The sequence below is a fragment of the Musca autumnalis genome, unplaced genomic scaffold (genome assembly GCF_047663935.1).
Source record: "Musca autumnalis isolate F117 unplaced genomic scaffold, ASM4766393v1 scaffold_3, whole genome shotgun sequence".
Lineage (NCBI taxonomy): Eukaryota > Metazoa > Arthropoda > Insecta > Diptera > Muscidae > Musca > Musca autumnalis.
Window position 1 is genome coordinate 206,015,847 of NW_027411866.1, and position 144,179 is coordinate 206,160,025.

At 35.5% G+C, this 144,179-nt stretch overlaps 1 protein-coding gene across 1 annotated transcript; it reads right to left on the bottom strand.

Moving 5' to 3' along the window:
- Window positions 1-38,256: 38,256 nt before the first annotated feature.
- Window positions 38,257-104,035, bottom strand: LOC141398765 (uncharacterized). Its single transcript, XM_073976412.1, has 5 exons — window positions 103,900-104,035; window positions 102,915-103,773; window positions 88,283-88,462; window positions 52,606-52,841; window positions 38,257-38,628 (listed from the first exon to the last, which is right to left on the bottom strand). Exons 2-4 carry the CDS (start codon window positions 103,048-103,050, stop codon window positions 52,732-52,734), a joined length of 426 nt encoding a protein of 141 aa, XP_073832513.1. The 5' UTR covers window positions 103,051-103,773; window positions 103,900-104,035; the 3' UTR covers window positions 38,257-38,628; window positions 52,606-52,731.
- Between the last annotated feature and the right edge of the window lie 40,144 nt (window positions 104,036-144,179).

Here is a 144,179-nt window from a genome sequence, read left to right on the forward strand (position 1 = left end):
GATTAAGCAAACAAAAGGTAAACAAACAAAAACTGCAAATTCTCCCGTATTACACAATTTGTGTATTTATGGTATCACAAAAACCATGGGATAAAGTCCATTCAGATGAATCCGAAGATGATGATACTATGTATCCTTCTAAAATTTGGTGAATTACTGTAACAAATTTAATAACAATTACAGATTTTCATATTATTGTACAATATTATGCCATTTTTACCTAAAAATATGTTAAAAAACTGCATTAAAGCATTGCCTCCATTATCCGGGAAAATCGATTATCCGTAATGTCTCCTGTCCCGACCATCACGGATAATCGAGGTCCGACTGTATATAGTTTTGCTTCGCGAACGTCCCTTATATGAATAATTTTTTAAAAAACCATTTTCAATCTTATTAAAATATTCACCAAAATAAGAGATCTACGATTTCGATTTATGGCAAAACGAGTCGAATCGTTTTCCATCACATACCCGATTAAAAAAGCCCATAACATCGAGTTTGGAACATTGTTTTCCTTAAATTCTTTCGTGAAATTTTGGTAAAAATATAGTTATCGCCTTTTATTTCATGCAATTCTGGCTTACGTGAAAAATCGTCATTTTGGACCATAAAATCGTCAAATCGTCATTTTCCAATTTTGGCCCAAAAAATCGTCAAAATGACGATAAATCATCAAATTCGGCAACATTGGTTTGAACCCACGTTCTTGAAAAACACATGAAAAAAGAAAAAAAGTGTTATCACGGCGTGTTAGCGTTCCGAGCCAAACTCATAACTTTCAAAGACTCACTAAGCGTTTGTCATGAAAGCCATACAATGATCGAACAAATATTGCATTTGAAAGAGGAAAAGTTAGATGATAACCAAGCCGCTCTATAGCTCCAGAGCCTCTACCAAATTCGAAACACCTCACATAGTGGTAGTTGTGTGGTTTCGAATCTTCGGCTTACCTTTCACATGCATCATTGGTCATTAAGCTCGATTCTAACGAGAAATTAATTAAAAAATATAAAATTTAAAATCTATAAAAAAATAACCAGTAAAAAAGTATCAGTCGGCTTTGCCGACAGAAATATACCCTCAGCCTGTGTGGATTAAAATCCTTTTTTCCCAAAAAAAAACTTATGTATTTAGGGGGGTTTTCAAAATTTTGGGCGTATGAACCCACAAATATAGGATATATAGGATTAAAGCTCATAAATTTGCAGGGATATCGATAGATAGAGCTTTTATATCACACTAGCTTACGAAAAACATAATATCGCTGTAAACAGGGCCAATAGGAAAACCTTCGGAAAACCACACAAAAATTTTGAACATTTTTGAACCACAAGGATTGGACAGATAGGGCCCAAATTTGAACATAAACTTAGTTTCGACAATATTTAGAGATCCAAAGTTTGGACCAAATCGGGAGGACTTAAAGTGAATTTATCCAAAATTTTGTGTGGGAGCTACCCGAAGGTGTGGACAAATATAGTTCATATTCAAACCTGATCTATATCTGGTAGATATGTTAGGATGTGTAAAGTATGTACCAGATCAGTCACTCCATTCAAGAGTTATCGTGCGCACAATTTTTCCGAACATTTTTGAACTTTTGTGGGGGAGGTACCTGAAGGAGTGGCCTGATATAGCTTATCATCGAACTTAAATTAAGTTTGGACAAAATATTACGAAGGCCAAATTGGACCGAATCGGCAGAACCGGTCGAGAGTTATCTTGTGCTCCAACAAGTACACACAGTGTCTTAGGGGGTTTTTACAACTTTCAGGCTGTTTTGTCAGAAGGCACGGGCTCTGATGAAACTTGTACCGTCGTATGGCTGGTCCTAAACTGAACTTTTCCGAAATTTTGTGTGGGAGTTACCCGAAGGAGTGGACCGATTGAGTCCATATTGGAACCTCATCTAAGTCTGGTAGAAATTTCAGAATGTGCAAAGCATGGACTGAATCGTGCGAACAAGTTTTCCGAACTTTTGTGGGCGAGGTACCCGAATGAGTGAACCGATATAACCCATCTTCGAACTTAACCTAAGTTTGGACAAAATATTACGAAAGCCAAATTGTGGACCGAATCGGTTGATCCGTTCGAGAGTTATCGTACGCTCCAGCCAGCCAGACAGACGGACGGACGGGCATGGCTAAATCAACTACAAATTGTCTGAAACGGATTCCGTCCAAATATACTTGGGGTCTAAAACCATTATTTCGATGAGACACATTTTGCCCTTATGACAGTGTATCGTCACCATAAATGCCCGAAGACGTAACCCACAAAATCAAAACTTTACAGGAGAAGCAAAAAACGTTATAAAATAAAAACTGTTTTACGGAATATTAATTTTATGAAGGCTAGTACAAGGGATATTATCGATCATTTACGAGGGGGAATAAGTAGTTAAACCAAAACCGCTGAATTGCTTAGTTTTGAGATCCTCCATTACAACAAAATCTGCAATATTATCCCATTTTCCGAAATGCCATTTCTTGAATAGGATCGTTTTTGAACGTAGAAGCTTGAAATTTTGCCAGAGCATGTATTTTAGTTTTGTGTATCAGATTACGTCAAAAAACGAATTTCGATTTTTATGTCGGTTACGTCTTCGGGCATTTATGGTGACGGTATATACCCTCGTTAGCATAAATGCTGAGGGTATAGTGAAATGTCTTTCGTTGGTAATGGCATCAGTTGAGAACGACAGGGCCGATTTGGATAAACATTTTTGTGAAATTTTCGTCATAACCTAACTTATGTTGTTATGCAAAGAAAATTTGGCCACGCCCACTCTTTTAATTTTTAATTTTTTTCTACTTAAACTACTGAACTGATCTTCCCGAAATTGTCACGGAATGTCAGGGTTTAGTTTTTTTTTTAAATATGCTTTATTAAACATATTTACAAATGTATCGGTTTGGAAATTAATTTGAGAGGCAATTGTGGTTGTGTCTACGGCCTTACCTACACTTTTAGTACCCAAAGACTTGACCACGTCCACTTTTTAAAGTATGTTACATCTAAAAAACTACTGAACCAATATTCCTGAAATTTTCAGGCAATGTACAGGGAAGGCCTCCGGAGGAAATAGGATGCATATTTTCTTGAATTTCGAAGGGGCGGGGTACTTCCGTTTGCCATATTTAAAAAAACGCCATATCTTTTTGAATAAAAATCAAATGCCGTCATAACCCAACTTAGGTTTTTATGAAAAGAAAATTTTACCACGCCCACTTTTTTCACTTTTCAATTTAATTTTTTCTGCAAGAACTACTGAACCGATTTTCCTGAACGGGGTACCTCCCCTATGCGATATTTAAAAAAACGCTATATTTGCAAAACTTACGCATGTATTGGTTTAAAAATGTACGGATTAATCTACAATCTAGGTACTTCTTTGGGGCCTAAAGACCCGACCACGCCTGTTGTTTTTAATATGTTATATCTCCAATACTACTGAACCGATTTCCATCAAATTTGCAGCAAAAGCTCAATGTTTGCCGTTGTTATGTATCTTTTATGAATTTCGGAGGAAATGGGGTACATTTCCCACGCCTTTCGTTTAAACGCTATAACGTCGGTATCATGCTTAAGTGTTCAATACACCATTTGCCCGTTTTGAGATAATCGCATTTTAATGTTTTGCGTCACAACTGCGTGGAGCTGACTAAAGAAATTATTTATATATATTTATATCAATAAATTAAATACTTCTAAATCGAAAATTAAAGTTCTGATTTTTGAAATATGTTTGTAAACTTGTAAGTTTTTAAAATATTAATTTCATAACTGAAAAAAGTTTTAGTTTTTGCGTCGATGTGTGGATATCTCGAAAACTAGAGCAGGTAGGAGAAAACCGACTAGAAATTCAGAAAGAGCATACCGAAAAACCCTAGAAATCACCTATATATCAAAATGGCGTATGGGACACTTAAGCATGACACCGACGATATGTCAAAGCCAAACATATGATTATATCGGTTTCAGCATAAATTTTTGGAGGCAATGGGATTGTGTGTGCCCTAGGTAGGAGCCAAAATACCGGACCACCCCCACTTATTTAAAAATATTTTATAAACAAATTTCCTTAAATGGTGAGGTTCAACGGTCCATCAACCATTAAGAATTAAAATATATAAGTCTCAATAAGCGGGAGAATTCGACTTACTTATTTTTGAAATTTTAACATAGCTGAAGCCAAGCTTTACCATTATAAAAACTAAATATTTTTGGATAAAATGCAATGTTTTGGACGTGGCAAAAAATATTGGTCTTAAAGGACAATTTGAGTGGAAGCTGTTAAAAAAATGGGTAAAAATGGGTTGAAGCCAACTTTCATTTTTTTTCTTTTTGTTTTCTCTCGATTTGTGGGTAAACCACACCTTTCAGAGTTTTCCTGTCAAAGTAAAAGTAGAAGCAATCTAAATAAGGATAATCTCACTAATGTATTACTTTTCAAAATTTGATCTACTTCTACCATTAAATTATGCTGACATTTTGAAGCCAGATTTACACTGCTTTTTGACATATTCTTCTAATTGCGTTCCGCAAACAGGGTTTTTCAGAAATCATTTATAGGATTATAGTACTTGCGATTCTGAGGTATTTGATACGTAAATTGTGAATGTAGTCTGCATAACTTCATAGAAATCTGCATCCAAATGCGGAAATTTTGTGCGAACATTTTTCTAAAAATAATATTTTTTGGGCCTAATTTTTACAATTGTCTGTGGATTTCCTCATACTTGATTGCACATTTTAGTTGTTTACGTTCCGGATCCACTAAATCATTCCCCGTGAAAATCCATTTACTACAACGTGAGTTACGAGAAATTCCAAAGTCGGAAAATCACTTAAAATTGTTTCTGAATATATCGGGTATTTTATCGCGCTTTCTGCGGGTCATTTCCACAGCAATGAAAAACCTGATACAGCATTTTCACTTTTGCGGAAACAGAGATTTAGAAACTTCACTGATAAAGGATATTCATTTTATCCCAAAAATAGTGTTTGATGCTACATGTGCGGTTCTTCATTGACCGCCTTGATATTGATATATATCGATGTAGATTTTTATGGTGAACACTGAAATCGGATGCGGACAAAAATTGTATGCACCCTGCGCAAACTAGCGATGTTTTATAACTTTTTGAATACTAAGATGCAGCGGATGCTACATCTTAGCCTCCAAATTTCGAAAAATATATACAACATAAAAGATATGGTCTTATTGGACATGAAACCCACATGCGGACAAAGTGATTTTGATAATTACAGGAATTACACGTATTTTAAAATGTAAATAAATTAAAATGGGTTATTTGACCTCTATTTTCATTTCATTTCAGAAGCCTTGAGATATATGGTAAATTTAAAATTTCCTTTTCAATACCATTGAAAAAAAAAAAAATTTTTTTTGCGAGCACATCCGCGATTTTTGGTACTTACGTTAAGAAAAAAATTGTGGTTTCAAATATGTTCGCGTTCACAAAATTGGATGCTGCACCCAAAAGTTATAGGGGGTTTTGTTTCCTTATAAAGAAAAAGTATTTAAAAATTCCCTTTGGGTTGTAATAAAAAAATGTATACATAAATCGTTAACAGAATTTGATATCTATCCGTAGATGCTAAAATATTTGCAAAATTTATTTTTATTTTCGCGGAAAATAAAAAAAATAATGAAGAAATCTTGGGGTAAATTTTATTTATTCTAATTCAGAGTCCATAAAAATCTCTAAAAAATAAATTAAAAATACGTACAGAATCTAGACAACGCATAGACAAATGTGAGACCAAAATTATAAAGATTGGGTTCATTGCATGCATATTACAGCAACAACAAAAAACGAAAACTTATTGTATTGGGAGTTATTCTACTATTTCGCTAATTTTCCATACAAAACCTGAAGTATTTTGCTAAAACTATTACAAGGAAAATAATTTGTCATCGTGAAGTATATTTGCTTTTTGCGATAAGCATTAGAAATAAGTAGTAGAGCGTGTAATTCGCGAATCCGTTTAAATCAGTTGAGGTACATGTGCTTTTCGGATACAGGGAGTCCATGTCTATCAATATGCATGGATTTTCCCATGTTTTATTCAGCGGCCAAAGTGTGCCATCAGTTGCATCTTACTATTCAAAAAACTTTCAAGTGGGCAACAATTACGCGATGTGCATATGATTATAAGGTGCATCCGATTTCAATGGCCGCCTATTAAAACTACATCAATATAAATCCTTTTAAACAGATTCGTCAAGAACAGCGGATGTGCCACCACATTCTATTTTGGGATAAATAGGGATATTACTCCCGAATCTTTGTAATTTCTGACACTCCTTTTTGGCAAATATAATAATCGCGTATAAAGGATTACATTTATCTAAAAATAATCAAAGAAAATCGCGGTTTAATTCGCGGAATTGTCAAAATATATTTTTGCAGATTTTCCTACTTTCAAGGTATCTATATCCGGCGTTTTAGTGAATGGATTCGAACGCGGAAGCGCTTATTAGATCCGGCACGTAAAAAAAACTAAAATCACGCGGGGTTCAGGGGTATCTGTACGACAGTTGTAAATTTTAAAGCCAAAAATAGGTTTTTTCAGAAAATGTACGCACCAAATTTTCGCCTTTGGACTCCTATTACTAGGAAGCTGTACGGAGCACACTCATGAGATATACATCGAACGACGTGGAATCGCGAGTTCTACAATTTTATATACTAGTTTCGATTATTATCTAGTTGCACCCTCTATTTATAAGAAAATTTCGAAAAACAATGAAATCAAAACTTCAAAATTTCAGCATCGATTTTAGGGGGATGCAGTGTATATATCGAAAAGTCATACACTAGAACCATGTTGCCCAAGGGGTATTCTTTAGTTCTTTCTTTGCGCACAGGTTTGAATTTTGCGTGGTTTGGCCAGAAATCAAGAAAGAACACAAAAAAACTTGTTTACTTCAACATATTTTTCCCATTTTTTTATATTACCACCAACGCAGCTTCCACGAAAATGATTTGTTATGGTCCATATTATGATATCGTGGCTATAACACTTCAATTAATATGAATATATTCATATTTTATAAAATATATTAACAGTTTGAGACTTATTAAATGGTGAACCTCAACTTCAACGATTGTACAACTTTTTTGAATAATACCATATGCACAGCAACCCAATTATCTTCCTCAATGGAAAAGCTTTAATATGAATATCTGTAAAGCAAAATCCGTCTATTTTATTTGGAGATTTAAGAAAAACTAAGGTAGTATTCCTATAGATTTTTCCAATATTACTACACAATGCTTGAGAATTTTTTTTTAAACAAGAAGTAAAAAATATCTGTCGGCAAAGCCCTCAGCCTATGTGAATTGAAAATTTCATCTAAGGAGAGATCGAATCTATTTAGGGTCTTCTCAGAATTTTCTGACCCTTTTTTGACATTTCAACTTCCCTTTGAACTTAGAAGTTAAACTAAATTTGGACTAAATATTAAGATATCTCAAGTTTGGACCAAATTGCTTGGCCGGTCAAGAGATATCATGGATACAATTTTAGTGAGTTTTTTAAAGTACCGGGGAAAAGTACCGGAAGTTGTGGACCGGAATTGCCCATCTTCGAATTGAAACTACCGCAAGTTGTGGACTGGTACTAAATTGGAAAATATATGACGAAGGTCGATTGATCACTTCGAGAGTTATCTCCAGCTACTACATATGGCTAGGGGTTTTAACACCTTTCGGGCTGTTTTCTCAAGAAGTATGGATTTGCCTTGAAAAAAACTTTTACCATCGCAAAGGATGCAGCGAATGCAAGCTGGTTCAACAAAAATCAAAGTGATTCGAGAGCAGGTCTTAAAGTGAACTTATCCGAATTTTTTTGTGGGAGGTACCCGAATGAGTGGACAAATATGTCCCTATTCAAACCTGATCTATGTCTGGTAGATATGGTAGAATGCGTAAAGTATGGACCAAATCGGTTGCTTCCTTCCCCTGGACCGATATGGCTTACCTTCGAACTTAAAATAAGTTTGGGCAAAATATTACGAAGGCCAAATTTTGGACCGAATCGTCAGATCCGTTCGAGAATAGGGGTTTCAGTTCGAGTTCATAGGGGTTTTTTGCATCTTTCAGGTCATTTTCTAAGGAAGTATCGACATGCCCCTGATGAAACAAATAACTACAACAAAAATTAAAGCGATTCGAGAGCAGGTCTTAAACTCAACTTCTCCGAAATTTTGTGTGGGAGGTACCCGAAGGAGTGGACCGATTGAGATCATTTTGGAAGATCATCTAAGTCTGGTAGAAATTTCACGATGTGCAAAGAATGGACCAAATCGGATACTCCCATCAAGACTTATGGTGCACACAAATTTTCCGAACATTTTCGACCTTTTGAGTGGGAGGTATCGGAAGGAGTGGACCGATGTAACCCATCTTTGAACTTAAATTAAGTTTAGACAAAATATTACTAAAGCCAAGTTTTAGAATAAATCGGTTAATCCGTTCGAGAGTTACCGTGCGCTCCAGCCAGACAGACAAACGGACGGACATGGCCAAATCAACTCCAAATTGTCTGAAACGTATTTCGTCCAAACATACTTGGGGTCTAAAACCATTATTTCGATGAGGCACATTTTGCTTGTATGAAAGTGTATACGAGGGCAGTTCGGAAACTTCTTAGACTAGCACAAAAAGCGCGGTATAAACAGAAAAAAGTTAAGTGTTTTGGAAACTTCCATCTCTGTTATGAACACATATTAAATTTTGTTTCGATCTGGCAACTCCTTCATATAGAAACAGATGTTCAAAAAAGACGCATCCGCAATTTTTTTACAATGGAAAAATTAGAAATGCGTGCTGTCATTAAATATTTACATAAAAAAGGTTTATCGGGACAACAAATTCATAATGATATGGTGAGTTTGTTAGGTGAAAGTGCTCCTTCATATGCAACAGTAAAAAATTGGGTTGCTGAATTTAAACGTGGTCTTACAAGCATTGAAGATGAACCTCGTTGTGGACGTCCAAAAACAGCAACAACAACAGAAATTGTAGCCTCGTTAACATAAATGCTAAGGGTATATAAATTATTTTTTGACCCATATATGTGCTTATTTTGTCTGTAACATCGAAACTATAATATCAATCTCTATGATTTTAGACTCATTTGATTCGCCGTGAAGTTTTGATCCACAACACATTTTTGTGTAATTTTGTGACTGGTAAATGGACCTTTATTTAGAAAAAAGTTGACTTATATTCAATAATTTATCAATGTTATTTACATTCCGCAAATGCTGAGTAAAATTTTACATATTTATGCATTCTACTCGCTGAAGTCACTTCGGCAGGACTTTTTAGTAACAATTGTGCTCATTAAAATAATAAGCGTTTTTATAATATTTTCTTTCTTAAAAACCGAAATAAAACCGCCAGAACTTTTGTCCCAACAACCAAAAATTGGATTCGTACCGGGGAATTTTTCCTGACCTATATACAAAAATCTTTGATGTAGCGCGAAAAAATTTATCCTTTTTATACCCTACACCACTATGTGGTAAGGGGTATTATGTGTTAGTGCATTTGTATGTAACATACAAAAGGAAGCGAGATAGACCCATAGTTCCTTCTAGGGATATACATAGAATCACTTTCTGAGTCGATTTATGCATGTCCGTCCGTCCGTCCGTCCGTCCGTTCGCAACATACAGGTCGCATTTGTTGACCGATTTCGCTGAAAATTGGGGAATACCATTTTTTTAGCCGTCGGAAGATCAAGTTCGAAGATGGGATATATCGGTCCACGTTTTGGTATAGCCCCCATATAACGGTACCCCCCGATTTACGGTATTTTGACGTTTTTAGCTACATTTTCAGACCGATTTAGCTATAACTTGACATTTAGGGTTCTTAAGTATCAATAAACTTATATAACAAAAGTTGTGGGCATAGGTCCCCGTTTTGGTATAGCCCCCATATAACGGTGCCCCCCGATTTACGGTGTTTTGATGTTTTTAGCTACATTTTCAGACCGATTTGGCTATAATTTGACATTTAGGATTCCTAAGTGTCAATAAACATATATAACAAAACTTGTGGACATAGGTCCACGTTTTGGTATAGCCCCCATATAACGGTACCCCCCGATTTGCGGTATTTTGACGTTTTTAGCTACATTTTCAGACCGATGTAGCTATAATTTAACATTTAGGGTTCTTAAGTTTCAATAAACTTATATAACAAAAGTTGTGGGCATAGGTCCCCGTTTTGGTATAGCCCCCATATAACGGTGCCCCCCCGATTTACGGTGTTTTGATGTTTTTAGCTACATTTTCAGACCGATATAGCTATAATTTGACATTTAGGGTTCTTAAGTGTCAATAAACTTATATAACAAAAGTTGTGGACATAGGTCCACGTTTTGGTATAGCCCCCATATAACGGTACCCTCCGATTTGCGGTATTTTGACGTTTTTAGCTACATTTTCAGACCGATGTAGCTATAATTTGACATTTTGGGTTCTTAATTGTCAATAAACTTATATAACAAAAGTTGTGGACATAGGTCCACGTTTCGGTATAGCCCCCATATAACGGTACCCCCCGATTTACGGTATTTTGACAGTTTTAGCTACATTTTCAGACTTATTTAGCTATATTTTGACACTTAGGGTTCTTAAGTGTCAATAAACTTATATAACCAAACTTGTGGACATAGGTCCACGTTTGGATATAGCTCCCATATATTTTTCCGCCGATTTGGCGTATTTGCTGCACCAAACACGCTATATACGTCCGATTTTGATGAAATTTTGAATGTGTAACTGAATTCGGTCTCAAAATAAATGTCCCAAACTACATCGAAATCGGTTCATATTTGGATATAGCTCCCAAATATATTTTCGGCCGATTTGACGTATTTGCTGAAAACACGCTATTTACGTGCAATTTTGATGAAATTTGGAATGTGTGACTGAATATAGTCTAGAAATAAGTGTAACAACTTATATCGAAATCGGTTCAGATTTGGATATAGCTCCTATGTATATTTTCGCCCGCTCTGTCTAATTTTGATGAAATTTGGGATGTGTATATATATGTATATAAATCAGTTCAAATTGATACATATCTCCTATATTTTACATATTCACAGTGGTGTAGGGTATCATATAGTCGGCCCCGCCCGACTATGATCCTTTCCTTACTGGTTTTTGAAATGGAATACGCAATTATTGACAATATATGTGATATATAAAATAGAAAAATGTTTGTACGTTTGTTTGTTTCTGCCTTATAGATTGAAAGCCGCTGAACAGATCTTCCTGAAATATTTAGAGTATATTACAACATCGCCTGAAATTAAAATAGGCTTTATTTATAAGATTGTGAAATTCCGTGGTGATCTGGAGATATAGCATCTGAATCAGAGGTTTCTCAAAAAAATTTTAAACTTTGTATGAGAATATCTATAGAAAGGTAACAGATATAGTCTCCAAATTTGGTCAAACTATGTGGGAATTAAGTACACGTCATATCTTACTAAATAATTGGGGTGAAGTCAAGGGGGAGCAGTTTTCTCATTTGAGCTGCTAATATCAAACATCATATAATTGAGTCACTATAATCTTCAAAGGCTTTAAATTTATAAGAAGTTATGGTCAAACTAGTCTAATGTGACACCAACGCTAAATGCGGGTCGGCAATGGCGGGAGAAGTAACACCATAGAATCAAACTACCAAAATTAATATTTATTTTTTATCGTATTAAGAATTATTAACTATTAGAGACTCTAATTTAGAGTGATCACCATGGTATAGTCTACAATATCACTAACACGGTGCTCTTGAAAAAAATTTAACTGGGAGGTGCTTACACCTGAGAAGTTTCTGCGGATTCTGAAACTACAATGTACAAAAATCAAAAAACAAACAAAAATTGCCGGACCACTTTTTAAATAAATCGCGATTCAAGTTGACATTTTAAGACTTTTTAGGTTTTCACGATTTTGCTTGGAAACCTATCGAAATAAGACTAAAGAAAATGTTGTAGCTATGAAAATTCTCTATAAGGTTGACCTTTATGATATTTTCGTAGGTTTTACCATTTTTGAGATATATAAGTTAAAATTGGGAAAATGTAATGACTGCAATTTCCCAACTTAAACTTATATATCTCAAAAATGCTACAACCTAGGAAAAATTACGAAAGCCAAACTTGTAGAGAATATTCACAGCTACAACATATTCTTCAGTCCCATTTGGAAAGGATTTGCAGTTTTCAAGCTAAATCCTTGAAGACCTAAGAAAAAAATTTGAATGTTTCATCTGAACCTCTATATCTCAAACATAGTAAAACCTAGGAAAATATCAATGAGCCAATCTTGTATAGAATTTTAACTGCTACAATATTTGTTTTAGTTTCATTTCGATACATCCAGCGATTTTTTTTCTTGTTTTTGGATTTTTCTCATCTATAAATATTGCTGTTTCAGAATCCGAAAAAAACTTCCCTGGTGTAAGCGGTTTTCATTTAAAGTTAGTTAAGGCGCACCGAACATGACATTGTTTTATAAGAAGGCGATACAGTCAGTGAATTGTCCCAATTTTAACTTATCTATCTCAAGACTGGTAAAACATAAGAAAATATCATACAGCTCAATCTTATAGAGAATTTTCATAGCTACAAAATTTTCTTCCGTCACATTTCGATATTACTTACGGTTTCCAAGCAAAATCGTGAAAACCTAAAAGACCCTTAAAAATGTCAACTTGAATCACGATTTATTTAAAAAGCGCTCCGGCGATTTCTTCATACCCTCCACAATAGTATGGAGGGTACATTAAGTTTATTTTTCTGTTTGTAACACATCGAACTATATATTCTTGATCAGGAAAAAATTCTAAGACGATTTAGCCATGTCCGTCCGTTTGTCTGTCCGTCTGTTGGAATCATTCTAGCGTTCGCAATAATTGGGCTAGAGCGCTATATTTTTGCAGCCCAAGTGTCTTTTTCCATAGGCAGGTCAAGTTCGAAGATGGACTATATCGGACCACTTTTTGGTATAGCCCCCATAAAGCGGTATCTCCCGATTTTCGGTAGTTTGAGGATTTTAGCTACAATTTTTGACCGAACTACCTGTAATTTGACAGTTGATGTTCCTAATGATCACAAAACATCTCCACTAAAAACAGTCACCATAGGTCCATGTTTTGGTATAGCTCCCCATATAACGGTACCTCCTGATTTTCGGTATTTTGAGAATTTTAGCTACAATTTTTGGGCCGAACTACCTGTAAATTAACATTTCAGGTTCCCAGTAGTCACAAAATATTTCCTTCAAAAACTATAAACATAGGTCAACGTTTTGGAACTGCCCCCATATAATGGTACCTCTCGATTTTCGGTATTTTGTAAGTCGACATTTGAGGTTCCCAGTGGTCACACAACATCTCCACCAAAAACTGCCAACATAGGTCCATGTTTTTGTATAGGCCCTATATTTAAATTGTCAACATATATCCATGTTTTGGTATAGCCCCCATATAACGGTGTCTCCGATTTTCGGTTTTTGACCAAATGATCTGCAATTCGATGTTTGAGGTTCCCAGTGTCACAAAACTTTTCCACCAACGATATAGGTCCACACTTTGATATAGCCCCATGTAAGGTTCCCAATCGATTGAATAGATTTTTTATTCATCTTTAAACCATCCACCATAATATGGAGGGTATAATTAAATTTGTCATTCCGTTTGTAACACATCGAAATATTCATCGGAGACCCTATAAATTTTATATATTCTTGATCACGGTAAAATTCTAAGTCGATATAACCATGTTCGTCTATCTGTCCGTCCGTCTGTTGAAATCAAGATACAGCTCGCAATTTTTAAGATAGACCTTTGACTTACCCTAGGATGTTTGGTATTGCAAATGGGCTACATCGGTCCACGTTTTGATATAGCCCCTATAGAACGGTACCACCCGATTTTCGGTATTTTGAAGGTTTTAACTTCGTTATCACACCAAAATGGCTGAAATTTGGTATTAAGTGTTCGTTGGTGGTATAAAACTGGGTTCACGCCTTCATATAGCCCCCATGGAACGGTACCTCCCGATTTTCGGTATTTTGAAGGTTGTGGTCTCAATATTACTCCGAAATGGCTGAAATTTGGTATTTAGTCTTCGTTGGGGGTGCGAAACTTTCCTCCCGAAATTTGTTGGTACAGGTCCACGCCTTAATACAGCTCCCATAGAACGGTACCTCCCGATTTTCGGTATTTTGAAGGTAATGGCCACAATAATCCATTGAAATGGCTGAAATTTGGTATTTAGTCTTCGTTGGGGGTATTCAACTTTCCCCTCTAAATTTGTCGGTATAGGTCCACGCCTCCATAGAACGGTACCTCCCGATTTTCGGTATTTTGAAGGTTGTGACCTCAATATTCATCCAAAGTGGCTAAAATTTGGTATTTAGTCTTCGTTCGGGTAATAAAACTTTCCCATAGAAATTTGTTGGCACAGGCCCATGCCTTAATACCACCAAGGTACCACCCGATTTTCGGAATTTTGAAGGTTTTAGCTTCGTTATCACACCGAAATGGCTGAAATTTGGTACTTAGCCTTCGTTGGGAATATACAATTTTCCCCCAGAATTTTGTTGGTATGGGTCCACGCCTTCATATAGCCCCAAAGAACGGTACCTTCCGATTTTCCTTTTTTGAGGGTTGTGGCCACAACAACCCACCGAGATGACTGAGATTTGGTATTTAGTCTACGTTGGAAGTAAAACTCTTTCCGACTGAATTTCGTCGGTATAGGTCCACGTTTCGATATAGCCCCCATAGAACGGTACCTCCCGATTTTCGTAATTGTGAAGTTAATATCCCACCGAAATTACTGAAATTTGTTATTTAGTCTTTCATGGGGTTATAAAATGTTCCAGAAAAGAATTAGCAGTATAGGTCCACTTCTTCCTATATCCCCCATATAAGCGTACCTCGTGATTTAATGTAATTTTTAGGTTTTAACCTCATTATCCTACTGAAAAATCGTAAATGTGGTATTTAATCTTCTTGGAGTCTAAAAATTTCACGCCAGAAATTTGTCGGTATAGATCGATGTTTTGATATAGCCTCCATAGAACGGTACCTCCCGAATTTCCGTATTTTGAAGGTTAGCGATATTGTGTTACCGAAATTGCTGAAATTTGGTATTAATTCTTCTTCATAAACGAAAGGAAACTAATTGTTCGATTTTACTTTAATACCACTCCTGGTGGAGGGTGTAACAAGATCGGCCCGGCCGAACTTAAAGTCGTTCTTACTTGTTTACCTTATTTAGGTATCAGTGGTCACAAAATATCTCCACCTAATATTGTGGACAGGAAAGAAAATAATTATTACGTTGTAGTGCAGAATATTTTATGGTGGAGGGTACAAAAAGTTCGGTCCAACGGAACTTAACGATTTTTTACTTGTTTTTTTTTTTTTTTTTTTTTGTTTTTTGATTTTTCTCATCTATGAAAATTGTAGTTTCAGTATCCGCAAAAACTTCCCAGGAACCATTTAAATTTGGTTCAATAGCACCGTGCTAAATGAAATGTAAGTGGGTGGTCACATGGGAAAGGTCATAATGAGCAATAATAATTTTTGAAACTCCGCGTTGATGCTGAGATATAAAAGTACAGATACCTCTTAAACATTTTGAATTCCTATGTGAATATATTTTGAACAGACTCAAAATTTTGTAAAAATATGTGGGAAGTAAGTGTACCCCTAAAAAAGAGTTGGGGTCAAGAGGTGCAGTCATCATGACAGAGTAAGAGGGTAATCACATTGGGTAGGACCACAAATAAATTCAAATACTAAAAACAACAAACATTACCCACATAGGATGATAATGAAGAAGCTAAATAATAATTTTCCCATACGTAAAATTATTTTCTACGGATGGAAAGCGACTTTATGACTCCAATATTTATACATTAAAATCCAAAATAACTGATGACTATAAATCAGTGATGGCCACCAACAACAACTTTCCTATGCCCGCGGGCATACGACATACACGTACAATGCAAACCAAATGTGTTCTTCTTTGGCACGGCGGTGCCGAAGTTTTTCGGCAATTTACACACATACGACCCGAACGCATTGAAAGAGCGTACGAAAGAGAGATAATGACATGATTTGTTTTGAAACGTGCGTGCATTAAAACAGGTATCGGCACTAATACAAACGCATTGTTTGCGGTCTCACGCATACGACTCTCTCCACAAACAGCGTGTGCGTTAATGCATTGCTAAAATTAAAAATCATTAAAACAAGCGACAGCAGAACCTCCTTCATTGACTTCTGAACGAAGATTGAGTGGTGGTTGTTCTGTTGTTATTCTCATCAAGGGCACGTGTGTCCCTGTTTGCCGGATGCTGCTGTAAACACATTCGTTCGGTTAATACATTCTTTACGTTTCCACTCACACTAGCGCAAGTTATAATCTGCAAATGTGTGTTTTTTGCCATCACTGCTGTTAATATTATATTAATTAAAAGTTAATTCAAATATATTTAGTTCAGTCGTGGTTACGAAGCGCACCGGGTCCAGCTAGTAATATATGTGTATGAAATATAAAATATAAATAAACAAAACAAACAACATGTTTGCTGGGCGCAGTCATAACTTACATCGACAACCACCACTACCAGAAAAACACTCCCAATTCTTGTTTACAATACCCCAATATTATCCATGCTTGTTGTTGATCCTTATGAAATTGAACTTTGTAAACGTTATACGTTTATCTGATGAAAGGTTGTCGGACAACAGTTAACATCCTGATTTGATTGACATGAAACGGATATGTCAATACAACGAAAAAAGCTCAAAAAATTTCCAGCAGGAAGGTAAAGTTTTGCAATATCTTCACAAAGAATGACACGAAAGTGACGGACACTAAAGAATTTACAAAGAAATGCAAGTCCACCCAAAAAAAGAGCCAAAGAAATGACGTTACCACCCCGTCAACAGCAAACTTTTACAAAAATGAAAAGACAATAAAAAAAACAAAGAAAGAAAGCATTATATTACATTAAATAAATTTTTACAATAAATGTGAGAGAAGTAAACGAAAGAAGTAAATAACATAGAGAACTTTTTACCGCTGACTTACATTGCCGTCATAACGGAGTAATAAAAAATCATGAAATTGTGACATACATACATAAACGTTGTTCCTTTCATTCTTTCGGGCAACAGAAGCTCACGCAAAAGTTTTTACGCCAACATAAAAAACACACTCAATGAAATCATTTCAAAACGGTGGTTACTTTATTTCTGTGGTGATTTCATTTCACATTTCTTTGTCGCATTTTTTTGTAAATCGTTTAAAATGACAAGCGTTTTTTACGAGCTTTTCCTTTCATATGCGAACATTTTATGGCCAACAATTTTGATTTCAATAACTGGGTCTTATATAAAAAATAAAAAAGTCTATAGGCATAAATAAAAAGCTTGTGAACATTTGGGGATTGCGACCTTGTTAGATTTTTTAAGTATTTTTTTATTTTAATGTGGAGGAAATGAGAGAATATTAAATGAAGTTTACTAGGCAAACATCCCCGTGGCAATTATGTCAAAGGTTTGACTATAGACTATTTATGTTTTAAGTAGCCATGTTTACTACCCAAGGTATTTATTGCAACCCTTTTAATTATATACGTCCGACTTTGGCTGCTTCAACATTTGGTACATAAAATACTCATCAAAAATATGTCCCCCTCAAAGTGTGCAATGCTCACCCAATGGTAGCGAAAACGGGGTTTCTTAGATTTTCAAATTTAAACAGGCATAACATATTTTTTCACAATGGATTTCTATTATTATTTTTTTTATTTTAAGGGTACGAATAATATATTTCAAACAAACCAGCCATTTTTTAAATCTGTTAAAAAATAGTTAAGTTATAGTAGTGGTGTTCTAGGCTACTTAGAATATATCAAACAGTCTAATTATTTATGTTTACCAAAAAGGATATTAAGTTAGCTTTCGAAAATGAGAAAAAATGGAAGGAAAAAGAAAATCAATTAAAAAATGTATGGGTTATAAAATTTGTTGTGTTTTAAATTTTTGTGTTTAAATTTTTTTGTTCAAAAGATAGATAATAGGAATCCATGGTGAAAAAAAGAAGTTATGACCGTTTAACTCTAAGACAGAAATCCCGTTTTCACTACATTTACCGTTACAAAATCAACAAGTAAAAAGTAGTTAAGTTCCGCCGGGCCAAACTTTTTATACCCTCCACCATAAAATAGTATTAAGGTGGAAAAATTTGACGACCCAATGTTTAAATTATCTAATCTAATCTAAAAAAATGTGATCAGCCAGTTGAAAGGTACCACATACGGTCTATATCAAAGTATCTCCCAATGCAGTACAATTTTTGGTAGAAAGTTTTATAACTGTAGGGTTCCTGCAAATGCAAATTCCGTCAAACAATGAAGCTAAAACCCTTAAAATACCGAAAATCGGAGGTACCATTATATGGGAGTGATGCCAAACAAGTAAAAAAAGTATCAGTCGGCTTTGCCGACAGAGATATACCCTCAGCCTATGTGAATTGGAACTTTCATCTACGGACAGATCGAATGTATTTACGGTCTTTTCAGAATTTTGTGGTACTTTTTGGACATTTGAACTTGCCGACAAAAATGTGGATTAAGATTAAAGTTCAAAAGTTTTGCAGAGGAGGGAATGGACCGACTTACGAGGGCAGTTCGGAAACTTCTTAGCCTAGCACAAAAAGCGCGGTATAAACAGAAAAAAGTTAAGTGTTTTGGAAACTTCCATCTCTGTTATGAACACATGTTAAATTTTGTTTCGATCTGGCCACTCCTTCATATAGAAACAGGTGTTCAAAAAAGACGCATCCGCAATTTTTATACCCTACACCACGCTGTGGTAAGGGGTATTATGTCTTTGTGCATTGGTATGTAACATACAAAAGGAAACGAAATAGACCCATAGTTCCTTTTGGGGATATACATATAATCACTTCCTGAGTCGATTTATGCATGTCCGTTCGTCTGTCCATGTATTTTTGTTCGCAACGTACAGGTCGCATTTTTTGTCCGATTCAGCTGAAAATTGGGGGCTACAATTTTTTAGCCATAGGAAGAACGCTATTGCTTTTGGTGAAAATCGGTTCAGATTTGGATATAGCTCCCATATATATTTTCGCCCGATTTCACGTATTTGCTGCACCAAACACGCTATATACGTCCGATTTTGATAAAATTGTGAATGTGTTACTGAATTCGGTCTACAAATAAGTGTGCCAAATTATAACGAAATCGGTTCAGATTTGGATTAGCTCCCATATATATTTTCGGCCGATTTCACGTTTTTTCTGGACCACACATGCTATATATGTCCGATTTCGATGAAATTTGGAATGTGTGACTCAATTCGGTCTAGAAATTAATGTGCCAAATTATATCGAAATCGGTTCAGATTTGGATATAGCTCCCATATATATTTTCGCCCGATTTCTCGTATTTGATGCACCAAACACGGTATATACGTCCAATTTTGACGAAATTTGGAATGACTGAATTTGGTCTAGAATTAAGTGTGCCAAATTATATTGAAATCGGTTCAGATTTGGATATAGCTCCCATATATATTTTCGGCCGAGTTCACGTATTTTCTGTACCACCCATGCTATATATGTCCGATTTCGATGAAATTAGGAATGTGTGACTGAATTCGGTCTAGAAATAAATGTGCAAAATTATATAACATATTATCCTTTCCAATTATTTCATTAAAATCGCCTAGAAAACTTTTAAAGTCATAGGCGGGACAACGGTCATAAAAAATACATCATACATCACAACTAAAATTGTGATGTTGAAGAATTTAGGTTTTATCCGTGTTTTAGCAACTCTTTCTTTTGCTGGGGTGAAGCTGGAGACCAAATTTTTTAACCTCCGACCCACTACAAATTCCCAACCATACTCATGCTTTATCTCATGGCAGCTGTAATAAAGTTCTGTGTTTTGTGATCCATCATATTTCCTGTATGGCAGTAATATCGGCCTTGTATTTTGCGAGTATATCTGCCAATTCATAAACTGTGACTTCTCTATAAAGAGAGAAGGTTGTTTTTCTTTTTCTTTGGTTTTTCGTAGCAAGTTGCTTGCTTTTTGGAGGGGTTTCTTACTACACCTTTTTCACATGTAATTCGAAACATTCCAGTTGTAATTCGTAACATTTCATTTGTAATTCGATTATTCTATTTGTAATTCGTAACATTTTATTTGTAATTCGAGAATTCCATTTGTAATTCGAATTATTCCATTTGTAATTCGAATTATTCTATTTGTAATTCGTATTATTTTATTTGTAATTCGAATTATTCCATTTGAAATTCGAATTATTCTATTTGTAATTCGAATTATTCTATTTGTAATTTGAATTATTTTATTTGTAATTCCAATTGTTTTATTTGTAATTCGAATTATTCCATTTGTAATTCGAATTGTTCCAATTGAAATTACAAATAGAATAATTCGAATTACAAATGGAATAATTCGAATTTCAAATGGAATAATTCGAATTTCAAATAAAACAATTCGAATTACAAATAAAATAATACGAATTACAAATAGAATAATTCGAATTACAAATAGAATAATTCGAATTTCAAATGGAATAATTCGAATTACAATTGGAATAATTCGAATTTCAAATGGAATAATTCGAATTACAAATGGAATAATTCGAATTACAAATGGAATAATTCGAATAACAAATAGAATAATTCGAATTACAATTGAAATGTTTCGAATTACAAATGGAATTCTCGAATTACAAATAAAATGTTACGAATTACAAATGGAATTCTCGAATTACAACTAAAATGATTCGAATTACATCTGAAAAAGGTGTAGACCAACACCTAACCCACGTTTTATACGCTCCATCTTAGTATGGAGGGTATATAAAGTTTGTTTTTCCGTTTGTAACGCATTGAAATTCAAATTTATAATATAAAGTTCATAGCGCCCATGATTCGGCCATAACCTAAAAATCGGCATGAAGAGTGCTAAAGGGAAATAATTTACCAGTGATATCATTACCACATAAGCCATTTACTTTTCAATGGCAGTCTTCATGATGATTTTTAGGTTATGGCCGAATCATGGGCGCTATGAACTTTATATTATAAATTTGAATACTGGACTATATAGTAGACACCCTAAGCATATCCGGAGTACCATATGAAGATCCTATGACTTCCCCCGATGACGTAATTACAGCTTAAAGTACTCAAAATATGCACTTTTTACAAGGTCCGTCGTATATTTTCTATATTTTTTTGATATATACTCGCCATAACTATTTCAAAAACGATTTGTATCGAGCGTACAACATCTCCTTAATATATTAATGTCGAAAAACCCACAAAAAATATTTGTTTGTATCCGAAAATAACGAAAGTCTGGGTTAAACTCGTAAAAACCGATTTTGAGCTATATCTCAAAAACAAGAGCTGATGGAGAAAAACCGGGACCGGATTTGAAAATTACTCGCCGATTTCATCTAGAAACAACTGCAACTTCGGTTGAAACAAAAGTCCTGTTGACCAGTGTTATTGATCAGGATAAGATTCTGAGTCGATTTAGACATGTCCGTCTGTTGAAATCGCTCAACCGTCCGCAATTTTCGGTATTTTTGAGGTTTTAGCTACATTTTTTGGTGTACCTGCCCGTTATTTGACATCTGAGTTTTCCAGTGGTCACGAAACTTCTCCACCAAAGATGTTCAACATCGGTCCATGTTTTGGTCCTCCTATATAACGGTATCTCCCGATTTTCGATATTTTGAGGGATCAAAAAACGGCTCCACCAAAAATTATGGTCAGGAAAGGATTCCATTTTAATTCAGAATATGTTATGGTGGAGGGTATAAAAAGTTCGACCCAGGCAAACTTCAGCGCTTGTTAAAGGCAGCTCCCCATATGACACCATCGTTGCATCTATACGATACGTTTATCTATACTGATGTCGTTGAATAGCAGATACAGCTCGTGGTTCATACGACGTCGATATTCACCGTCAACGGACATTGGCCCGTAGACATTTGGAAGAATTTTTCCCCCAAACACTCCAAGCACCAGGGACGTAGCCAGGATTTCATTTCGGGGGGGGGGGGGGCCCACATGACAAAAATTTTGAAAGTTCATGTTAGCGAAAATTTCTTATTTAGCAATGATGTAAACCTTATTTTAGACATATATTACCGATGAAAAAATTTGCATTACTATTTTTTAATTAAAATAACGTAAGACTTCTTGGCCAATTTACCCTTGTTTTCAGGACAATATAATAATATGTTCAAAACAATGGATATACATATTAATAATCGCATATATTTTTGGGTGCATCATTTATCAAATAACTCACAACTACAGTGGATGTTATGTAATTCAGTGAAGAAAGATTATATTACACTGTGCAACATTTTTAAGGTGATCTTGTGCAAACAATTTGAACTGAACATTTTTTGAAAGTACAGACCCAAACGACAAGAAACCCTAGTTTGGTTTTGTTTTGTCAGATCCAGCTCGGATTTTATGGCCCCATCTAAACATGGTTAAATATTGAGTTTTTAAAGAAATTCGGGGCTATATCTCTGAAACCAATGCGAATCTTCTTCCGACCTCTGAAGCGAATTTGTAGATAAGGACAAAAATAAAATATTTGGAGAAATATTGAACTCGAAAAACTACATTTATTGCCTTAAATTTCAAAATATATGTAAAAATTCCACAATTTTTATACATTTCCCACCGTATCTCCAAAACCGTTAATTTTTTCTGAATATTTTCTTTTGGAAAAATATTCCCTGGAATGTAATACACAACTCTTCAGAACATATCATTGTTGTAAAATGCCTCAATGCCGTTGTTTTCAGTACATTTTTCAACGACGATTTAATAAAAATGTCAATAATGTAATGAAATCCGAAATGCGAGAATAAACTGTTGGTGTGAACTGTGTTTGATATACGTGTTGTAAAAGATATGATGCAAAATAGCGCTGAAACAACATGAAGGAAGCATTTTAGAGTTTTAGAATGTTCTAAAGAATTGTTGAGAACTTGGATTTTTGCAAAAGGTTACTTGGTTAGTTTAGGCGATACTGACCAGAATTTCAGCAACTATGTAAATTGTTCTATATTTTATAGATTTTGATGCCCTTGATGGAGTTTTTCTTATGTGTTTTTTTTCAAAAGATAAGTTTTACTAGATTACGGCCAAATTCCTATTCGTTTCTGAGTTAAAGGCCTGATAAATGCAAAAAAGTGTAGAGTTAGCCCGGTTTAGATAAGGCCATAAAATCCGAACTGGATCTGACAGGACAAAACCCTACTAGGGTTTTTGTAGTCTAAATATGTACTTTAAAAAATGCATACTAGAAGTAGTTTGCATTTTCAGTGTTGCATAGTATTATCAGAAAATCTTAGAAATATCTTAACATTTCATTTTTTTGTTTACATGGAATGTTGAGGACATTTCCTCTGTTTCCTACTTCACAAAAGTTCAAAATCACGGCTTCAATTTTCCACTGCAAATTTTATTGAGTAATTTATGGATGGAAAATGGGATTAGTAGGGATAATTTATGCAGAGGGAACGTTGGATTTCACTAGTATTTTTCATATTTACAGGTAGAATTTAGAAGGAAAAAACGACGAGGCGCGTGTCTTCTTTTTTGGTCTCCTATCACGCTGCGATGTCAGAATATGCTCAATTTTTCAACAGGTGCCCAATCGTTGTTATTGTCATAAAGAAATTGTAGTTATTTCCCTAAAGATATTTTGGTGTCCAAACATAGATCTTATCACAAAGAATTTCTGAAGGCCGATAGCGGTTTTCTTGATAGAGAAATAATGCTGAGCAATAGTGAATGTATCCATGAGGAAATGTAAGCACCCAATCGCGAGTATGTATATGAAAAATTCTGTCGCCCAATCGTGCATCAGTCAATATACTAATTTCGGCGTCCAATCGTCGGACTTCTCTTATAGAAATTCTGGTTTCCTATTGAAATTGATCAGGAACTAGGAAAACTCTGAAAAACAGTCTTGAATTCTTTTAAACTGAAATTCTGGCGCTCAATCCAAGAAGAAAGAAATCTATTTCAGGAAACTTGGAGTCGACTTAGCTATGTTCGTCCGTCTGGGTGGCTGCCTGGAGGACACGTAATTCTCGAACATATCAACCGATTCGGTCCAAAATTTGGCCTTCGTGATATTTTGTCAAAATGTTGATCAATTCCGATCGAATATTGATCCACTCTTTCGGTAACCTTCCACAGAGTATTTCAAAAATTTTCAGAGAAGTGCAGTTTAAGACCTCTCTGCATAATTAGTAAATATATCTGTGTAAGCTTAAGACCTCAGTAGTCATGGGTTCACTTCCTTTATGCTCATAATTTGCTATAAGTAGAAATATGAAATAAATAAATTAGTAAATAAAAATACCTCTCTGAAAAGGCTTTGCTTTTTTTGCAACAAGTGTTCTCGGGGCCCCAATTACTATAGTACTATAGTTTTTTCAGGGGCAACTATAGTTTTTTTCAGAGGCAAGTCCATACTTCCAGAGAAAATGGCCCGAAAGCTGTAAAGAACACCTACGGCCATCACGTGTAGTGGCTGGTGCGCACGACAACGTTCGAACCGGATACTGCGTTGGTCCAAACTTTGTTTATCTCAATATTTCTGCGAGCCTTATATAAAGTTCGAAGATGGTGATTTTCCCCCAAATTTCAAGAATTTTAGTGAAAGTGGTATATGCGATTTTTATTGAACGGAGCAACAGATTTGGTCCAAACTTTGGATTTAGTAATATTTTGTCCAGACTTAGTTTTAGCTCAAAAATGGACCATACTGTGTACATCCCTCACAAACCATCAAAACAGTTGTTTAATGTAGTTTAAGGTCTGTGCGAGGATCCTTAGTAATTTTTACTGAAGGTATTCCTTGCGTTTAGAGCGGTATTATGTTTTTCGTGGGTAAGTCCATATTTCTTGAAAAAAACTGAAAATTATACGTGACGAACTGAAATGACAGCTGGGCGCAATATCTTCTAAAAGGAATGATACTTGTTGAGATTTTGACGAAGACGAATCTGTTTCCGATAAGCTTTTTTTATTTCGTTTCTCGTCACAAAGTCCTTTGCCGAAGAAGGCAAAAGGAACATTTCTAGAAATGTGCATCCATTGAAATTACTTCCCAAAATACAATTCAAAGAGCAATCACCAAAAAAAAAATGGTTGATATAGTTTTTTTTTGCAAATTTCAAACATAATAAAGAATTTGTAATTGTTATGATGTTCAAAATAGTTCATTACAAAAACGTGTTAGACACTCTATACAAAAATGTAAAACCACAAAGATTAAGCAACGATTTTTCTAGGTCTTATCAAAAATTTTAAAAGCAAAAGATCGGAAGAATTTTTTCCATATCTTGTTTTTAAGCCAAAGTATTGGACGTAATATGCTGCAAACGTTCAATAAATAAATGTTCTGAACTCAGTAACACTTACAGTCAGCCTAAAATTACGACTAAACGCTTAAAAAACACCTTACAACTTAAAAGCAACTATGCAGAAAATTGCTCAAAAAGCCTAACGTGTTCCTTATTTTTATACTTTCAAATATGTTGGACAATAATGTATACTAATGTAGTCAAATAATTCTCAGTAATACTTCCTCCAAATACTTTACATATTTCTTTAAAAATTTAAAACAGTTTAACATTTTACTCAAAAATTAAAAAAATTTGTAAGATAAGCTAATATCCTATGGGAACGAAAATCATTTCGGGGGGGGCCCGGGCCCCCCCCCTGGCTACGTCGGTGCCAAGCACTAATTTATCTGCTTGCGCAAGTACCCAGGCTTCGGAACCATACATCAGCACGGGTAGTATCAGTGTTTTGTAAGTCGTTGCTTTGTTTGACGAGATGTGGCCCTGTTTTTAAACTGCTTACTTAAGCCAAAGTAGATCTGTTGGTCAACACAATTCTTCTCTTTATTTCACAACTGATGTTGTTTGTTGTGTTTATGGCGGTGCCGAGGTATACTTATGGGCGTAGGGGGCTGTCGAAGGCTGCCTTATAATCGACAAAAAAGTGGTAGGTGTCTGCTGGGTCGTCTATAGGATTTGCCGCAGTTTAAATACCTGGACAATGGTGGACTTTCCAGGTCTAAAGCTGCATTGGTATGGTCCAATTATTTCATTGATCATAGGCTTTAGTCGTTCGCATAATATCCCTGACACTATCTTATAGGCAATAGGGAGAAGACTTATGCCTTCTATAGTTAGAGCTAGCTGATGCCTACACCTTGTCAGCGTGTCGCCTCCGGTTTTGAACGGCTCGGCTGGTAAGCCATCGGCTCCTTCTTTATAATTTTTTAGCCGGTTTATTGCTGACTTTACCTCATTTGGCTGAGCGGTATACATTCAATACCATCTTCTGAGATTGAATCTGTGGTATCTTCGTCGTCTTCCTTACAATTAGACACTAACACTTTGGAAAAAGGCTCTTTCCATATCCTGAGCACACTATCTGAATCAGTTACTAAATTACCTTGCTGGTATCTACAGGACGATGTGCCTGTACCAGAGCCATCAATTTGATGTTTTATTTTTGCTAGAACTTTCGGATTTCAATCTGACTCCTGTACATCTCGATTTTCACACTATCGTTTTTCCATTTCTCTCTTTTTCCTGCGGAAAATACGTTTCTCCTCTCGCCTTTTCTCCCGATACCTCTCTCGTGCGCTACGCGTTGCTACTGATTGTAAAGTAGCCCTATATGCCGCATTTTTCTCTTCGGTAACAGCACGACACTCCTTATCATACCATGGATTCCTCGGTGGAGGTCTCTGGTATCAAAGTATAGATTTTGCTGTTGTTTGCATGAAATGGACAATACTTTGCCATTATGCTGATATGTTATCGGAACAAAGAGTGATTTGATTAAGCAATTGGGCCAGTTGAGTGGAATATGCTGTGGCTATATGTTGTGAATGCAGCTTACCGATGTCTAACTTTCGTGTTGTGTCTGTTCTTACTTTATTTTTTACGTTTAATCGGGTACGTACCTTTGATGCAACAAGGTAGTGGTTCGAGTCTATGTTTGCTCCTCGGAACGAACGTACATCCAACACGCTCGATGAATGTCTCCCATCTATCACAACGTGATCAATTCGATTTCTTGTTTTCTGATCTGGAGACAGCCAGGTGACCTTATGAATGTCGAGATGCGTAAATCTCGTGTTGCTAACTACCATGTTTTTGCCGCAGCAAAGTCTATCAGCCTCATTCCGTTGTCAGATGTTTCACTGTGGAGACTGAATTTCCCGACTGTTTGGCCAAAGATATTCTCCTTTCCAATTAGCATTAAAATCGCCTAGGAAAATTTTAATGTCATGGGCAGGACAACGGTCGTATGTTTCTTTTAAGCGCACATATAATATATCTTTGGTCTGTTCGTCTTTGTCTTCGGTTGTAGCATGAGCGTAGATAAAGCTAATTTTGAAGAATTTTGCTTCTATCCGTATTTTAGCAAGTCTTTCATTCACTGGAGTGACGCTGGAGACCAGATGTTTTAACTTCCGACTAAATACAAATCCGCAGCAAAACTCATGCTTTGTTTCATGGCAGCTATTATACAGTGCGCCACGTTTTGGTGTTGTTGTATGGCAGTAATGTCGGCCTGGTATATTTCAAGTACATCTGCCAATGCATAAACTGCACCTTCTGTATAAAGAGTGCAAACATTCCATGTGCAGATTCGCAGATCATGGTCCCTAAAACGTTTGCGGCGGTCGTCATCTTTAGAGTGGTTTGTTTTTCTTTTCATTCGTTTTTTATAGTATGCTGCTTTTTCTAGGGGAAGGTTACTAACCCGACGTCCAAACCCAAGTTTTTAACGTTCTTATGGGTAAACGCGCGGCACATGTTAGCTCACTACCTTTTACGAGTGTTAAAGGTAGCTCCCCAGATGACGCCACGGGGAGGTCAGTGTCCACTTGAGATGAAAGAGGAACTAAGATAGATCCTGGGCTTTGCCATGTTAAAGCCGGTGAGAACCGTTCCTTGGTATCTTTCAGCCACTACGTTGTATGTACATACAATAATCCTTTTAAATACCGTAATTATAATCCGTAATGCAAATCATCATCACCATCATCATAATCGATGAACAATTGATATGTCCATTATAATTGTAATAACAACTCCCACTCATTTAACACTTATTCCGCCAGAAGAATATTACTATCTGCCAATAATTAGTCGTTGTTGGCGCGATACGCATAACAAAATGAAGATATCAATTTAACGTTCAATACAATTATAATTGCAAAACGAAACGATTCGATGACTAAAAAGATTTCCTTGAACGATGGTGATTTAATTACTTGTGCAGACGGCAGGAACAGATACCACCAGCATTATTGCAAGCAAACAGGCAATTCGCTATGCAAGATGCTGAATCATTATTGCATTATTGACTTAAATCGATGATATAAAAGGGGTAGTAGGTACCTGGGACGATGAGACCATTAATGACAAAATCAATGAGAAGAATATAAGGATACTTTAAAAATTAATGGATTTATTGTTTCTGATTGCTTAGAGAATAGATGTAAGATTGAAGATGACAAACATATGTACAGACACATTTAACACCTCTATGTATATGTGCGCTTGAAATTAAATTCCTAAGCTCAGTCTCCTTCTGAAATTAAAGAAAAACCAAGGTAAATCTTAGATCTTAAAAGCATTCAGGTTCATTGTTTAGTATCCATTCATTTTAGTTACTTTAAAAAATTAATAATAGGGTGACCTAGGGAATGAATGACCGTCTTGACCGTGGCAAAGTTCAGGACTTATCTCGGTCCCTCTTTCATTCCAAGTGGACACTGACCTCCCTGTGTTATCACCTGGGGAGCAGCCTTTAACGCCCCTTGGGCTAGTAACTCACCCCGTCAAAACAGTCTACTATGAAAAAAATAATAAGAAGAAAAACTAACCCCTCTAAAGTTGACGAACCCCTCAAACGTTTTAAGGACCATGATCTGCGAATCTGTACCTGTAATGTCAGGACTCTCTACAGAGTAGGTGCAGTTTACACATTAGGATGTACTTGATAAGTACAAAGTTGATATTATGGCCTTACAGGAAGAGAGACGTAAAGATCACAAACGCAATGTATTATAGCTGCCATGCAACGAAGCATGCGCTAGGTGTTGGATTTATGGTAAACTGGGGGCTTAAAAACCTCGTATCCAGTTTCACTCCGGTTGATGAGAGAATTGCCACAATTCGTATGAAAGCAAAGATTTTTTAACGTCAGTCTCATCTGCGCCCATGCCCCGACCGAAGAGAAAGATGAACAGACCAAGGATATATTCTACGGTCGCCTAGAGAAAGCATATGACCGCCGCCCTGGCCATGACATTAAGATTGTTCTAGGAGATTTTAATGCTAAAATTAGGAGGCAAAATATCTTTGGTCCGTCTTCATGAGGTAACATCCGCAAACGGAATGAGGCTGATCGATTTTGAAGCGGCAAAGAACATGGTAGTGAGCAGCACGATCGCCTAGAGAAAGCATATGACCGCCGCCCTGGCCATGACATTAAGATTGTTCTAGGAGATTTTAATGCTTAAATTGGGAGGGAAAATATCTTTGGTCAGTCTTCATGAGGTAACATCCGCCCACGGAATGAGGCTGATCGATTTTGCAGCGGCAAAAACATGGTAGTGAGCAGTATCAGGTTCCAACAACTCGATATACACAAGGCCACGTGGATATCCCCAGATGAGAAAACAAGAAACCAAATTGATCATGTTATGATAGATGGAAGACACTCGTCCAACGTGTTAGATGTGCGATCGATTCGAGGTACGAACATCCATTCGGACCGTTTCCTTGTAGCAGCCAAGGTATGCACTCCATCTTAATGTTGCGGCAAAAGTGCAATCTAAAACAGGACGGAAACTGGATGTTGAGAAGCTGCAAACACAACAGAGAGCACAAGCCTACTCCGTTCAACTGACCCACATGCTGGAAGACGGCACTCCTTGTCCCGATAACGTGGAAGCGCCGTAGAAATGAATAGGCCACTCCCTTCAAACTGCAGCAAAATTACCAAAATCCTTCACCTAAAAATTTATGGTACGGTCAGGAGTGTCAGGCTACTGAATAGAAGAACGCGGCATACAGAGCAACCCTATATTCAGTAGTAACACGAAGCGCGAAACAAACTTACCGGGAGAAGAGGAGAGAGGATAAGCGTATTTTCAGGAGAAAAAAGAAGGAGCAAGAAAAACATGAAATTATCAATTTACATGAAATTAATTTCATGAAAATTTTTTATATTTACATTTTTCCTTTTTCCTGCTGCATAAACAAATAAATTAAGAGCAAAATTTTGTAAACCACTCAAATCAAGAGGAGGATGTATGCAAAAGTGTGTGTGGGTTCTCTTTTTTAACGTGAAAACCCCACAAAGAGACACGCAAAGTAAACACATAAATTATGGTTCATTAACAAACCATTAAAAATGTGCTCACATTGACACAAATACAATTTATGTTCGTGCATACTATGTATGTATGCAAATGATATGAACTTGTGTGACGGTGACACGGTTTGGGGAATTCAATGTCATGTCGAGTAAAAAAATGCGGAACAAAATTCTATGAGATTTCTCGGAATTGATTTCTGTTTAATGTAACTGGGAATTGAAAACGGGGCCATAAACAAGAAATTTTAACTTAATAAGAAGTAAGAACGGCTTAAGTTCGGTCGAGCCGAGGCTAAAACCATAAAAATACCGAAAATCTATGAGGGTTCTATGGGGGTTATATCAAATCGTGGATCCATAGCGACAAACTTTTAAAGGAACATTTTTATACTTTCCAACAAAGAATTTCAGCCATTTCGGAGTGATAATGTGACATCAAGTCCTATCGAAATGAGACTAAAGAAAATGTTGCAGCTGTGAAAATTATCTTGGCTTTTGTATCTTTTTCCTAGGATGTACCATTTTTGAGCTATATAAATTTAAGTTGAGACATTGTAGTCATGATACTGTTTTATAAGGAGACGATACAGTCAGTGCATTGTCCCAATTTGAACTTCTATATTTCTAAAACGGTAAAGCCTACAAAAATACCATTAAGGTCAATCTTGTAGAGAATTTTCATAGCTAAAACATTTTCTTTAGTATTATTCTGATAGGACTTGAAAACCTAAAAAACCACTAAAAATGTAAATTTGAATAGCGATTTATTTAAAAAGCGATCCGGCGATTTTTTTTTTTTTTTTTTTTGATTTTTCTCATCTATTGATATTGTAGTTTCAGAATCCGCAAAAACTTCCCAGGTGTAAGCACCTTCCATATAAAGTTGTTTCAAGAGAACAGCGAGAAGTATATTTGGACGAAATGTTTTTCAGGCACTTTAAGTCGATTTAGCCATGTCCGTCTGTCTGTCTGGCTTATTGGACTATATTGGACCACTGCTTCGTGTACCTCCCGCAAAAAATTAGAAAAATATGAAGCTTAAGAGCACCTCTCAGATCATTGTCAAATTTTCTTCAGCAGGTTGTCCTTGCTGCCTACTTTTCGACGGTATAAGTCCATACCTTCTGAGATAATGGATTAAAAGCTCCTAGAAACCCTGATGGTGACCAATTAAAATAGCAAATCTGCAATATATCTCTCGCAGCGAGTCTCTGGTTGGTCGAAACTTTGCACATCGTATTATTCTATCTAGTCATGTATCATTTTGGAATATGGACTATATCGGTCCCGTCCTTCAGGTACCTCCCACACAAAATTACGGAAAGCTACAGTTAACAACTATCCTCGGATCGTTTTGTTTTTTTTTCGAAAAGTTCTTCGTGCGGGCCCTGTTATGAAAGCTCAATTTTTTTCGGGTGCAAGTCCATACTTTCTGAGATAATGAGTAAGTAGTACATACGTAGGATAACCCTCTAAGGGAGAAACCGATTTGGTCCAAACATTTTACATCGTATTATTTCTTACGGCATCAAATTATGTCCGAATATTAACTACATAGGACCACTTTTTCGGGTACCTCCCACAAAATGATTGGAAAGAGTGTAGTTTAAGGACTCGTCTGGGATCGGTTTTAAATTTCTGTCAACATGTTGTGTAAGCGGCCCTAGTCAAGTCGGTTCAATATTTTCGGGGGCAAACCTCATACTTCCTGTAAAATGGTCCTATAGACGTCAGAAATATTGTTTTGGATTCTTTTCTTTAGATCCGATGGTGAGGGTATATCCGACACCCGTTGCTGTGGCTGCTCGCGATCAAAAATATACTCGTACTGATGGAATTGGACAAACAGGGCTATATGACTAAAGTTGTCCCCTAAGCAGCTAATTACTGGCAAATACCTTTCTAAAATGTCTGATCTTATGCAGAGCGCCTTATCAAAAATACATATCTTTGTGAGCCATAACAAAAGGAGTAAATCCAGCAAAAACAGAATTGGTACTCTTCGCCAGAAAGCGTATCACAGTAGAAAAAATACCGATTTAACGCTCCAAAAATGAAAAAATCACATACGCCAATTTAAAAATTATTAGGGCATAATTTATCTAAAGGGTACACAGAATTTAACTACATTCAAAAGATTTTGTTTGGCATCAGCCAGATTGAAATAACGGTTTATTTTTATTGACAATTTTTAGACTGGTTTCGTTAATATATTTTAGTGGTAAATTTGCAATCGTCGCATGTGGTCTTCTTACCAAGGAATTTTAAATCTTTTTTTGGATTTAATATTTCGTGACGGAAGGTACTTTAAAATAGATCAAGTTCGAATATGGACTATATCGGTCCACTCCTTCGGGTACATCCCACACAAAATTTCGGAAAAGAAGAGTGTAAGGCCTCCTATCGAATCGTTTTGATTTTTGTAACAACAACAATAATAACAGTACGATGGTACAAGTTTTTCAGGGGCAACTCCGTACTTCTTGAGCAATTGGCACGAAATCTGTAAAAGCCCTCTATAGCACAATGAGTAGTGGCTGGAGCGTACGATAACGATTTGATCCAAAATTTGGATATCGTAATATTTTTTCTAAACTTAGTTTAAGTACGAAGACGAGCCATATCAGTCTTATTTTATGTTCCAAAAATGTTCAAAATTTTTCTTTAAGAGCGGTTAAGGGTCTGTTTGAGTATTCCTTGGATATTTTACCGAAGATACTCGTAGTGGTTCTTTTTACAGCGATATTATGTTTTTCGTGGGCAAGTCCATGTTTCCTGATATAATGGACCAAAAGCTCTAAATTACATGGTGACCAACCCGAATTGGCAGTAATTTCGCATTTGGGGTTCCCAGTGGTACAGAAACTTCCCCGCCAAAAATTGTGGACATTCATAGGATTATAGCTTTAGATTACCAGGGAAATATTTTTTATATTTGTTATGCATGCACATATCGACAATATTCTTTCAGATTCATCGTGTCTGATGTGTTTACTATATGAAAGAAACGTAAACGTATATAAAAGTTAACATCACATTTTTCGACTTTTGTCCACTGCGGCAACATTGTGCGACGTGTTCTACGACACCACTTGTAGAGAAGTTTTACATGGCTGAAACACTCAGGAAATGTCGCCAACATTACTGATGGGTATTTTGCCACCGTTGAAATTTTTTTTATTATTATTCATTTATTGCAACTGAGTCAAACTCATCAAGCAATCTAATTTTAGTTTACATTCTTATTATAATGGTTGGGGTTTTGGTGAGTAAATAATTCAATAATTACTATCTAAAGAATACAACATTACAGACTTATATGGCTAAGTCCAACGGATATGTCCTTCTTAGTCTTCTGCTGTTATTGTTGACGTGTTCGTGGTATATTTTGTTAATTTCAGTGTTTGTATGGTGACGTATTTTCATGATATACGTCTGTGCCTGTTTTCTTATTTCTTCTGATACCAAGTTTATACCGAGGTGTCGATGCAGATCGGAGTTTCGGATGTACCATGGTGCATTCACTATACTTCGTAGTATTCTATTTTGAATTTTTTGGAAATTATTAATTTCACTTTGCTTGGCACAGCCCCAAAGGTCCAAATTGGCTTTATAACTTGATTATATACCGTTGAAAATTTGATTTTACCTTGCCTGGGAATCGAACCCCGACCTTCTGCGTGCAAAGTGGTGTGCATACCATTGCACCACGGTGGCACTTTCGAATTATATCAGCCGAAAATGTTCGTTTAGTATTTTTAATGGATGAAAATCTTCCATGAAAACTTTTCAAGATAAAATGGGAATCGTATATATATCGTAGTGAAAACAATGATGAGTCCAGCGTTTTTGACTTCATACTAATGTCCTCTTTAAGCGAACAGTCAGTTTTTATAAATTTCCCACCGTGCAGCTGTCATTCAAGCTTTAACTTGCTACTTTACACTCAATAGCCATGGGGAAAACACACATCTTGTGAAATCTGTTTTTAAAGCGGTATTTAAGTAAAATTGGGTTAGATTTATTGTATATCTTACGTAGTCAGTCTCTTTGATATAACTCACTTACTTACTTAGCTGGCCTCTGATCTCCAATTCACTCGGGTTAGTGCTTCGCTTTCTGGAATACCGTGCTTTGTCATCTCTTCATCCACTATTCTTTGGCCTGCCAATTCTGCGTGCACCACCATTAATACGCATTTTTAGCGGGTTCATCATCGCTCATTCTTATGATATGGCCTAGCCAACGCAATCGCTGCATCTCGATACGTTTATCTATACTGATGTCGTTGTATACCTGATACAGCTCGTGGTTCATACGACGTCGATATTCACCGTCAACGCAGATTGGTCCATAGATCTTTGGAAGCATTTTTCTCTCAAACACGCCAAGCACTGCCTTATCTGCTTGCGCAAGTACCCAGGCTTCGGAACCATACATCAGCGCGGGTAGTATCAGTGTTTTGTAAAGCGTTATTTTTGTTTGACGAGTTGTGGCTTTGTTTTTAAACTGCTTACTTAAGCCAAAGTAGCATCTGTTAGCCAATACAATTCTTCTTTTTATTTCACAACTGATGTCGTTTGTTGTGTTTACGAAGGTGCCGAGGTAGACGAAGTCTTTTACTACCTCAATATTATAGGAACTAACTTCCACAGTCGGTCCGAGCTCAATGGACGCATTGCGCGTCGACACCATCAACTTGGTCTTCTCACCGTTTACCGCCAGACCCACTTTAGCAGATTCTCCTTCGACCTTCATAAAGGTATCAGTTACTTCTTTTACTAATCGGCCTATGATGTCTATATCATCAGCATAAGCAAGTAACATGTGACTATTGGTGTAGATTGTACCACTTCTTTTGACGTTTGCCTCTCGTATAACCTTTTCCAGTAGGACGTTAAAGAGATCACACGAAAAGCTGTCTCCTTATCTGAAACCTCTTTTGGTACCAAACTCTTCGGAGAGGTTCTTTCCTATTTTAACTGAGGACCTCGTGTCAGTTAAAGTCATTTTGCAAAGACGGATGAGCCTTGCGGGGATACCAAATTCAGACATGGCTTGGAATACCTTTGAACGCAGCGGGCTGTCGAAGGCTGCTTTATAATCGACAAAAAGGTGTTAGGTGTCGATCTGCATCTCTTGGGTCTTCTCCAGGATTTGCCGCAGGGTAAATATCTGGTCAATGGTGGACTTACCAGGTCTAAAGCCGCCTTGGTATGGTCCAATTATCTCGTTGACCATAGGCTTTAGTAGTTCGCACAATATCCCTGATACGATCTTGTAGGCAATAGGGAGTAGACTTATGTCCCTATAGTTAGAGCATACAGTCTTATCTCCCTTCTTGTGGACGGGGCACGGGATACTCAGGTTCCAATCGTCGGGTACTCCTTCTTCCTGCCAGATGGTGCTAACTAGCTGATGAATACACCTTATCAGCGTGTCTCCTCCGGTTTTGAAAAGCTCGGCTCCTGCTGCCTTATTATTCTTAAGCCGATTTATTGCTGTCTTTACCTCATCTTGGCTTGGCGGTATACATACAATACCATCTTCTGGGATTGGGACTGTGGTATCTTCGTCGTCTTCGCTGCTATTGGATACCAACAGTTTTGAAAAATGTCCTTTCCATATCCTGAGTACACTATCTGTATCAGTTACCAAATTACCTTGCTGGTCTCTACAGGAGGATGTGCCTGTACCAAAGCCATCAGTTTGATGCTTGACTCTTTGGTCATTCTGGCTCATGTACATCTCGATTTTTTCAGCCTCCCGCTTTTCCATCTCTCTTTTTTTCCAGCCGAAAAGAGGTTTCTCCTCTCTCCTTTTTTCCCTGTATCTCTCTCATGCGCTACGCGTTGCTACGTATTGTAAAGTAGCCCTATATGCCGCATTTTTCCCTTCGGTGGCAGCACGACACTCCTGATCATACCATGGATTCCTTGGTGGAGGCCTCTTGTATCCAAGTATGGATTTTGCGGCTGTTTGCATGGAGTGGGCAATGCTTTGCTATTGCGCTGATATGTTATCGGGATGAGGAGCGCTTTGATTAAGCAATTGGGCTAGTTGAGTGAAATATGCTGTGACTATCTGTTGTGATTGCATCTTATCGATGTCTAACTTTCGTGTTGTGTCTGTTCGTACTTTGTTTGCCACGTTTAAGCGGGTGCGTACCTTTGCTGCAACAAGGTAGTGGTCCGAATCAGTGTTTGCGCCTCGGAACGATGGTACATCCAACACGCTCGATGAATTTCTTCCATCTATCACAACATGATCAATTTGACTTTTTGTTTTCTGATCTGGAGACAGCCAGGTGCCCTTATGAATATCGAGATGATTAAATCTGGTACTGCTAACTACCATGTTTCTTGCAGCTGCAAAGTCTATCAGCCTCATACCATTTTCAGATGTTTCACTGTGGAGACTGAATTTCCCGACTGTTGGGCCAAAGATATTCTCCTTTCCAATTTTGGCAATAAAAGTCGCCTAGTATAATTTTATTGTCATAGGCAGGGCAACGGTCATAAGTTTCTTCTAAGCGCTCGTAAAATATATCTTTGGTCTGTTCGTCCTTGTCTTCAATGGGAGCAAATAAAGCTGATGTTGAAGAATTTTGCTTTGAATCGAATTGCAGCGAGTCTTCCATTCACTGGGGTGAAACTAGAGACCAGATGTTTTAATCTCCGGCCATCTACAAATCCGCAACCAAACTCATGTTTTATGTAATGGCAGCTATAATACAGTGCGTCACCTTTAGATGTTGTTGTGGCGCCTTTCCGAATCCATCGTATTTCCTGTATGGCAGTAATGTCGGCATTGTACTTTTCAAGTACATCTGCCAATGCGTAAACTGCACCTTCTCTATAAAGAGTGCGAACATTCCAGGTGCAGATTCGCAGACCATGGTCCTTAAAACGTTTGCGGGGTTCGTCAACATTTGAGGGATTTGTTTTTCTTTTCTTTCGTTTTTTCAAAGTAGGCTGCTTTTTCCTAGGGAAGGGTTACTAACGCGGCGCCCAAACCAAAGTTTTTAACGTTCTTAACGTGAACGCGCGTCACATTTTAGCTCACTACCTTTAACGGGTGTTAAAGGCAGCTACCCCAGGTGACACCACGGGGTGGTCAGTGTCCACTTGAGATGAGAGAGGGACCAAGATAAATCCTGGACTTTGCAATGTTAACGCCGGTCTGGACCGTTGCTTGGTATCTTTCATCCCCTAAGTCACCCCTCTTTGATATAATTATCTGCTAAAAACATCGCTTTAAAAGCTACCAAACCTAATTTTGGAACATGATGAACGTTCTGCGATATAGCCCATTTTCAATACCAAACATCCTAGGAGTAATAGGAAATTTTGTACCAAATTTTAAAACTCTGTCTTAACAGACAGATAGACGGACATCGTTATTTCGACTTAGAATTTTATGCTGATCAATAATAAACATATTTTATAGAGTCTCCGACAAATATTTCGATTTGTTTCAAACGGAATCCCCGCAGATTCCAATCAAATAAGTATGCACCCAGTCACTGAGTATTGAACCTATTCCTCACTATCGATATTTAAAGTTTAAAGAACTAATCATTTTATGCAAACATTTTAAATATTAAACATTCTGGATTAAACAAATTGGAACAAACAAATATTTAATCAAATAGAAAAACTCAAAGGATTATTTATTTATTAAATTTTGTAAAGTATTATTGAAAACAAGAAAAAAACATACGTTTTTGTTATATACAAATATATTTATATTACAAACAAATGAATGAATGAATGGCATCAAAAGATTCACATTGCTTTTTGCGATGTTGTTTTTTTATCATTTAACCACAACTGTTTCGGTTTTGTGAGCTAAACGAACGGAAATTCAATCAAACAACGTAAATAGATACGGGAACTTTTGAAGCTGATGATCGGATGCTGATGACGATGTTTTTGATAGCCAATAAAATACCAGGATTGCATTAAGTGATATCATGTTTTGGGTGAATTTAAAAGCCATGCATTTTGGGTTCTGAAAAAAATTAATAAAAAAAAATTAAATAAATTTAAAACAAAATAAATATGAAATAAAATAAATTTTAATGTAAGAGATTATACATTTTAAATTTTGTGTAAGGTTTTCAATTTTATATACATTTATTTAGAACTAGCAGACCCCGGTCCGGGTTGCTGGCCCGTCGTGATGAGTTGTAATGACAACTATTTATGGACTTTATGCTTGACAATTCAAAAATATGTATTTTCTATTTCACTTCTCCGATCCATTGTCAACCCGAGGAGGATTTTAAATTTATCAACAGATTTTATGTGTAACCTTTGTTTTTTCTTACGGACTTTGTAGGTACTGGAAGGAGTGGACCTACAAGCAACACAAGCACTAATATTCGAAGAAATATTACGATATGCAACGTGTGGATCAACTTAGTATTTGGTTCGAGAGTTTTCGTGCTCTCCAGCCACTACATGGTGCCATAGAGTGTGTGTGTGTTTTTTTTTTAATTTTCGGACTGTTTTCTCAAGAAGTATGGACTTGCCACTGAAAAAACGTTTAACGTCGTAATAGAGGCAGCGAAGGCAAATCGCTTCAACAGAAATCAAAGTCATTCGAGATCAGGTCTTAAAGTGAACTTATCCAAAATTTTGTGTGGGAGGTACCCGAAGGAGTTGACAAATATAGTCCATATTCGTACCTGATATATATTTGGTAGATATTTAGGGATGTGTAAAGTATGGACCAAAACGGTCACTACCATCAAGAGCTATCATGCACACAATTTTTCCGAACATTTTTGAACTCTTGGGGGGGGAGGAGGACTGAAGGAGTGGACTGATTTGGCTTATCTTCGAACTTTGTTTGGTTTGGACAAAATATTACGAAGGCCAAATTTTAGACCGAATCGGTCGATCCATTCAAGAGTTATATTTCGCTCCAACCACTACACACGGTATCATAGGGGTTTTTTGCACATTTCAGGCTATTTTCTCAGAAAGTATGGACTTGCCCCTGATGAAACTTGTACTGTCATATAGAGGACAGCGAACAGAAGTTGCTACAACAAAAACCGATTCGAGAGCAGGTCCTAAACTGAACTTTTCCGAAATTTTATGTGGGAGGTACATAAAGGGTTGGACGGATTGGGTCCATATTGAAACCTCATCTAAGTCTAGTAAAAATTTCACGATATGCAAAGTAGAGACTAAATCGGTTACTCTCTTCTAACGTTCCGAATATTTCCAAAGTTTCGTGGGGGATGTACCGGAAGGAATGGACCATATAACCCATCTCCGAACTTAAACTAAGTTTGGACAAAATATTACGAAAGCCAAATTTTGGACCGAATCGGTTGATCCGCCGAGAGTTATCGTCCGCTAAAGCCAGACAGACGGACGGACATGGCTAAATCAACTCCAAATTGTCTAAAACGAATTACGTCCAAACATACTTGGGGTCTAAAACCATTATTTCGATGAGGCAAATTTTCCCCGTATGAACGTGTATATACCTCCCTTAGCATAAATTCTGATGGTATAAAAAAGTGGGCGCGGTCCGGTATTTTTGTTCCAAATATGTAACTAGGGTACACACAACCCTATTGTCTCCCAAAATTTATGCTTAAACTGATATAATCATAAGTTTGATTAATGCATATAGCGTTTAAAAGAAATGCGTGGGGAAAGTACCCCAACTCCTCCGAAATTCATAAAATAGACATAACAACGGCACACATTGAGCTTTTTCTGCAAATTTGATGGAAATCGGTTTTTGCAGAAAAAATTTTACTGAAAAAGTAAAATTTTCTTTTCATAAATACCTAAATAGGGTTATGACGGCATTTGATTTTTATTCATAAAGATATGGCGTTTTTTTAAATATGGCAAAGGAACGTACCCCGCTCCATTCGAAATTCATGAAAAATTACATCCTATTTTCACCGGGGCCATTTCTGTACATTCCCTGATAATTTGAAATCGGAAAATCCGTTCAGTAGTTTTTTAGATGTAACATATTTAAATTTATCTTGGTATCTCTTTCATCTCAAGTGGACACTGACCTCCCCGTGGTGTCACCTGGGATAGCTGCCTTTAACGCCCGTTAAAGGTAGTGAGCAAAAGAGTGCCGCGCGTTCACCCATAAGAACGTTAAAAGCTTGGGTTTGGGCGCAGGGTTAGTAACCCTCCCCTAGAAAAAGCAGCCTACTATGAAAAAAAAAACAAAAGAAAAGAAAAAATAAACCCTTAAAAGTTGACGACATCCGCAAACGTTTTAAGGACCATGATCTGCGAATCTGCACCTGGAATGTTCACACTATTTATAGAGAAGGTGCAGTTTACGCATTGGCAGATGTACTTGAAAAGTACAAGGCCGATATTACCGCCACACAGGAAATACGATGGATTAGGAAAGGCGTCACAACAACACCTAAAGGTGACACACTGTATTATAGCCACACAGGAAATACGATGGATTAGGAAAGGCGTCACAACAACACCTAAAGGTGACACACTGTATTATAGCTGCCATGACACAAAGCATGAGTTTGGTTGCGTATTTGTAGTTGGTCGGAGGTTAAAACACCTGGTCTCCAGCTTCATCCCAGTGAATGAATGAAAGACTCGCTGAAATTCGATTAAAAGCTCATGCTCCCACTGAAGACAAGGGTGAAAAGACCAAAGATATATTTTAAGAACGCTTAGAAGAAACTTATGACCGTTGCCCTGCCCATGACATTAAAATTATTCTAGGCGATTTTAATGTCAAAATTGAAAAGAAGAATATCTTTGGCCCAACAGTCGGGAAATTCAGTCTCCACTGTGAAACATCTGACAATGGTATGAGGCTGATAGACTTTGCAGCTGCAAGAAACATGGTAGTTAGCAGTAAAAGATTGAAGCATCTCGATATTCATAAGGACTCCTGGCTGTCTGTCGCCAGATCAAAGAACAAGAAATCAAATTGATCACGTTGTGATAGATGGAAGACATTCATCGAGCGTGTTAGAAGGATATGCGTTCGTTCCGAGGAGCAAACATAGACTCGGACCACTACCTTGTTGCAGCAAAGGTACGCACCCGGTTAAATGTAGCAAACAAAGTACGAACAGACACAACACGGAAGTTAGACTTCGGTAAGCTACAATCACGACAGATAGCTACAGCATATTCCACTCATTTAGCTCATTTGCATAATCAAAGCACTCTTCTTCCCGATAACATATCAGCGCAATGGCAAAGTGTTGCCCACTCCATGCAGACAGCCGCAAAATCCATACCTGTATACCAGAGACCTCCACTAAGGAATCCATGGTATGATCAGGAGTGTCGTGCTGATACCGAAGAGAAAAATGCAGTATATAGGGCTACTTTATAATCCGTAGCAACGCGTAGCGCATGAGAGAGAGAAGAAACGTCTTTTCCGCAGGAAAAAAAGAGAGATGGTAAAGCGGGAGTGTGAATAAAATCGAGATGTACAGGAACCAGAATGAAGTCCGAAAATTCTACCAACGAGTCAAGCATCAAACTGATGGCTTTGGTAGAGGCACATCCTCCTGTAGAGACCAGTAAGGTAATTTAGTAACTGATACACATAGTGTACTCAGGATATGGAAAGAATATTTTTCACAACTGTTGGTATCCAATAGCAGCGAAGAAGATACCACAGACCCAATCCCAGAAGATGGTATTGAATGTATACCGCCCAGCCAAGATAAGGTAAAGACAGCAATAAATCGGCTGAAGAATAATAAGGCTGCAGGAGCCGACGGCTTACCAGCCGAGCTGTTCAAAACCAGAGACTACACACTGATATGGTGTATGCATCAGCTAGTTAACACTATCTGGCAGGAAGAACGAGTACCCGACGATTGGAACCTGAGTATCCTGTGCCCCGTCCACAAGAAAGGAGATACGACTGTATGCTCTAACTATAGGGGCATAAGTATACTCCCTATTGCCTACAAGATCGTGGCAGGGATATTGTGCGAACGACTAAAGTCTATGGTCAATGAGATAATTGGACCATACCAATGCGGCTTTAGACCTGGCAAGTCCACCAGATATTTACCCTGCGGCAAATCCTGGAGAAGACCCAAGACATGCAGATCGACACCTGCCACCTTTTTGTCGATTATAAAGCAGCCTTCGACAGCCCGTTACGTTCAAAGGTATTCCAAGCCATGTCTGAATTTGGCATCCCCGCAAAGCTCATCCGGCTTTGTAAAATGACTTTAACTGACACGAGATCCTCAGTTAAAATAGGAAAGAACCTCTCCGAAGAGTTTGGTACCAAAGGAGGTTTCAGACAAGGAGACAGCTTTTCGTGTGATCTCTTCAACATCCTGCTGGAAAAGGTTATACGAGAGGCAAACGTCAATAGAAGTGACACAATCTACACCAAAAGCGACATGTTACTTGCTTATGCTGATGATATAGACATCATGGGACGATCAGAAAAAGAAGTAATCAATACTTTTATAAAGGTCGAAGGAGAATCTGCTAAGGTGGGTCTGGCGGTAAACAGTAAGAAGACCAAGTTGATGGTGTCGACGCGCAATGCGTCCATTGAGCTGGGACCAACTGTGGAAGATGGTTCCTATAATTTTGAGGTAGTAAAAGACTTCGTCTACCTTGGCACCTCCGTAAACGCAACAAACGACATAAGTTGTGATATAAAAAGAAGAATTTTATTGGCCAACATATGCTACTTTGGCTTAAGTAAGCAGTTAAACACACAAAAAGCCACATCTAGTCAAACAAAAATAACGCTCAACAAAACACTGATACTACCCGTGCTGATGAATGCTCCGAAGCCTGGGTGCTTGCGCAAGCAGACATTGCAATGCTTGACGGTGAATATCGCATGAACCACGAGCTGTATCTGCTATACAACGACATCAATATAGTTAAACGTATTGAGATGCAGCGATTGCGTTGGCTAGGCCATATAATAAGAATGGACGAAGATGAACCCGCTAAAAAGGCCTATAAATACGAGCAAACTGGCGGTGCATGCAGAATTGGCAGGCCAAGGAATAGATGGCGCAAACAAGTGGATGAAGAGATGAAAAGGCGCGGGATTCCAGAGTGCGAAGCACTAAACTGAGAGAGTTGAAGATCTTTTCTTAATTCGGCTTATGGAACAAATGTTCTGTAATGGGCCAGCTAAGTAAGTAAGTTTTTGTAGAAAAGATTAAAATTGAAAATTGAAAAAAGTGGACGTAAAAGTGGGCGTGGTCAAAATTTGGGTAATGACAAAGATTTTAAAAAAAGAATTATCCAAATCTGTCCAGCCGTTCTCAACTGATGCCATTACCAACGAACGACATTTGATTTTTATACCCTACACCACTATGTGGTAAGGGGTATTATGTGTTAGTGCATTTGTATGTAACATACAAAAGGAAGCGAGATAGACCCATAGTTCCTTCTAGGGATATACATAGAATCACTTTCTGAGTCGATTTATGCATGTCCGTCCGTCCGTCCGTCCGTCCGTCCGTTCGCAACATACAGGTCGCATTTGTTGACCGATTTCGCTGAAAATTGGGGAATACCATTTTTTTAGCCGTCGGAAGATCAAGTTCGAAGATGGGATATATCGGTCCACGTTTTGGTATAGCCCCCATATAACGGTACCCCCCGATTTACGGTATTTTGACGTTTTCAGCTACATTTTCAGACCGATTTGGCTATAATTTGACATTTAGGGTTCTTAAGTGTCAATAAACTTATATAACAAAACTTGTGGGCATAGGTCCACGTTTTAGTATAGCCCCCATATAACGGCACCCCCCGATTTGCGGTATTTTGACGTTTTTAGCTACATTTTCAGACCGATTTAGCTATAACATGACATTTAGGGTTCGTAAGTATCAATAAACTTATATAACAAAAGTTGTGGACATAGGTCCACGTTTTGGTATAGCCCCCATATAACGGTACCCTCCGATTTGCGGTATTTTGACGTTTTTAGCTACATTTTCAGACCGATGTAGCTATAATTTAACATTTAGGGTTCTTAAGTGTCAATAAACTTATATAACAATAGTTGTGGACATAGGTCCCCGTTTTGGTATAGCCCCCATATAACGGTGCACCCCTATTTACGGTGTTTTGATGTTTTTAGCTACATTTTCAGACCGATATAGCTATAATTTGACATTTAGGGTTCTTAAGTGTCAATAAACTTATATAACAAAAGTTGTGGACATAGGTCCACATTTTGGTATAGCCCCCATATAACGGTACCCTCCGATTTGCGGTATTTTGACGATTTTAGCTACATTTTCAGACCGATGTAGCTATAATTTGACATTTAGGGTTCTTAAATGTCAATAAACTTATATAACAAAAGTTGTGGACATAGGTCCACGTTTCGGTATAGCCCCCATATAACGGTACCCCCGATTTACGGTATTTTGACAGTTTTAGCTACATTTTCAGACCGATTTAGCTATATTTTGACACTTAGGGTTCTTAAGTGTCAATAAACTTATATAACAAAACTTGTGGACATAGGTCCACGTTTTGGTATAGCCCCCATATAACGGTACGTCCGATTTGCGGTGTTTTGACGTTTGTAGCTACATTTTCAGACCGATATAGCTATAATTTGACATTTAAAGTTCTTAAATGTCAATAAACTTATATGACAAAACTTGTGGACATAGGTCCAGGTTTTGGTATAGCCCCCATATAACGGCCCATTAAAGTTCATATTTTCGTATAGCCCAGATACCTCCGAACTAGCTGTTAATGACATTTGAAGTTCCCACGTTATGTACCGATTTTCGATATTTTGAAGATTCTAGCTAAATTTTTTAACCGAATTAGGAGTTATTTGACATTAAAGGCTCCCATCAAAAACTGTCAACATAGGCCCATGTTTTATTATAACCCCTATATAACAGTACCTCCCAATTTCTAGCCCACCAAAAATTGTCAACATACATAGTTAGATATAGGCACCATAAAAAAGGGCCTCCCGAATGAAGCATAAATTTTACATTTGAGGTTCCCAATGGCCGCGAAATTGCTCCACTAAAAATTGTCAAGATAGGTCTACGGTTCGGTATAGTCCCCATATTACGATACCTCCCGATTTAAGGTATTTTAGGGATCTTAGCCACATTTTTTGCTTGAACTAGCTGAAATTTTACATATGTGGTGCCCAGTGGCCACGAAATTTCGCCACTTAAAATTGTTAAGATAGGTCCATGTTTTTTTGTAGCCCCCATATAACGGTACCTCCCGATTTTAGGTATTTTAACGATTTTACCCAAATATGGCTCCAATTTGCCATTTGGAGTTTAATGAGTTCAAAAAGTTTACTTTAATGTTTGTTTTGGGTTATTAAAAAACTTCTCCACCAAGAATTATGGACATGCATATGTCCACGTTTTGATATAGCCCCGAATTTTGGTATAGCTTCCATATTAATTAAAAACTAATTATTCCATTTTTACATATTTCGACTGGTGTAGGGTATTAAATAGTCGGCCCCGCCCGACTTTGGTCTTTTCCTACTGGTTATTTATAAAAATATAGCATTTTTAAAGAAATAGGGTATAGGGGAAGTACCCCGCTCCTTCCGAAATTCAACAAAATTTTTAGCCCGTTTTAACGGGGGGCCATTCCTGTATATTTCCGATTTCAGAAAAATCGGTTTAGTAGTTTTTGTAGAAAAGATAAAAATTGAAAGAAGTGGACGTGGTCAAATTTTCTTTGCATAAAAACCTAAGTCGTGTTATGGCGAACATTTTACCAAATTATTATTAATACATTATTTTATTTAATATTTGTAGGTAAGTCAAGCTTAATCTCGTATTTGTTGTTTTACAAATTTAAAAACAACAAGTATAAAGTGGGATGTAGTTAAAATTGATTAAAAAAATTGGGGGAAGGGTTCTTTGTCTCAATACAAAGAACTAAGAGAACTGATGAGTCCAAGTGGCGTTGGACGAAACTAGTCTTCTCTGTCATACGGGGATTTCTGATTGATTCAAAAATTTAAATTCAATTTCAATTTCCATTATTTTTTGCTGTGGTGATGCTGCTTATCAGCAAAACACTTTAGTATGTTTTCAGAATTTGTATACCCTCGCCTTTAGGCTAGAAAGGGTATATACACTATGATACGACCAAAAATGTGCCTCATCGAAATAACGGTTTTAGATCCCAAGTATGTTTGGACGAAATTCGTTTCCGGCAATTTGGAGTCGTCCGTCTGTCTGGCTGGCTGGTGCGCATAATAACTCACGAACGGATCAAATGATTCGAACATAATTTTGGGTATCGTAATATTTTGTCCAAACTTAGTTTAAGTTCGAAGATGGGTCATATCGGTCCACTCTTTCGGGTACCTTCTCCACAAAAGTTCAAAATTTGTCTGTAAAATGGTTTGAACGATAACTCTCGAAGGAAGCAATCGATTTGGTCCAAACTTTACACATTGTATTATTCCTTCTAGATATAGATCGGGTGTGGAGTATATTGGGTACCTACCATATAAAATTCGGTTAAAGTGAAGTTAAAGAGCTGCTCTCGGATCGTTTTGAAATTTATTTCAGTGCAATTTTTTCTTGCGCAAGTCCATACTTTTTGAGATATTGGCTTAAAAGTTTCAAGAAATCCTGACGGCACCAACCAAAATGGCAAATCCGCAAGTAATTCTCGCAGGGAGTTTCTGCTTGGTACAGACTTTGCACATCATATTATTTCATCCAGTCATGTATCAGGTTGGAATATGGACTATATCGGTCCACTTCTTCTGGTACCTTCCCCAAAAAATTCGGATAAAGTGAAGTTAAAGAGCTCCTCTCGGATCGTCTTGAATTATTTTCCAGCAGGTTGTCCTTGCGACTCCCTTTATGACGGTATAATTTTTTTCTTGCGCAAGTCCATACTTCCTGAGATATTGGCCTTCATGTTCCAAGAAACCCTGACGGCACGAACCATAATGGCAAATCTGCAAGATAATTCTCGCAGGAGTTTTTGATTGGTGCATACTTTGCACATCATATTATTTTATCCAGTCATGTATCAGGTTGGAATATGGCACCGTTCGGGTACCTCCCACACAAAATTCGAAAAAAGTGAAGTTCAGGGGCTCTTCTAACATCGTTTTGATTCTTTTTTCAGTACATTGTTCTAGCGGCCTCATTTTCAACGGCACCACTTTTTCCGGAGTAAGTCAATACTTCCTGAGATAATGGCCTAAAAGCTCCAAAACTCTGCCGGTACATACTAAAATGACTATTTTGCAAGATGACTCTTAATCTTTTTTAAAAATTTCTTCCAAACTTTGTTTAACGTAATTTAGTATTTCGAGTTTTTTATGAAGAAGTTTGTCTACTAAAAATGGTGTATGATATGATTTGGTATATTGGTCAGTGGCTGAGGGTATATCTATGTAAGCATGGTTGACTGATACTTTCTTACTTGTTAAAGTAACGGTTCCCGAGATATCTCGCCTTGAAAAAGTCAAATTGTGTAAAATCTATGTGCAAAGAAATACTCATAACTTCTTTAATTTTGCTCCAAATAGAAAAATCGTTTGCATTTTTTGTTGTTTTATCAACTATTTAATAAAAATGGAAAAAAAATTTGCATAGTGGGCTTGGATGCAATTTTCGCGATTTAAAATTTAAAATCAATTTTTATCAATGATTGTACTCTTCGATTTTCTTGAAATTTTTTTGTATTAAACTACGATTAATTACTAAAATTTTAAGACCTATTTTGTAGTGCGATTCCAATGATTACTATATTTTCTTTTTTTTTTTTTTTAATTCGTCAATACAATTTTTCCTTTATACCAATTTGAAACATTTGTTATTTTACCAAAAAATAAATTTTATTTTTATTTATTTAAATTTTTCAACATTTGCTTTGTATTTTTATTTGGGAATTCATCTTAAGCATCTTAAAAACTTCGCCGTTTTTCGAATTTGAAAATGGTTTAGCTGTTATTGTACCAGCAGGACAATAAATTAACTAAATTGATGATCAAAAGACTACAGCTTGAGAATTATATGAATGGGGAATTAAAGTGATATTTTCACCAGAAAATTACTATTTAAATACCAAAGAGGATTTGAATTTGAGATATTAAATGGCCAAATTTATCGCAGGCAACCAAAAACTTCATTCAATAATACGCACTTCGACCAGGGGCAGTCACCTCAACAATTATGTGTTTGTGTTCGTGTATTTTTTTTCACCATGGGAGCGGCAATTTATTCCGGATTTGCCTGCTCCGAGCACTTCTGGTCCGTGCCGGGATAGAAATGAACTCCGGGCCAGTATGGTTCTCTTCCGTTTGCCAGATCCGCATCCACCAAATGTCAACAATGGTGAGATGTAATGGATGTATGGAATGGGTGCATTTTCGTGGGTGTTCTGGCCTTAGTAGCACCCGGGATTACAGCGACAGGTATGTTGCTACATGCTGCGTCAGCACATCAGCCAGTGCGTCTTCTACGTCGTCGTCGTCTGAATACGAGACGCCCCCGCAGTCTCCCCAACAACAACAACAACAACAACAAATGCAGCATCTAACACAACATGTTGTTGTTCAACGGCCCGGAAATACATCATTCCTGCAATTCAGTTGCAATGGTCTCCGCAACAAGGTCAGTGAAATTGTGGACTTTATGTGTCGGAAAAACATCATGGTCGCCGCGATCCAGGAAACAAAGCTCACCGCCACCTGTAGCTTACGTTGTGATGGTTACAACGTTTTGCGGAAGGATCGCACAAGAAGCGGAGGAGGAGGACTTGCCTTCCTAATACACCAGTCTGTCCAGTACAGACCTATCTCGCTTGAGCTTGGCTCTAGTGACCCATACATGGAGTGTATGGGGGTAGCAGTAAAGTGTGGTACTGCCGAGGTAGAGCTTCTTACTGTGTACATACCGCCGATGAATAGCTGTGCCCGGCGTTATATGCCAAATATTAGTTTGCTTTTAGAGGGCGATAACCGTCTGGTGCTAGGGGACTTCAATGCTCATCATGAGCTTTGGCACTCCGTCCTAGGTAATGACCAGAGGGGTACAGCGCTGGCAGAGCAAATCGATAGCTCCACGTTTTGCACGGTGAATGAAGACGCTCTTACGAGGATTAGAGGAAACTGCCACAGCTCGCCAGATATCACCATTGTGGCACCAGGTCTGATAAATGACGTATCCTGGCAATCCGTCATTTCCCTTAGTTCGGACCACCTCCCTATCTACGTCTCCGTAAACAGACCACCCGACTTCATAACCTCTGAACGCCGTACTTTCCTGAACCATGGGAAAGCTGATTGGCAAGGTTTAAGAGAATTTACCAATCACCGCTTCAGACAATTGCCCACCCCCTCAGATCCTCAGGTAGCTGAGAGAACTTTCCGAGACATCATCACTAAAGCAGCCGCTCGCTACATACCTGCTGGTCGAATACCTGAAATAATACAAATTTCCCAGCAGAAACGACGGGACTAACAAATGAACCTGATGAGCTTCGTCGTACGAACCCCGAAGACCCAAAAGTTAGAGAACTTACTCTTGAAGTCAACAGGCTAGTAGGCGAACATAAGCGGAAAAAGTGGCTAGACCATCTGAAGCAATGCAACATTGGTGCAGGAATAAGTAAATTGTGGGCAACGGTTAAATCACTCTCGAGTCCGGAAAAGAAGGATGACAGAACGGCTGTTACTTTCAACGGCGTGACAGTAACTGACCCAAAGAGGTGCGCGTGTTATATAAACCGGCAGTTCATAGAGCACCCCGAGAATGATAGGGCGAAGAGAAGTGTGCTACGCCGTATAAGAAGAGCTCTTCCAGCCGAGGAGGTACCACCACAATTTACGATAAGCGATGTTGCAGATGCCATCTGAAACGCTAAATCATGCAAAGCGTTGGGTCTGCACCGAATATCGATGGTAATGCTTAAGCAGCTGGATGAACCTGGAGTTGAGTATTTAACAAGTGTTCTCAACCTATCGTTAGCCACCCATGTTGTACCGGATGCCTGGAAAGTTGGCAGGGTGGTGAATCGTACAGGCCGATTTCATTCCTGTCGCCAGTAGCAAAGATCCTAGAGGCGATACTCCTCCCCACGATGAGAAGGTGTTTTCCAGTTGCCCAACATCAACTTGGATTTCGGAAAATGCATAGAACTACAACATCATTAGACGCCATATCCACACATATAAGTAGAGGACTGAACCAGAAAAGGCTGTGCGACCGAACAGTCATGGTGGCTCTTGACCTATCGAAGGCCTTCGATACCGTCAACCATGCCAATCTGTTCGAGGATATAGAGAAAACTAATCTCCAGCCATGTTTGAAACGTTGGCTAATCAACTATATGTGTGGACGCCAGTCGTTTGTACAATTCAGAAACAAGAAGTCAAAAACACGTATAGTGAAACAGGGAGTTCCCCAAGGAGGGGTGATATCTCCGGAACTGTTTAAACTCTACCTTTTTGAAATTCCACACCCTCCAGACGGCATAGAGATCGTGATGTATGCGGCTGATTGTACGATCTTGGCGTCGGGTCCTATCGTCGATGACATATGTACCTATGTGATAGGTTAAATGTCTACATAGCTGACCTAGTGCAATTCTTCCATCTGAGGAATATGAAAATATCCGCCGCTAAATCCACAGCCACGCTGTTCAACACATGGACGGCTGAGATGAGGCTCCCACTGAACATATTGGTCGATGGTGCACTGATTCCGACCACTAACTACCCTAAATACTGGGTGTAACGTCCGATAGCATGTTCAAGTCGTCCGCGCATGCCACAGATCAATAAGATCAGAAGTAGAATAAGATCAGAAGTAGGAACAAGGTTCTCAAGTCGCTGGCCGGCAGCACTTGGGGTGCTGATAAAGAAACCTTGTTGACCACCTACAATGCAATAGGCGAAAGTTTTACCGGTGCGTCAGCACAATAAGATGTTGTCAATGCAGTACCTGCTTGGGTGTTACCGCAGTGAGCATCCCTGTCACGATTTAATGGACAGGTTCTCCCCACCCAGCCACGTCAGGAGAGACCTTCATGATCTAGAGAGAGAGGTCCAAAGGTACAAAAGAGAACCGCTAGATCAACGAGCCTATCAGGCAGGCTTGAATCGCATTCACAAAAACATGGTTGCGCAAGCAGTACGAAGATACAGTGTGAATGCCGTACTTGGAAACCATCCCCCATCCATCGCAGCGAAGAACGCCAGCTGCCAAGGCAAACGCGAGTGGTTTAAGCTCAGTTAAGATCCGGACGATGCAGCCGCCTCAATTCGTATTGGGCCAGAATTGACGGCACGATACCCACCATATGCCCAGCATATGGATACTCTGCATTTATTCAACTGCCCAGCTAACCCCACTAACCTGTCTCCTCATTCTTTTAGACGCAACCAGTCCAGGTTGCAGAATTCTTGAGTCTGGATACAGAGGAACTTGATAACTGAAATAATACACCAAAGAACATATATGCGTTGCTACAACAATAACAACAATGCTGGTACACTACTTCCAAAACCATTCTTTAAATCGCAAAATGAAGAAGTTTTTAAGATATTCTCCTAAATAAAACATTAACACAAATGTTAATAAATTGTAGTGACAAGTTTTAAAAAATTAAGAAAAAATAGTAATTATTCGAATCCCACTACAAATAGGTCATTTTTGTAATTAATCGTAATTTAATACAAAAAAATTTTCAAGAAAATCGAAGAGTAAAATCAGTGATAAAATTTGAAATCCCAATATATATTAATATTCAGAAATCCCAATATATATTAATATTGTGAATTATTTCAAATATTTTTTACATTCTTATGTTCGATTACATAAACACCAATTTTAACTTAACAATCTTTCGATTACATGACCACGTGACCCAAAATTGTGTCACATACTACAATTCTCATCTCTTATCGCACTTTAGTTCAAATTCAATGAAGAAAATCTCTTCCAAAAAATTACACTCAAATCATACTTACAATTGTTGTGTTAACAAAAATTGATAATAAAATGGCGAACAAAAATTGCTATCAAAATAAAATGTTTGTGTACTGCACTATTTATTATTGTTTTGCACTTAGAAGCAGCAAAAGTGCGAAATCATTTCACTTGTTGTCGCTGGTGGTGGCTGTTCCAGTTTGTGTGGGATTTTTGGTAATGATGCCCTTGACTTTGGCCTTATTGTTGGCGGCGGTATCAATGTGTTTCTTTTTAACTGCAATGAGAAGATGGAAAAAAAAACAAAAACAGATAAATAAAATCAAATAGAAAAGAAAAACAACATTAACGTAATGGCCAATAGAATGGTGAATAAAAATCAGACGCAAAAAACGGTGGTTGGTGTCTTTTTGCAAATAATTGTATAGTTAATAAATCTGTTTGTTTATTTATTATGCTTTCATGGTTTCACTTTTTTTGCTTCTTTGTTAGCGCCTTTTGTTAGCATTGAGTGGTTGGTAGCCACAACAACCATTACACAAGTATACACAATAAGTAACAAAAGTAAAATATGTTTACATCAAAATCGTGTATGACTTTGCAAATATTTTCTGTAATTGGAGTAAAATCATTTTTTTATCCCAAGTTATTAAATACCACTTTGGTTGCACAGCATTATAATGGAGAATACTAACGCAATTGATATACCAAGGATCAGGCATGCCAATGTTATATTTGTTTTGTTGTTACATCTCAATTGGCTCTTACTCAGTCGAAATTTTTACAAACAAGTAAAAAAGTATCAGTCGGCTTTGCCGACAGAGATATACCCTCAGCCTGTGTATATTGAAAAAAATTTTCCCAAAATACGTATGTATTTAGGGGGTTTTAAAAATTTTGGACTTTGAACCGACAAATATGTTGATTAGGATTAAAGATAAAAAGTTTTGCGGAGGAGATACTAAAAGGAGTGGATCGACATTGACCGTTATGGAAGTGGATCTCCAGCCACAACATATGGTGCCATAGGGGGTTTTTACACTCTTCGGGCTGTTTGCTCAAGAAGTATGGACTTGCCCCTAAAAAAAACTGTTACCATCGTAATTGAGGCAGCGAATGCAAGTTATTTCAACAAAAATCAAAGTGATTCGATATCAGGTCTTAAAGTGAACTTATCCGAAATTTTGTGTGGGAGGTACCGGATGGAGTGGACAAATATAGTCTATATTTGAACCTGATCTATATCTGGTAGATATATTAGGATGTGTAAAGTATAGACCAATTCGGCCACTCCCTTCAAGAGTTACCGTACGAACAATTTTTCCGAACATTTTTGAACTTTTGTGGGGGAGGTACCTGAAGGAGTGGACCGAGATGGCTTATCTTCGAATTTAAACTATGTTTGGACAAAATATTACGAATGCCAAATTTTGGGCCGAATCGGCAGATCCGTTCGGGAGTTATCTTGCGCTCCATCCACTACACACGGTGTCATAGGGGCTTTTTGCATCTTTCAGGCTATTTTCTCAGGAAGTATGGACATGCCCCTGATGAAACATGTACCGTCGTATGAAGGGCAATGACTACAAGTTGTTGCAAGAAAGATCAAAGCGATTCGAGAGTAGGTCCTAATCTGAACATATCCGAAATTTTGTGTGGGAGGTACCCGAAGGAGTGGACCGGTTGAGTCCATTTTGGAACCTCATCTTAGTTTAGTAGAAATTTCACGATCTGCAAATTATGGATCAAATCTGTTACTTCCTTAGGGGAGTGATCGTGCGGTCAAATTTTCCGAACATTTTCCAACTTTTTTGGGGGAGGTACCGGAAGGAGGGGACCGATATAGCCCATCTTCGAACTTAAACTAAGTTTAGACAAAATATTACGAAAGCCAAATTTTAGATCAAATCGGTTGATCCGTTCGAGAGTTATCGTGTGCTCCAGCCAGCCAGACCTACAGACAGACAGACGGACGGACATTGTTCAATCGACCCCAAATTGTCTGAAACATATTTCGTCCAAACATACTTGGGGTCTAAAACCATTATTTCGATGAGGCACATTTTGCCCGTATGAAAGTGTATATACCCTCGTTAGCATAAATGCTGAGGGTATAATAAAAAACAGGCTGAGCCCGGCTGGGATTTGAACCCCCGACCTTGAAAACATATCAAAAAATGTTGTCACGGCGTATTAGCGTTCAAAGCCAAAACTCATAACTTCAAAGGCAGCGCAAAAAAGCGTTCATCGTGAAGAAAATACATTTCAGCGGCCAAATATCCGCGTAAATGTATGAAACACATTTGCATTTGAAAAACGAAAAGTTCTAGGACAGAGAAGCCACTACATAGTCCCTACGTCCGAAGATCTGATTTACCACCTGTGAAACCAGGTAACGTAATTTGGTGACTATGTGGGTTCGAGTCCTTGGCTTTCCCTTTTCACTTGCAAATAATTTCCGATCATAAACGAGAAAATTAATATAAAATTGTAATATTGACTAAAATATTTATCGATTATTTTTTTATTTATTTTTTTTATTTATAAAATATATCACATATCGACAAAAATGTTTATCAAAATATTCCACATTTTGTTTGATAAAAACAAAATATTTTTTTATTAAACAGATTGTTGAATGCATTTTTTTTTTCAATCGATAAAAAATGTTCGTATTTATTCTTCTTTTTCAGATTGGTGAACTCAATTATAAAGTATATTGGGCATTTAATTTACTTGAAAAGCACCTTTACTTTATGAAAACACACAAACACTGATTTATTTTTGCACTACTGATCCACACACGACTACGGCTGCTTTAAAGAAACAGCAAAAATAAACCAAACTGATGGTTAAAAAATGTTATCTGCCTTTCTTAACCACCAAACAGAACAACACATGAGAACTCGTACCATTTTTTCTTTCCCTCTTCGCAAAAACAGCAACAAAAAACCAGTAACAAACTTATTGTATACATACGAGCCTTCACCCGAGCACAAGTAGATAAATAAAACAAATGCCACACAAACGCATAATCCCTCCATGCCGCAAAAATGCCATAACCAATGGTGATTCTCCATGCTTTGAAATAAACATAGCAACGACACTCACATTGTTGTACCGCTATCTCTCTCTCTATATGCAGTAAAAATATTTTTCTCTCGCTCTCAAGAGCATGCGACAAACGTTGAAAACAATTTTAACAATAGAAATTTAATTATATCCATAAACAAATTTCAATAAATTATTTGTTTGAAATCGTTTATCGATCGTTTTCTAGTAACCTTTTCATGTTTGATAAACATGTTCCCAATATATTCGTAATATTTTGTGGTGTTAAAGCTTTTAATCAAAATTTCCGGAGTGGTTTTTTTATGTGTACTAATTCTGAGAGTATTAGATAAAATTCAAAGATGGTGGTTATCAGTCCAATTCTTCCTATACCTGCTCTACAATAGTTCAAAAATGTTGGGGCGATAGCTCTTGAACGGAACAATCGATTTGGTCCAAACTTTGGATCTCGTAATACTTTGTCCAAACTTAAACAAAGTTCGAAATTGGACCATATCATTTCACTCCTTAGTGTACTCCCTTCACAAAAGTTCAACATTTTTGTCTAAATACAGTTTAAGGTACACATAGCCCAGAAAGTCTGCGTTCACCTTACTACTTTTCAAAAATGATGCTAAAACTTTAATAAATAGGTAAATGAGATCAGTTTTTCTTTCATAAATATGTTATTAGCACTCTTTAGTACCAGAATAAAAAGAAAAATTTCAGAAAATATATTATTATTATTGCGAAGATAACGGTAAAAAAGTGTTACAACTGCTAAAGTCTGCGTTCACTTTGTATGTTGCAATAATACCGCTAGTTTTTTTTATTTTTTTTTTTTGAAGTTTTCTCCCATGTTTAATCAATATTGTCACAACAGGTCAATCTGTGAGGCCGCTTGCGAACTTAACTTAAAAAAGTAAGTTATTTCAAGAATGGAAAACAAGGGCAAAGAAATTGGCATCAATAAAAGGAAAATGCTAGGTAAATTATGGAAAAATCTATCGAAATATTGGCGAAACTGTAGGTAGAACATATTAGTCTATACATAGAGTTATAATTAACTATAAACAAACCGAAATTTTTACGTCAAAACCCAGATCTAGGCATTATATAGGAGCCGAAACCTTACAATCTCAGCAGTATGCTTTGAAACGTTGTTGTTGCAACCAAAATTTCGTAGCTAAGCCAAGTTCTTCCGCATTTTGGTTCAAATTGCGCTTCATGATGTTTAGGTAACCGTACTTGTCCATTGTCGATTCAATAAATACAAGTTGACCCACTCCAGAAGCTGCTACACACCCCACACCAAAACAGCACCTCTGCGATTTTTTACAGTGTAAAACAAGATTTTGTTTTTCAAGCGATGTTCGAGCTTTCCACAAACAGTTTGAAGGCCTTTCATTGCAGAACATGCTTTCGTCCGAAAATATGACTTGATTCCGGAATACTGGAGGCTTGTTTATGTATTCATTAGCAAATTCAATATGCTTCTGCCTGTTCCCTAGTGATATGTACAGCTTTCGCCGTGCGACTATACCGTGATATCCAGCTTTATGCAGTATTTTTCTGGCGGTTTGTGCACAAATACTTTTTTTGGATGCCACTTTTACATTTTCAATAATTTTCGAAGTAATTATTGGACTGTTTGATTTAACTATATTAGTTATGTTACGCTCCTCCCATTCTGATAATATTTTTGACCGTCCAAAACTGAGCTTTGACCGTCCAGATCTGGGCTTTGACTTCAAAATTCCGATTTGTTTATAGTTAATTATTACTCTATGTATAGACTATTATGTTCTACCTACAGTTTCGTCACTATTTCGATAGCTTTTTCCATTATTTACCTAGAATTTTTTATCGATGCCAATTTCATTCCCTTGTTTTCCATTCTTGATACTTTACTTTTTCAAGTTAAGTGTGCAAGCGGCCTCACAGAATGATAAGTTGTGACAATATTGATTAAAAATGGGAGAAAACTGCAAAAAAAAATCAAAAAAATTAACGGTATTATTGCAACATACAAAGTGAACGCAGACTTTTTGCGGCTCTAATTTAGCAGTTGTAACACTTTTTTACCGTTATCTTCGTAATAATAATATTTTTTCTGGAATTTTTCTTTTCATTCTGGTAGTAAAGAGTGCCAATAACATATTTATGAAAGAAAAACTGATCTCATTTACCTATTTATTACAGTTTTAGCATCGTTTTTGAAAAGTAGTAAGGTGAACGCAGACTTTCTGGGCTATGTGTATGTTCAAGGATCCTTTGGAAATTTTTACCGAAGCTACTTCTTGCGATTTACAGCGATATCATATTTTTCGTGGGCAAGTCCATGTTTCTTGTCATGATGGTCTGTCTGAAAGCTCCAAATCATACGGTGACCAACTGAACTGACTGGTGGGCAATATACAGCCGAACCTCGATTTTCCGGGAATTAATTATACGTAAATCTCCATTATCCGGAAGATTAAAATACAGATTTGTGCTCATTTTACAAGGATTAGCCTTGAAAATCGTTATGAACCGGGTTTAAAAATTATTCGACCAAATTTCAAAGAACAAAAACAATGCACAAATGAATTATTTTAGAACAGTTTCAATCTTTTAAACTTCACACTAAACTCATAACTGTTCTTATTTATAAACATATGAAAAAACGAATATTTTAGATTAAACATATATTAAAAACGGTGTTACTCCATCCTCCGGTCCACAGTGCGAAATATGAGCGGAACATTACTAATAACTTTTAAAGGAAAGGACGTAGATTCCTAAAATTTTGCAGAAATGTTTGTTATATTAGTGGACAGTGTGGGGCTCAAATTGGGCCACATAGACCAGCGGTTTCCTGTAGCGCTCATGTAATGGGGTCCGCCGTTTTTACGTTTTACATTCATTTTTCAATCGATTTGGCTGCAAATTGGTATATTGAGTTTTCAGCGGATAGAAAACTTATGTACAAAATATTTTCGATATAGGACATATTTTAAATGTTGCAGATACATTTTCCAACGTATTTGGTTGTATTTTGGCATTTTATGTTCTTCGTAGATAGAAAACCTCTGTGGGAAATATTAGCAACGTAGGTTGTGGTATAGCCACCATATGACGGGTTCCCTCATATTAGGTATTTTAAAGGTTAAAGAAAAAAATTGCAACCGATTTTGATGCAAATGTACATATTGCTAAGTTTACAAAGCATCTAAAAATGTTGCACTATATATAAATCACCAACATTTACAGATCTAAACTATGAAAAATTGAGAGAGGTTTCATAACACTGTGCAACATTTTTAAGGTGATCTTGTGCAAACAATTCGAACTGAGGATTTTTTGAAAGTACAGACCCAAACGACAAGAAACCCTAGTCGGGTTTTGTTGTGTCAGATCCAGCTCGGATTTTATGGCCCCATCTAAACATGGTTAAATATTGAGTTTTTAAAGAAATTCGGGGCTATATCTCTGAAACCAATGCGTATCTTCTTCTGACCTCTGAAGCAAATTTGTAGATAAGGACAAAAGTAAAATATTTGGAGAAATAATGAACTGGAAAAACTACATTTATTGCCTCAAATTTCAAAATATATGCAAAAATTCCACAATTTTTATACATTTCGCACCGTATCTCCAAAACCGTTATTTTTTCCTGAATATTTTCTTTCGGAAAAATATTCCCTGGAATGTAATACACAACTCTTCAGAACATGTCATTGTTGTAAAATGCCTCCATCCCTTTGTTTTCAGTACATTTTTCAACGACGATTTAATAAAAATGTCAATAATGTAGTGAAATCCGAAATGCGAGAATAAACTCTTGGTGTGAACTGTGTTTGAAATACGTGTTGTAAAAGATATGATGCAAAATGCCGCCGAAACAACATGAAGTAAGCATTTTAGAGTTTCAGAATGTTCTGAAAAATTACTCAGAACTTTATTTGGAAGATTTTTGCGAAGGGTTACTTGGTTGAATTCCCAATAGCTTAGCTGATACTGACCAGAATTTCAGAAATTATGTAAAATTTTCTATATTTTATCGATTTTAATGACCTAGATGGCGTTTTTCTTATGTGGTCTGTTCATGAGATAAGTTCTACTAGTTTAGGGCTACAAAATTGCCAAAGACAGCAAGGCTAAATTCCTGTTCGGTTCTGAGATAAAGGCCCGATAAATGCTAAAAACTGTAGTTTTAGTCCGGTTTAGATTATGCCATAAAATCAGAACTGGATCTGACAGCACAAAACCCAACTAGGGTTTTTGTAGTCTCAATATGTACTTTCAAAAAATGCATACCAGAAGTTGTTTGCATTTTCAGTGTTACATAGTGTAATTTAACTTAAATCATCATTTGTTAGAATTAGTGAGCCCATTTGTTCAAAACTCAGTCCACTTTTGGAAAATGAAATTAAGTGAAATTTCCGAAGTCATTTTAAACAAGTGAGCCAAGGCTATAGTCGGGTCGGGGCCGACTATGTGATACCCTACACCACTACCCCTGTTCATAAGCTTTTGACTAATAAAATTCAAAATATTAAAATTGGGATAGCTTAGTGCCTTTGCTCTGAATGTCTTCATTAACACAGGTCAATATTTTTGAAACGCATTTAAGTGAATCGACGGTACAACCCAAATAAAAAAATGGAAAATTGGGATGTATGCCAACCATCAATAGGCTTTCTCTGTTAGACCCATATAAACCCCCAAAATTTCGTGAGGATCCGATCAGAATTTCGTAGTGTGATTGCACAAAAATGGAAAAAGGGATGCATTACCGACAATTGCGATATCTCTGTTGTTTGACCACCTATAACAACCTACTTCACATCGTTGTAATGGTGATATTTTCTACTTTCCTTGCCAGGTTTTGCTTTCGATATACCTCCTACAGAAGGGAGATATTAACTTTGAAATAAAACGTTGGTCTTTTGTCCAAATATTTTTTTTTGTCACATTCAGACCCCTGAATAATATCCGACCATTATCAAAAATCACAAGGTTTTTTCCTAACACCCAAAATTTCGTGACGATCCAATTAAAATTGCGACCTGTAGCGTGATTTCCATAAAAGTGGAAAAATGGGATGTATTACCGACTATTGCGATATCTCCGTTATTTGGATACCTACGCCAACCTGCTTTACATCATTGTAATGATGGGATTTTTTACTTTCATTGTCAGACTTTTCTTTTGGAAGGTCCCGAACCAAAGCTATGATATTCGTCATTATTATTAAAATCGCAAAAATGAAAAGTTGTGTGTTTTATTAGCGGCTTTTGCGATATTTTCGTTGTTTGACCACCTACGACAACCTACGTAACATCGTTGCAAAGGTGATATTTTCTACTTTCATCAGCAGGTTTTGCTTTTGATATACCCCTTTTAGAAGCGGAGATATTTGCTTTGAAATAAAACGTTGTCTTTTTCTCCAACTAAGTTTTTTGCCCATTCCGACCCCTAAATATTATCCGACCATCACCAAAATCAATATGCTTCTTCATCTGTGAGACCCCTATTAACCCTGAAATTTTCGTGACGATCCTATCAATATTGCGACCTGTAGCGTGATTTCCAAAAAAAATAGAAAAATGGGATGTATTACCGACTATTGCAATATCTCCGTTATTTGGTTATCTACGCCGACCTAGTTTGCATCATTGTAAAGACGGGATCTTCTACTTTCATAGTCAGGCTTTGCTTTTGGAAAATGTTCAACCAAAGCTGTGATATTTGTCAATATAATTAAAATCGCAAAAATGAAAATTGGGGTTTTATATGCTACTATTGCGATATCTTCGTTGTTTGATCACCTACGAGCACCTACTTTACATCATTAGAAAGGTGATATTTTCTGCTTTCATTGTCAGGTTTTGCTTTTGGTATACCCCATATAGAAGCTGAGATATTGGCTTTGGAAAAAAACGTTGTCTTTTAATCCACCTACGTTTTTTGCCCTTTCCGACCCCTAAATATTATCCGACTATCACCAAAATCAATAGGCTTCTTCCCCTCCGGGACCCCCATCAACATCCAAAATTTCGTGACGATCCTATCAAAATTGCGACCTGTAGCGTGATTACAAGGTTTAGATGGACAGACGGACAGACGGACGGACGGACGGACTGACGGACGGACACACATAGCCAGATCGACTCAGCTCGTCGAGACATTCATTTTGATATATATAAGTATGGGTCTACGACCATTATTTCGATGCGTTACAAACTTTTTGGCCAAAACCAACTTATAATACCCTCCCCACATAGTGGTGTAGGGTATAAAAATCTTGAATATCTCTGAAGACTGCGCGTTTCTGTATCTGTTTTATAGCTTTGCGAGCAGATGAGACCCTAATCTTTAAGATATATATTAGCACGGGAATGTACGGGACTCACTTTTGGAATATCCACGGAAACTAAAAAAAATAGTTTTAAAACTTCAAAAAAGCATATCTTTCCGATTAAAATTGAACGAAAACAATAAGAGTTTTTTGCATTTTTTTAAGAGCAAAATCCATTTTTTAATGAATCGAAAATATATTTCTTAAAAAAAAAAAAAACAAGTAAGAACGGCGTTAAGTTCGGCCGGGCCGAACTTGTTATACCCTCCACCACGAGTTGTATTGAAGTAAAATGGAAAAATTAGTTTCAATTCGTGTATGAAAAATTTCACAAAATTTCAGCAATTTCGGGAAAACAATGTGAGGCACCGTTCTATCGGGGGTATTTTAAAACGTCGATCTATACCGACAAATATCTGACGGAAAGTTTTTAGACTCAAAAAAAATTCAATACCAAATTTCAGCCATTTTGGTGGAATATTGAAGCCACAATCTTCAAAATACCGAACATCGGGAGGTACCTTTCCATGGGGGCTATATGAAGGCGCGGACCTATACCGGCAAATTTAAAGGGGAAGTTTGAGTATCCCCAACCAAGTCTAAATACCAAATTTCAGCCATTTCGGAGGAAAATTGTGGCCACAATCTTCAAAATACCGAAAATCATGAGGTACCGTTGTATGGTGACTATATGAAGGCGTGGACCTATTCGACAAATTTAAAGAGGAAAGTTGAGAACCCCCAAACGATGTCTAAATACCAAATTTCAGCCATTTCGGAGGAAAATTGAGGACACAACCTTCAAAATACCTAAAATTGGGAGGTACTGTTCTATGGGGGCTATATGAAGGCATGGACCGATACCGACAAAATTCAGGGGGAAGGTTTTATACCCCCAACGTAGACTAAGTACCAAATTTCAGCCATATTGGTGTGATAATGAAACTAAAACCTTCAAAATACCGAAAATCGGGAGGTATCGTTCTATGGGGGCTATATGAAGACGTGGACGGGTACCGACAAAATTCTGGGGGAAAGTTTTATACCCTTAAAGAAGACTAAGTGCCATTTCGGTGTGATAATGAAGCTAGTACCTTCAAAATACCGAAAATCGGGTGGTACCGTTCTATGGAGGCTATATCAAAACGTGGACCGATATAGCCCATTTTCAATATCAACCATCCTGCAAGTAATAAAAACTTCTGTACCAAATATTGACTCTCTATCTTTCAAATTGCGCGCTGTATCTTGATTTCAACAGACAGACGGACGGACGGACAGACGGACATGGTTAATTCGACATAAAATTTTATGCTGATCAATAATATATTTCGATGTGTTACAAACGGAATGACAAATTTAATTATACCATCCATATGTTGGAGGGTATAAAAATGAAACAAAAATGCAACTTTAAGTGAATTTTTAAATCGTTTAGCGGAATAAATCGCCAAACTGAGTGTGGACCATTTGCAGTGGAGTACTTAGCAAACGAATTCAATAAAAATTTAATTAATTTTATGTACTTTCAAAATTCCTTAAAGTTCCACTAAACTTCCCATATTTCGCACTGTGCTGTCCCTACTATTACGGATAATCGAGGTCCGACTGTATTTATCAATAAATGACTCTCAAAATAAAATCCACTCCAAAATGGACTATGTCGATCCATTCCTTCAGATACATCTTCCGCAACACTTTTGACCTTTAATCCAAAACGATATTTTTGTAGAATTATGAAACCCCTATAAATACATAATTTTTGGGGAAAAGGATTTTGGTTGTGTAGCCGGTATTCGATCTGTCTGCACGGTGCGCCTTAACACGTTCGCGGACGCAAAAAAACTCAGAAAGGAGCAAAAAATGACACCCAATTTTTTCGAAATTAGTTTTTTTTTGCATTTATTAATTAACCATTAATATTATTATAATTTTTTATTTATTACATTTTGGATATTGATGAAATTAGTCGTATTATATTCAATAATCACAAAAGCATACGTTTGTATACAAGTAAATGATTAAAAACTGACTTTGCATATGAATGCTATAGCATTCAAGTCATCCTACGTTACCATGAAAATGGATGCTATAGCATTCACGTCCGCGAACGTGTAAACTAACTTTAAAGGAAAGTTGTTCACACCTGCGAATTTTTTGCGAATTCTGAAACTACTGCGTTCATAATTGAGAAAAATCAATAAACAAAAAATAAATCGCCAGAGGGATTTATAAATAAATCGCGGTCACAGTTCTCATTTTTAGTTTTTTTAGATTTTCACGGTTTTGCTTGGAAACCGCAAGCAGTGAAAATTCTCTACATGATTGAACTCTGCGACTTTTTCCTAGGTTTTACCATTTTTGAGATATACGAGTTCAAATTGGGACAATGCACTCTCAGTATCGCCTCCTTATAAAAAAAGGCAAAATATACGCTGCCCTTAACTAACTTTAAATAAAAACCGCTTACCACTTAGAAGTTTTTTGCGGAAACAAACTGTATTAAACTTTTCGTTTCGTATTTTTCATAAGAACAAAAAAAACGAAACATAACCCAAGTTGACCGAACTCGCTGTTTAGTTTCGTTTTGTTACATTCGTGAGTGCGAACAAAACGAAAAATGAAAAGTTCTCACCTTGCCAACAACTCAACTTTGCAAACGTTTGGTGGTTGATTGAAACATCCCCAGCAGTCTCTTCCAAGTTTGTTGATACTAGCTTATAGGGTTGTTAAGAAATCAAATGTGTGTGTGTCTGAATGTGTCATTGATAATTTCGCACAGCAAACGTTTGCCAACTATTCATTTTATTTCGTTCGTGAATCAAACAACTTGGAACAGCATAGCCGAAGTACATTTCAGCAATCGTACAGTTTTATTCTTCTTCAGTTGAAAAGTTTGTGGTTTTGGTTTGTTTTGAGAACGAAACGATTCATAAACAAGTAAAAAGTTGTTAAGTTCGGACGGGCCGAACTTTTTATACCCTCCACCATAAAATATTCTTAACTAAAATGGAATAATTAGTTTCCTTTCCTGTCCAAAATTTTAGATTGAAACATTTTCCGACCACGAATAACGCAGATGCCTAAATTTTTTAATATAATCTAAAAAATGTATTCACTGAAGTGATACCTTTATATGGGGGCTATATCAACGTGTTAACCTATGTTTAAAATGTTTGATGAAAAAGTTTTGTGACTGCAGGGAGCATTAAATATCAAATTACGGGTAGTTCAGTCTATAAATGTAGCTAAAACCCTCAAAATACCGAAAATTGGGATGATACTGTTATAGGGGGGCTATACCAAAATATAGACCTATGTTGACAATTTTCGGTGAAGAAGTTTCGTGACTGCAGGGAACATCAAATATCAAATTACGGGTAGTTCAGTCAAAAAGTGTAGGCAAATTTCAAGATGTGTTGTGATCCCTTAGAATCTCAAATGTCAAATTACAGCTAGTTCGGATAAAAATTTTTGCTTAACCCCTCAAAATATCGGAAATCGGAAGGTACCGTTATATGAGGGCTATACATGGACCTATGTTGACAACTTTTGGTGAAGTAATAGTGTGACCTCTACGGACCTTATATGTCAAATAACAGCTAGTTCAGTTAAAAATTGTAGCTAAGACCCTCAAAATACCTAAAATTGGGAGGTACCGTTATAAGGGGGCTATACCTAAACATGGACCAATGTTGACAGTTTTTGGTGGAGTAATGTTATGACCCATAGGAACCGTAACTGTATAATTACAGCTAATTCGTTCAAAAATTGTTGCTAAATCCCTAAAAATAGAGAAAATCGGGAGGTATCAAAAGTGTTGCGGAGGCTATACCTAAACATGGACCTATGTTGACAGGTTTTGGTGGAGTAGCGTTGTGACCCCTAAGAACTTTATATGTCAAATTACAGCTAGTTCGGTTGAAAAGTGTAGCTAAAGCCCCCAAAATACCGAAAATCGGGAGGCAACGTTATATGGGGGCTGTACCTAAACAGGGACATTTCTTGGCAATTCTTGGTGGATTAGTTCTGTGAACCTTAAATGTCAAATACAGCAAGTTCGGTTAACAATTGTAGCTAAAACCCTCAAAATACACTGTGCAACACTGGAAATGCAAACAACTTCTAATGGGTATTTTCTGAAAGTACATATTGAGACTACAAAAACCTTAATTGGGTTTTGTGTTCTTAGATCGGGTATAGATTTTATGGCCTCATCTAAACCGACCTAAAATGAGCCTTTTTTCCAGTGATCGGACCTTTATCTCCGAAACTAATAAGAATTTTGCTTTGCAGTCTTCTGCAATATTGTAGCCCTAAAGTAGTAGAACTTATGCGTCAAGCAGATGATCTAGGAAAAGCTGCATCTAGCGCATCAAACTCGTTAAAATATAGAAATTTTAAATAATTTCTGAAATTCTGGTCAGTAACAACTAAACTGTTGGAAGTTGAAACAAGTAACCATTCTAAAAATGTTCCAAATAATGTGACCATCAATTATTCAGAACATTCTGAAACTCTAAAATTGTTATTTCACGTTGTTTAAGGGGTATTTCATAACATACCTTTTACAAAACTTATTTCAAACAATGTTCACACAGGCTGTTTATTCTCATGTTGGGGATTTCAATGAATTATTGAAATATTTACCAAATTGTTGTTGAAAAATTTGCTATAAACAAGGCGATAGAGGCATTTTACAACAATATAATGTTCTGAAGAGTTGTGTATTACATTCCAGAGAATATTTTCCCTAAAGGTAACATTAAGCAGAAATGAACATTTTGGGAGATACGCTGCGAAATATACACAAATTATAGAATTTTTAGATATATTATAAAATTTGAGGCAATAAATGCAGTTTTTCGAGTTCACTATTCCTCCAAATATTTTCTTCTTGCTCTTCTCTACAAGTTTGCTGCAGATGTCAAAACAAGTTTCGTATTGGTTTCAGAGATACAGCCCCAATTTGTTTTAAAAATTCGATCTTTAACTATGTTTGGATGAGGCCATAAAAACCGAACCCGATCTAAGAAAACAAAACCCAAATACGGGTTTTGCCTATTGGTCCTCTACTTTCATAAAATTGTGGACAGAAGTTGTTTGCACGCGATTGGCTCAAAAATGTTGCACAGTGTTATTATGCTTTCATGATTTCTTTTTTATTTTGATTCTTTGGTAGCGCCTTTTGTTAGCATTGAGTGGTTTGTTGCCACAACAACCATTACACAAGTATACACAATAAGTAACAAGAGTAAAATATGTTTACATGATACATGGTATGACTTTGCACATTTTGTCTGTAATTGGGGAAAATCATTTTTTATATCCCAAGCCTTGTTATTAAATACCACTTTGGTTCCACAGCATTATAATGGGCAATACTAACGCAATTGATATACATACCAAGGATCAGGCATGGTAATGTTAGATTTGTTTTGTTGTTTCATCTCAAGTAGTCTCTTACACAGTCTAAACTCTTTACAAAAAGCGAAATTTGCTTATCTACTTCGAATGAACAAGGCCGACATTACCGTCTTAAATTAAGTGGATTGCAAGGTGATTGTGTCACAAAAACTCCTAAATCTTAAGAGCTATACTATAGCTTTCATGTGACACGACATCAATTAAGCCGGAAGCTAAAATATCTCTCTCCATGTTCACGGGGATAAAGAATTTGACAAGCAGACAAAATATATATACCTCATTTACTCAAAGAGTGACACATATCTCAAAGTGATCAAAAAACTTATATTCCAAAAAATATGGGTTCAGGTCCATGTTTTGGTATAGCCCCATATAACATAGGTCTATGTTTTGGTGTAGCCCCAAATAACGGTACCACCCGATGTTCGGTATTTAGAGGTTTTTAGCTACAATTTTTAACCGAACTAGCTGTAATTTGACATTTGAGGTTCTCAGTGGTCACGAAACTTCTCCGGCAAAAATCACCAATATAGGTCTATGTTTTGGTATAGCCCCCTAAATAATATTACCTCCCGATTTCCGGTATTTTGAGGATTTTATCTACAATTTTTAACAGAACTAGCCATAATTTGAGATGTGAGGTTCTCAGTGGGCACGGAACTTCTCCGCCAAAAATCGTCAACATAGGTCCATGTTTTGGTATAGCTCCCATATTACGGTACCACCCGATTTGCGGTATTTTGAGGGTTTTAGCTACAATTTTTAACAGAACTAGCTTTAATTTGAAATTTGAGGTTCTCAGTGGTAACAAAAGTTCTATACTAAAAAATCGTCAATATTGATCCATGTTTTGGTATAGCCCCCATATAAGGGTACCTTCCGATTTTCGGTATTTTGACAATTGAGGTTCTCAGTGGTCACGAAACTTCTCCAGCAAAAATCGTCGATATAGGCCGTTAATTTGGTATAGCCGCCATATAACGGTACCTTCCGATATTGTGTATTTTGAGGATATTAGCTACAATTTTACCCGAACTAGCTGTAATTTGACATTTAAGGTTTTCAGTGGCAACGAAATTTCTCCACCAAAAATCGCCGCTCTATGTTCATGTTTTCGTATAGCGCCCATAAAACGGTACCTGCCGATTTTCGGTATTTTGAGGATTTTGGCTACAATTCTTAAACGAACTATCTGTAATTTGACATTTCTATCCCAAAAATCGTCGACATAGGCCCATGTTCGGGTATAGCCCCCATATAACGGTTCCTCCCTATATTCGGTGTTTTGATGATTTTAGCTAAAATTTTTAACCAAACTAGCTGTAATTCCACATTAAAGGTTCTCAGTGGTCACGAAAGTTCTACACCAAAAATAGTCTACATTGGTCCATGTTTTGGTATAGCCCTCATATAACGGTACCTCCCGTTTCTTGGTATTTGGAGGATTTTAGCTACAAATTTTAACCGAACTAGATGGAATTTGACATTTGAGATTCCCAGTGGCCACGAAACTTATCCACCAAAAATCGTCAACATAGGTCCATGTTTTGTTAGAGCCACCATTTAACGGTACCTCCCGATTTTCGGTATTTTAAGGATATTAGCTACAATTTTTATACCCTCAGCATTTATGCTAACGAGGGTATATACACTTTCATACGGGCAAAATGTGCCTCATCGAAATAATGGTTTTAGACCCCAAGTATGTTTGGACGAAATGTGTTTCAGACAATTTGGAGTAGATTGAGCAATGTCCGTCCGTCTGTCTGTCTGTCTGTCTGTCTGTTTGGCTGGCTGGAGCGCACGATAACTCTCGAAGGGATGAACCGATCCGGTTCAAATTATGGCTTTCGTAATATTTTGCCCAAACTTAGTTTAAGTTCGAAGATGGGCTATATCGGTCCACTCCTTCCAGTACCTCCCACACAAAAGTTGGAAAAAGTTCAGTTTAGGGCCATCTCTTGAATCGCTTTGATTTTTGGTTTGGCAACTTGTATTCACTGCCCCCCATACAACGGTACAAGTTTCATTAGCGGCAAGAAAATTACTTCCTGAGAAAATAGCATGAAAGTTGCAAAAAACCCCTATGACATCGTGTGAGGAGGTTGGAGCGCAAGATAACTCTAGAACGGATCTGCCGATACGGTCCAAAATTTGGACTTTGTAATATATTGTCCAAACATAGTTAGAAGATAAGCCATATCGGTCCCCTCCTTCAGGAACCTCCCCCACAAAAGTTCAAAAATGTTCGGAAAAATTGTTCCAACTTGCATTCGCTGCTTCAATTACGATGGTAAAAGTTTTTTTCAGGGGCAAGTCCATACTTCTTGAGCAAACAGCCCGAAGGGTGTAAAAACCCCTATTACACCATATGTAGTGGCTGGAGATCCACTTCCATAATGGTCAATGTCGATCCATTCCTTTCAGTATCTCCTCCGCAAAACTTTTGATCTTTAACCCTAATCAACATTTTTGTCGGTTCAAACGCCCAAAATTTTTAAAACCCCCTAAATACATACGTTTTTTGGGAAAATTTTTTTTAATATACACAGGCTGAGGGTATATCTCTGTCGGCAAAGCCGACTGATACTTTTTTACTTGTTCTAATTTGAGATTTGAGGTTCTCACTGGTCACGAAACTTTTCCAGCAAAAACCGTCAATATAGGTCCATGTTTTGTTATAGCTCCCGTATTACGGTACCTCCCGATTTTCGCTATTTTGAAGGTCTTAGCTACATTGTTTGCTGGAAAAACCCGTAATTTGACTTTTAAAGTTCCCTGCAGTTATAAAACTTTTCCACCAAAACTTGCAAAGATAGGTCGACACTTTGATATAGCCCCGTAGATGGTACCTTTCACCTGGCTGAACACATTTCTTAGATTAGATTAGATAATTTAGGCATTTGGGGTATCCATTGTTGAAAAACTTTTCCACCTAAAATTGTGAAAGGAAACTAATTCTTCCATTTTAATTAAGACTAATTTATGGTGAAGGGTAGAAACATTTCGGCCTGGCCGCACTTAACGGCTTTTATTTGTTTATTATATACCGTTCTTCTGCTTAATCTGGCTGTCTATATCCAGTTTCAGGAATGTGGCTGCTTCAATGGTATGTAACCTCAGATCCAATGGAGTAAGTTGAGTAGGTTTGGCGGGGCAGTTGAAAAAGTGCCGAGTGTTGTGCGGGTCTGTGCCGCACGCTTGGCAGATGCACAGTGTTGTCGATTCTTTCCCTATAGGAGTTTAGACAGCTACACCATCCCGAGCGGCAAAACCACTCTGGTTTGTCGTGGCCGCATGACACTCTTCAGCTGCGACAGATGGACGATGTGCTCCGAGGACCTTATTCAAACGATAGTTGTTTATGACATCTGCAATTGCGTCCATATGAATACTATGCAAACCAACTTGACCCCTTTTTCTAAATCATGAAGATTCTCCTTGATCTGCTTGAATGATCCGGGCCTATCCACCATATGGTGATTGGGATGGCTCTCACGGTAACACCCTAAAACTTGTGATTGTGTTGCTGTACTGGAAGAATATACCAATAACTTTTAATATTACCATTCCCAAGCCATCATACTTCCTGCATGGCGTAAACTGCACCTTCTTTATAAAGAGAGCCAATATTCTAGGTGAAGATTCGCAGATCATGGTCCCTAAAACGTTTATGGGGGTCGTTAACTTTAGATGGATTTGTTATACCGTCAGCCTCATCGAAATAATGGATTTAGACACCAAATATGTTTAGACGAAATGCGTTTCATATAATTTGAATTTCATTTAGACATGTGCGTCTGCCTGTCTGGCCGGTGTGAATGATAACTATCGACGGGATCAACCGATTTGCTTCCAATTTGGGGAATTGTAATATTTTTTCCAAACTTAGTTTATGTTCGAAGATAGGCCGTATCAGCTTAATTCACTCCTCCCGCACAAAATTTTAAAAACTGTTCGCTAAAATGGTGCGCACAATAACTGTTGAAGGAATAACCGAATTGGTAATAACTTTGCTTATGATAAAATTACATCCAGGCATAGATCAGGTTTGAAAATGGACAAAATCGGTATACTAAAAATTTTGTGTAGGAGGTACACGGCTCCTAAACAAAATTTGAAAGAAGTACAGTAAAGTCGTCTCGGAATTTTTGAATCGGGGCAAGTCCATACTTCCTGAGATAATGAATGGCCCAAAAGCTCCAAAAACGCCTGCCGGAACCAACTCAACTGAGTACTACGTAAGATAACCCTCGAAGGGACTTTGTTACATACTCGGATTATGTCCGAATTTTGACTACATCGGACCACTGCTTTCGGGTACCTCCCTCACTTTCGGCACAACTGGCTGATACTTTCTTACTTGTTTTTTTTTATTTTTGTTTGCAACAGGTTGTTCTCAAGTTTCCTATTACGACGGTACAAATTATTTCAGGGATAAGGACATACTTCTTGAGAAATTTACCCGAAAGCCGTAAAAAAACCCTACGGCCATATCATGTAGGCTGATGCGCACGACAACCGTATACTGCGTTGGTCGAAACTTCGCATATCATACTAATTCTGAGAGTATTAGATAAAATTCAAAGATGGTGGTTATCGGCCCAATTCTTTCTATACCTCCTCTACAAACTTTGTTTAAGTTCGAAAGTGGATCATATTGTTTCACTCCTTAGGGTGCCCCCTTCACAAAAGTTTAACACAGTTTAAGGTCTGTTCGAGGATCCTTTGGAAATTTGTTGTAGACCTGTTTACAGCAATATTATGTATTTCGTGGGCAATATTATGTATTTCGGAGACAAAAGAAATTACTCCAAAATAGGACACACTTCAAAAATGGACTATTTCGGAGCATTATTTCAGGTAACTCCTATTCCATATATGAATGAATCTTTGTCGACAAAGCCTACTGATACTGTTTAACTTGTATATAGGGGTGGTTACTAACGGTTATTAAAGCCAGTTCCACCTAGAAAAGTCTTAGACTTTGTCCTGTTAAAACCATTCAGGGCCATTCCTTGGTATTTTTCAGCCCCCCAAGTCATCCAAAGAACACGGAATGCTAAATTTTAGCCAATTCTGTTGGATAATTCGGTCCCATTATTATCCTCCCAAACTTAGCGTCGTTTAAAAAGCTATTGGGACTTCTGTTGTGCATGTCAAACACAATACGACATCTCTTGTAGATAAGTTTTACTGCCTAAAAATGTATATAATTTGTAAACTTGTGTACCTCATGACCGCCTGTCTGGCTATGAATTAGTTATTTGAATTGAAGGTATTTGCACAGGAATTTATGAAGGTTTTTTCTTTCTTAGCATTTATTTAGTATTTTTCCGCTCTACATTTTTGTCCTGCTTGTTGTGTTATTTTGTAAGATATTTACTCACAGTTTTGCTGCTAACAAATAATCATGATTTATTTCAAAGAATTCGTTTTGGAGTATATTTTTTTGTATTTTGTTGCTTTTTTTCTAGACGGCTTTTTTGCTTTGCCATAAATATGTATGTGCCATTGTTGTTGTCTATGCCCCCCAACAAGACTAGTTCGCCCTAGAGCCGCATTACCGCCATGGGCTGGCAGGGTAATGTTAAATGTTGTTACACTTGCTGCTGCTGGCTGGCTGGCTGCTGCTTTGCTTAATGGTTGACTGTCGCTTGTCTGGTATGTCAGTCTTTTGTTTTGGTGGCATGTTTTCAATAGTTTTGTGTAGGTCGGTGCTACTACCACTTCTATTGGCATGGTAATGCCTTTAACTGTGAAAAAGTTGCTGACAATAACAATGGTGGTATTTTGTACAATGGTAGTTGTTGCTATTGTTGCTATTGTTTCTGATTTGTTTGTTTGTATCAAAAATTGAAATTGTCATTACTTGAAGTTGAAGCTGCATTAACTACTTATGTTCACCATTTACTATTGAAATTGATATAATTGTCTGTGAATGGGAAAAAAGATTAAAGGAAACTTTATAAAAGCACAGACTTAGTATAGCCAAAGAAATATCTATTATAGCACGTTTATATATAACCGGATTTAACAAACCCACTGGGTTTCAAACGCCAATTCCTTTGCGTATACGTCAAATAAATCCTCATTAAGAAGGTTAACCCTGCAAAAGGCTATAATATAAACATGGCCTTAGCCAGTAGTGTTCTGAGGTTCCAATATAAAGTATATATATATATATATATATATATATATATATATTCTTGATCAAGATAAAATTCGGAGCCCATCTGGCCATGACCGTCTATCGTAATCACTGTGCCGTCCACAATAATTGAGCTAAAACGCTATATTGTTGCTCACGGGGTATTTTTTCCATTGGCAAATCAAGTTCCAAGATGGGCCTTACGTTTTGGTGTAGCCCCCATTTAACCGTACCTTCGGATTTTAGGTATTTCGGGGATATCACCCGCATTTTTTGTCCTTACTTACTTAGCTGGCCCATTACAGAACATTTGTTCCATAGACCGAACTAAGAAAAGATCTCCAATTCTCTCTGTTTTTCGCTTCGCTTTCTGGAATACCGCGCCTTTTCATTTCTTCATCCACTTGAATGCTCCATCGAAGCATAGGTCTGCCAATTCTGCGTGCACCGCCATGTGGCATGTATTCATACGCCTTTTTAGCGGGTTCATCATCGCGCATTCTTATGAAATGGCCTAGCCAACGCAATCGTTGCATATCGATACGTTTAACTATATTCATTTCTTTGTATAGCTGATATAGCTCGTGGTTCATACAACGTCGATATTTACCGTCAACGCAAATCGGCCCGTACATCTTTCGAAGAATTTTCCTCTCAAACACACCAAGCACTGCCTTATCTGCTTGCGCAAGTACCCATGCTTCGGAGCCATACATTAGCACGGGTAGTATCAACGTTTTGTATAGTGTTATTTTTGTTTGACGAGATGTGGCTTTGTTTTTAAATTGCTTACTTAAACCATAGTGGCATCTGTTGGCCAATACAATTCTTCTTCTTATTTCAAAACTGATGTTGTTTCTTGTGTTCATGGCAGTGCCGAGGTAGACGAAGTCTTTAACTACCTCAAAATTATAGGTACCAACTTCCACAGTTGGTCCGAGCTCTATGGAAGCTTTGTGCGTCGACACCATCAATTTGGTCTTTTCGCCGTTTACCGCCAGACCCACTTTCGCAGATTCTGCTTCGACCTTCCTAAACGTATCAGTTACTTCCTTTACTGATCGTCCCATGATGTCTATGTCATCAGCATTATCAAGTAACATGTGGCTATTGGTGTAAATTGTGCCATTTCTTTTGACATTTGCATCTCGTATTACTTTTTCCAGCAAAATGTTGAATAGGTCACACGAAAGGCTGTCTCCTTGTCTGAAACCTCTTTTGGTACTGAACTGTTCGGAGAGGTTCTTTCATATTTTAACTGAGGACCTAGTATCAGTTAAAGTCATCTTACAAAGCCGGATGAGCTTTGCGGGAATACCAAATTCAGACATTGCATGGAATACTTTTGATCGGACTGTCGAATGCTGCTTTATAATCGACAAAACGGTGATATGTGTCGATCTGCATCTCTTGGGTCTTCTCCAGATTTTGCCGCAGGGTAAATATGTGATCAATGGTGGACTTGCCAGGTCTAAAGCCACATTGGTATGGTCCATTTATTTCGTTGACCATAGGCTTTAGTCGTTCGCACAATATCCCTGACACTATCTTATAGGCAATAGGCAGAAGATTTATGACCCTATAGTTGGAGGATACAGTCTTATCTCCTTTCTTGGGGACGGGATACAGGATGCTCAGGTTCCAATCGTCGGGTACGCGTTCTTCCTGCCAGATGGTGCCAACTAGCTGATGCATACACCTTATCAGCGTGTCGCCTCCGGTTTTAAACAGCTCTGCTGGTAAGCCATCGGCTCCTGCTGCTTTATTATTCTTTAGCCGGTTGATTGCTGTTTTTACCTCATCTTGGCCGGGCGGTATACCATCTTCCATCTTCTGGGATTGGATCTGTGGTATCATCGTCTTCGCTACTATTGGATACCAACAGTTTTGAAAAATGTTCTTTCCATATCCTGAGCACACTACCTGTATCAGTTACCAAATTACCTTGCTGGTCTCTACAGGAGAATGTGCCTGTACCAAAGCCATCAGTTTGATGCTTGACTCTTTGGTAGAATTTCCGGACTTCATTCTGGTTCCTGTACATCTCGATTTTTTCACACTCCCACTTTTCCATCTCCCTCTTTTTCCTGCGGAAAAGACTCCTCTCTCCTTTTCTCCCGATATCTCTCTGGTGCGCTACGCGTTGCTACTGATTGTAAGGTAGCTCTATATGCCGCATTTTTCTCTTCGGTAGCAGCACGACACTCCTGATCATACCATGGATTCCTTGGTGGAGGTCTCTGGTATCCAAGTATGGATTTTGCGGATGTTTGCATGGAGTGGGCAATACTTTGCCATTGCGCTGATATGTTATCGGGATGAGTGCTTTGATTAAGCAATTGGGCTAGTTGAGTGGAATATGCTGTGGCTATCTGTTGTGATTGCAGCTTACCGATGTCTAACTTTCGTGTTGTCTCTGTTCGTACTTTGTTTGCTACGTTAAACCGGGTGTGTACCTTTGCTGCAACAAGGTAGTGGTCCGAGTCTATGTTTGCTACTCGGAATGAAGCATTTAACGTTCTTATGGGTGAACGCGCGGCAAAAAATTTTACATTTTTTTAGGTTCTTAGAGGCACAACACTTCTTCACCACAAATCGTCAACATAGGACCATGTTTTGCTATAGCGCCAAATTTTTAATCGAACCAGCTGAGATTTGAGTTTTTTAGAGGTCATAACACTTCTTCACCAAAAATTTTCAACATAGGTCCACGTTTTTGTATAGCCCTCATATAACGGTTCCGATTTTCCGTATTTTGAGGGTTTCAGCTTCATTTTTCGACTGTACTACCCGTAATGTGACATTTGAGGTTCCCTGCAGTCGCGGAACTTCTTCTTCAACCATATAAAATTTTCGAAATAGGTCCACGGTCCCTTATAACGGTAGGTCCCGATTTTCGGTATTTTGAGGGTTTTAGCTACAATTTTTAACCGAACCAGCTGTAACTTGGCATTTGTGGTTCTTAGAGGTCATAACACTTATTCATCAAAAATTGTCTACATACATAGGTCCATGGTTTGGTATAGACCCCATATATCGGTCCCTCCTGATTTTCGGAAATTTTAAGGATTTTAGCAACAATTTTTAACCGAATTAGCTGTCATTTTACATTTATGGTTCTTAGGGGTCACGGCACTCCTTCACCAAAACTTGTCAATATAGTTTCATGTTTTGATATAGAATCCATTCCTCCCGATTTTAGGGGTTTAGCAACATGTTTTGACATAACCTACCCGTAATTAGAGTTTTGAAGATCCCTACAGTCACGAAACTTCTGCACCAAAAGTATCCCCATAAAACGATATCTCAGGATTTTAAGAATGTTGAGCAATTTAGCTAAATTTGTTGACCGAACTATCTGTAATTTGACATTTGAAGTTCCTACCCAGCAAAAATTCGGATCCGTTAGTCATTACGTAACCCATTACAAAGTAATGTAAACAAGCTTCTTTTCGCATTACAAGTAATCATAAAAGTAATGGGTTACTTTCTAAAAAATTTACAAAGCAAACCTACTTACTTTACTCCTCACTAAGTAATGAGGACGGTGGCACAGTGTATGTGTGTCCGACTATAAATCCTAGGGTTGTGTGTTCAACGCTCACCGTCGGCACGCGAGTTTTTTTTTATACCCTACACCACTATGTGGTAAGGGGTATTATGTGTTAGTGCATTTGTATGTAACATACAAAAGGAAGCGAGATATACCCATAGTTCCTTCTAGGTATATACATAGAATCACTTTCTGAGTCGATTTATACATGTCCGTCCGTCCGTCCGTTCGCAACATACAGGTCGCATTTGTTGACCGATTTCGCTGAAAATTGGGGAATACCATTTTTTTAGCCGTCGGAAGATCAAGTTCGAAGATGGGATATATCGGTCCACGTTTTGGTATAGCCCCCATATAACGGTACCCCCCGATTTACGGTATTTTGACGTTTTCAGCTACATTTTCAGACCGATTTAGCTATAATTTGACATTTAGGGTTCTTAAGTGTCAATAAACATATATAACAAAACTTGTGGATATAGGTCCACGTTTTGGTATAGCCCCCATATAACGGTACCCCCCGATTTGCGGTATTTTGACGTTTTTAGCTACATTTTCAGACCGATTTAGCTATTACTTGACATTTAGGGTTCTTAAATGTCAATAAACTTATATAACAAAAGTTGTGGACATAGGTCCACGTTTCGGTATAGCCCCCATATAACGGTACCCCCCGATTTACGGTATTTTGACAGTTTTAGCTACATTTTCAGACCGATTTAGCTATATTTTGACACTTAGGGTTCTTAAGTGTCAATAAACTTATATAACAAAACTTGTGGACATAGGTCCACGTTTTGGTATAGCCCCCATATAACGGTACCCCCGATTTGCGGTGTTTTGACGTTTGTAGCTACATTTTCAGACCGATATAGCTATAATTTGACGTTTAAAGTTAACGTACCCACTTAAAGTTGTGGACAGGAATGAAAAGTAATTATTACATTTTAGTTCAGAATATTTTATGGTGGAGGGTATGAAAAGTTCGGCCCGGCCGAACTTAATGCTTTTTTACTTGTTTTTAATTACAAAATAACAGTTCGTAGTGCACATGTGCACTGCACATTTAATTTCTTAAGCAACACTTAATATTCGTGTGCGTGGCACAGTGTGTAGAGTCTTTAGCTAGGAATCAGAGGGTTCGTGGGTTCAATTCGGGCAGACAGCGAATAAAATAAAGTAAAATAAAAGTAAGAAGTGTGATGAAATTAAAAACAAATTCTATACATCAACTGTTCTAAAAATAGATTTTTTTCACCTTACTTTTCAACTTCTAGTGGCCACAGAATAACTAGTTATTCTAGTGATCATAAAATAAGTAGAAACTGAGTGCGACATGCCCTTGTAAAAATAATGGGAAAGAAAGGGGGTTTGTGAGTAGTTACGGCTGCCAAAAATCCCTTACAAAACCCATGATTTTGGGAGGACTTTTTTTGCTGGGTAGTTGTCAGAAAACTTCTCCACCAACAAATTGTCAAAATACGTCCACACTTTGATTTAGGCCCATTGGGGGTATCCGAGGTCATAAAATATTCCAACGTAAAATTGTGGACAGGAAAGAAAACTAATTATTCCATTATAGTTCGGAATATTTTTAATGGTTAATGGTATAAAAAGTTCGGTCCTGCCGAATTTAACGATTTTTCTAGTTTATTTTTACCCTCAGTCTTTAGTCTAAAGAGCGTACCAAAGCAACCGATCGGGTCTAAAATTTGGAATTCGTAATATTCTATCCAAACTTAGTTTAAGGTCGAAGATGGCCCATATCGGTGTCCACTCCTTCCGGCACCACCACCACAAGAGTTCATAAATGTTCGCTAATGTTCCTACCTCTCAAAGGAGAAAACGAATTGGTCATAACATTGTATATGGTAATATTACTTCCAGGCATAGATCGAATAGATTCTAATAGATATCGGTCCACTACTTCGGGTACCACCCACAGAAATTCGGAAAAGTTAAATTTAACAGCTCCTCTCTAATCGTTTTGAAATTTGTTCAGCAGTTTGTCCTCGCGACCCCCTTTACGATGGTAAAATTTATTCGGACGCATGTCTATACTTCCTGAGATAATGGCCCAAAAACTCAAAAAAAGCCTGCCGTCGCCAAAAAAATAGGTAGTACGTAAGATAAACCTCGAAGGGAGAAAACGAATTGGTATAATCGTTGCATATCGTTTTATTCCTTACAACCTCGAATTATGTCCGAATATCTACTACATCGGACCACGAATTATGTCCGAATATCTACTACATCGAACCACTCTTGCTGTTACTTCTCTCACAATGTTTAGAAAGAGTGCAGTTTAAGGATTCGTCTGGGATTTTTTTTTAATTTTTGGCAACATGTTTTGTATGCGGCCCTAGTTGAAACTGTACAATTTCCTGTGAAGTTTGTCTAAAAACTCAAAAAAAAACGTCAGAGGTATTGGGTTTGCTGCATTTCTTTAGGTTTGAGGCTGATGGTATATCTTTGTCGGCACAGCTGACTGATACTTTCTTACTTTTTTTCTAATAAATTCAAGTTATAATCGGATGCATGCTATTTGTCAGTCGGGCAAGTAGTTCATTAAATCTCGCTGCATTATCAATCTTTATTTGTTACTACATTTCCTTCATCACCTTTGCATTAGAATGTCACTGCACCCAAAAAATTATCCTTCCAATTTATTTTTCTTTTAACACCTAAAATAACTTCTCTCTTCGGAAATGGTGTATTTCTGATCTGAAACATTTACAAGGTTACACCCAGTTTATTTTCCATTTGATTACGTTCCATTCTGTCTGCCACTTTTTTTCGGTTGGTCTTGAAGTAGTGCTGCTCTATGTATAGTGTAAATTTGTTATTGCAATTGCAATTTTTGTTGTTGTTTCTTTGTTTGGTTCACAATTTTTCTTTTTTTTTCAAATGTAAATGAACTTCCATCCAACAGCTAGCTCGAACAGTATATTAGATTTTTGCTCGCAATCAAAGCAAAATGTAATATTTTGTGTTGTCTTTTAACGTTTGAATGCAAATGAAATTTTTGTAAAAACTTTTTGTCGAGAATGAATGTTCGTTCGGCTTGCTCCTCTCATTCGGTTTGATGCAATTTGTCGAAATTTATGTTTGCGCTTGAATGAAAAGGAAGGCCATCGTTGTCACAGCGTCGTAACACATTTTATTGGGGAGACAACAGAATTTAATAAAATAAGAGAGAGAAGGGATTTTGGGGTTTGACTGTTCGAAAAACAAAATGCTAATGGATTAGAATTTTAAATTCATTGTAGACAAATCAACGCAAATGCGTTGTAGTTGAATAAAATTTACATACATATATTTTGTAGTTAAAAAATTGTATCACTTGTAGAGAGGAAATGATTTCTTTAGAAAATAAAATACACTTATGTACGTCATTTGACCATCGGCAAAAAGGGAGAACCCTTCTTCCTCCACGTACAAACATCACAGAGGGGACAAGGGAGACTTAAGAGTGCCACCGTGGAGCAATGGTAAGCACACCCACCTTGCACACTGTATGCCCGTGTTTGATTCGTAGGCCAGGAGCATCATAAACATTTTCAACGCTGACAAAAGTACCTTTCAGCGTAATGTTAGCGACATTTCCTGAGTATTTAAGCCACGAAAAACTTCTTTCCAAGTTGTGCCTGCGACACCATTCATTGAGCTAATATGAATGGGGATGCACTCATTGATATGAGAGAAGTCTCTCTCGTCTCCACACATACACACAATTAAACTCATTAAAGCAGGGACGCGCTTTTTTTCAAAGACAGTATAGTGAGGGCGTCCACTGAGTTGTTTTGCATTTGCTTCTCTCTCACTTACAGTGTAAGTGAATGAAAACAAACAATAAACATCATGTGGTTCTTGTTTTCTTCACTCATACATACACACATACTAAAACATTGGAGGAAATTCTTGGGTGACGCTGCATTTAAGTACGATGAACTCACACAATAGCAACTCCCTAATGCAAGTATTGGCACGAATACAAACTCATTGTTTGCGGCCTCACGCATACGACTCTCTCTCTCTCGCTCTCTCCACAAACAGCGTGTGCGTTAAATGCATTGCTAAAATTAACAAGTGAGAAAAGGCTATAGTCGGTACGGGGCCGACTATGTGATACCCTACACCACTACCTCTGTGAATAATCTTTTCACTCGAATACATTTCTTTTATGGAGATACGAAAGTTTTCACCTATCTGACTTTTATACCAAATGACTTAAGGCGAACTAAGCCAAAATAATTAATATTTAATTTTATATTTGACTACTGTCGACATCACCAACATCAATTGGCTTCTATCTCTGTGAGAAAATTTCGTGATGATCCGATCAAAATTCCGACCTGTAGTATGATTGCAAAAAAAGTGGGAAAAAAAGGGATCAATTAACGACTATTGCGATATCTCTATTATTTGACTACCTACGCCAACCTACTTTGCATAATTTCAAAGATGGAATTTTCTACTTTCTTAGTCAGGCTTTGCTTTTAGAAGGTCCCCAAACCAAAGGTGTGATATCCGTTATTATTATTAAAATCGCAAAAATGAGAAGTTGGGCTTTATTAGCGACTATAGCGATATCTTCGTTGTTAGACCACCTACGACAACCTACGTTACATAGTTGTAAAGGTGATATTTTATACTTTCATTGCCAGGTTTTGCTTTTTGTAGACCCCTTATAGGCGCTGAGATATTTGCTTTGGAATAAAATGTTGACTTTTTCTCCAAATATATGTTTGCTCATTCCGACCCCTAAATATTATCCGACCATCATCAAAATCAATATGCTTCTTCCTCTGTGAGACCCTCATTAACCCTCGAAATTTCGTGACGATCTGATCAAAATTGCGCCCAGTAGCGTGATTTTCAAAAAAATGGAAAAATGGGATGTATTATCGAATATTGCGATATCTCCGTTATTTGGTCACCTACGCCGACCTAGTTTGCATCATTGTAAAGATGGGATCTTCTACTTTCATAGTAAGGCTTTGCTTTTGGAAAGTCCCCAGCCAAAGCTGTGATATTCGCCATTATAATTAAAATCGCAAAACTGAAAATTTGGGATTTATTTGCGACTATTGTGATATCTTCGTCGTTTGATGACCCACGAGAACCTACTTTACATCGTTAGAAAGGTGATATTTTCTACTTTCATTGTCAGGTTTTGCTTTTGGTATGCCCCTTATAGAAGCTGAGATATTAGCTTTGGAAAAAAAGTTGTCTTTTTACCCAAATAAGTTTTTTGCCCATTCCGACCCCTAAATGTTATTCGACCCTCACCAAAATCAATAGGTTTCTTCCTATTTGAGATCCCCATTAACTCTCAAAATTTCGTGACGATCCGATCAAAATTGCGGCCTGTAGCGTGATTTCCAAAAAAATGGAAAAATGGGATGAATTACCGACTATTGTGATATCTCCGCTATTTGGTCACCTACGCCGACCTAGTTTGCATCATTGTAAAGGTGGAATCTTCTACTTTCATAGTCAGGCGTTGCTTTTGGAAAGTCCCCAGCCAAAGCTATGATATTCGTCATTATAACTAAAATCGCAAACATGAAAATTTGGGGTTTATTTGCGACTATTGTGATATCTTCGTCGTTTGATCAACTACAAGAACCTACTTTAGGTCATTAGAAAGGTGATATTTTCTACTTCCATTGTCAGGTTTTGCTTTTGGTATACCCCGTATAGAAGCTGAGATATTCGCTGTGGAAAAAAACCTTTTCTTTTTATCCACCTAAGTTTTTTGCCCTTTCCGACCCCTAAATATTATCCGACCATCACCAAAATCAATAGGCTTCTTCCCCTCCGGGACCCCATCAACACCCAAAATTTCGTGACGATCCGATCAAAATTGCGGCCTGTAGCGTGATTTCCAAAAAAATGGAAAAATGGGATGAATTACCGACTATTGTGATATCTCCGCTATTTGGTCACCTACGCCGACCTAGTTTGCATCATTGTAAAGGTGGAATCTTCTACTTTCATAGTCAGGCGTTGCTTTTGGAAAGTCCCCAGCCAAAGCTATGATATTCGTCATTATAACTAAAATCGCAAACATGAAAATTTGGGGTTTATTTGCGACTATTGTGATATCTTCGTCGTTTGATCACCTACAAGAACCTACTTTAGGTCATTAGAAAGGTGATATTTTCTACTTCCATTGTCAGGTTTTGCTTTTGGTATACCCCGTATAGAAGCTGAGATATTCGCTGTGGAAAAAAACCTTTTCTTTTTATCCACCTAAGTTTTTTGCCCTTTCCGACCCCTAAATATTATCCGACCATCACCAAAATCAATAGGCTTCTTCCCCTCCGGGACCCCCATCAACACCCAAAATTTCGTGACGATCCGATCAAAATTGCGGCCTGTAGCTTGATTACAAGGTTTAGATAGACAGACGGACAGACGGACGGACGGACGGACGGACACACATAGCCAGATCGACTCAGCTCGTCGAGACATTCATTTTGATATATATAAGTATGGGTCTACGACCATTATTTCGATGCGTTACAAACTTTTTGGCCAAAACCAACTTATAATACCCTCCCCACATAGTGGTGTAGGGTATAAAAATCATTGAATCAAGCGACAGCAGAACCGCCTTCATTGACTTCTGAACGAAGACTGAGTGGTGGTTGTTCTGTTGTTATTATCATCAAGGGCACGTGTGCCCCTTTTTGCCGGATGCTGCCCTAATGTATCAACATATAGTGCCGATATCTGAATTGTGTGTAATGAAATGAATGAAGTCTGCTCCCAGAGAAGAGGCATAACATGGAGTCTCTCACGACAACTCGAAGACTTAGACTATGCGCATGACATATGGCTTCTCTCTCACAAGATATCCAACATGCAGTCAAAATGGACTTGAGATTAACATCAAGAAAACAAAGGCCATGAGAATAAACAACAGAACACAGACGTAGGGGATGGAAGATACCAAGGAACGGTCCTGACCGGCTTTAACATGGCAAAGCCCAGGATTTATCTTGGTCCCTCTTTCATCTCAAATGGACACTGACCTCCCCGTGGTGTCACCTGGGGAACTGCCTTTAACACCCGTTAAAGGTAGTGAGCTAACATGTGCAGCGCGTTCACCCATAAGAACGTTAAAAACTTGGGTTTGGGCGTCGGGTTAGTAACCCTCCCCTAGAAAAAACGAAAGAAAAGAAAAACAAATCCCTCAAAAGTTGACGACCCCCGCAAACGTTTTAAGGACCATGATCTGCGAATCTGCACCTGGAATGTTCGCACTCTTTATAGAGAAGGTGCAGTTTAGGCATTGGCAGATGTACTAATAAGTACAAGGCCGACATTACCGCCATACAGGAAATACGATGGAACGGGAAAGGCGTCACAACAACACCTAAAGGTGACGCACTGTATTATAGCTGCCATGACACAAAGCATAAGTTTGGTTGTGGATTCGTAGTTGGTCGGAGGTTAAGACATCTGGTCTCCAGCTTCACCCCAGTGAATGAAAGACTCGCTGCAATTCGATTAAAAGCAAAATTCTTCAACATCAGCCTTATTTGCGCTCATGCTTCCACTGAAGACAAGGACAAACAGACCAAAGATATATTTTACGAAGGCTTAGAAGAAACTTATGACCGTTGCCCTGCCCATGACATCAAAATTATACTAGGCGATTTTAATGCCAAAATCGGAAAGGAGAATATCTTTGGCCCAACAGTCGGGAAATTCAGTCTCCACGGTGAAACATCTGACAATGGTATGAGGCTGATAGACTTTGAAGCTGCAAGAAACATGGTAGTTAGCAGTACCAGATTTAACTATCTCGATATTCATAAGGGCACCTGGCTGTCGCCAGATCAAAGAACAAGAAATCAAATTGATCATGTTGTGATAGATGGAAGACATGCATCAAGCATGTTGGATGTACAATCGTTCCGAGGTGCAAACATTGACTCGGACCACCACCTGCTGCAACAAAGCAAAGGTACGTACCAGACTAAACGTAGCAAACAAAGTGCGAACAGATACAACACGGAAGTTGGACATCCACTCAACTGGCCCAACTGCTTAATCAAAACACTCCTCGTCCCGATAACATATCAGGACAATGGCAATACATTGCCCACTCCATACAAACAGCCGCAAAATCAGTACTTGGATATCAGAGACCTCCACAAAGGAATCCATGGTATGACCAGGAGTGTCGTGCTGCTACCGAAGAGAAAAATGCGGCATATAGGGCTACTTTACAATCAGTAGCAACGCGTAGCGCGCGAGAGAGGTATCGGGAGAAAAGGAGAGAGGAGATACGTCTCTTCCGCAGGAAAAAGAGAGAGATGGAAAAGCGGGAATGTGAACAAATCGAGATGTACAGAAGACAGAATGAAGTCCGAAAATTCTACCAAAGAGTGAAACATCAAACTGATGGCTTTGGAAGTGGCACATCCTCCTGTAGAGACCAGCAAGGTAATCTGGTAACTGATACTGATAGTGTGCTAAGGATATGGAAAGAGCATTTTTCGAAACTGTTGGTATACAATAGTAGCGAAGTCGAAGATACCACAGATCCAATCCCAGAAGATGGTATTGAATGTATACCACCCGGCCAAGATGAGGTAAAGACAGCAATAAATCGACTGAAGAATAATAAGGCAGCAGGAGCTGATGGCCTACCAGCCGAGCTGTTTAAAACCATAGGCGACACGCTGATAAGGTGTATGCATCAGCTAGTTAGCTTCATCTGGCAGGAAGAACGCGTACCCGACGATTGGAACCTAAGCATCCTGTGTCCCGTCCATTAGAAAGGAGATAAGACTTTATGCTCCAACTAAAGGGGCATAAGTCTTCTCCCTATTGCCTACAAAATAGTGTCAGGGATGTTGTGCGAACGACTAAAGCCCATGGTCAACGAAATAATTGGACCTTACCCATGCGGCTTTAGACCTGGCAAGTCCACCATCGACCAGGTATTTACCATGCGACAAATCCTGGAGAAGACCCAAGAGATGCAGATCGACACCTACCACCTTTTTGTCGATTATAAAGCAGCCTTCGACAGCCCGCTGCGTTCAAAGGTATTCCAAGCCATGTCTGAATTTGGTATCCCCGCAAAGCTCATTCGGCTTTGTAAAATGACTTTAATTGACACGAGGTCCTCAGTTAAAATAGGAAAGAACCTCTCCGAAGAGTTTGGTACCAAAAGAGGTTTCAGACAAGGAGACAGCCTTTCGTGGAATCTCTTCAACATCCTGCTGGAAAAGGTTATACGAGAGGCAAACGTCAAAAGAAGTGGCACAATCTACACCAATAGCCACATGTTTCTTGCTTATGCTGATGATATAGACATCATGGGACGATCAGTAAAAGAAGTAACCGATACCTTTATGAAGGTCGAAGGAGAATCTGCTAAAGTGGCTCTGGCGGTAAAGGGCGAGAAGACCAAGCTGATGGTGTCGACGCGCAATGCGTCCATGAGATCGGACCAACTGTTGAAGTTGGTTCCTATAACTTTGAGGTAGTAAAAGACTTCGTATACCTCTGCACCACCGTAAACACACCAAACGACATCAGTTGTGAAATAAAAAGAAGAATTGTATTGGCCAACTGATGCTACTTTGGCTTAAGTAAGCACTTTAAAAACAAAGCCGCAACTCGTCAAACAAAAAAACGCTTTACAAAACACTGATACTACCCGTGCTGATGTATGGTTCCGAAGCCTGGGTACTTGCGCAAGCAGATAAGGTAGTGCTTGGCGTGTTTGAGAGAAAAATTCTTCTAAAGATCTACGGACCGATCTGCGTTGACGGTGAATATCGACGTCATGTACACCACGAGCTGTATCTGCTCGTATCAAGGTGCAGAGCTATTGGGTTGGATAGGCCATATACTAAGAATGAGCGATGATGAACCCGCTAGAAGGAGTATAAATTCGAGCCACATGGCGGTGCACGCAGAATTGGCAGGCCAACTAATAGATGGCGCAAACAAGTGGATGAAGAGATGACAAGGCGCGGTATTCCAAAAAGCGAAGCACGAAACAGAGAGAATTGGAGATCTTTTCTTAGTTCGGTCTATGGAACAAATGTTCTGTAATGGACCAGCTAAGTAAGTAAGTAGCTCTATCCGTTCACCGAAATCCAAATTGCACTTAATTTAGTAACATTTAGTACTTTTCGTACACTTATAGTTCGAATTTCCAAAAACCCTTTGGTACATCTTTCTAGCTCTTCATTTGTGGCCCTCATTCCAAATTTCAGAATTCTAGCTCTTCCCGTTTGCCCAATACAAAGGGTACATTATTTAGTACCTTTTAGTACCCTTCTAGTTCGAATTTCCAAAAGCCCAGCCTTATCTCATCCCTACACACCAACAACCACCCACTCTAAAAATTTCAAGTTTCTAGCTTCAGCCGTTTCGCCTGGGCGTTGATGAATCCAGTCAATCAGTCAATGAGTCACTCGTCTCACTGCTCTTTTATATATAGATGAAAATGACAACTTAAATCGACTGGATGTGCTAAATCCACACTAGTCTAAACATACTAGAACACTTTTTTACTTGCTTTAATTTTCTATGACAACTAATCTGATGGTCCATAATAGTTTCTGCAAACTTGCTATGACATCATCTTGACAACAACAAAAACACAAGCTAATTATAGCAACAAAACTACAAACTACATAACGGAAATTTGCGTGGTTGCAGTTAAACATCACTGCATGGCTCGAATAGGTCAATCAACTAAAACAAAGAAAACAAATTAATGGTTTTAATACCAAAAAAGTTCTTCAACTTAGAAGAATTTGTAAAAAATACGACAAGGCATTTCAGCGTGTGTTGTCCAAATTTGGTACCTTTTGCGTGGATGTTACAAAATAAATTCCCAAATTGTTGGCAAAAAAACATTTTAAAAGATTTGTAATTCAAATGGTTTAAGGCTATGAATAATAGCCACTTAAATGGCTTCTTGGCATTATAAGCTTCCTAATAGCTCTTTTTTGAAGCACATTTTTTAATTCGCAATAAATATTTGTTTGTTAAGATTCACAATAATTCAATATTAACGTAGATTATTCATCTGTTGAGTAGAGTTTTACGCATTGTGGAGATTTTTTGAAGTCTTCTTCAAGTGTTTCTAGAGTAGCATTTTGCGTGAAACCAAATTTCCTATAAATTATTATTATAAGAGGTACTTACTGGTTATCAATGTATCCGGATCAGCTTGTTTCTCATTTGCACTTTTATCGTGTTCATGAACTTTTTTGCGCAATTTCTTCAAATAGGCCTCTTTGTATTCTTCGCTTGGCTTACCACCCAAACCATAGCTGACTTCAACAGCAGTCAATGGTATGACTGTTGAAGAGACGGGCACTAAATCTGTAAGCGAAAAAACGGTATAAACAAGTTTAGCAACAATAACAATACAGAAAAAAAGATTTATTTGAAAAAAAGAACACTTGTTATGGCATCTAAGAGAATGTCATAGTCAACAAGTAAATCCCACGATTTAAAAAATACATAGCTACATATCATGCTAATGTTGAATGGGGAAAATTGTCTAGCCATAATTTGGTTATACATTTCGCTCATTTACTTAAACATTAAATTCCCACATACCAAAAACGGACTAGTGATCCCGAATCTCCAGCTGAAAGCGACATAAAAGACTTTTTGTTGTGGCGAAGGCAAAATCCGAAATAAAATTTAATGGAAAATAAAATAAATGTGTGTTCTTTTTTAAATTGGCCTATATGAGAGCTTAGTGAGGAAATTTTTGTGCTATTACATGATGAGAACTACAAACAGCGCATAACAACATATTAAGCGGGTGTCTTCACCAATTTGGAGAAAACACAGATGTTAAAAGTAGATTTTTTGTTCTGTGCTTTTTTTTATCAAAATATCAAATATTTTGTTAACAAAATATTCCAAAAATAAGTAAAATAAATATTAATTTATCTTTTTATTCCCGTTTTTACATTTCATACTTTTTCTCATAAAAAATCTATCCAAATTTATTACATCGTTTTTCAATTGACCACAAAAATATGACCGTTTTCAAAACGAGAAAAATAAATGATTATCGGATTGCATCACACGTCTTTTTGATCAATTTTTCCATAGAACAAAATGGAATATGAAACCGATATCGAAAACAATTCGATGTCGGAAAATGTACATGCATCACACCTACAGTCGTTTTTGACTCGTTTTGAGCTCGAAATCGATTTTCATCACATACCTGATTATTACACAAAACCTAAAATAACTACTTGGATCATATTTTATAAACAGCTAGCCAGATATTAATGCTAAATATCTGTACAAGATCAAACATGATTTGATGTGTTTCAGGGCTTCATAAACTCAAAAACTTTTTTGTTGATTTATGTCAAACTCTTAGTTTTAGAGATATTAGCATGAAAATTTGACACAAGATAAAATGAAAGTTGTAGAAAAAATAGAAAGTGCTAACTCAGAAAATTCATTTTTTGAGTTATGTCGCTCTTTGAGTAAATGAGCGATATGTCATTAGCTTTGGAGAGAGTGTAACAAATATTGTTATTGTCTACATTATAATGCTTTTTTCCATTCTCCATTATTTGGGATTGCTTCGGATTTATGAATTCTGTGGTGTAAAGTTGTGGTAGCATTAAATTTTTTATTATTACGCTTTAGTCCAAGTTTTCTCAGTCATATGTGAATATTAAATCATGTTACGGTGGACAAATTATCTTAAAATTTGGGCTATACCAAGTAAAACAAGTAATAGAAGGTTATAGACGGAGGGGGCTACCATGTGATACCCTACACCACTACCTCTGGGTACTAGGTTTCCAAAAAAACTTTTTTATGATTATAACACATTTTAGACGTCCTTTCATACATATATAAGTTTATATACATGGTATATTAATACCAGAGATAGAGAACATACATATATCGTCATTGCTGGAAGTTTAGGTGTTAGTTTCTTTATGTTATAATGGACAGACAGACCGTTTTGGCTACTGTAACAAAGGTAGAACAAAAACTTCTAGACCCCGTATACTTTGTAATTTGCATTAATTTAAAAACTGGGAATTTCTCTATCATGATTCTTTATAAACAAACACAAAAAAATAGAGGAGCCCACTTACATATACTCGTACACTCCGTTTCATGTCAATAGCACATTTCAAATAAATTTTTGTTACTTCATTTTAGTCGATATCCGTGGAATAACCTCGGGAATGTTTATATATCTTGGTTTGCAATCTTATGAATTATGTTTCAACAAAAAGTTTGGATTCGATAACGAACCGTTATAATTTGTTTTTAATTTTCTTTCAAAAAGCCAAAAATGTGTACGGTTTAAAGTGCTTCATCGGAATAGCACATTCTTTAATAACTTGAGTAAAAATGCAAATGTTGAATGCTTCTGTTACAATTCTTTAAAATTGGAACAAATAAAAGCTATTTTAAGTTTTAAACGCTAAAATTGGTCGAACTATGACTTAATACCGGGTAAATAAGACCTTATGAAAGCTGTGGACTTTAATTGTCTATAATACGTTAAAAATGTGGCATAAGTTAGCAGTTTCTTGTCAGATTTATAAAGATTTAATGAAAAATGAATGATAGAAGACAAATTGTGCGAAATAAACTTGAACTTCTACTGAAATTTGGTTACAGTTCTTCGTGAAACTTCAAATTCCTATGAACCTTATTGCATAATAGGGTTCAATGCTGGCCCTAAGAATTTAAGTTGAGTTTTACTAACTTCGCCATCCTTCGCCACTCTCCAAATTTTTTAAAGAATGTTAGAAATAGTGTCAAGTTTACAAAAAAAATTGGTTCCAGCTGCATATATTTGCATTTCCGTGTGTGACATTAAAAATACTGACGATGCCTCTTGTCGTTTCAGTGAATATGCCGTATTACTGTATTCTCAGTTTCTTCTTAGTTTTAAAGATTTAGAGATTTTTTTTGGATCTACTTATGAGTGCATTTATTTATTTATTTATTTATTTATTTATTTATTTATTTATTTATTTATTTATTTATTTATTTATTTATTTATTTATTTATTTATTTATTTATTTATTTATTTATTTATTTATTTATTTATTTATTTATTTATTTATTTATTTATTTATTTATTTATTTATTTATTTATTTATTTATTTATTTATTTATTTATTTATTTATTTATTTATTTATTTATTTATTTATTTATTTATTTATTTATTTATTTATTTATTTATTTATTTATTTATTTATTTATTTATTTATTTATTTATTTATTTATTTATTTATTTATTTATTTATTTATTTATTTATTTATTTATTTATTTATTTATTTATTTATTTATTTATTTATTTATTTATTTATTTATTTATTTATTTATTTATTTATTTATTTATTTATTTATTTATTTATTTATTTATTTATTTATTTATTTATTTATTTATTTATTTATTTATTTATTTATTTATTTATTTATTTATTTATTTATTTATTTATTTATTTATTTATTTATTTATTTATTTATTTATTTATTTATTTATTTATTTATTTATTTATTTATTTATTTATTTATTTATTTATTTATTTATTTATTTATTTATTTATTTATTTATTTATTTATTTATTTATTTATTTATTTATTTATTTATTTATTTATTTATTTATTTATTTATTTATTTATTTATTTATTTATTTATTTATTTATTTATTTATTTATTTATTTATTTATTTATTTATTTATTTATTTATTTATTTATTTATTTATTTATTTATTTATTTATTTATTTATTTATTTATTTATTTATTTATTTATTTATTTATTTATTTATTTATTTATTTATTTATTTATTTATTTATTTATTTATTTATTTATTTATTTATTTATTTATTTATTTATTTATTTATTTATTTATTTATTTATTTATTTATTTATTTATTTATTTATTTATTTATTTATTTATTTATTTATTTATTTATTTATTTATTTATTTATTTATTTATTTATTTATTTATTTATTTATTTATTTATTTATTTATTTATTTATTTATTTATTTATTTATTTATTTATTTATTTATTTATTTATTTATTTATTTATTTATTTATTTATTTATTTATTTATTTATTTATTTATTTATTTATTTATTTATTTATTTATTTATTTATTTATTTATTTATTTATTTATTTATTTATTTATTTATTTATTTATTTATTTATTTATTTATTTATTTATTTATTTATTTATTTATTTATTTATTTATTTATTTATTTATTTATTTATTTATTTATTTATTTATTTATTTATTTATTTATTTATTTATTTATTTATTTATTTATTTATTTATTTATTTATTTATTTATTTATTTATTTATTTATTTATTTATTTATTTATTTATTTATTTATTTATTTATTTATTTATTTATTTATTTATTTATTTATTTATTTATTTATTTATTTATTTATTTATTTATTTATTTATTTATTTATTTATTTATTTATTTATTTATTTATTTATTTATTTATTTATTTATTTATTTATTTATTTATTTATTTATTTATTTATTTATTTATTTATTTATTTATTTATTTATTTATTTATTTATTTATTTATTTATTTATTTATTTATTTATTTATTTATTTATTTATTTATTTATTTATTTATTTATTTATTTATTTATTTATTTATTTATTTATTTATTTATTTATTTATTTATTTATTTATTTATTTATTTATTTATTTATTTATTTATTTATTTATTTATTTATTTATTTATTTATTTATTTATTTATTTATTTATTTATTTATTTATTTATTTATTTATTTATTTATTTATTTATTTATTTATTTATTTATTTATTTATTTATTTATTTATTTATTTATTTATTTATTTATTTATTTATTTATTTATTTATTTATTTATTTATTTATTTATTTATTTATTTATTTATTTATTTATTTATTTATTTATTTATTTATTTATTTATTTATTTATTTATTTATTTATTTATTTATTTATTTATTTATTTATTTATTTATTTATTTATTTATTTATTTATTTATTTATTTATTTATTTATTTATTTATTTATTTATTTATTTATTTATTTATTTATTTATTTATTTATTTATTTATTTATTTATTTATTTATTTATTTATTTATTTATTTATTTATTTATTTATTTATTTATTTATTTATTTATTTATTTATTTATTTATTTATTTATTTATTTATTTATTTATTTATTTATTTATTTATTTATTTATTTATTTATTTATTTATTTATTTATTTATTTATTTATTTATTTATTTATTTATTTATTTATTTATTTATTTATTTATTTATTTATTTATTTATTTATTTATTTATTTATTTATTTATTTATTTATTTATTTATTTATTTATTTATTTATTTATTTATTTATTTATTTATTTATTTATTTATTTATTTATTTATTTATTTATTTATTTATTTATTTATTTATTTATTTATTTATTTATTTATTTATTTATTTATTTATTTATTTATTTATTTATTTATTTATTTATTTATTTATTTATTTATTTATTTATTTATTTATTTATTTATTTATTTATTTATTTATTTATTTATTTATTTATTTATTTATTTATTTATTTATTTATTTATTTATTTATTTATTTATTTATTTATTTATTTATTTATTTATTTATTTATTTATTTATTTATTTATTTATTTATTTATTTATTTATTTATTTATTTATTTATTTATTTATTTATTTATTTATTTATTTATTTATTTATTTATTTATTTATTTATTTATTTATTTATTTATTTATTTATTTATTTATTTATTTATTTATTTATTTATTTATTTATTTATTTATTTATTTATTTATTTATTTATTTATTTATTTATTTATTTATTTATTTATTTATTTATTTATTTATTTATTTATTTATTTATTTATTTATTTATTTATTTATTTATTTATTTATTTATTTATTTATTTATTTATTTATTTATTTATTTATTTATTTATTTATTTATTTATTTATTTATTTATTTATTTATTTATTTATTTATTTATTTATTTATTTATTTATTTATTTATTTATTTATTTATTTATTTATTTATTTATTTATTTATTTATTTATTTATTTATTTATTTATTTATTTATTTATTTATTTATTTATTTATTTATTTATTTATTTATTTATTTATTTATTTATTTATTTATTTATTTATTTATTTATTTATTTATTTATTTATTTATTTATTTATTTATTTATTTATTTATTTATTTATTTATTTATTTATTTATTTATTTATTTATTTATTTATTTATTTATTTATTTATTTATTTATTTATTTATTTATTTATTTATTTATTTATTTATTTATTTATTTATTTATTTATTTATTTATTTATTTATTTATTTATTTATTTATTTATTTATTTATTTATTTATTTATTTATTTATTTATTTATTTATTTATTTATTTATTTATTTATTTATTTATTTATTTATTTATTTATTTATTTATTTATTTATTTATTTATTTATTTATTTATTTATTTATTTATTTATTTATTTATTTATTTATTTATTTATTTATTTATTTATTTATTTATTTATTTATTTATTTATTTATTTATTTATTTATTTATTTATTTATTTATTTATTTATTTATTTATTTATTTATTTATTTATTTATTTATTTATTTATTTATTTATTTATTTATTTATTTATTTATTTATTTATTTATTTATTTATTTATTTATTTATTTATTTATTTATTTATTTATTTATTTATTTATTTATTTATTTATTTATTTATTTATTTATTTATTTATTTATTTATTTATTTATTTATTTATTTATTTATTTATTTATTTATTTATTTATTTATTTATTTATTTATTTATTTATTTATTTATTTATTTATTTATTTATTTATTTATTTATTTATTTATTTATTTATTTATTTATTTATTTATTTATTTATTTATTTATTTATTTATTTATTTATTTATTTATTTATTTATTTATTTATTTATTTATTTATTTATTTATTTATTTATTTATTTATTTATTTATTTATTTATTTATTTATTTATTTATTTATTTATTTATTTATTTATTTATTTATTTATTTATTTATTTATTTATTTATTTATTTATTTATTTATTTATTTATTTATTTATTTATTTATTTATTTATTTATTTATTTATTTATTTATTTATTTATTTATTTATTTATTTATTTATTTATTTATTTATTTATTTATTTATTTATTTATTTATTTATTTATTTATTTATTTATTTATTTATTTATTTATTTATTTATTTATTTATTTATTTATTTATTTATTTATTTATTTATTTATTTATTTATTTATTTATTTATTTATTTATTTATTTATTTATTTATTTATTTATTTATTTATTTATTTATTTATTTATTTATTTATTTATTTATTTATTTATTTATTTATTTATTTATTTATTTATTTATTTATTTATTTATTTATTTATTTATTTATTTATTTATTTATTTATTTATTTATTTATTTATTTATTTATTTATTTATTTATTTATTTATTTATTTATTTATTTATTTATTTATTTATTTATTTATTTATTTATTTATTTATTTATTTATTTATTTATTTATTTATTTATTTATTTATTTATTTATTTATTTATTTATTTATTTATTTATTTATTTATTTATTTATTTATTTATTTATTTATTTATTTATTTATTTATTTATTTATTTATTTATTTATTTATTTATTTATTTATTTATTTATTTATTTATTTATTTATTTATTTATTTATTTATTTATTTATTTATTTATTTATTTATTTATTTATTTATTTATTTATTTATTTATTTATTTATTTATTTATTTATTTATTTATTTATTTATTTATTTATTTATTTATTTATTTATTTATTTATTTATTTATTTATTTATTTATTTATTTATTTATTTATTTATTTATTTATTTATTTATTTATTTATTTATTTATTTATTTATTTATTTATTTATTTATTTATTTATTTATTTATTTATTTATTTATTTATTTATTTATTTATTTATTTATTTATTTATTTATTTATTTATTTATTTATTTATTTATTTATTTATTTATTTATTTATTTATTTATTTATTTATTTATTTATTTATTTATTTATTTATTTATTTATTTATTTATTTATTTATTTATTTATTTATTTATTTATTTATTTATTTATTTATTTATTTATTTATTTATTTATTTATTTATTTATTTATTTATTTATTTATTTATTTATTTATTTATTTATTTATTTATTTATTTATTTATTTATTTATTTATTTATTTATTTATTTATTTATTTATTTATTTATTTATTTATTTATTTATTTATTTATTTATTTATTTATTTATTTATTTATTTATTTATTTATTTATTTATTTATTTATTTATTTATTTATTTATTTATTTATTTATTTATTTATTTATTTATTTATTTATTTATTTATTTATTTATTTATTTATTTATTTATTTATTTATTTATTTATTTATTTATTTATTTATTTATTTATTTATTTATTTATTTATTTATTTATTTATTTATTTATTTATTTATTTATTTATTTATTTATTTATTTATTTATTTATTTATTTATTTATTTATTTATTTATTTATTTATTTATTTATTTATTTATTTATTTATTTATTTATTTATTTATTTATTTCAGTCTATGGAATTACAATCCTTACAGACTAGCTTATATTATTAGAAAAAAAATATAAATCCAATATTTCTTTAAATTTATCAATGGTGTATGTATGTTGGTATGTTGGTTCATTAAATCCATAATTGGTTCTATGGCTTGAAATATTAAAATATTCAATATATCTAAGAGATATTGTCGGTGCTTTGAATCCAATTAAGCTAAGTAAATCGGGGCAATCCATAATCCCACAAACTAGTTTATATAGAAAGATAATAGATGTTTTGGATCTACGAACACTTAATGAATCTAAATGAATTAAATTACACCTTGCTTCATATGAAGGCAGAGGATTAGAAAAATTTATGGAAAACAACGCAAAATTTATGAATTTCTTTTGAAGACGCTCAATTCGATTAACTTTATCAGTATAATAAGAATACCATATAATAGATGCGTAATCCAGTTTTGATCTAACAAATGTTGTATACAATAGTTTGCGAGTATAGGGATCCGTGAATTCCTTACAATTACGTTTAATAAAAGCTAGAGCTGTATACGCACTAGGTAAAATGTAATCAATGTGATATTTAAAAGAAAGCTCAGTGTCAAAGACGACACCTAAATCAACCTTGGTGCTTACTTTTAAAAGCATTTGGGTACCAAAATAATAATGACTATCAATAAATTTTGTTATTCTTCCGAAGGGAAGATGAACACATTTGGAAAAATTTAAATTCAGTTTGTTTAATTCACACCAGGAAATTAAATTATTTATATCAGCCTGCAATAGTTTAACATCTCGCAGATTAGATATCTTTGAGAATAACTTAATATCATCTGCAAAAAGAAGAACCATACCAAAACGTATAGAGGAATCAATATCATTTATAAAAAGTATAAAAATAATGGCCCTAAAATGCTGCCATGTGGAATGCCAGAGGTAGCAAAGAAAACATCTGATCTGAAATTTTCAATATTAACAAAGCATATTCTGCTGGAAAAATATGATTTTACCTAATTAAGAAAAGAAGAGTGCAAACCAATTTTCAACAATTTAGCCAAAAGCACGTTATGTGAAACATTTTTTACATATATTACATATTTTTGATGTATGAAGCTACATATACATAATATGAAAAATAATAAAAATGGAAACTTCGGTTGCACCGAACTTTATTATATCCCCTACCATGAAATATTCTGACCTCAAGTAAAATAATTTGTTTCCTTTCCTGTCCACTATATCATTCGGAGACGTTTTTTGACCACTAAGAACTCCAAATGACAAATTAAAACCAATTCGGGCCGAAAATGCTGATAAAATCTTCAAAATACGTGAAATCGGGAGGTAACGTAATATGAGGGCTATACCGAAACCTGGACCTAGGACCACAATTTTTGTGCCAGAAGGTTTTTGATCATTGAGAACTCCATATGTCAAATTACAACCAATTTGGACCGAAAATGTTGATAAAATGTTCAAAATACCTGAAATCTGGAGGTACCTCTACATGGGGGCTATAGGAAAAACTGGACCCATATTGATGATTTTTTTTTTTTTGGCTACAGTATTTATTACTTATTTTTAGCATATACTGAAAAAATCAGATTGATCCGACGATTATAAATATTTTTGTCGCGCCTTCCCATACAAGTGGGACCACTGTGCATTGGTGTAATTTGCATCAAAGAGAGGTCAAGAATTTGGTTTTCATGTTTGGCTCGTAATTTGCCGGAACATATTCCTCAAAAATTATAATACGGACCAAAAATGTTATGGCCAATTTCACCCGTTATGGCCAATTTCATCCGCTTAACACTATCCGATCATTTTCCAACATTATTGCCATCTTCCTTGACCATAATGTTTCCTCGTGTAAAGTTTTGTAAGTATTGAACTATAACCGCGGTTACACTAAACACAATTAAAACTGTGGGATCCCCGTATATACTAGGCTGTAACGCTGTTATCTGACCACGTACATCAACATATTTGGCATCTATGGATCGTCTTCTAAAAATAGCTCACGTGGGCGAAATATATCTTTCGGGAATAAAGATATAGTCATTATACTAAAATTTTTACCAATTACACAAAAGTTTTGGTCCATTTAACCCCCTAAATACTATCTGATCATCATGTTGAATTGCAAGCTTCGTCTCCGTCATAAACTCAAACTTCACTTAAAATTTCGCGTCGATCATACTACCATGGCGACCTACAGAGCCGCTACAAAATTGGACAACAATTTTGTTTTTGGTCCATTTCACCCGCTAAATATTTTACGATCATCGCCAAAAACTATAGGGGTCTATTCTGGTCTGAACCCGACATCCATACAAAATTTCGTGAAGATTGGTCCATAATTGCGGCCTGTAGCGTTCGTACAATTTTTAATGGATGGACAGACGGACACAAATCTCAAAATCGCTTTATCTCGTTGAGATATGAATTTTGGTATACCACATGGGGGGTCTACGACGATTATTTCGCGGTGTAGAGTATACCATAAATACCTTCAGCATATTACTATAATAAAACAATAACTGGAGTGGTGGATCTGCTTGCACTATGACCACCTCCTTAATTTTAAATAAGAAAAAAAATCATTTTTAGACAATCGGTCTAATTATTCCATTTTAAGACCCAATCATCACCCCATCACGCAGAGAAAAAAAATATGATTGATCCAACAATATTCGTAGAGCAAAATATGTATTGTAAAGATATTGTTAGATTCCGCATGTAATCTTGTGAGTCCAACAATCGCTTTTGTTAATTACAACAATTCATTTGTCATATCAAACAATAGTTGTTGTCTCATATCCAACGACAATTTTATTCTCTTCTCTCGGTATTCGATGCCGTGGTGAAAAAAAAAACAATTTTTGGTGAGTTTTGTTTGTATAAGTTCCTCTTATCTTTATACCCTACAACACTATGTGGGGAGGGTATTATAAGTTGGTTTTGGCCAAAAAGTTTGTAACGCATCGAAATAATGATCGTAGACCCATACCAAAATGAATGTCTCGACGAGCTGAGTCGATCTGGCTATGTGTGTCCGTCCGTCTGTTCATCTAAAGTTTAGATTCTAAACCTTGTAATCACGCTACAGGTCGCAATTTTGATCGGATCGTCACCAAATTTTGGGTGTTGATGAGTGTCCCGGAGGGGAAAAAGCCTATTGATTTTGGTGGTGGTCGGATAATATTTAGGGGTCGGAATGGGGAAAAAAGGGGTATATCAAAATCAAAACCTGCTAATGAAAGTAGAAAATATCACCTTTACAACGACGTAAAGTTGTCGTAGATGGCCAAACAACAGAGATATCGCAATAGTTGGTAATGCATCCCATTTTCCGATTTTTTGTATTCATGCTACATGTCGAAATTTTGATCGGATCGTCACGAATTTGGGAGTTGAAGCGGGTCCCTCAGAGGAAGAAGCCTATTAAGTTTGGTAATGGTCGGAATAAGCAAAAAGATTATGTGGAGTAAAGTAAACTTTTTTTTTCTTATGCGAATATCTTCGCTTTTGGTAGGAGTATTCCAAAAGAGTATTCCGCCCATGGAAGAAGAAAAGATCTGATTTATATTGATGCAAAGTATGTTGGCGTAAGTGGGCAAACAGCCGAGATATTGAAAAAGTCAGTAATATATCAAATTTTTGAATTTTGTTGTAATCACGCTACAGGTTGAAATTTTTGGGGGTAGATGGGGGCCCCACAGACGAAGAAGCCTATTGATTTTGGTGATTGTCGGATAATATTTAGGGGTCGGAATGGGGAAAACTCATATGGAGACAAATTAAAAATGTTATTCTTTGTGAATATATCGGCTTCTAGTAGGGGTATTCCAACGGCAAAGCCTGTCAATGGAAGGAGAAAATATTAACTTTACATTGGTGTAAATTAGGTTGGCGAAGGTGGTCAAGCAAGGGAGATACCACAATAGTCGGTAATGCATTCAATTCTTCCATTTTTTGCAATCACGCTACAGGTCGTAATTTTGATCGGATGGTCACGAAATTTTTGGTTGGTTTTGGTTGTCTCCCAGAGAGACAGAAGCAATGAAAACCTTATACACAGTGGTAGTGGTGTAGGGTATCACATGGTCGGCCCCGTCCCGACTATAGCCTTTGCTCACTTGTTTTTTATTTGAGTTGTACTGACAATGCACGTAAATGCGTTTCAACAAAATTGACCTGTATTAATGAAGACATTCAGAGCAAAGGCACCAAGCCGTCCCAATTTTAATATTTTAAATTTTACCAGTCAAAAGCTTATGCACGGGGGGTAGTGGTGTAGGTTATCACATAGTCGGCCCCGACCCGACTATAGCCTTGGCTCACTTGTTCTTACTGGTTTTATGATATGTAATGTAAATAGAAACTTCTTTATTTTGGTGACCTATATTTAAATTTAACGAATATTTTTTTTTATTACAGTGCACTGTAATAACAATTTCGGCCCGGCCGAACTTAATGTCGTTCTTACTTGTTAAATAGTTAGAACATATGAAAAACTTAAAAAACACCCAAATTTTGATGAAAGATGTGAAAAAACTCAAATTTTTAACTTTGGCCTTGAATTCCTCGGCAACTACTAGACCGAATTCGAATGGTTTTACAGTGTTTTATTTAACTTGCTTTGGTGTACGTTTAGTTCAAATCTGGTAACTCAATTTTGACACAGTTTCAGTTGACCAATCAGACTAAAACTTTGCACACTTTTCAGATTTGGATGGCAATACATGAATATGAAATCAAAACCAATATTGGTCCATTTTTACAGTGTTTTATTTAACTTGTTACATTGTTTCATTTATCTTGCTTTTCAAATCTGGTAACTCATTTTTGATACAGTTGCAGTTGAACAATCGAACTAAAACTTTGCGCACTTTTCAGACTTGGATGACAATACATGAATATGAAACCAAAAACAATATGGGTCCATTTTTTCCTACGGCCCCATATACCGGTACCGCCCGATTTCAGGTAATTTGAGAATTTTGTCTTCATTTTAGCCCGAATTGGCTCTAACTTGGCATTTGGAATTCCCAATGGTCCAGGAATTTTTCCACTAAAAATTGTGGACATTTTCGAAATGTCACCGAAATGGCTGAAATTTGGTATTTGGTCTTCATTTGGGGTACAAAACGTTTCATATGAAATTTGTTGGTAAAGGTCCACGCTTTTATGTAGCCCCCAAAGAACTTTCCTCCCGATATTCGGTGTTTTGAAGGTTGTGGCCTCAATATTCCTCAGAACTGACTGATATTTGGTATTAAGTCTCCGTTGGGAGTATACAAATCTCCCCCAGAAACTTGTCGGTACAGTCCCACGCCTTAGTATAGCCCCCGTAGAACGGTAATTCCCTATTTTCGGAATTTTGAAGGTTGTGGCCTCAATATTCTGCCGAAATGGTTGAAATTTGGTATTTAGTCTTCGTTGGAGGTATACAACTTTCCAGCGGAAATTTGTCGGTATAGGTCCACGTCTTCATATAGCCCCCATAGAACGGTACCTCCTGATTTTCGGCATTTCATAGGTTGTGACCTCAATATCCCACTGAAATAACTGAAACGTGGTAGTAAGACTTCGTTAAGAGTATACAACTTTCCACCAGAACTTGGTCGGTATAGGTCAACGTCTTCATATAGCTCCCACCCGCCCGATTTTCGGTATTTTGAAAGTTTTAGCCTCATTATTCCACCGAAGTGGCTGAAATTTGGTATTTAGTCTTTTTTAGAACGGTATATCCGAATTTTCGATATGTTGCAGGTTTTAGCTCATTATAACACCGAAATGGCTGCAAGTTGGTACTTAGTCTTCGTTGAGGGTATAAAACTTTCCACCTGAAAATGTTCGGTATAGGTCCATGTCTTCATATGCCTAAGTTTCACATTATTATCTCTGACCACACGTAGCAACCAACAAATCGTATTCGATTTATTCAAATTTTCACAATTAAGAAAATTCGCTAATCTCCATTAAATTTAACCAAAACACGTTGTAATCCTAATTGAGGAAAACATAATTTGCCGTGATATTTGTATAACCCCCCCAACCAAACATACAAACCTCTTTCGAATTTATCGTCCGGATTGCGTTTGTAGTACATCATGGGAGTTGAGCAAACATAATTGCACATTAACGTCACGACAATGGCAGCGATGACAATTAAATGTTTGTAAATATTACTTTTGATTTCTTTCATCTTTGAAGCGTGTTACTGCTGCTGCTGCGACTATATTATGTTTGTAAACTGCTCTGCTGTGCTTGTGCTTTCCTGTTGTTTGTTTAACTTTTTTCGCTTGGCTTTGTTTGAGTTTTGGTTTGCTGCTCTGATGTTGAATGCTGTAATGGGGCGGGGGAACTTTGTGGTTTACAACATAAACCGCATGAAAAATCAAATATTGTTTGCGTTGATTATATTTAAATTTTTTTTTGGGTGGCACTGTTTGTTGACTCTTTGCTTTTCAATTTATTTTTTTGTTTTTAGTTGTTTTGTGTTTTTGTTTTAAATATTTACAACATTTTATTGTTGTCTAAACAATGTAATGAATTGCAAAATTTGCAAATCGTTTTTTTTTTGGATTTAATTTTGTTTGAACTTGTTTCGTTGTGGCAAGGCACCCCACTTGTTTTGCCGTTTATTTGCAAAAATGTTGAATGAACAGAACACTATTCCCGCTGTCACACAGTTGTTGACTAACTGACATCCGTTGGTGGTACATACAAACATAAAATTTGAGATTAAAATTGAAATTGCGATGTCTTCTAAACATCTAACTTGTTTAAAAGCTTTAGTCTAACTGAAGTCTTTACATTTGTGGCATGTGTCTTTAAGCCTTGGCCAAGAGTTGGTATAAAAGCTTTTTAGCTTTGCCATTTTTTGCCAGTTTGCAAATGAAAATAATATGGCTCAAAATCAAACAATCTAGAAAACGATCATAAATAAAAGCGAAATGAGTTTGCTTAAAAAAAATACAAACTTTAATGGTCAATGCGCAGGTGCCGGTGGTGACATACAATACGTAATTGTTTGCAAATGTTACTTTCTTACGTTTATTATTTTTTTTTTCAAATTGATAAAATCGCCCGTAATTTATTTGAGAATGTCAAATATGTGTTAAAGCAATAATTAATTCACGATATTCTGTGTGCTAAGTGAGTACGAACGACAACAATTGTGGTAGCACTTTGTTGGACCAACCAAGCGCGCTTTTGTTAGGAGTTATAATTTATTCTGGCCGTAATTGAATTTCTATTCTGTCCCAATTTTACCACAATCTTATACAACTATTGAAATCTATGAAACCTATGTATTTAAACATGAACAATGGTCGGTAGTCACGTCTTACAAGAATACATGAGATATGTAAATCTATTTTGTTATGTTTTAATTGACATATCTAAATTGTTTTGAAACATAAATTGCGCATTTGTAATTCTTATAACTCAAACTCTTAGATCACTTTTTATTTATAACAGCAACGATGTTTGTGTTTGGTGGCACCGTAAATTCTTACTGGTGTTTGCTCGCTCAGAACTATGTTGACTATGCCCACCTACATACAGTCAAAGTCGAAAGAAAGTTTTGTTTTTAAAAATTAAAACAACAACAATGGGATTTAGCTAGACTATTTTGAATAAACGAAATCCTAACATTTTATACTAAATTTTAATATTTCACTGATATAAATGTTTATTAAATTATAATAAAATTATAATTACAAAGCAGTAGCAACAAAGGCTATCATTACAGATTAAATAAGGACTTAAGAAAATAACCCACAATTTCACTGGCCCAAAAAAGTTTACATCCTAGCAAAAGTAAGATTTTTTGAATTCCCTCCACCATAGTATGGAGTATATGGTAAAAGCCAAATTTCTTTTACAATTCGATTTGAAAAAAAAAAATGGTATAGAGAGTTAAGGAAAATTATTGTTTTAAATCTGTTCGCTTTCACAAAATTGGCAAATGCGCGCAAAAGTTGTAGTTATTCGGAGTACAGAAATAAAGCCCCATGAAATAACACCCCAAACGGAGGTGAAAATGAACTCCAATTTTTGCGGCGTTTTTTCTATTTGAAAAATGGCCCCAATACAAAAAGGCCCCAAACTAGGAAATTTGGCCCAAAATGCATTTTTGGAATTGGGGTGCATTTGGCAAATGCAATATCACCCCAAACACCGAAAATTAGGCCCCAAACTATCATTTACGCCCCAAAATATTTATTCATTTAAATTTGGGGTGTAAATGAAGTTCTAAAGGCCTGCGTACATAAGCTACTCTGCCTGATTGCCTTGCTTTCCTGCTTCATGTTTGACATAATAAAAATAAAAGAATAAAGAAGGCCGAGGACATTTCGAACTGGGTTGCCCTTTTCTTTTTTATTCTTTTATCAGAAGTAAGCAAGGTAAGCAGGCAAGGCAGCTTATGTACGCAGGCCTTAAGTTTGGGGTGTATTTTCAAAAAAAATTTTAAAGATATTCATTCAATAGTTTGTAATATGTAATTAATTCCTTCATTTTATACATCATTACATCCATTTTTATTCATAAATTATGTTTATATATCTAAGTAGAAAAAGGTTAAACCTTAAGCTCTTAAAATACTATTGTCAAATTTGTAAAATATATTGTAAATATTATCTGAATAATAAAAATAAATTGAATTGAAAAAAATTGTAATTAATTGATGGTTATAATTAGACATCGGATTTTTGCATGTTTTTTATTTCTCATCCGATTGCACTCAAATTTTGGATATAGGCGTTTTGAGGGTCAATTTTTCGATATTTGGGGTCATATCAAAAATATGCAAAATATGCAAAAAATATGCAAAATATGCAAAAAAATATGCAAAATATGAAAAAAATATGCAAAATATGCAAACATTTTTTGACCGAAAATCGTCAAAAAAGTCATAAAATTTACAATTAAAGTTGGAAAAAATCATCAAAAAAAACTTTAAACTGTCCTAAATTAAGACTGTTGGCCATTTAACGTCGATTTTTTAGCAGATTATTGTGTTATTGATACCTCTTACGACGGTGTGGTGTAGGGTATATGGTATTGTAATACTATTTTTTATTGTTAAACTATGCAAAAATATAAAATTTGATAAAATATCAGTCATTTTATGTAAATTTAATATTTTCTTTGTCTTAGTTTGTAGCTTTAGGCTGGTTTTAACTCAAAGGGAAGAAATCGATGTCGGATTTTTTTAGGCGGGGGTGCCGCCTAAACTTTTTACTTAGATTAGATTTTAGATGGATTTAAGATTAAGATTGCCAATTGAGCACCATTGGAATAAGTTAACACGTGCTACTGGAGCCTCGAAGTTATGAAAATCTCGTCTCTCTCGGCGATCCATATCTGTGGAACAGTTAAAGCTATTTGCCCGTATTATTAAATTAAAGGCCATTCTTTTTATTTTATATTCAAAAACAAAATGCGTAAGTATTACTGAATTCGTACGTACGCATTAGGGTGAAAATGGAGCCTATCTGGGTATAGCCGACTACTTGGAGAACGCATTGTTTTAGTTGTTCGTCCTTTGTAATTAATTGGTTGTATTCTGTGGTGATCTCGACTCGGAGTTAATGTGACTTTTTTATGAATTTCGAACAGTTGTTCTTTTGTAAGTTTGGGTCGAATATTTCCGGAGAAGTTTCCATCTTCGCTTTGTTAAGTTTTTTGTCGCCATTTGACTCTTTGCGGTGTTTTGCACTGTCGGATCAAACAATGCCAAGCCAACAAGTTCAGGACTAAGATACCACAGGTGATTTATCATTTTTTTATTTCGTTTTTCTGTCTATGTTTTCGTATTTCAATAGATTTTCAATGAGGTTTAGGTCTTCTTTTGATGCTAAACGCTTCGTAGAATCTGAAGAACCATCTGTCCCGAAAATAATCAAGCGCAGCTTCAACAAAAACTCCTAACCATGAAATTGTCATTGCTGCTGGATCCCTCTAAAGTGTCCTATAGGAACGTTAGTCGTATCATTTTATCTACAGTAGAAGCTCTCGGAGAGGACCCCAACATATATATGATCTTTAGAAGCTTTAACCTTTTATTCCGGAGAATAAACAGTGAAAAATACTAGTAGCAACTTCAAGAAAGATACCCCAAAACAAGGCTATTTGCGTGCACTGGCATGGAAAACTATTACCAGGTATTCCCAAAACAGTGCAGAAAGAACGGGTTGCTGTTCTGGTATCATCTGGTATGGGGGTAAAGAACAACTCCTGGGCGTTCTTAGCAGTGTACGAGTGCTTAGAATAATGGGGTCTTACCAGCTTGAGCAGATGTTAAGTCGAAAGCTTCTGTACCTGCGTATAGATTTATAAGGAGTATTGTTGAGAGGGACTGCATGTTTGGCAGCACGTCCGGACATCAAACAAACATATTCACGCGATTTCTGTAAGAATAGTCTCCGATTGACAAATTCAAGTTCGATGTAGGCGAGAATGTTTTAAAACTACTTCCCAGCTGACTTCCCAGGAACAAGAGGTCGGAGAAGCACTTTGTGTTTTCATCTTTCGAGCCCGGTTTAACGCGCCCAGAACGTTTCTTATTTTGTTTATTTATTTTGTATCAAAGGACAACAACTGAGTGTTATAAATGAGAGTGTGGGTTATTGATTTTACAAAACCTATAATGAACAAGATAATGTTTATGTAGATATAATATTGGATGGATTGGGTAAACATAATCATAGGTTGAAAAAAAGAAATATTTTTTAGGTCGAAAAAAGACCTAAGCCGCATTGAAGATTTATTGAAATACGAAACAAATATCAGATAAAGGAAATAACAAAATGATATATCATCTGTGGTATCTTAGTCCTGAACTTGTTGGCCTGATCTGATAGTTCAAACCACCGTAAAGAGCCAAATGCGACAAAAATCTTAACAAAGCAAGCAGAAGAAGATGGAAACACCAAACTAATAGTACGGTTACACTAGAGTTTTTATGCCGGGTTAACCCACTTCGAGAGGATTTATTTGACGTTTGCGCTATGGAATTGACATTTGAAATCCAATCCGGCTACGTGTAAGCGGGGTATAACAAAAGAACAACTGCCGAAATTTCCAGAAAAAGTCTACCAGGCGTAATTACAGGGTATACTTATTTGTTGTTCAAGAGATTAAGCATTAACTCCGAATTTCTTGAAAAAGATCCTGTAACTTGACCGCAGAACATTAATTACCAGGAAGGGTAAAGGCAGAGCAAGGAGTCGAGTTTATCACCAAGTTGTCATCTTTACCCAGATGTCTCCAAAATCACATTATGTCAGCTCCTTAAATAAATTTAAATATGTATGAACAAAATGTAAAAGACATTTGTTTTCATTCCCAAAAATTGATAATATGGGAAGAAATAAAAAATAATTTAAAAAACTAAGTTACAATGTTTTATTTATAAAAGCACTTAATACTAGAACATAATTTTTAATGATGGATTCTCTCAAATAAAACGCTGGTGGCCGCTTAATATTGACACAATTTTTAATTCAAATGCAAGCGTTTTATTTGAGAGATTTAGTCATTAAAAAATATTTTCTAGTTTTAAGTGCATTTGTAAATAAAACACTGTAACTTATTTTTTTAACTATTTTTTATTTTTAACTTTTCAGCATTTAATTTTTTTGACCACTGCGAACCTCATAACGAAATTAAAGCCAATTTAGGCCGAAAATGTAGATAAAAACTTTGAAATACCTGAAATCGTTTTGTACCGTTATATAGGGGCTATACCAAAACCTTGAACTGAGTCCAACATTTTTAGTGAGGAAGTTTCTGTACCATTGGGAACCCCAAATACCAAGTTATAGCCAATTCGGCCTAAAAATTTAACCAGAATCCTTAAAATACTTTAAATCGGGTGGTACCGCTATATGGGGGCTCTCAGAAAAAATGGACCCATATTGGTTTTGGTTTCATATTCATGTATTGTCATCCAAGTCTGAAAAATGTGCAAAGTTTTAGTTCGATTGGTCAACTACAACTGTGTGGAAAATAAGTTACTAGATTTGAACTAAACAGACACAAAAACAAGTTAAAAAAATTAAACACTGTAAAAAGGATTTTTTCACAATAGACTCCATATTCACCCTAAGACGTTTTCGGGACATTGGCTTTATTATCTTGAATTCAGTATTACTTACGTATTTTGTTGTTCGACAAGAAATATTAAGAATAGTATGACATTAATTTTAATGCATAACACGGGCAAATAGTTTTAACCGTTTCATAGATATGGGTAGCTGAAGTAGTCAAATAGCCAAAAAGTCGAGATTTTCATAACTACGAGGACCCAGTGGCATGTGTTAACATATTCCAATTGTGCTCAAACTTTAACAATCTTAAAATCTTACCAAATGCAACAAATTAAGACAAAGAAAATATTGAATTTTAAATAAAATATTTGACAATTTATCAAATTTTAATAGGTTAATAATAAAAAATGGTATTACAATATACATATAACCATATTTTTATATCCACACTGTGGTAAGGGGTCTCAATAACATAATAATCTGCTAAAAAAGCGACGTTAAACGGCCGACAATTTTAATTTAGGACGCTTTGATGATTTTTCCCAACTTTAATTGTCAATCTTACGACTTTTATGACGATTTTCAGCCAAAAACTGTTTGCATATTTTGCATATTTTGCATATTTTTTGCATATTTTGCATATTTTTTGCATATTTTGCATATTTTGTGCATATGCAAAATATGCAAAATAAATACAAAATATGACCCTGCCAATGAATTTAGATTTCTTTGAAACGAATTTTGGTCCAATCAGAATCTTCGTATCTCTATTATTAAAAAATATGCAAATATGCAAAATCCGATGTCTAGTTATAATTATACCCTACACCACTATGTGGAAAGGGTATTATAAGTTTGTTTTGGAAAAAATTCGTGTAACACCGCGAAATATTTGTCGGAGAACCCCAATGTGGTATACCAATCTTCATATCTCGGCGAGATTAAGCGATTTTGAGATGTGTGTCCGTCTGTCCATTATAAATTGTAATCAAACTCCAGGCCGCAATTATGGACCGATCGTCACGAAACTTTGCATGAAGGTCAAGTTTAGACCAGAATATACACCTATTCTTATTGGTGATGATAGTGAAATATTTAGCGGGTGAAATGGGGCAAAAACATATTTTTTATCCGATTTTGTAGCTGATCTGTTGGTCGCAATAATAGCCCGATGGCCTCGAAAATTCGAACAAGGTAACAGTATATGAGAAAGAAGATGCTTGCAATTTGAGATGGTGAACGGATGATGTTTAGAGGGTTAAACGGGCCATACCTTTTGTGTGAACATTTTTAATATACCAGTTATATCTTTATTCCTGGAAGACAGATTCCGCCCACATTGATAACAGAATTACTGCCTAATATATCCAGTTTTTTGCTTGAGTGTAATCATAAGCACAGGTCGCCAATATAGCTCAATAGTCACGAAATTTTGCAAGAGATGCCTACAAGAGATGCCTACAATGGACCATTACTTTTGTATAAAAAATATAAAAATTTTATTTTTGGTCCATATTCTTCCTGGATGGCATATACCGGCAAAGTAGCCTACGTTTGGAAAAATAAATACTGATATTTCCCCTGATACAAATTGCAATAATGTGTCTGCTAGATAACGGGCCTACTGCCTAATATATAATGGGTTCTGTGTAGAGAACCACATTTTCCTCTCATACTACAAATTGTCTCAATCATGACAGAGAAATTTTCAGTTCAGTTGTCTAATTGAATTTTTATACAAATATTGCAGCATGGGGTCGCTTCGCCACCTATTTTATACCCTCAGTCTTTAGGTTAATACAAAATAAAAATAAATTCGTTTCAAACAATTTAGAGTCGATTTAGCCCTGTCCGTTCATTTGTCTCTCTTACTGTCTAGCTGGCTGGTGCGCACGATAACTCTTGAACGGATCTACCGATTCGAATCAAATTTTATATTTCTTAATATTTTTTCAAAGAGGCAGAAGAGAGATATACTGGCTAAGTAACATCCAAGAGTGGACAGGATACAGATGTGAAACAAATCTGCTACATGCTGCTAAAAACCGAGAGCTGTCAATAATTTCATAATATAAAATATTAAAACATATTCAAATGTAATACTATAACATTGTATGGTCGCTTAATATCCGAAAAACGGATCCGCAAATAAAGAAGAAGAAGAATATTTTTCCCAAACTTAGTTTAAGTTCAAATATAGGCTATATACATATGTAGGTCCACACCTCCCCCAGAAAAGTTCAAAATTTTTTTCGAAAAATTGTGTGAACTTTAACTGGCGAAGTGGGCAATCGATTTGGTCCACCCTTTCCATATATTATTATTATTCCTTCCAGTTATAGATCGGGTAAGACTATATCTGTCCACATACGGGTACCTCCCACACAGAATTCGGAAAAGAGAAATTTAAGAGTCCTCTCGAACAGTTTTGAATTTCTTTTCAGCAGATTGTCCTTGCGGCCACCTCTACCATGGTACAATTTTAATGGCAAGTCCATACTTACTGAGATTATGGCCGAAAATGGCAAATCCGCAAGATAGCTCTCAGGAGGATTTTCTGATTGGTCCAAACTTTGCACATCGTATTATTTCATTCAGTCATGCATCAGGTTGGAATATGGACTATATCGGTCCCCTACTTCGAGTATTCCCACACAAAATTTGGGAAAAGTGCAGCTTGAGGACTCGTATCGGATCTATTTAATTTTTTTGAAGAATGTTCTTGACATGGTCCCTATTGCAACGGTACAATTTTTCCGGGGTAAGTCCATACTTTCTGAGATAATGGTCCAAAAGTTTCGAAAACCCCTGCCGGCTCCAACTAAAATTACAAATCTGAAAAATAATTCTCAAAGTTTTTCAAAAATCAGAAGTTAGTTCACTAAAATTGATTTGGTACAGCTCCACATTACGATACATACAGATTCCGCGTATTTTGAAGAAAACTCGTATTACAAAATAAATATATTTTTATACGGCATAATTATTGTGTTTTTTTTCTCTTTTTGGTAAGAGGCTGAGTGTATATCACCGTTAGCGCAGCTGATTTATACTACCTTCCTTAGAGTGTAATTGAATATGAATAATTTTGGGATTTATAAATTTGTTTGAATTATTTGAATTTCTATTCATTATTAGATATTACTACCGGTATAAAATAAATTTTTGATATCACAATAGGTCAGTCTGGTTACCCTAAAATTTGTAACAACTTGTACCAATTGTTGCTGGAAGTCGTCTGTTAACACAAAAACCAGGAAAAGAGAGCGATTCGAGAGAGACATTTTGAGACATTTTGAGAGTTTGCAAATTCTTGCTGGAAAAATTTCTTCTAGCAAGCACTAGCAATTCTTCTTCCTGAAAACAGGCAATCATCTGTGTTTAGTTTTTTGTTGATTTATGTTTGTGAAAATTAAAAACAATTTTATTGTGGAAATAACGTAGTCTAATTGTATTGTTTTATGGAGAACAAATTTGTAAAGTGGAAAAATACTTTTTTGTTTCATTTTCTTTTTTATTTTTAATAAAATACAACGTGTTTGCTTCCTTTATTGGCGGACAAATTGTTCTGTTTTGGCAAGCCAGCTGATTGCTTGCTGGTTTCTGCTGGGAAGGTGTCTGTTTACTTTTTACAATTTGTGAAAGTACGAAATTTCCGAAATGTCAAGACCCATATCTCGGGAAGTATGGACTTTCCCCCGGAAAATTATATATCGTTGTATTCAGGATGCCAAGGGCTATATACTGTAAAAATTTCAGCCCGATCCGAGAGGTGCCCCTAAGCGACATTTAAGCCCAATTTTCTAGCAAAAGCGAATAAAAACCTTTTATTCTCTGAGAAAGTTCTTGCTGGACAATTCTTGTTGGGAAAGTAACCAGACAGACTTAATATGTACCCACAATGAACTATTTTCGAAATACCCTGAAAAGCACAAAACTGCATTATAAACCATAGTGCAAAATTTTAGGACGATTGATCTTCAATAAACTCACAATTTTCTCAAATATCAAATATCAGAGATATAACGAATTGCATTGTATATATAGGAATTGCATTGTATATTTAGGTGTATTCCTAAAAGGAACCTGATATTCAAAGACAATTTGAAGATGTAGCAGGAGGGGCTAATCAATGTGAATTTTCCAATTTTCGAATATTTTGTAGAAATATATAATTTATATAATTGTTCCACAAACATCCAAGTAGGGATAAGAGAGGCTTCTCTTATATCAATGGATTCATATTAAGTTATTGATATGTGACCTAGTTTTTATCGCCGTGTCCGAAAGGCGTGTCCTAAGTTGCCACTTGTATAGACGCTTTTCATGGCTGAAATACTCATTACTAAGAGGTATTTTGCCACCGTTGAAAATTTGACGTGACCAGGCCTGGGAATCAAATCCGGACATTCTGCGTGCAAGGCGGTTGCACATAACACATTCCTAGAGGTTGTGGTGTAGGGTAGCACATGGTCGGCCCCGTCCGACTATAGCCTTTTCTTACTTGTTTTGGTATGTACATATATGTATGAGTCTACGACCATTATTTCGATACGTTACAAACTACAAACTTTTTGGCCAAAACCAACTTATAATACCCTCCCCACATAGTGGTGTAGGGTATAAAAATGCGTGTTTCGAATATGACTTTCGGGGGCGGATAGTATCTTCCATGAATGAAGATAGAAGATATATATTTAAAATTTTACCAATTTTCACACAAAAGTTTCGGTTCATTTAACCCGCTGAATGTTATCTGACATCATGCTAAATTACAAGCGTGATTACAATTTTTAATGGACGGACACATCTCAAAATCGCTTTATCTCGTCGAGATATGAATATACCACATGGGGGTCTACGAAGAATATTTCGCGGTGTTACATTAATTTTTCGAAAACCAACTTATAATACCCTTTCCACATAGTGTGTAGGGTATAATGACGAACATCACAGCTTTGGTTGGGGACCTTCCAAAAGTTGGCGTAGGTGGTCAAATAACGGAGATATCGCAATAGTCGGTATACATCCCATTTTTCCATTTTTTTTTTTTTTTTTTTTTTTTTTTTTTTTTTTTGATCGGATGACATTCAACGTTTTATTCAAATGCGAATATCTCCGCTTCTAGTAGGTGTATTCCCGTCAATGGATGAGGAAAATCTCACCTCTTTTATAATGCAAAATAGGTTGGCGCACATCCCACTTTCCCGTTTTTTATTTGAATTGTACTGACGAGTTGGATGCGTTTCAACAATGAAGATATGTTCCCAATTGCTTTACCAAACTTGGTGAAATGATTGCGATGTTAAAAAAGGTTTCTGGGATATCCCAATTTCCAATTTATGCTATTTTATTTCCATGCCAGATATTTCTCCATCTTTTGGACATATCCCAAGGAGAGAGAGAGCTTGATAGCCAAACTAAACCATCTGAGCTTTAAATTAATACAAAATGTGGTAAAGTATTATAATATTTTGCAGTTTGTGTATTAACGATTAATCAAGAAGGGGAGCAAAGCTTTCAATCAGTACCAAGTAGATGTCGGCAAAATTCAAATATAAAATTAAATATTAATTATTTTGGTTCAGTTCGCCTTAAGTTATTTGGTACAAAATCCAGATAGGTGAAAACTTTAGTATCTCCCTAACAAAATGTTTACGAGTGGAAAGCTTATGCACAGGGCTGTAGGGTATCACATAGTCGGCCCCGTCCCGACTATAGCCTTTTCTCACTTGGTTAGATTCGATTAGATAATTTTGGAATTTGGGGTGTGCGTGGTCGAAAAATGTTTGCACCTAAAATTGTGGACAAGAAAGGAAACTAATTATTAAATTTTAACAAAGACATATATTATATTATATGTCTTTGATTTTAGTTAACAATATTTTATGGTGGAGGACATAAAAAGTTCGGCCCGGCCGAAGTTAACGATATTTTATTTGTTATACCCTACACCACAATGTGCAAAGGTTAAGTTTGTTATTCCGAAAATTCATGTAACACCGCGAAATATTCGTCGTAGACGCCCCATGTGGTATACCAGAATTCATATCTCGACGAGTCTGTCCGTCCGACCAGACCGCAATTATGGACCAATCGTCACGAATTTTTTTATGGAGGTCGGGTTCCGACCAGAATAGGTACCTCTTCTTATTCGTGGTGATTGTGAAATATTTAGGGGGTGAAATGAACCAAAAACTAAATTTTTGTCCGATTTTGTAGCGGCTCTATTGGCCGCAATGATGGTCTGATCGATGCAAAATTTAAGGTAAGGTTTGGGTTTACGACAAAGAAGAAGCTTGCAATTTAACATGATGATCAGATAATATTTAGTGGATGAAATGGGCCAAACTTTTTAAGGCATTTTTTCAGGAAGTATTATCTACCCGACTACAAAAAATTGTACCGTCGGAATAATGAGCTCAAGAACAAATCACTGCAAAAAATATCAAAACCAAACCCATCCTCGAACTTGATATAGTTTGGACAAAATATTTCGATGTGAAATGTTTGAAACCGTTAGAGACTTATCGTGCGCACAAGTCAGCCAGGGAGACGGACAAATCGACAGTATTAAATCGGTGACAAATTGTCCAAACCATTATTTCGTTGAAGTATTTCGTTAGCCTAAAGGCTGAGGTATAATAAAGGATCGAAAGTGGTTTTACGCAAGTTGTCTTCCCACCTTTCATTCAAAACAATTACATTATAACCAGTAATGTGTCATAGAATCAAACAGAGTTCGAAACGCGCTTTGTTTTTCCGTTGTTCTTATAACCTCAATGCCATAATTTGAGATATTTATAAATTCCCACCTACTCTTTCTTTTGTTTAGTTTTGGGGAAACAATTTTTATTCCCACTGAAGTTTGGCATGACCAAGCCCGCATAATCCTCCCTAAGGTGTAGTACCCGACGCGTCCAAAAGTAAAACGAATGACCTCAGGAAAATTCACCGGATCTGGGGGAATCTTAAAGTTAATATTGTTGTTAGAGCAAATCTTTGGGGTCCATAATAACCACGTTCACCTATGGGAACGTCAAAAATCGTGGTAAAAATATTTATTCTTCAATAGTCTTATGACTGAGGGAAAGGCGACTATCGAAAAGAGTTACTAACACGGATCGAGAATTGTTTTGGAATTTTTACCGAAACAGGTCCTAGATTGTATCGGACGAAGGAGTTGTCCGTGGATGCATCAACCAGAATAGTTCAAAATGTTTCCTTCAGTGGGGTTTAAAGGTTTTTCGATGATAGTTTTGAAATTTCTATTGTACTGTTCGTGGACAAGTCCATAATTCCTGGCGCAATCGTCTGAGAACTTAAAAAATATAAGAGTAACAAACGCATATGGCACAATTCCAAAGATAGATTATGTCGGTCTATTCCTTTAGGCACCTCCTCCACAAAAGTAATTGAAAGGTTAGCCGATTCCATAGGTACATCGTCCACAAAAGTTCACAGTCTAAAGCATTGTTGGCCAGCAGAGAAAAGCGACATGAACAAAAAAGTTTATTACTTGCGCTTATTCAGCTTGTGCGGGTATAGTTTGTGTGTAAAACTAATGGCGGTAGTTTTGCATTCTGCTAATAATAGCGTAAGCAGCGATCGCTTGGCCATCAGGGTTCTAAAGCCATGACGTTCGTTAGGTATTGTTGAGGTTACGAAGTTTTTCGGCAAATCATACACACGACAAATGTCCGGTTCTGATGCCGAATTCTAAAAAAATATTAGAATTTCCCGACGAATTCAGTCCGAATTCGAATAAAACTCAGGAAAATTTGGGGGGAAATTTAGATTTTCTGAAAAAAATCGGTCCGAATTCGAAAAAAAAAATCTCGAAAAATCGAAGAAAAGTTTATATTTTCGTGAGCGCAAACGCTTTTGATAATGAAACAACACAGAGCAAACCCCACTCAGAGACAATTTTAGAGAAATCGGCAACATTCTACAAAATAATCAGAAAATCTCGGAAATCATAGCTATCGAAAAAATTTTTAGCTGGGTAGCGTGCATACAAACTTACTAACACACTGTCATAAATTGCCAATGCATTCCATTTTTGTCTTCCCTCTTCTTGGTCGGCACTGGTCTAAATCCACTTTTCACAAGTTGCTAAAATGTTAATATTGACCCACTTCTCGGATCTTGTTGACAAATAGGATAATCTTAGAGATAAATATTGCAGCGTTATTAATTTTTCTAGGAGAAGTGTAACGTGACAAGATGATCACGTGCATAATACCAACAACAGCAACGCCCCACTACCCAACAACATCACAACTAGCCAACCAACAACAAGGCCCCCCACTAACCAACAGCATCACAGCCAATCAACCAATACACACTGTTTGGTGTACATCCATTACTTTGTGAGGTGTGTGTTACAGTGCGATTGGAGGTGATCGACGAGATTACGGCTGTGGTATAATTCTCAATCGCTTTGTGCAACTGCACACACATATATTTCAGTTTGTTGGGGAAAGGTCGGGCTTGCTACTGTAGGGAGGCAGCTTGTGTGTTCGTAGTCCGCCAACCGACATGGGAGGTAAAGAGGTTGCGAAATATTTTTGGGAGCTACCCCTTTGCGTGGTGGCTAATACATTCACTCCATCTTCGGGTGGTTTTCCACTAGTCAGTACTCGTAGTATACTGTAGAGCAATGGAAGGCATTGTGACTCACAAGAGAGCCAATGTGCTCTAAGTGAGCGTAAAATGGTTTTCGCTCACAGCCTGTGTACATGCTAACACGTTGTGAGCATCAACAAATTTACGCTCATTGAGAGCACAAGGGAGATCCAAAAACCGCGACCCGAACAACCGAACCGAGTGCTGAATCACAGAGTGGCCGAACACATACGAACTCCGAGTGGCCGAGCACCGAATCACCAAGTGGACGAACACATACAAACACCGAGTGGCCGAAAATCTACAACACGAATCACCGAGTGGCTGATCACCTACGACACGAAGCGCCGAACTACCTCACTACGAGCATTAAATCGCCTACTACCGAACAGCGAATCACCGAGTTCCCGATTATCTTCAAATCTCCTACTACCCAACAGCGAATCACCGAGGTCCCGATTATCTTCAAATCGCTTACTACCGAACAGCGAATCACCGAGTTCCCGGTCGTCTGCAAATTGCTGCACCCGAACCAAACAACGAATCGCTGATCCCGATCACCCCATCAGCCACTTATCTCGTACGAGACTTCCAACGACAAATACGGAATCCAAGTAGCCGATCCCCGCAGTCAATTATCCGATCTACCATTTGCTATCAAAACACTTCTTATCATATTTAAACATCAGTAGATTACAAATTAGTTTTACATCAATAAATATGCGATTTAACCCCCAGGAAAGGGAGATTACTCGTCTTATTATTCCGTAAGGTTTAGTTGTTGTTGTTGTAACAGTGTTTTTGTTATGTTTATATGTTCGTTTCTCTGTTCAATCTGGCTCTGGGTCTATCTCCAGTTCCAGAAAAGTGGCTGCTACTATGCGATGTAGCCACAGATCCACTGGAGTTAGATGGGTAGGTTTGGCGGGACAGTTAAAAAGGTGTTGTGTGTCGTGCGGACCCATGCCGCATACTGGGCATATGTCTTGCACGGCGCGATCGATTTCCGCCCAATACGAATTAAGGCGACTGCAATATCCCGAGCGTAGTTGAGCCAAAACTACTCTGGTTTGTCGTGGCAGCTGACGCTCCTCAGCTGCGATAGATGGAGGATGTACTCCGAGTATTTTATTCACACTATAATTGCTTAAGGCCTTGGCAACTGCGTCCGTGTGAATGCTATTCAATCCTGCTTGATATGCTTGTTGATCTAGGGGTTCTCTCCTGTATCGTTGGACCTCTCCCTCTAGAGCATGGATATCCTTCCTGATCTCCCTGAATGGGCCTACCCACAAGATGGTGATTGGGATGGCTCACACGATAACATCCAAGCAGGTACTGCAACGAAAGCATGTCATTGTGTTGCTTTACAGGAAGAATTTTTGCCTCCTCATGTAGATGGTCCACTGAAGATTTGAGGAGGCACCCTGTCGCTGTTCTCAGGGCGGCATTCTGGCAAGTTTGAATCTTTTTTCAGTTCGAATCACACAATCTCGGGGACCAGAATGGAGCCGCTTAGCTTACCACAGACCGACCTATCGCGTTATACGTGGCCAACAAGGTTTCTTTATTTGCACCCCAAGTGCTGCCGGCCAGGGACTTGAGGACCTTGTTCCTACTTTTCAACTTGTCGCAGATAGCTGTGGCCTGTGCGCACGACGTGAATGTAGTGTCGAATGTGACCCCTAAAATTTTAGGGCAGTTTGTGGTCGGAATTCTGCTACCGACGACCACGACATTCAACTCACTTCCAAACTGCGCTGTCCATGTGGTGAACAGAGTGGCTGTAGATTTTGTGGCGGAAATCTGCATATTCCTCGAATGGAAAAAGATGGTAAGATCGGTTAAATAGTTGTTCAGTCTCTCGCAGATGTCATCAGGATAGGTACCCGACGCCAGGATCGTGCAATCATCCGCATACGTCACGATCTCAATGCCGTCTGGAGGGGGTGGAATACAGGAGAGGTAGAGGTTAAACAGTTCCGGAGATATCACCCCACCTTGGGGAACTCCCTGTTTCACTCTACGGGGTTTGGACTTCTTATTCCTGAATTCCACGTACGACTGGCGTCCACACATATAGTTGACTATCCAACGTTTCAAGCTTGGCCGGAGGGTTGTCTGCTCAATGTCCTCAAACAGCGTGGAGTGCCTGACTGTATCAAAGGCTTTTGATAAGTCAAGCGCCACCATCACTGTTCTATCGCACGGCCGTCTCTGGTTGAGTCCTTTAGAGATATATGTGGTAATGGCGTGCAGCGCTGTTGTCGTGCTGTGCTGCTTACGGAATCCATGCTGATGATCCGCAACTTGATAGCTATTTCGGATACTGGGGAGGAGCAAGGCCTCAAGTGTCGTTGCCACGGGCGACAAAAGCGAAATCGGTCTGTACGATTCACTTTTGCTGGCATCCTTGCCTGGCTTCCGTAGTGGGACCACCCTGCCCATTTTCCAGACTTCGGGAACAACGAGGGTGGCTAGCGACAAGTTGAAGACTTTGGTGAGATACTCGACTTCCGGCTCATCCAGCTGCTTCAACATTACCATGGAGATTCCATCAGGGCCCAACGCTTTGGATGATTTATCGTTCCTGATGGCATTGGCATCATCATCCATTGTAAATTGTAACGTCATTTGTCAGACCAGGTGACACGATGGATATGTCAGGCGAACTGTGACACTCTCCTCTAATTCTGGTAGGGGCGTCCTCATTGACCGTGCAAAACGTAGAGCTATCAATCTGCTCAGCCAGCGCTGTACCTCTCTGGTCGTTTCCGAGGGCAGAATGCCACATCTCATGATGCGCATTAAAATCCCCTAGGACCAGACGATTATGACCTCGCAAGAACGGGCTAATGTCAGGCCTATAATCAGGAATACAGCTATTTCTCGGCGGGATGTATACATTCAGCAACTCTATCTCGGCAGCTCCACACCTAACTGCTACCCCCATACATTCCATGTACGGGTCATTAGAGACAGGCTCAAGCGAGATAGGTCTGTATTGGACTGACTGGTGCAATAGGAAAGCCAATCCCCCACCTCCACTTCTGGTGCGATCTTTCCTCAAAACATTGTAACCATCACAATGATCTAAGCTGTGGTTATTGTTCAGCTTGGTTTCCTGCACCGCCGCGACCTTGATGTTCTTCCGACTCATAAAATCTACTATCTCCTCGATCTTACCTCGGAGTCCATTGCAATTCAATTGCAAAAAGGCTGGATTTTCGGGGATTGGGACAACAACGGCTGGTGTTAAAGGCTGCGTGTGCGGTTGTTGTCGAGGGGACTGCGGGGGAGTTTCGTAATGAGACGACGAGGGAGTCTCGTAACCCGACGACGACTCACTGGGGACTGTGTTCACGCAGCATGCAGCAACATAGTCCCTGTCGTGGTCCCTCACGTGGACGAGTCCAGAGCAACCCCTTAGATGCACCCACTCCTGACATCTATTGCATCTCACCGAAGGTTGGATGTTGGTGAAAATGCGGATGTGACAAACTGAGCACAGATAAATTGGTCCTGGGTTTTCCTCCGTCCCGGCTCGGACCAGTAGAATTCGGAGCAGGCATTCCGGGATATGCTGCTCCCAATACAGAAAAACGAAACAAATACAAACATGTACACACTGAGGTGGCAGCCGCTGGCCGGAACATTGGTTTTGTGTTGTTCCGGGTCAATCCGGTACGAAAGAACCCGCTGCCGTGGGATTGGTAAGGTTTAGTGGTTTAGTGGGCCCTTATGGCGACCCTGGACACGACCAAGTCTACCCCAGTCTGGGACAAAACCACGTTACAGAAGTCAACACTACCCCTCACTGCAATGTAAAAGAAGTCTGCAACAAGTAAGTACGTCAATTGTTCTATTATATATTTATATTTTCAACAGTTAATCCATTTCTGGGAAGTTCATAATAAGCTTTACACGAAGCCCAGAAGTCCCATAACAAGTATCTAAAAATAAAATCAAACAACAATTATTAATATGTATAATAAATATTTTTTCGGGGCCCTTGTGTAATCCCTATGAAATACATATATTTGTATTCGTTACTTGAACGGAAAATTCATTACCAATATTCGCTCATGTACATACACTCACACGTTTCTATTTATTGACATGCATATACCCTTGTATTTAATACAAATACGTTAATAAGACAAACATCCATGTACACATTATATATGTATATACATATATGCATATGTATGTACATAAGTGTTGTGTAAATATTGCTATTTATGAATATAAAATGTAATTAAAGATATTTCTGTGTTGTTGTTTATTTATAAAACATTTTGTTTGAATTATTAACGTAAACAAAGACTAGTGTGTCAAGAAGCATGGTGTGAATTTTCAAAGAGGTCAAAGCCAAGGAATTCCAACGAAAGAGGTCAGAAACCCATGGTCATAACACGACTTGTGTGTGTGTGTGTGCACAGGAAACACACGTACACAAGATAAATAAGGATAAATATACGAAAATCCATCCAAGTATCTGTAAACGATGAGATTAAAATTGAAGGAGTTCTTGTTGTTGGTGGCCGAGTGCGTGCGAAATATTTGGTTTCGAAGGAAGTGAACGTGAAAACAACCCAAAAATGAACGAAGAAAAAACATTCTTACAATGATAGGTGTGCAATTATAAGAATGAGTTTTCTTTTGTACACTTTTGTTGTTGGCAAGTATGTGATGGGAATTAATTTGATAGTTGCGAATTAAAGAAAACAAGAAAGAAATATTTTACATTAAAGGCACAGAAATTGGCGAAAAGTAAGAAAGTACAAAGCATTATGAAACGGACCATTTCAATTCCATTGAATTAAAATGGAATATTTAGTTTCCTTTCGTTTCTGAAAGTCAAGACTTATTCATATGAGGAGAACGAAAGGCACCTTCATATAAGGTACATAGCAAAACAAGGAGCAGGAGGTTTCTTTCATTAATTGAGAATCCAACAAGTGAGCAAAGGCTATAGTCGGGACGGGGCCGACCATGTGATACCCTACACCAATATATATATAATATAATATAAACCGACTACCACCAAAAATAATATGCCTCTTTCTCTCGGACCCCCATAAGCAACCAAAATTTCGTGACCATCCCATCAAAATTACTTTGAATTTGTCGACCTGTAGCGTGATTACAAACAAATCGGAAAATGGGATGCATTACCGACTATTGCGATATCTCTGTTGTTTGAGCAGCTACGACAACCTACTTTACATCGTTGTAAAGGTGATATTTTCTACTTTCCTTGCCAGGTTTTGCTTTTGATATTCCTCTTAAAGAAACAGAGATATTGGCTTTGAAATAAAATGTTGACTTTTCTACAAATAAGTGTTTGCCCATTCCGACCCCTAAATATTATCCGACCATCACCAAAATCAATAGGCTTCTTCATCTGTGAGACCCCCATTAACCCTCAAATTTTCGTGACGATCCGATTGCGACCTGTAGCGTGATTTCCAAAAAAATAGAAAAATGGGATGTATTACCGACTTTTGCGATATCTCCGTCATTTGGTTACCTACGCCGACCTAGTTTGCATCATTATAAAGATGGGATCTTCTTCTTTCATAGTCAGGCTTTGCTTTTGGAAAATGTTCAACCATATCAAAACCTGGACCAATACCGAAATTCTCGGAAGAAAGGGCGTATGTATATCTCTATTTAGGTACTTCGGTTGGATAATGTTGCAAAAAAAGTGGCAGTGCTGCCTCATGCAACCGTAGTTCGCCTCCACGTGGTGTATCCTGTGTAACGCTACAGCGAATCTGAAGCCAAAGACTCAAGATTTATTCTACAACAACCAAAGATAACCTCCTGGCTTATGGAGAAAAATTACACAGCGTTTATTAAAAACGTTGAATAAAACCCAACAAATTGATTCCCAAATGAATATTCATATGTCTGATATCCATATTGATATCTAGACGCAGAAAAATATATGTTAGAAATATGTTTGGATCCAAACAAATATTTGTTTGGGACTGATTGCAAACAAGTATATGTTTGGATCCAAACATAATTTGTTTGTGTCCAAACAAATATATGTTTGCAACATTTTGTAACACATCTCAATTTTATATGTTTGGGTACCAACATATTTTTTTATGTTAGAACATATTTTTTATGTGTTGAGAGGATTTTTGTTAAAGAGAGTAACAATAGGGCTCTCGCAGCTGCGGAATGCTGGTTTATAATCAAGAGATATGTGCATGTTGTAAAAGGAGACGCAGACATTTTGTGATGTGTATGCGTAAAACACGCGTGTTTCGTGCTTTGTTGTTGTTAACAAACGTAGCAAGCGAAGAGGAAAAGAAAAAAAGGTATTAATTATGTTGGTCTTTTTTCATCAGTGTTCTAGAATACGTCGCTGAGTAAAGACGGTAAAGTGAGTGAATAAATCAGTGTTTTGTCTTTTCTTAATGAAATTGTGCTTTTAGTAAATTAAGTGTCCAATACATTTTATAATTAAATCAAAAAGTGAATGGAAATATTTTATTGGCCAAGGAAGAAATCGCATTTAATATTGGTAATTACATCAATACATTTTTCATATACATACATATTTGAAATATGGATGTTCCTATTTATTACATTATATAATCATTTGATTCCAGATGCCGATTTTCCGCTGATGATTTCAACTTTGAATTTTGCAAAAAAAAAATCCGATCATCTACTTAAATCTAAACGAGAAAATTAATAAAAATCATTAAAAATTATCTTCACCCTAACAGGCAAAATTTCAAAAAATGAAAATGTGCTTTATTTCACAGCGAAGGAGAAGCGTTCAACGACTTATAAATGTGTGTGTATGTTAGAAATAGCCAGTGAGCGCTATTCTTGATCAGGATAAAATTCCAAGACGATCTAGCCTTGTCCGTCTGTCCGTCTGGTGTAATCACTCTAGCGTCCGCAATAATTGAGATAGAGTGCTGAAATTTTACACGCGAGGTTCTTTTTTCCATAGGCAGGTCAAGTTCGAAGATGGGCTATATCGGTCCACTCTTTGGTATAGCCCCCATATAACGGTCCCCGGATTTGAGGTATTTTGACGTTCTTCGCCACATTTACAGACCGAATTAGCTATAATTTGGCACTTAGGGTTCCTAGTGATCAACAAACGGTACCTCCCGATTTTCGGTATCTTGAAAATTTTAGCCCCAATTTTTAACCGAACTATCTGTAATTTGACATTTGAGGTTCTCAGTGGTCATTAAACATCTCCACCAAACATCGCCAACATAGGTCCATGTTTTGGTATAGCCCCCATATATCGGTACCTCCCGATTTTCGGTATTTTGAGAATTTTAGCTACAATTTTTAACCGAACCAGCTGTAATTTGCCATTTGAGGTTCTCAGTGGTCATTAAACATCTCCACCAAACATCGTCAACATAGGTCCATGTTTTCGTATAGCCCCCATATAACGGTACCTCCCGATTTTCGGTATTTTGAGAATTTTAGCTACAATTTTTAACCGAACTAGCTGTAATTTGACATTTGAGATTCTCAGTGGTCATTAAACATATCCACCAAACAGCGTCAACATAGGTCCATGTTTTGGTATAGCCCCCATATAACGGTATCTTCCGATTTTCGGTATTTTGAGAATTTTAGCTGCAATTTTTAACCGTACTGTACCTCCCGATTTTCGGGAATTTTCAGTGGTCACGAAATTTCTTCACTAAAATTCGTCAACATGGGTCCATTTTTGAGGGTCTACATTGTTTTAATGAAACTACCCTCAATTTGACTCTTGAAGTTCCCTGCAGCTATAAAACTTTTCCGCCAAAAAATTTAAAGATAGGTTGACTCTTTGATATAGCCCCGTAGGTGGTACCTTTCACCTAGCTGAACACATTTTTTTAGATAAGATTAGGTAACACTGTGCAACAAAATGGAGGTGAAAGTCTGGGGCACGGAAAACTCCTCTTGGGGAAGAAAGGCCTTGGTGAGTATATTATGAACCCCGAAGGACAGATACGCCGTGAGTCGAACTTCCGCGTTATGGCGTGATGAATTTTTTGTTAGAGACCCTGTGGGCCATCAGGAATTAGCGTTATATCTTTGTTCACTGTTGCTTAAGTGCTCTACAAAAACAACAAACAAAGATATAATGCTAATTCACGATGGCTTACAGGGTCTCTTGCAAAAACTTCATCACGCCATAACACGGAAGTTCGACTCACGGCGCATCTGTCCTTCGGGGTTCATAATATACTCACCAAAGCCTTTCTTCCCCAAGAGGAGTTTTCCGTGTATCTTTTGGGTTTGTATTTGTTTGCACCCAAGCATATAATTTGTTTGCACCTAAACATACATATACACTCCACGTCAGTAGAATAGAACACCTAAATTTTTCTTAATGTTAGCTTATTTATTCCGAAGCGAATGAATCTACGTTTTTCATCTTGTAGGGATTTAAAGCCCATAATGTTCCATATGAAACACAGAAAAGATTATGTTTCTAGCTCTTCGCGAAATGATTTTCTGATAATTTTTCCGATAGTACTATAAAAAATAGGCATTTATTTTTGGTCATCAGGATAGAACAGTCATTTTATTTTCGCGAATTTTTGAGACATTAACGCCGAATTTGATTTCAGTCGATAAAGAAGGGCTTTATAATCATTTTCCCCTAAAGAAAACCTATAAACAATTCCGCGGACACCGAAATAACAGCGTAAAAGGGTTTAAATTGACAGATAATTGAAACATCTCCGAATATCAATAGGAGTCGAGCAGTTATGTCATATTTCTTCAAAATAAGATAGAATATGACACAGACAACCTAGACGCATACAATAGCGTGCTTCGGATGCTGATAAGATGAAACATTTTCAAAATAATTATGTAAAACGTCAAAATTTCTTCTAAAAACCTTGATGTTTTGTTCAATAAAATGATTTTTCCGCGAACAAGTCTGCCGTTTAAAGGTTTGGAAATACGCTCCAGATTTAGAGGAAGATAATCTGATATGAAAACAACTGCTATTTTAATACACTGCTCAGCTAGCGCTATACCTCTCTTGTCGTTTCCGAGGACCGAATGCCACAACTCATGATGAGCATTTAAGTTCCCATGACCAGACGGTTATGACCTTCCAAAAGCCGGCGAATCTCTTTAATCTTTCACAATAGGGTCAACTCGATTCCTGTATTGACATCTGGGGACCTATGTATATCGAGATGTGAGAATCTGCTGCTGCCTAATACCATGTTTTTGCCTCTGCGATATCGAAAAGCCTCATTCCGATGTCGAATATTACCTTGTTTAGGGGGTCGAAATATCTGTAAACTTTACATTAAAATCTCCTAGGATAATGTTAATGTCATGACCAGGGGCTCAATTCTGTTTCTATGAAAATATGAACTGAAAACTTTTAAAAGTCCATATTTACATTAGACAATTTTCCTTGCGGCAATTGTCAGTTTGAAGGAGAGGGAGGTGAGGCATATGGTAACCCTTTGCTTCTCAACACCCTCTTTCACCGACAAACTGACAATTGCCGCAAGGAAAATTGCCTAATGTAAATATGGACTAAAGGAGAAACCAGTCAAATGAAAAAATTATAAAGAAAATATTTTTCATTTCAAATTTTCGTAGAACAAGAATCCAGCCCCAGAACAGTCTCTAGACGCTCGTAGAATATATCTTTGGTTTCTTCGTATGTCTCTTCGGTCGGGCCATGTAGGTCATGTAGAAGAACTTTGTTTTTATGTGGATTGTTGCGATTCGACTGGACTGAAACATGAGGCAAGATTGTCCATGGTGGTTATAATACAGTAAGTCACTTTTAGCGTCTGTCTAATTTTGTGACATTTTTAGCATAGCCTTTAATCTAAAAATGGACTTCCTCTTATTTTTTTATTATACCCTCCACCATATGAAAGTATAATTAAATTTGTCATTCCGTTTGTAACACATCGAAATATTCGTCGGAGACCCTATAAAGTGTATATATTGATCAGCATAAAATTATATGTCGATTTAACCATGTCCGTCTGTCTGTCTGCTGAAATCAAGGTACAGCTCGCAATTTTAAAGATAGCGAGTCAATATTTGGTACAGAAGTTTTTACTACTTGCAGGATGGTTGGTATTGAAAATGGGATATATCGGTCCACGCCTTCATATAGCCCCCATAGAACGGTACCTCCCGATTTTCGGTATTTTGAAGGTTTTAGCTTCATTATCACACCGAAATGGCTGAAATTTGGTAATTAGTTTACGTTGGTGGTATAAAACTTTCCCCAAGAAATTTGGTATTTAGACTTCGTTGGGGGTACTCAAACTTACCCTTTAAATTTGTCGGTATAGGTCCACGCCTTCATATAGCCCCCACGGAATGGTACCTCCCGATTTTCCGTATTTTGAAGGTTGTGGCTTCAATATTCCACCAAAATGGCTGAAATTTGGTATTTAGTCTTCAATGTGATATAAAACAGTTCGCCAGAAATTTGTCTGTACAGGTCCACGCTTTTATATTGCCCCATTTCGTCGGTATAGGTCCACGTTTCGATATAGCCCCCTTAGAATGGTACCTCCCGATTTTCGTAATACTGAAGATTGTTACGTCAATATCCCACCGAAATGGCTGAAATTCGTTATTTAGTCTTCCAAGAGTTATAAAATATTCCAGAAGAGTATTATCACCATACGTCTTCCTATATTCCCATAGAAGAGTACTTCTTGATTTGCGGTATTTTTTTAAGTTTTAGCCACATTCTCTTACCGAAATAAAGGAAATTTGGTATTTAGTCTTCTTTGAGTCTAAAAACTTTCCGTCAGAAATTTGTCGGTATAGATCGACGTTTTGAAATAGCCCCTCACATTGTTTTACCGAAATTGCTCAAATTTAGTATTAAGTCTTCTTCATACACGAAAGGAAATTAATTATTCTATTTTATTTCAATACAACTTGTGGTGGAGGGTATAACAAGTTCGGCCCGGCCGAACTTAAGGCCATTCTTACTTGTTAATAAATCTTATTTTTTTCTTAACCCATTTATCCTGGTTCATAACACCACAACAGAATTCCAAGTAGAAAAAATATTACAGAAAAATTAAATTATTAGCAATTTTCTTGTAGCATAGCTAAAATTAACCGCTTTTTTCATATTTAATTAACATCCGGTTACTATGTATTATATAATGAAAGGAAGTACAAAGAGAAAAACAATGATAAACACTTTAATGGAAAACATTTATCTACATCAGCAAAAAACAATCTGCGAACATTATATACGTTTTTATGCCAAAGAATTGTTAGTATTAATTTTACAAAAGACGTTTTTTCTCACGACCATAGCAACAATGGATTGAAAAATACGTTGAAAACTGATAGTAATAGTATTGTTATAAATAGTAAAAAAAATTTGCCAAGAAAAAACGTGAATTTAAATATAACTCCTTCATCAGCACCCTAACAAATGTTTATGTAATTAATAAAAGTAAAAAAATAAATAAAATTATGTTAAACATTTGTATAACTATTTGTTACATATTATTTAATTTTTTATCCCCTAGTTTGCTTATTATAATATATCATTAATACAATAATTTTTTGTTAATTGTAAATTTGTTTGTAGTACATATGTATAAGCATAGGTATGTGTATGTTTTGTCTTTCCTATGTATAAATTGTGTTAACAACTGATACATCAAAATAATAAAGTCAGCGGGGGCAAAATTTTGTAAAACATAAATTGTTTCATAAATCACATCAAATTGCTGACGTTTTAAATTAGTTGCATATTAAATTTGTTAAATATAATTTAATTAATAGGTGGTGGTATTCATTTTTAAGGGTTAAACACAAGTGTAGGTTCGAACATACAATACATGTGTATTATGCCGATGGAATTTAAACAAATTATGTCATTATTTATTTTTGTCCACAACAATATGAAATTAATTTTGAAATGAAATTTAATATGTATTATCCACTCGAGACTGACAGACAGTATTAATCAATGCACAAGTTGTCTTCAGGGCAATAATGTTCCTAACGATTGTGAAGTGTTCTAAAATTTGAAATCCGCATTACAAGTTAGAAGTACAGAATCGGTGGTGATAGAAATTTTTTGAGACAATCAATTTTTGATAGTGAAATATTTACACACATATCATCATTGGTGTTATTGTGGCAAATTATGCATTCGTTAGAGCAGGGTGACGAAGAAAATGAATGGACCTAATTGGCTTTAGCATGACATTTATAGAATTTAGTTTGACTTATATTCGTCTTTTAATATATTTGCTACCTAAAGCTACCTAAAAGTCAGCCAAGGAAAAACTAACTCAAGGGAGAAAGTGTTTAAAACAGACGAGGAAATATAAAGAAGAAATTAATCGAACATAATACGAGGTCTGATCATAATCGTTATTTTCAAATTTCGCCAGTTCCGTATGTTCGATTTTGGATTTTTTGTTTGTTATGTTGGTACATATGTTTGATATATATCTTGGTAACATCAGCCATTTTGGATTTTCAATTTGTTTTTGACAGATAAAAAGTTAAGTCGTGTAGCTGTTCGATTTTTTACTATTAGAAAAAAATGGATCAAAGAAACAGTTTTAATTTATTTGAAAATTTTGTCTATTAGGGCTAAGATTATTTTTTATTTTAATAGTTATTTTAATTAATTTCTCGTTGGAGTCGAGCTTAATGACCGATGATTTTTTGCAAGTGAAAAAGGAAAGCCGAAGATTCGAATCCACACAACCACCATTATGTGACCGGTTTTGCCGTTGGTTGTGGCTCATCAGTCATATCGGCTGTGGAGTGGCTTCTCTGTCATCGCACTTGTTTTCTCTTTCAAATGCAATTTGTTTTTACAGTGGTGGATATTTGTCCACTCAATCCATGACAAACGCTTAACGCAGCCTATAAAAGTTATGAGTTTTGGCTCTGAACGCTAACACGCCGTGATTTATGGTTTGTACAAAAAAATAAATTAAATGCGCTAGGACATTTGAAAAGTTGACTGTGGCGTTCGGCGAGTCTACTACGAGGGCACTACAAAACCTTCTGGTCTAGGCAACACACAGTGTCGCCAGGCGTCTTTTGACATTGTTTTTCACAACTTTCGGCGTGGATAATCACGGCAAGAGTTCATCGATCAAATTAAATCTTTGTATGTCGATAGAGGGCCATCCTAGCAAATGTTCGCCTGTTTCTTCGGCAAAACTGACCGTATGGCGACTATACGGCATGAGAAATGTAGGGCGGTTCATTCTGATTGTTACATTACAATTTGACTGACTTGCGATTTTGGTCGCCTGAAGATTCTGTAAAAGCGTTCAAAAACCATGTTTTGGAGTTGTCAATCAAGCCACTGTAAACAACCCAAAACATGGTAGTATGTCAAACTGTCCTGAGTACACTTAGGCTAAAAACTGTCAAACTATCCAAACAAAAATGTCAAATGACGCCTGGCTACACTGCGTGTTGCCTAGGCCAGAAGGTTCTTGTAGTGGCCCTCGTATGAGCATAACATAAGTTCAATTGTGGTATAACCGGTCGCCCGACCACGTCAATAACCGATGAAAACATTGAATCAGTGAAGAAAATTATTTTGGATAATCGGCGAGTTACATCGGAAAGGTTGCTGATGAAATTGGCATATCGTTCGGCTCATGTCAAACAATTTTTACGGATGTTTTAAGCAAGAAACATGCGGCAGCGAAGATTGTTAAATTTTGAGCAGAAACAACGTCGCACGGGCATCGCTCAGAAGCTGTTGAAAATCGTCAACGACGATCCAGATTACCTCCAAAAAGGTCATAACTCATTCCATTGGAAACGTCCAGAAGAACCATAGCAAAAACGCACGCAAACCAAATGTGAAAGGTTTGTTAACTGTTTTCTTCGACATGAATTCTTGCCACAAGGTCTTACGGTCAATAAGGAATGCTGTCTTGAAGTTATGCGATGTTGTATCAATCCGTCAGAAACGCACAGAATTGTAGAAAAAAACAATCATCGATTTTGGTCTGGTTACCCTTAAATTTGTAACAATTTGTACCAATTATTGCTGGAAGTCGTCTGTTAACACAAAAAGTCAGCAAAAGAGAGCGATTCGAGAGAGACATTTTGACAGTTCTTTTACTGAGAGTTTGCAAATTCTTGCTGGACAAATTTCTTCTAGCAGATCGAACTTGCTAAATGTTGCTGGGAAAAATTCTTTCATCAACATTTAGCAATTTCTCAGCAAACAACTGCCAAACTTGTTCTCTCACTTCGCTCTCTTTTACTGAACTTTTGTGTAAAAAGACAGCATTTAGTAACATTTCGTAATAATTATTACAAATTATCACGTAAAACGACACACCTTGTATTATTTATTTGTAGAACAAAGTTGCAAAGTGGAAAAAAATCCATTTTTGGGTCATTTTCTTTTTTATTTTTAATAAAATACAACATTTTTGCTTCCTTTGGTTCCTTAATTGGCGGACAAATTGTTCTGTTTTGGCAAGTCAGCTGATTGCTTGCTGGTTTTTGCTGGGAAGGTGTCTGTTTACTTTTACGAAAAAAAAACTCCTTAATCTCTGAGAAAGTTCTTGCTGAAAAAGAAAGTCCCAATTTACATTAGGCGAGTTTACTTGCGGCAATTGTCAGTTTGATGGAGAGAGAGGTGAGACATATGGTAACCCTTTGCCTCTCAGCCCCCTCTCTCACCTACAAAGTGACAATTGCCGCAAGTAAACTCGCCTAATGTAAATTGGGACTAACCAGACAGACTTAATACTAAAATAAAGTTGCTGCTATGTTCTACCCATGGTGGAATAAGAAAGTGTTAGATCAAATCATACCAAACGTCAAATTTGGTCACAATAATGCCATGGTGTGAATTGCTTGTTTACATCATGGTACAAATACACAGGTAGCCGCATCGGCAATTGTTGGCAACATAAGATGTCAAAATTTGACATCAATTCAATGCAATTGACACATTATGTTACCATCAGCTGGCATGATAATGCTACCTGTATTATTGTACCATGGTTTACATTTTGTATGAGATTTTATTCACAATAATGCATTTTGACAACTAGTATGATGATCAGATGTTTTTGCCGCTGTACCTGTATTATTCTGCCATGGTTCTACCTATAGCAGCGTCAGGCGCCCGTGTGCGCTCCCAGCAAACAAAAATCGGAAGAAAGATCAGAGTTCGGACCGAATTCGGTCCGAAAGTCGGATGAAAGGTCCAAGTTCGGATCCGAATTCGGTCCGAACTCTGACCGAAAGTCATATGGCATGGTTGACGTGTTCTCTGACCGAAATTCGGATGAAAATCGGATGAACTATCTTATAAATTTCTGATTTATTTACCGACTTTCGGACAGATATCGGTCCGAATTCGGAAGTAAAATCTTATGAAATTCGAAAGTGTTTGCCGACTTTCGGACCGAATTTGGTCCGAATTCAGATGAACTATCGTATGAATTTCTGATTTATTTATCAGCATTCGACCAGAATTTGTTTTTATTATAAAAAAAGATGTTGAAAATACACAGTTAATTCATGAAATATCCAAATCCTATATATTATTTACTATAAACATATTAAAGGTTTTAATATCATCTTATGCTGTGTTAAATGAGCGACTTGGTGCAAAAACAAACTGTGGAGAACAACAAATTCAACACGATCTGTGAAATATGTAAAACAATTGTTATTAATATATGAAAAAATACATGTCTTCACATGGAACAAATGTTGATACACATAAAAGTGTTAAGAAACTTAACTTTGGCCATATACAAGTATAAAACATATGACTTTCCACGGAATACTGTTGAAGTTTGACGAAGAAAATCTTTACTTCCATTAACTTCATAAAAATAAAGAAATATGTAAGCAACCGATCACTATTAATAACATTTAAACACTATCATGCATCAACACGCATAACAAAAATAAACCAAATTTGTTCTTGGATACAGAAATTAATATGCCATTTAGATATGACACCATTAGCCGGATTTAGCCCATTATCAGGTTTTATTTGCTAAATCCAGCCAAAATCTACCAGATTTCCCATACAAAAATAAATCCTCCTATTGAGTGGATTTGTTTTAAATCTGGCATAAATCCTCGTATACAGCTCTGTTTTTTGCAACATGTTGCTAGAAAATACAAAAAGTTGCAAGCTGGCACAAGAAACAAGGTAGATGCATCGGTGAATTGCTACACTAAAAATAATTTAAAATGTAAAAATTTTTAAACAAGGCGGAAAAATTAAAATTGTTTTGATGTACAAAGTTGATTTTAATCAACCAAGACTAATATTTATGATGTGTAAACGATAAAATAATTCGTTTATTTATTTTAGATGGGCAAACTGCGATAAAATAATTCTTTATTTGCTCTTTAGTTAGTATTAGTAGCATAATGTGCTAACATTTTCAGTATAAAAGAATAAATTTGTAATTTGACGTACGATATTTGAGACGAATTCAATTTAAAAAAAAATTCGTTTGACGTTTCAAATTCGTTCAGATGGGCTGATGCATCTACCTTGGTAATTGTGCTATGAACAAAAATCAGCTGACTGCCATTTAAATCCTTCAAAATCTATATCTAAATGCAATGAGATTTGTACTGGATTTATTAAATCCAGTCGAGGATTTATGGCTAATCTAAATGAGATATAAAACCCGAGCACTCAATTTTTCGTTCGTACTGCATCAACGTCGGCACATCAACAATAACACATTTACAATGTGCGAGCGAAACATGTACAATTCTTTTCTCTCTGCTTATTTACACTTAATTTTGCCAAAGCAGCACAAGAGAAAATAGAAAAAGTCCCTTCAGAGAAGGAGAGAGAGGACGGGAAAAAGTTTTTCAGACTAGTCGGACAAAGTTCGGACCGAAGTCGGTCAGACGCGTCGGAAAAAACTTCCGACTTTGAGCAGACGCGTCGGACGTCCGACAATGTGTTTGCTGGGCTCATTTAACGTTGCTCTCTCCACACACACACAATTCAACCCATTGAAAAAGCATGCACTCACACAATGACACCCCGTAAATTATGCAATAGAAAAGTATAGTACCTGACACTGACCTATAGCAACAACTTTATTTTGGTTGCTAAATTACCGACAACTTTCGTTACTTCCTGAAATTATAAGCATTTTAACCAAATGGCGGTAACACCCGATTTCAAGTGTTTTGAGGATTTTGTCTTCATTTTTAGTCCGAATTGACTGTAACTTGGCATTTGGCGTTACCAATTATTCAGAAACTCCCCCACCAAAAATTGTGGACATGGGTCAAATTTCGATGTAGCCCCATATAACGTTACCACTCGATTTCAGACAATTTAAAGTTTTATCTACATTTTCGGCCTAAATTGACTGTAATTTGGTTATGGACTTCTCAGTGGTCAAATAATGCATTTAAATTAAAAATGGTGGCAAAATTAAACGGCAAGCGTTTTATTTGAGAGATTCCATCATGAGGAAGAATCTACTTATTGAAGCTAAGCGACAAATTATTTTCTAGTTTTAAGTGCATTTATAAATAAAACACGGAAACTTAATTTTTTTAATTGTATTTATTATGCATTACCTGTAGATAACATTGTACTAGTTCCAATTTTACAGTCATATACCAGTATGTTTATCATTCCTCTCTTCTGTTGTTGTTTAAAATTTTGATTTAAGAGTAAATAGTCGCAACTGACGCCTCATCGTTTACTTGGGGATACGAAATAGTCAATTGGTTCCCTTCGCATTACTTGGGGGACGATTTTGTACTAGTACGGTTTGGACTAATTAAATTGCGACAATTGGAATTTTCATTGCTAGCGGGTAGATAGAAGAAGAGGGCTATTTGTACATTTCCTTCGTATTCCTTTTTATATTTATACCAGAGCAATGTGAATAATAGTTACGCATATGTTCAGTCCAACAACACTAACTTCTGTTATTGGATGCTGCATTTATGTATATGTAAGTTATTAAGAAAATGCAAATGTGAATTATTTATACAACTCGTCATTGACTTGGTGATATAAAGGTGTCAATTGGTTCCCTTCGCATTACTTCACAGCAAAATGCTCGATGCCATGTCATCTTTTTAGCATCTTCACCGATGAATTTTATATGAGCTTGGACCCCCAAAGATGCTATTCATTTTTGGATCCAAAGCATGTCATTTACACCTATGCTTTGGCATGTCATTTTCACCAATGCTTTGGCATGTCAAACCTTTGCAATGACATTATGATTACGATGAGAGTTTTAAGAACGTTGGTTGTTATTTCGAGTCTCCCACAACATCAAGCCTATTGTAAATAATTAATCTTATATATTATAAAAATGTGTGTATTTAAAAAATACAAAATTCATATCTATTGGATCGATGAAATGGGTTTAAACGTTGATGAAAAGATCGGATCTTTCACCACTTCCTTTGCATGGGTTCAAATGCTGATGAAAAGATCGGATCTTTCACGACTTCTTTTGAACAAATGCAAAATATGTCATGAAACCAAGTCATCGCATGGAACCCCTTCCTTAAAATTTTGCTGGGTTAGTGGCCAATTGTGTACTAGTGTCGCTTAGAACTAGTTCTGGACTAGTTAAATTGCGACAATTGGAATTTTCATCAGCGTACGTAAAAATACTTTATGAAACATTTCCAATCGTTTCATATTTTCCATAGGAACAATACAAAACATAACCCACGTTGACGGAACTCGCTGTTAAGTTTTGTTTTGTTTAGATTCGTGAGTGCGAACAAAACGAATAGCGAAAAGTTCTCAATTCCACAACAACAGATAGGAAATGAAAAGTTTCAAAACACATGATTCGTTTGGTTGTTGAAATTGTTTCAAGCTAATAGCTTACAGGCTTGTTAAGTAATCAAATGTGTGTGTGTCTGAGTGTGTCATTGATAATTTCGCACAGTAAATGTTTGCCAAAAATTCTTTTTGTTTCGGTGGTGAATATTAACTCGGCATAGCATAGCCGAAGTACATTTCAGCATTGACAAGTTTGTGGGGTAATTACCAGTAACTGTCGACACAGGTCCATGATATGTCGACAATTTATGGTGGAGAAGTTTCATGACCACAGTGAACGTAAAATGTAAAACTACAAGTAGTTCGGTAAAAAATGTAGCTTAGTTTTAAAAATACCTGAAATCGCGAGGTACCGTTTTATATGGCTATACTAAATCGTGGCCCTATATAGCTCGTAGTGCGGGTGCAAAAATATAGCGTTCTAGCTCAATTATTGTGGATTCTAGAGTGAGTGATTACAACAGACGGACATGGCTGGATCGACTCAGAATTTTATCCAGATCAATTATATATACTTTACAAAGTCGCGTTCGTTACAAATGGAAAAACAAATATCTACTATCGTGGTGGGTATAAAGACAAATAAACTCACCTAATTTTAACCATTAACTCATCTAATGTTGATCATTGACTCACCTAATGTTGACGTTGAAAAAGTCAAATGAATATATCATATTAAATCGTTATCATTAGATCACGTTAAATCAAATTAGTGAACATCTGCTCTTTAATCTATAGAGAACTTTGAATAGTATTCCTTATGTATGTATTAGCATTTAGATACACATCTCTATAACACACTACAAGTGATACTTAATATAACCCATATGTAAAACCGGCATTTTAAATTCAAATGTCGACAGACACGTCCGCACAATCTAAACGGATACATTACATTTCAATAACACTTTCGACATTTGTTCAACTCTACGTTGTACGTCATTTACTCAAATTTCCACTAGCTTCATTTGATATAGAAGTTGGTGCATACATATATACATATATGGTTATACATACTGACATGACTGTAACTCATGGGGGGTTTGTAACACATATGAATAGTAAAACCAAAAGTGAAACACAGTGGGCTGTAATTTTATATAACATAGAGTACATTTATAGCAATAATTATAAATGATAAACCCCTCAAATTCATTTGTTTGTCTCTCAGGTCTTCGTAGGTATTGTGCCGAGTATTCGGCAAGCGAATAGGTAGACGTTATGCACGCCTTGAAATGTTCTTAAGATCCAACGACTAATTTTCCATCAGTGTTCTCATAATTTAGAAAAACAAGTCTTACATCAGTTACGCAATCGGTCGGTCAATTTATAGATACGTATAACGATAGTGATGTATGTATGTCACGCCGTTACAATCATCTCTTTAGTTATGGCTATATCACACCATATGCCTTTTCAAATGTATGGCATCAGCTGGCCTGTATATTAGTATACGCAAAGTGAAAACATACATGTGAAAAAGCATATGGTGTGATATAGCCATTAAAGAACTGAAATAAAATCCCGTGCATACAAACTAAGCACACAAGATAATTCTTCTCAATCAAGATAGATTTGTGCCGTACAGTTTGGGGGTTTGGGAATATGAGCCGTATTTCCTACACTGCATTCTTATCATAACTCACCAGTGGAGTTTTATCTCCTTTGTGCGAGTGGGTACTATTCTATAGCAAAAGAAATATTGCTGATTTTGTGTTACCCACACTGAATGGGGTGCAATTCAATCTCTCTATAGATGCGAAATACAAGTTGTCCTTGACCATGGAATATCAACACTGAGTGGCACCAAGAGTGGCTTTTATTTATGCACTTTATTCCTGTAAGAACTCCATAGGCAAAAGTTGTCCAGGGTAGGTACTTGCAGTTGCGTTAGTTCTCATTACTGCAGCGCTGAATGCTATACTGAATATCCAACCCCTGGATAATCGAGTGCAGTATACCGATTTGTATTGAGGCACAAAGAGCTAAATCTGTGGCGTTATTTACGGCTTGAACATGCTAACGTTCCACAACGGATGGGGCTAAGCAACATGGGAGCTTAAACTGACTATATTTATAATAATCCCTAATAGGAGTGGGGGCAGGACAGACCACTTCCCGATAGCCTATCCATATTCACTGATGGGTCGAAAATGGAAATAGGCACGGGATCTGGTATGTATTGTGAAGAACTGTACATTAGGAGTTCGTACAAACTTTACGACAACTGCAGTGTTTTTCAAGCAGAAGTTTTTTGCTGTGCTGAAAGCCTTAAGGCCTACGTACATAAGCTGCCTCGCCTGTTTGCTTTGCTTGCTTCTGATAAAAGAATAAAAAAGAAAAGGGCAACCCAGTTCGAAATTTGCTCGGCCCCCTTTATTCTTTTATTTTTATTATGTCAAAAATGAAGCAGGAAAGCAAGGCAAACAGGCAAATCAGCTTATGTACCCAGGCCTTTAGAACGACTAGTAGGAATGACAGAACTTGCCGATAGGATAGTCACGGTGTACGTGGATAGCCAGGCTGTTCTAAAGTCGTTAGGATTCTTCACTGTAATATAGACAGCGAATTTTGCTGGATACCAGGGCACTGAAATGATGAGGGAAATGATGCAGTTGATGAACTGGCGAGGCTCTCAAACCTCTGATTTGCTTCTTCCTCATGCAGAGGAAACCGTAAGGATTTGGTAAGTCACTCCTGACTGTATGGAATCGCAGTCCATCCGGCCGGAAATCAGAATCGCTAACAACATACATAAATCAGAATGGTTATAGTAGTTATTACTGATTACACTGGAAGTGCAAACAACTTCTAATAGGCGTTTTCTGAAAGTACATATTGAGACTACAAAAACCTTAATTGGGTTTTGTGTTCTTAGATCGGGTTTAGATTTTATGGCCTCATCTAAACCGACCTAAAATGAGCCTTTTTTCCAGTGATCGGACCTTTATCTCCGAAACTTGCAGTCTTCAGCAATATTGCATCTAGTAGAACTTATGTGTAAAATAGATGAACTAGGAAAAGCTGCATCTAGCGCATCAAACTCGTTAAAATATAGAAGTTTACATAATTTCTGAAATTCTGGTCAGTAACAACTAGACTGTTGGGAGTTGAAACAAGTAACCATTCTAAAAATTTTTCAAATAATGTGACCATCAATTCTTCAGAACATTCTGAAAATCTAAAATGGTTATTTCACGTTATTTAAGGGGTATTTCATAACATACCTTTTACAAAACTTATTTCAAACAATGTTCACACAGAATTTTTATTCTCATGTTGTTGTTAAAAAATTTGCTATAAATAAGGCAATAGAGGCATTTTACAACAATATAATGTTCTGAAGAGTTATGTATTACATTCCAGAGAATATTTTTCAAAAATGTAACATTAAGAAGAACTTAACATTTTGGGAGATGCGCTGCGAAATATACACAAATTATAGAACTTTTAGATATATTATAAAAGTTGAGGCAATAAATGCAGTTTTTCGAGTTCACTATTCCTCCAAATATTTTCTTCTTGCTCTTATCTACAAGTTTGCTGCAGATGTCAAAACAAGATTCGTATTGGTTTCAGAGATACTGCCCCGATTTGTTTTAAAAATTCCATCTTTAACCATGTTTAGATGAGGCCATAAAAATCGAACCCGATATAAGAAAACAAAACCCAAATATGGTTTTTGCCTATTGGTCCTCTACTTTCATAAAATTCTGGGCAGAAGTTGTTTGCACGCGATTGGCTCAAAAATGTTGCACAGTGTTATTGTGACATTAAATCTATGACAAGTAAGTGGGAGTACAACAACATGGAGTATTGCAGCCATGTGAGAATGTATACCATCTCATCCTCACATGGCTGCAGTACTCTGTTATTTTTCCTTAGACCTATTAACCTCTTCTCCACTCCTCACGTAATACATATCTCTTTCTACCACTTTCCTGTCTATCTCCCTTCCTACCTCCCTTTATCTATTTTCAGGATAAATACAATGGACCGCTGCACAGCGGCCTCCTTGTATGGGAAGGTGCGACAAAAATATTTCAAATCGTCGGATCGATCTGATTTTGTCAGTAAATGCTTAAAATAAGTATAAAATATTTTGGCCAAAAAATCTAGTCTAGTCTAGTTTTTCCTATAGCCTCCATATAGCAGTACCACACGAAGCTTTTATCTACAATTTCGGCTCGAATTTGGTGTAATTTGTCATTCGGGGTTCCCAGTAGTCAGAAATATTCTGCACGAAAAATTGTGGACATAGATCCAGGTTTTGGTATAGCCCCCGTATAACGGTACCTCCCGATTTCAGGTATTTTAAAGTTTTTATCTAATTGACCAGGAAACTTTCCCAACCAAAATAATGGACATAGGTCCAGGTTTTGTCTATAGCCCCCGTATAACAGTACCATCAGATTTTAGGTCCCTTGACGTTGTTATTTGCATTTTCGGGCTAACTTGGCAGATATTTGGTTATACAGTTCTCAGTGGTCAGAAAACGTCTCCGCCTGATATCGTGGACAGGAAAGGAAACTGACTATTCTATTTGAGGTGAGAATGTTTCATGGTGTGGGTTATAAAATATGAATTAAAATATTTTTCACACAAAAGTTGTGACCAATTTCACACGCTAAACACCATTCGATCATCATCCAAATCCAAAATTTTTTAAAATTTTCACACAAAACTTTTGGTCCATTTAACCTGCTAAATATTATCTTATCATCTTTTAAGATTGCAAGCTTCTTCTTTGTCATGAACTCCAACCTAATTTTAAATTGGACTATTATTGCGACTTACAGAGCACCTACAACATCTGGTAAGAAATTTGGTTTTGGTCCATTTCACCCGCTAAATATTTCACGACCATCACCAATTAAAATAGCGATCTATTCTGATGGAAACCCCACCTCCATACCAAATTACATCACGATCGCTCCATAATTGCGGCCTGGAGTTTGATTACAATTTATAATGGACAGACGGACACACATTGCTTTATCTCGTCGAGATATGAAAAATGGTATACCACATTGGGGGTCTTCGACGAATGTTTCGTGGTGTTACATGTTTTGCTAAAAAAAACTTATAATAACTTTCCCACATTGTGGAGTAGGCTATGAATACACTGTGCAACATTTTTAAGGTGATCTTGTGCAAACAATTCGAACTGAGGATTTTTTGAAAGTACAGACCCAAACGACAAGAAACCCTAGTTGGGTTTTGTTGTGTCAGATCCAGCTCGGATTTTATGGCCCCATCTAAGCATGGTTAAATATTCAGTTTTTAATGAAATTCGGGGCTATATCTCTGAAACTAATGCGAATCTTCTTCAGACCTCTGAAGCAAATTTGTGGATAAGGACAAGAATAAAATATTTGGAGAAATAATGAACTCGAAAAACTACATTCATTGCCTCAAATTTCAAAATATATGCAAAAATTCCACAATTTTTATACATTTCGCACCTTATCTCCAAAACCGTTAATTTTTTCTGAATATTTTCTTTCCGAAAAATATTCCCTGGAATGTAATACACAACTCTTCAGAACATGTCATTGTTGTAAAATGCCTCTATGCCGTTGTTTTCAGTACATTTCTCAACAACGATTTTATAAAAATGTCAATAATGTAGTGAAATCCGAAATGCGAGAATAATCTGTTGGTGTGAACTGTGTTTGAAATACGTGTTGTAAAAGATATGATGAAAAATACCGCTGAAACAACATGAACTAAGCATTTTAAAGTTTCAGAATGTTCTAAAGAATTGTTGAGGACTTTATTTGGAAGATTTTTGCAAAAGGTTACTTGGTTCAACTCCCAATAGTTTAGTCGATACTGACCAGAATTTCAGCAATTATGTAAAATTTTCTATATTTTATAGATTTTGATGGCCTAGATGGAGTTTTTCTTGTGTGGTTTCTTCAAAAGATAAGTTCTTCTAGTTTAGGGCTACAATATTGCTAAAGACAGCAAGGCCAAATTCCTTTTCGTTTCTGAGATAAAGGCCTGATAAATGCAAAAACGTGTAGATTTAGCCCGGTTTAGATGAGGCCTTAAAATCCGAACTGGATCTGACAGGACAAAACCCAACTAGGGTTTTTGTAGTCTAAATATGTACTTTCAAAAAATCCATACTAGAAGTTGTTTGCATTTTCAGTGTTGCATAGTGATATACAAGTGTGAAAAAATACACTCATAAGTATATACCAAAACAAAAATATGTAAATCTTGAACGAAAAAAAACAGACCAGAGGCATCGTTAGTATATTTCATATCACACACCGAAATGCAAATACATGCAGCTGGAACCACATTTCTTGTAAACTTGACACGAATTCGAAAATTCTCCAAAAAACATTGAGAGTGGCCTAGGATGGCATAGGTAATAAAACTCAACTTCAAATTTGAGGACCTGGAAAAAATCCACAAAAAATTACCTTAAATAGATGAAAATTTCAGCACATTTTATACGAATAATTTGTAAAACTGTTTGTGTAAAAGTAATTAAAATGCCTTTAGCAAAAACTTCCATTTCAAAAAAAAAAAAATATTTTTATCTGGCATAAGATGAATTTAGTTGCTGGACACATAAAATTATGAAATGTTGTCCACAGGTAGGTCTTGGAATTCTGATTACGCCAATATATGATTAAATATAATACATTAGCCTAAAATACATGCTCTTGCAAAATTTCAAGCTTCTACGTTCAAAAATATCGATCTTTTTCAAGAAAAGGCATTTCGGAAAATGGGTTAACATTGCACATTTTGTTGTAAGGAAGGATCCAAAAACCCAGCGTTTCCGCGGTTTTGGTTTAATTACTCGTACATTCATATTAATATTCCATAAACCCGTTTTTTATTTTAAAACTTTTTTTGCTTCTCCTGTTAAATTATTATTATTATTTTTATACCCTCAGCCTTTAGGCTAAGGAGGGTATATGGTAATATTCAAAAAAGTTTTACAATCGTTGAAGTTGAGGTTCACCATTTAATAAGTCGCGAACTGTTAATATATTTTATAAAATATGAATACATTTATATATATTGAAGTGTTTTAGCTACGATCTCATAATATGGACCATAACAAATAATTTTCGTGGAAGCTGCGCTGGTGGTAATATAAAAAAATGGGAAAAATGTGTTGAAGTTTACAAGTTTTTTTGTGTTCTTTCTTGATTTCTGGCCAAACCACGGAAAATTCAAACCTGTGCTCAAAGAAAGAACAAAAGAATACCCCTTAGGCAATATGGTTCTAGTGTATGACTTTTCGATATATACACTGCATCCCCCTAAAAACGATGCTGACATTTTGAAGTTTTGATTTCAGTGTTTTTCGAATTTTTCTTATAATTAGATGGTGCAACTAGATAATAATCGAAACTAGTTTATAGGATTGTAGAACTCGCGATTCCACGTCGTTCGATGTATATCTCATGAGTGTGCTCCATACAGCTTCCTAGTAATAGGAGTCCAAAGGCGAAAATTTGGTGCGTAAATTTTCTGAAAAAACCTATTTTTTGGCTTTAAAATTTACAACTGTCGTACAGGTACCGCTGAACCCCGCGTGATTTTAGTTTTTTTAAGTGCCGGATCTAATAAGCCCTTCCGCGTTTGAATTCATCCACTAAAACGCCGGATATAGATACCTTGAAAGTAGGAAAATCTGCAAAAATATATTTTGACAATTCCGCGAATTTAACCGCGATTTTCGTTGATTATTTTTACATAAATGTAATCCTTTATACGCGATTATAATATTTGCCAAAAAGGTGTGTCGCAAATTGCAAAGATTCGGGAGCAATATCCCCA

Excerpts from the sequence above, each read along its gene's own strand:
- LOC141398765 (XM_073976412.1), bottom strand. The coding sequence starts at position 103,050 with ATGAAAGAAATCAAAAGTAATATTTACAAACATTTAATTGTCATCGCT. Across the intron at positions 88,463-102,914 it reads GGACGATAAATTCGAAAGAG|ATTTAGTGCCCGTCTCTTCA; the intron begins GTTTGTATGTTT and ends TTTCGCTTACAG. Across the intron at positions 52,842-88,282 it reads TCCGGATACATTGATAACCA|TTAAAAAGAAACACATTGAT; the intron begins GTAAGTACCTCT and ends TTCTCATTGCAG.